Raw genomic sequence first — 144179 nt, forward strand, 5'->3', positions numbered from 1 at the left:
ATCCAGTTTTTCTCTCTGCTCTTGGAGGATGAGTTGATCTAAATGAAAATAATCTATAACAGCTGGAGTGTAAGTCATTGACACTAATTTTAAAATAATGAATTCAACCTAAATATAACTTATTTTTGTTTTAATGTATATTCGCTTGGTTATTAATAAGGCTAAATGTTTTCTATGTTTGCAAATGTGTTATATTTCATCTTCTGTGAAATGTGATTTTAGTCTTATCTCATATATTGGTTAAGTGTTATTCTAGTCTTATTAGTTTTCAGTTGCAGTGTTATTATGGGTTTGTATGAGCTTCTGTGTAATAATTGAACTGACCTTTCTATTATTATACCCCAATAATTGTACTTGGGCTACTGTTTGTGTCTTTTATTATTGTTTCAATATAATCAAATCCATTTTATCTTTCATTTCACCTTGCAATTATAGTATTTCATTTTATTTATAGTATAATATAATATTTATATTATTATATTTAATATACTTTATATTTTAAACATTTTATTTATTTTTAGAGAGGAGGAGGGATGGAGAAAGAGAGGGAGAGAAACATCAATGTGTGGTTGGCACTCACTCCCCATCCCCCAACTGGGGACCTGGCCTGCAACCCAGGCATGTGCCCTGTCTGAGAATCGAATTGGCAACCCTTTGGTTCACAGGCTGGCACTCAGTCCACCTAACCACACCAGCCAGGGCTAGTTACAGTATTTTCAGCTTATAAAAACAAGTCTCTTTAGACTTCCTATCATTTGGGTTTTTCTAATTTATTACATGTGTATTATGAGTGTATATTGATTTTTTTCCAAACTGTTAATCAGTCCATGTATTACAAAATATTTTCCCTCTCCATTAATTTATGTCCTGCTATTATCAAATATTTAATTCTTATATAAAATATAATTTATTTCAATCACATATTTTCCCCATTAATCTATTTGGTGCCAGTATCACATGGTTTTAATTATTATAATTTTATAATGCATTTTATATTTGAAAACACTACTCTCTCCACATTACTCTTCTTTCTCCATACTGATTTTTGCTTGCTATTCTTGCTTATTTTCTCTTCCAGATTTATGTCAAAATCAAGTTCCTCTCACCATTACCTCAAAATGAGAAAAACAAAAAAGAAACTGATACTAGATTTCCATTAAATCTACATGTTGGAAAGAAGTAACAATTAACTTTTTATGTTATCTTTTAAAGCAGGAGGCAGTCTTTTGATTATTTAACTTAATATTTTTATAACTTTCAAAAAGATTTTTAGGAGAACTTCAGCTATATTAAAATAAGCAAAATAAATAACAATTAAACAGTCTTCTGATTATTTAATATTTTCGGCTCCCCAAAACTTTTTTTTAGCCAGGTCACATATATCTGTTTAAAATCAATTATAGCCCTGGCTGGTGTAGCTCAGTAGATTGAGCATGGGCCTTTGAACCTGAGGGTCACCAGTTCGATTCCCAGTCAGGGTACATGCCTGGGTTGTGGGACAGATCCTCAGTGGGGGACCCACAGAAGGCAACCACACATTGATGTTTCTCTCCCTCCCCTTCTCTCCACTTCCCTTCTCTCTAAAAATAAAAGAAATAAAAATTTTTAAAAAATAAGATAAAATAAAATCAATTATAGAGCTAATATATTTTCTGCCTCTTGTAAAATGAATCTGTTTTAAAAGTTTATATTGAGGTAGTGATTTCTAGTTACTTAGAAATACTACTTAATTTATATAAATATTCACATGACTTCTAATATTTTACTAATTTATTAAGTCTTCAAATTTCCATTAACATCTTTGGATTTTCAAACTATAAAATTTTTTCCCATACACAATGGTAATGTTCCACCTTTTTTTTACTCTTTATAGCTCTTCTTTCTTTAATATATTTTATTACATTCATCAGGGCTTTTAAAATAACATTTAATAACATTGTTATGGCAAAACAATTATACCAACTTCTTCTCCCACCCCTGTTTTTAAACATATACATTTCTAGTACTTTTACATTAATTTCAAGGTTGACTATTAGTTTAAAATATTTGTCATCATGTTGAGGAAATATTTTATTTTTTAACCATTTGATCAAACAGGTATCGAATTTTATCCAACGCTTTTAAAAATAATCCATTAAAACAACGTTTTCTTATTTAAACTGCTGATATCACATTTCATTTGTATAGTTTCTAATTTTATAGGCTTTTGCATTGCTTAGTATATATGACTTTATTTGGCTCTGGTATATTTTATTGCATTTAAACTATAGCATGTATAAATTATTTTTTTATTTAGAGTTATCTAAAGCATGATCTTTCAGTACCATTGTCCCTTCACTAATATTACAATGTTAATGATTATAATGTATCATATCAAAGGATGCCTTATTTATTGTTTTTTGACAAAAATTCCTTTGTTTAATATTCATATTTCTTTATTTAATTTAGATGTGTGAGTGGATTAAGCTGGAAAATACTTTGCCTTTTAAAAACATATTTCTGTTGTTTTTCTTTAGGTATGACTCTTGTAAGTACCACCAAATCAGAAAGATTTTTATCTTAATTTAATATGAAGATCTTTCCATTTGAACAGGGAAATTAAAGCCCTTTACACTTGTCATAATTTAAAAAAAATTTTAAATATATCTTATTGATTATGGTATTACAGTTGTCCCATTTTAACCCCTTTACTCCCCTCCACCCTGCATACCCCCTCCCACTTGCATTCTCCCCCCCAGCTTTATTTCATGTCCATGGGTCATACATATAAGTTCTTTGGCTTCTCCATTTCCTATATTATTGTTCACCTCCCCCTGTCTATTTTCTAGCTACCATTTATGCTACTTATTCTCTGTACCTTTTCCCCCTCTCTTCCCCTCCCACTCTTCTGCTGATAACCCTCCATGTGATCTCCATTTCTGTGATTCTGTTCCTGTTCTGGCTGTTTGCTTAGATTGTTTTTGTTTTTGTTTTTTAGTTTCAGTTGTTACTAGCTGTGAAATTGTTGTCATTTTACTGTTCATAGTTTTGATCTTTTTAAAGCTTAATTGTGATTATTTTATACTTTGCTCTTTTCAATAGTTCCTTATTGTCTCCTTATCACTTGGTCTTTTGAATGACCTAGGTTTTGTTTACTCTTATCTTTTACAATTATATATAAAATATATATATTGTTTCTAATCTAACCAGTGCCACCATTAAAATGTTAACAAGTATCTTTAATTGTATTGTTATCTAATGATTTAAAACTAAAGCAATAACTTCTATTTTTTTCTCCATTTCCTCTTTCCATATTATGAACATTAGTTACAGACTCTTCCTTTAAAAATTTAAAAATCTCTTTTTCAGGGTTATTTTATGGAAAACATTGCTCCCTTAGTAAAAAAGAAAATCTAACTACCAACATCAATTCTTAATTCACTTCAATTGTCATTAGACTTTACTAATTTATTACTTTGTCTTTACCTTTAATGCTTAGCACTAATCTTTTTTTCCAGAAATTTTCTGTTCTTGAGTTTTTATATTGTCCCACCTCTCAATGATCTGGAAGAGATCTCTGAAATGTTTGCAGAAAATATTCTTAATATCCCATGTTTTGGCATCTTGACTATTTTATTATATTCTTCTGTTGCTTTTATACATAAACCAATGATTAGGTAGGCCTAAAACTTGCAAATCTAACTTGTCTCTCATAAAATTATGTAGAAATTTACTTGTGGTCTTAAAAAGGTTCTTGTTTGATATAAAAATATATAAGGGCAATCTACAAAAGTAACATATATTTTTTCTCACCTATTTGCAAGATTTGTTTGTCCTAGAAATTTTAAAATTGGCCAGCTTATGACTAGGCATGTATTACTACTCCTTAATTTTATTTAAAAAAAAACTTACAATGTTGATGCAAGTTTTTCCTCATAAAGTTTTCCCCTATTATAACTTTAATGTTTACTTCTGATCCATAGGCTTTATATTCAGGGGAACACCAATTATTTTATTCATAAATTCAAGAAATGTTTATTTAATGCCAATAGAATATACCATGTGTTAAGCACTCTTAAGAATAGGGTTATAACGATAGATGTTTATTGCTCTCACGGAGCTTATATTCTAAGTTAGAACTCCATAATTTGTCTTTCCTATTTCCTCTTATCTTTTTAACTTTTACTCATTTTCTTTGGATGTTTAGACTATTTATGAACTTCTTGTATCCCTTATTTTTATTTCTGCAAAACAAAAATTTCACCTACTGAATTTTTTATTTAGTCACAATCTATTCTTATTTTTACCTGTTCTTGTTTAATTAAAAACAATATTGTCTGTCCTACTATATTGTTATAATTGCATTTCTAAGAAACCTCGCATTATCAAAAGGTTATTATAAAAATAATTTTTTCAAGAAGAAAAGGGACTAGCAGCTAAAAAATTTCAAATATACATTAAGATTATTTTTACTACAGTAATATCAATAACAAATGTTTTTATATCTCTAAGTGTTTTTAACTCCAATTACACTAGTAAATTAGTCTGTCAAAACCTCAACATTACAATCCTCAACATTATTGATCAGGTAATGTAAGACTTACAATGGAAAGTAAGACCAGATTTTAGACAAGGAGTTTCTAGGACCATAAAATAAATTATATTACAATTTGCAACTATCCAATGTAAAGAAAAGACTGTAACACCAATTGAGCAACCAACCAGCCATTCAAACAAATTTATTACAAATACTTCTATGGAATAACTTCATTTCTGCATGATTAACTTTAGTTCTAAATGTGCCATTATGTTAAAGCTAATAATAGCCAGTACAATGTACATGATATATCTTAATGTATCAATGATGTTATTTCTAATTCCATCTATAAAACCATAGGAAGTAAGTGAAATGATTGAAGTCTTACACAGAAACAACCAGAGTTTCTGGTGCACTTCATGTATTAGGATATGCTCATTGCTCCATCCTCTCAAACTGAAGGAGACCCAAGAGGAAAAGCACCCATGACTTCAAAGTGCTCCCACAAAATTTCCCTTTTCCCTTAAACTTGCAGAGTCACCTTCTGGCACTTACAAGAGTATAGACAAAAACAGAAAATAACAAAGGAGAATATTTTTGTGTTGCTCATATATTTCAAGTCCTGGTACACGAGGCCCAAGTAGCCATCAAAGGGAAGTCTTTTATGTGTGAACATTAAAATGAAGAAATGCAGTTCTGGCCAGGACTAACTTTCATTCTGCTAAGCCGAAGAGGTGCCCAAGGTACATCAGGGCCAGCAACACAGAAGGCCATAGGAACATGTTGGAGGACAAATTAGAATTGATGAAGCAGGCCTTTCATCCCTTTCAATATCTAGAATATGCTTGTTTCCTATGTTTTTACTGTTGATGTATAAAATTTTGTTTCAGGTGGTTCTAAAGCTTTTTAAAAACTAATTTAGTAGAAGAGTGTTCATATACTGCAACTCATTTGGTGTCTTCCCAGAAGTCCCCCAAATTGGAATCTTAAAATATGCACATTGGGATGAAAACACAGCTTAAAAACAGTTTTGTTAAATGTCTGTTTTTTTAATTCAATGAATGATTTTAAAAATTAGCTTCATTGTTTTTTAATTTACCATCTGTTAACTCAATAAATATGAGTTCTTAAAGTTAACCTAATTGTCTTGGAATTTGCTGTTTTTGAAGCTGATTAAAGTTATTTAAATTAATTTTATTTTATATTCAGACGAGGACAAAGGCTTTCTGCATTTGGATAGATCTTGGTTAATAATTTACAAATAAATATGCCCATTTTTAAAATGGACTAATTTTCTTTTTATGGTTCTTAATATGTATCAGTCAACTTGTAAAGAGGCGGAGAGGCTGATGCCGGATAACTAAAGGGATAGTCTATCAATACACCAAAACTTATAGCCATTAAAAACTGTGACCGTGTAGAAAATTTGCATCAACTCTTTCTCTTGTTTAATAAAGAAAAATAGAGTAAATATTAACTGGAATGCAATTTCTTTCATTCTACATCACCATGGATAAAAGAAACTAAGTTCTTTAAAATATTGTTCTGCCTCTGGTCACAGTGTACTGGACTAACAGTGGTCTCTGGTCCCAGGTACGCCAACCAGACTCTTCCCTGAAGACTGTGACAGACAGAAGGTCTTTCTCTGGGTGGCTTGACCAGAACATGTGGCTCAAGAGAAACTGGCAACCATGATCTGCTATGTAACTGTGGGGCGAGGGGAGCTGGGCTGCTTTGAAGAAGAAAGACAAAGATGGACATATGGAAAGAGAAGGTTGGTGGATTCCTTATAGCACCTTAAATACTTCTTCTACTCTTGGGGCCCCATTATACTGACTGTGAATTCCATGAAAAGTCCCAGTGTGCTTTTTCCTTTTTTGCTTAAGTTCACAGAGTCGGTCAACTTCTCTCACTCACAAGTCAAAATAACTTAAACTATTGCACAAGAGGAAAACCCCCTGGTGGTGATGATTGTTTAATCAGGGATTTCCAGGCTTTGTTCCTCCCTTGCTTTTCTTTAGATGAGAACTTTTAATATTAATACGTAATTTACATATTTTTGTTTTACAGTTATTGTCTTTATGGTTTATCTCTGAAACCTTTGTCCATCTCCAAGTTATTTAATAGAAAGCTTTTCCTCTAAAAGCTTTAAGGTATTACCTTCTACATTTAGATGTAAAATCCGTTGCAAATGAATTTTGGATATGGTGTGAGGTAGGTATCAAAGTTTTTAAAATTTTTATATGATATCTAGTTCTTCTAGCACTATTTATTGAAAATACTTTCTTTTGCACATTGGGTTGCTATGGTGGCGAAAATGGGAAGGGGATGAAAAGGCTTCTAAAACTAAATTAATGACAATACTAAAATGAATAGGTAGCTCTGGCCTGTGTGGCTCAGTTGGATGGAGCTATTGTCCTGTAAACTGAAGGGTTGTGGGTTCAGTTTTTGGTCAGGGCACATGGCTAAGTTGTGGGCATATGGGTTATCCTTTTTGTACCATAGCAGTTAGATCATTCACATCTAAGTATTTCTTTAATCCTCACCCAAGGGCATTTGTTTTCATTGTTTTTAGAGACAGGGAAACACTGATGGTCTTAACGATTTCTTTAAAAATATGCAGCAGTGGATGAAAATGTTATGGCTCATAAACATCCAATTTCCCTATTTCTGGAGTAATTATCCCCCAATTTATCTTGGAGAACCATACCTCCCCCATTCCCAGCCTACATGATTTGTGTAGGGTGGCTGCACTCCCAAATCCGAGGTGGGCATTTGACCCAAGGCTGGTGAGTTAAAGAACCACAGTTCTTGACCAGAGTGATGAGTGCAGGTAAGAGTAACTGATACAATTTGACCCAGTCGCAGTCATGTGACCTTATCTGAGCAGCTAGATCTCATTGTGCCTAAAGCAGTCCTTACACTGCATTGTTCCAGTCTGTGTGCATGTTTGGATAGGGGTGGAGGAATAAAAGTGAAATAAAACCAAAAAAAATCTTTTATTTTTGAGTTGGATTTCTACCCTTTACAACCCAAGTTTTCCAAGATCCCATCTTATTTCTACCAAATCTGAATTTATAGACATGGAGCCAGAAATCTGTATTTTTTCAAAGATTTTACTTATTTATTTTTAGAGAGAGGGGAAGGGAGAGAGGAAGAGAGAGAGGGAAACATCAACGTGTGGTTGCTCCTCGAACACCCGTACTGGTGACCTGGCCCGCAGCCCAGGCATTTGCCCTGACTAGGAATCGAACCAGCAACCTTTTGATTTGAAATCCGGTGCTCAATCCACACCAGCCAGGGCTGAAATCTGTATTTTTAATAAGCATTCCCTTTAATTCCTATTCACATTAAAGTGTGAGATCTACTGATTTAACTTTCTTATCTTATGGCTGAGGAAACTGAGACTAATAAAGACTAGGTATCTTTCCCAAGATCATTCAGCAATATGTATTTATTCTAGGTATGTGACAGTTAAGAGTGCGAAGAACAAAGACCCCTGCCTTCACGGATATCACCAACTAGCTTGTTAGTTACAGAATCAGAACTAGAATTCAGTTCCTCTATTTTCTTCCTGGTGACTTGATTTCACCAAGGGTTATGCTCTAATACTCTTCTTCCCTACTCTGATACATTTTTGGTCTAAAATGTACACTTTTATTAAAGGCAAAGATTCTACATTTGGGCAGAATATAAAAATAAAAGATGCTTTAACAATTTTAAGGTAAATGATACTGCTATGTTTGGTCTGTTATTCGCTAACATTTCCACCAAAGCAACAGAGGACAGAGAGCAGGGAAGAAAACAAATACAGCACCCACCCTTCTGCTCAAAGGTCTTTGAAGGCTTGTTTTTTGCTAAAAAGTCATCCAAGATGCTGCATTCAGTTCCATTGTCTGTGTAACTGTTTTAATAGAAAACTAATTTCTTCCAAAATCTTTCAGTAAAAAATATATATTCCAGAAATAGAGGCCATAATTATTGTCTGGCTTTGTGTACCCCTGGCACACCAGCAAGACACCCAGGAGGTACTTTTTTCTACCCCATTTACATTCCAGTCAATTCATTTTCTATTCTTGTTTAGATCCCAGAATTTCTTTTCCATTAGAATACTAATGACAACAATAACATTAACACAAAAAACCATTGTTAGTCCTTGTTGAGTATTATCTGTATTGAAGCGCTGTGCATCTGTTAACTCCAGGAGGTGTGTACAACTATTACCCCCACAATATGGATGAATCAATTGAGGCAGACAACCAGGAGACTTGTTCAAGGTCAAGCAGGTAGTAACTAGCTGAATGAGGACTATAATCCATGCAGTCTGACACCCAGGATTTCTGAAATTCACTTAAAATATTATAATTTGCCCATGCTGCTCCTTTGTATTCAAAATCCATGGGACATGTAACATGGGTGAATTTTATTGTACATAAATTATACCTCAAGAAAGCTGAATAAAAAAATTACAATTTGTAGAGCCAAGTTGTTAAGGATTTAAAGACTTGCTTTTTCGTGAAATGAGTGGCTTTAAGAATATGAATATGCCCATGGGAACATAACCTACAAGAAACCCATCAGCAGCATAACCTGTGAAAGAATACCTAGTGTTTTTATCAGTTTAGGGGAGTTGTTTTGGAGAGTGTGGGATGTTCCTACAGATCATAGACTGTGGAGTGGCTGGCAAGTATGGTTTCAAAGCGAGGGAGGAGCTGAGAATTGTTCAGTGAGCTCATTTTTTTAAATTGAAAAAATAAATCCTGTAAAGACAGTCTTAGGCCCATGACTATACAATAGTCTAATGGGCAGTAACAGAGTTGGCCTTCACTAGAAACAGGCATGAACTATACCAACGGGTCTAGTGCAGTGTGACAGAGCCTGAGGGTTCAGGGGTTTAGGGTCTGGTACAAGGACTGTCTGGTTAGCCAACATTCCTCATGGCAGGGTCAGTAAGCTTAGTCTTAGACAATAGGTATTCTGATGCAGTACGGATCTTTTTGCCCTGCACTGAATGATTTATGAATTTTAAAAACCAGTATTTACCATGGATAGAGAAAATTATATTGATCAATATAAGATCATTGTGTTCTTGAAAAATAAACAATCTAGCAAAGGAAGCATATGGCATAAGGGGCACTCGAAAATGTGCTCTCCTTCTAAAACATTAGCTTTCTTTTCTTTCATTCATTAGCTCTGCAAATATTAGGCACCTCTTATATACTATATGGAGGGTTGTGCAGTATAAACTGGGCAGTGTTGCTTTTCCTCATCTCTCAAATGATTATGGAATATCAACTATAGTAGCTTCCCATATTAATCTTTCCTGCCCACTTTACCACCAGTGTTTTCTAAAGAGACTTGATGGTGTTACTCCCATCCTTACAATCTTGAATGACTTCCTATCTCATGTAGGAGACCCCTAATGTCCTCTCATGTAGGAGACACTGACTGATAGTCCTTAACCTCAATCTGACCACTCGACATATCCCCCATATGCATACTTTGAAATATAAGTTCTCAACATTTAATATTTCAGTATTTTATGTAAGCTGAATTTCTAGCTTCTTTTTAGAAACTAAAGAACTGAAATTTAGCACTGACTGTTCCATTTAGACAGAGAATATATTCTGCAGATTGCCACAGTTCTGACCACTGCTGTGCTCCCTTATATCCATGCTTGGTCCAACATATGCCTAACAGTTTGCAATCCCTGATGGGTGGGTTCATGTCTAAACTCTAGAGCATGTCTGCATGGTCCTTCAGAATTTGGAACTGTTTGGCTTCGTCCTTCACAAAGACTCCATGCTCCACATGTTCTGAATTCTGTGCAGTTCCCTACACAACAAGCTTTGTCCTCCTCAGGGCCTTCACTCATGCTGATCTCTCTGCTTGACACGTCCTCCCTCCACCTTCCTTTCCTTCCTAGAGGAGCCTGACTTATCCTCAAGACTTAGTTCAACCCTCTAAGGAACTTTTCCTAAATCCTGCCAGAGGGTGATTTACCTCTTCCGGCGTTCTCACAGTACTTTGTGCCTCCATTAGAGTGCTGTGACTTTTCTACTTGCTCAATGGGAAAACATGTTTCTAAAAGAGGAAAACTCTTAATCATTTCCATATCCCAGGTTCTTAATAGAGTGCCTGGCATCTAGCAGGTATGAATATTTATTAAATGAAAAAGATGAATAAGTGAATGAATGAATGAATCCTTCCAAGAGAATTTCTGTTACAAGATTCTAAGGTTTAAAATAAGAGAAGTTAACTACTTAAGACCAAATCTCAAATTTTGGTAATGATCATGACATCTTCAGGTAACAGTTCTTAAAAGTTCCCGTTCATTGTACCCTTTCCAGAACAGCAAGTCTTGAGAAAAATTAAATGTACATAATATTACTAAATATATAAAAAGTGACTTAAAGGTGATAGAGCACCGTATCGTGGTGGTGGGGGCGATATGGGTGGGATTGTAGTGCTGGATTCAAAGGGAGAATAGATGGTGAAGGAAGTCACAACATACCTCCATACAAGGCTGGTGGCCTCCCTGGCAATGTTTACCTGGAAGAATGGAACATTTGGGCCACAAAGTGGCAGGAAATGATCATTTAGCTGCAGGCTATCATGTGCAGAAGGGTCAATATGAGTATGGGAGTTCTTGGAGCCGTGTATCATAACTCTATACTAGGCTGCACTATCTGGCCTCATTGTAATGCTTCCATGGAACCATGCAACTAGCCCTGGTCAATAGTTGTGAGTCCAAATAACATGTGTCACTTCTGGCCATAGCACTTAAACGCCAGCATGAGATGCTTTAGATTGATCTTTATTTTTGCCATAGCCCCATGAAACATTCAAGATGGCAACTGTTCCATCAGCCTGGGACCCTGAATAAGGAGACATGGAAGAGACCTGCTGATGTGCAATGGACTCATAGTATGACCAAGAAAACAACTTTTGCCGTATGGGCCACCACAACCTGGAATTGTTTGTTACTCTGGCATAATACAGCCTAGCTGGATTAATCAAACAGGTTTTCTCTGTTTTGCTGCAAATGAAAGAAAAAGACTAATGGTTGGAAGTTATAGGAAGACTGATTCTGTGTGACTTTAAGAAATGTAATAAAGGTACAAATGGAATAAACTGCTTAAGATTTTATTGGTGCATTCACCAATATACATTGAACTTTACCGTGTGTTAAGTATTCTGTAGCTAAAATCCCTACCTTTATGGAGGTAAGTGGGGAGTTCCCCTTCGTCCAGGATGTTTGTGTTGATGGCCCCTAAAGTTCTGATTAGACAAATTAACTTGGAAAATACCCTCCAACCCAGAGCTTCACGGATGTTTATTTCCTCTGGTCTAAAATAGAAAAAACATCTATTTTCTCAAGCATTCCTTTGATTCAAATCATTTACTGATTTATTGAGTTTTCTTTTCACATTTTAATGTCAATTTTCCAGCAAATAAGTTCCTTGAAGGCCAATACGGTTTTATCTTTCCTTTTCTCATAGTTATTTAGTAGGCAATATTTTATTGTCTATTCTTTGAGGAAAATAATCAGCTTTTGACACTAGCTATTATTACCTGATATGATTCAGATCTACTTGTTTTCAACTATTTGTTAGATTTGGACTTCTTAAAAAAAACCTAGGAACACAAATGTACTACCCTAATAACTTCCAGGTAAAATGCTTTTTTATTTTTCTGAAAAAAAATCTTAGCTCTGTCTTGAATTTGTCGCCAATTAAGCTATATTTCATTCACAGCTTAATTCAGTAGGTATTTAATGTATTCCTACTATGTGCCAGGGAGTAAGGTTTACACAAGTTTATCAAGATATATTACTTAATACACTTTACCCATCATTACACAATTCTATAATAGAGCCTATGATCTGGGCGGGGGCGGGGGACAAATTCAAAAGGTTGGGGCAAAAATGTTCCTTCAGCTTAATGCAGGGGAGCATATGACACCTTAAATTCTGGGGGCTCAGTCAATAACTTGGGGGAGTAGATGAGTATGTCAGATTGTGAAAGGAAGAAAAAAATCCTTTTTTTTGGTATTTCAATTTCTGTTAAGGTTCATTTCAGGCTTTTAGAATTGGAGAATCAGCTGCCTGCTACAAGAAATTGCTAATAAGCAGTAATTAAAGACTGAGAACTTATTTATTCTTTCCATTCCAAACCTGATGTCATTCCCAGATGGAGATATTGGTACTGGTTAAGCAATTCAGCATTTTGGTAAATTAAGGCAGGATTTGGTGTCTCCTGGGTCCTGTAGGGGAAGAAAGTAGTCCAGGAAAGAAAACTTGTGTTTTATTTTGTTTTGCACATTGCGATCATTTATACCTTTTTGCTTTGTTTCACAGAACCAGGAGTTGAGGTGGGCACCTGCATCTTAAAAAATGAGGGCTAATTCTCTAAAAGAAACTTTTTATATTCTTATGTCTTTGAAATTGTTGTCTGCCTAAAATAACAACGGAAAAGGAGGGGTACATCCCAGTGAATTCAGTACCCATTGACAGAAAAGAACAGGCAGATCAGAAAGCAGTGTGACTACATCCACTACTCTCCTTTATTTAGAAAACCCACACCAAAATACAGCACAGTTGACGTGTTTGTTACCAGGGCTTGAAAGTTGAGTCAACCACTGTGCAAAAGATAAAATAAGACCGCACGGATATCAGGATTTTCCCAGTGTGCTTTATTCATAGACATTTGACAGAGAGGACCTAACAGAGCATTTAGGAAAAACATTTCTCAGCCACAGTCACTTTCCAGGAACTTCACTGCAAACTGTGCTCCAGGCTGGCGGGATGGAGATCTTAGCAACCTCCCTCCTGCTTCCATAGTTTCCTTCTCTCTAAATACAATTATTTATGGGGACTTAATGAGAGAGCAAGCCTTGTGTGAAAAGAACTCAAGAAAGTGCAGCTTCTAAAAATACACCGAGGCGGCCCTGCAATCCTTATTGTTACAACTGACGTTTTGCAGTTCAAGCCATGAACCTAACAACTACACACACACACACACACACACACACACTCACACACGAAGAGGAAAAAGTAAAGACTTTTCTTTCTGCAATCCCTTGAGTAAACAGTAGTAATTTTTTGTTCTCATACTCAACGAAGATTTTCCAAAGACCACACAACGTAAAAACAAAAGACCTGTTAGCTTCCTTCGAGTTGGTGGGCAGGCTGGCAAGAGGGCAGGGGCAAAGTGGAATTTCGGTTTCGCCTTAGCTGGGGTCCTGAACTTCCAGTCACCCCTGATCTTGCAGGTTTCTGGAGTTTCAGTCCCCTGTGGGAACCGTTCCCTTGGCCCTCATCCCTGGCCCTCTTTGCTTCCAGCTTTTTGGAGAAATTGGACCTCAGCTTAGGCGTCTTTTTCCAGCGAGTAGAAAAGAAGTACAGTGGCCGAAGAGAGGATAAACAGTAAACAAACGGGCAGGGGCACGGCGTGGGGGTCTGCCAGGGGTCCACTTCTCCTCCTTCCACCACGTGCTCTTCAGTTGGGGTGCAACGCTCCTGTACAGGGTGCTGACAAGGCGAGGGTGGGGTGAAGGGAGATAGATGGACAGAACAGGCTACAAGGGAAGGAGGCCCTCTAGGAAAGATCGTCTCCACTGAGCATTGACGAGAGAAAAAAAACTGGCCCACATGCCCCTAGTGGGGAGCGATACATCCCACGCAGGCTGGGTCTGGGAGGGGGAGCGTCGGGACCTCTCACCTGACTTCCTCCTCCGCTGGCACACACCGCAATCACCCCTTGCTCCCCCTCTCAAAAAAAAAAAAAAAAAAAAAAAGCCCAGCCAAACAACGAACAACAAGAGGAAGCCGCAGGCGGCAAGAGGAGGGGTGCGGGAGGTGGGGGCCCCGGAGAGGTGAGGGGGTAGGGTTGGCGGGCACCGAGAACTGCGCCGCACACCCCCAAGCGCACTCCAAGGCGCCCACACTTACCCCTCGCGGCTGAGGGTCCGGTCTTCGGCGCCAATCCCTGCACGCGCCCCTCGCCCGCCCTCGTCCCTCCTGCCCGCCGCCCCTCAACACCCCAGCCGGCGCGCTGGGAGGGAGCCTACGCGTGGCGCGCGGCGGCGGCAGCGGCTCGGGCTCGGCTCGGCTCGGGCTCCAGCGCGCCTAGTGTTGCCGGCGGCCGCCGAGGCTCCACCGCCAGGGGGAGAAGCCGGGGCGGGCGCAGGGGAGGCGGGCTGGGCCCTCGCCGCCCCGCCGGCCATCCCGCGCAGCAGAAGCTCCGAAGCGGCTAGCGACGCAGGGTCCGCGGAGCCCCAGGGCGCAGCGTGCCCGGCCGGAGGAGCCGCAGCTGGATGCGCGCCGCGGGTGGCTGCGGGCTCCCGTGGGGGGCGCCCCGGCCGCTCCGGTGCGCCTCCAGACTGCGGGCGCGGCGACCGCGGGGCCGAGAGCAGCTCCCGCCGGCCCCTTCCCCCTCCCGCCCCCGCCCCCTCCCCCCCCCTTAACATCTCCCCCCTCCCCCCCCTTCCCTTCCTTCCCTCGGCCCCGCGCGCTTGCTAGCTCGCTCCTCGCCTCTCTCTCCCCTTTAAACGCCCACTTCGGATGGGGAAAGAAGACAACTTGAAGTCAAGTTGCAATTAACTTCCGCGGCAGCCGCAGCTCCGGCGGCGGCGGCACAAGAGGCACAAGCCGCCGCCTCGGAAGTCCGACGCCGGCGCGCCTGCCGTGGGAGCCGTTCCTGGGCTCCGGCCGGCACTCGACAGCCACCGCCGCTCCAAACGCCCATGCCTGAGTGAGTTCTGCTCCTTTGCTTCCCCCCTCTCACTCTTATCTCCGACTCTCTCTTTTTTTCGGGATCGAGCCAAACTTCTTTATAACACCCACTCCCGGCGCCCCTCGTTGGGGCTGCTCGGCTCCCCTCTCTTGGGCGCCCGGTGGCAGGGGTCTGCCGATCCCCTTCTCTCGCGAGCGCAGCCGGCTCCGGAGGGGTGGGCCGGTAGAGTGAGGGAGAGCACGCGGGATGGGGGACTTGAAGATGCCATTCGTCCTCTCTCAGGGTGTGGACACACTAACACACCTGCCCGACAGACCCTGGCTGAACAAACTCCTTCAGGTCATCAGCGTGACCCCTTTTGGAAGAGAAAAGGGGAGGCGAAGAGACCGAAGGGAGCATACAGGGAAAGGGAGAGCCTCTCTGTGCGCCCCAGAGCCGGGCTGGCAGAAAGGTGCCCCGCGGAGTCGGCTGGGGGAGTGGAAACGTTCCCCCGCGGGATCGCTAGTAAGCTCAGCATCCTTGCCCGGTCCATCTCCGCACGCCTCCGCCCCCGCCCGTGCGGCAGGTTGGGAGCGGCGGCGGACAAGGACCTGGGAAGTTTTGGCAACTTCTCCATCCCGGGAACCACTCGGGCGCCGGGAGTTTGAAAGCCGCGGCACACCGCGTTTCCAGCCTCCGCTGGCTGTAGTGAGACCGGTCCTGAAGGGACTCCTGGATTGAATTTGAGTTTGGAGATGGGGTGGAGGCCGGGAGAGGTGCTGCCCTCTTTGCAAGGACCGAGACGTCACAGGAGTGGCCTCGGGGTCTCCTTCCTGCGGCCCCAACCCGAGCGGGGCGGCCTTCTCCGAGCGCTCCTTGCCGAGGCTCCCGGGTGGCGGAGCACCGATTTGGGCTGGGCAAGCGCTGGGAGAGGGACAGTGCAGGCAGGTGGCAGGTCCGGGCGGTGACACGCACGTACCAGGGAAATTCACTGAGCAGGACTCCTGGGATGACCGCCGAAGACCGAGAGGGACTGAGGGCTCCTGCTGGAGGTTTTGGCCCGGACCTCCACTGGGGCGTTGCAAATTTCACTTACAAGTGTCAACCACAGGATAGCCTCTCAAAGTGCCCTAGTTGGCAACTTTGACCTCTGTGCCCTTCCTCGGTGAACTTTTTCAGCGGCATTCCGGATTTCCAGGCAAATGTTTTAAGATTTGGACTCCGCATGGTTGTAAAAGACACAGGGAAAACAGAACGACGTCCAGTTTTCAGGACAGAACCTTTCTGCCCAGACTGGGTTCCATGCTTGCATCCTTGGAGGCCATGCCACCTGACTTTACCAAGAGGACAGAGGAGGGGGTAAGACTGGGTAAAACGCGACTGCTCAGTGTCAGGTTTTGTCCGCAGCAGTCCCTAAAACCTACAGTGTTTGTGCTGCTGATGGAGTAACTCATCCCGCTGAAACTTTATTGAAATTTACACCCTTACTGAAGTGGATTTTTCTGAGGTGTCAGGAATGTAAGATTTATTCTATAGTCAAATGTGTTTGGGGGGAAAAAATTTCCATACTTTAAAACTGGAGAAAACCAAGGTTGAAATGTTTTCTCTACAAACCTTTAATCTGCTGTGTGGTACTAGTGCTATGATTTAGCAGCAGTTTTTTATTTCTATTGCATATTATTTTAGTAGAACAGTAGTACATTCATATACTGGCTGCTCCAGTCTGCTGGCAAACATTAGCATTCAAGCTTACATTTTTGACAAATGTGCAGACAGGAATAGCATGAATAGGCATCTTAAATATTAACAACCTAAGCATCTGTTGTGAAACAAATTTAATATATTTACTCTGTTTTTCTCACATTGTTAGAAAAGGTTATAATAAGTGCATAATTTCAACTTTAGTTTGCAGAAGTAGCTGGCTGTATCTTTCACTACCTCTAGGAGTGTTTAACACAATCACCAGACATAAATACTTTAATTAACTTGGTTAGGCACATTATTAAATATACTTTAAACAATGTGCATACTATGTAACAGTAGCAGAATATGTATACTATTTGTGCACGTTTTAAGTGTCTGTGCATTTTATAAATACACCAAGCATGTTTATTCTTCATCTCCATTTGACACTTATTACTTCATATTTTTTCTAATGGAAACAATATTTTAAGTGTAGAGTTGTTCAGTCATATGCAATACATAATGTGTAAACAGTAGCTATAAAATACAAAGCACTGGTAAATTTGAGTATGGCTACATGTAACACAATTGTACAAGAGAAATAAAAATCACTGCTCAATTTTGTATTCCTTTCTGAATAATGAATACAAATGATGGATAAATTTCCCTCCTAAAGTACTAGTGCTTTAAAATGTGTGGGGGGGTAGGAGGGAAGAGGGAGAAGGGGGGGAAAAGAGATAAAGAAAACCTAAAGAACTTCCCAAAGTCTGAATAGTTATTTCTAGAATCAATGCATTCCTCCTTTTCCCACAAGCTGAAATATGTAATAAATAATAGTTCTTTGTATGTAAAAGTATTCAAAAGGAATGCCTTTTGTTCAGTTGTTGTATAAATTAATATATTCTTGGTTGATCATCTACAAAAGTAGTTCTTTAGTCTCCCAGCATCTTAAAGAAAACAACAACAAAATGAATAATGACTTATTTCTGCAAAGAAGTCTGTTGCCAGCTATACGAACCTGTGACTGAATAAGATATGATATGCTGAGTGATGGTTAAGAAACACTACATTACATTAGCAAAGACTGAAATATCTGGAGGAGATTTTGAATTATTTTTTCCCGTGACAGGTTGTGGATTGTAAATTAGGCCTAAAAGGTCAGGCAACAGGCACCTGTTCCTCATTATTGTAAAAATCTTTTGGTTACAAACACTATTAAGCTAAACACCACATGGATATACAGTAGGGACTCTATAAAGCACTCTAGTGGTTTTTCATCTGCTCTGTAAATTTCCAAAAGGCCCATACATAGATACGCCCTTTACACAGACCCATCATTTCTTTCAAGATGTGTTATCCTGGATGACTCTTACATTAGTAGTTGAGATTGATGAAGTATATAAAATAAATACATGTCACTGAATCAATCCTCAGACCATGTCTAGAAATGTTGTAGTCGAATGCAACATTTTTAAGCCCCTCTTTTCCCTTTACAACCCATTGCTTAATTATCAGAATGTGTTCATGTTTTAGCTAGAAACCTCTCCAAATTGCCTTGTATACTTTTTCAGACCAGTTCCCATTTTAAATGATGCCATGAAATAATTTGCTCTGTACTCGTATATGACGAGAAAATTAGTTACTATATACTGTCATAGCTTTGTGGTATGTAGAAAATGAGAAGAAAGCCACATTTTATATGAATGTTGTTAGGAAGGGCATTGCCATTTGATCTTCACACTTGCCACTAAGGAGAGTTCAGTAATGTTTCTGTTAGAATTAAGGAGTGTGATTTGATTTTTATGAATGGCTTACCTTTAGATATTTCAGAGGGCAGAACAAGCATACATGTTGAATGGATCTAAGTAGCATAAGGTTGCAAAGAAGTGAAGGTGTCAGTTGCTTTTAATTAGCAAAGAAGGAGGATTTTTGAGTCAACTCTGTAACTCAGATGATTTAATTCTATATTTAAATTTGTTCTTTTCTCTTTTTTTGTTTTTGTACAGTTATTGCTTATCCTGTTAAGTATTCAGTTTTAGCATTTGTGATCAGATTACAGAACAGTCATTACTCCTGCTTTTCAAATTGATTTGGTTTTCAAACTCCCAAACTCTGGGGTGATTTTAACAAATCAGTTTACATTTTGACAGAACAGAGTTAAGTTAATTAATAGATCAGGCACGAAAAATCATCCACGGTAGGGTGTATTTTCTGGTAAAATGAAAGTTATGTTTCAGCGTGATGAGCATCAGGCTCCAGTAATCTGTTCCTCGTGTGGAATGAACACTTCCTACTTCGAGCTAGCAGGCACCTACTGTTTATTTACGCTGCATTAAACTGACAGCTCAGCAATCAAAGGAAAAATATTACTTACCTTCCTGAAGTAAATACCAGTTTATAGGTTAGTGCACGTATTTATATTCCTGTCACCACTAAATAACGGCTCTGTCTCCATTTTAATATCTACCTGTGCTGTAATCCAGGTCTTCAGTCTCTTCCTGGTTGGGGGGTAGGGGTCGAGAGCAGTTTTTCTTATCCTCTCCCAGTGGCAAAACCTTGAAGAAGAGTAATTTCATTTCTGTCGTGTTGGAACCAGAACCAGTTGGAAGAAATGTTCCTTTACATACCTCAACTATAAGATCAAAACCCCCAAAGAATCTGCATGCCACTTAAAATAATCATCTTAGAACAACCTCAGGACAAATACGTTCAAACACATTCAAGTGTATGTTTTCTAAATTAACTTTCTACAAAGTTCCGAATAGGTTACTTAAACTCTTTGATTACTTAGGGAATAACTTTGACAAAGTATCTTCCCTTCCAAGCCTTAGATGGAATGGTTCAGTTGTTAATGGAGATCTGCAAGTCTGAGTGTCAAGTGGGGGCTCATTGATTGCTTGATACTGTTGGCTTTCCGCTGCAAATAGTCTTGCCTCCTTTCTTGTTAGTATATCAACCTTAAGATAAGAGTGATTTCATCTTTCTTACAATACCAAATATATTTGTTGTTTCCTCTTTAAATTAAAAGTCCCTTCTCTTCAAAACTCCTGGAAACATCCAAACACTGTTGAAGTTGAATTGTAACACTTATGGGTAACTTGAGAAAATGCTTATTTTCACTGGCATTCTATAAGTAGCTCTCACGCTCATCGTCTACACACAGTTGTCAATCTCTAATCACATCTTCCATTGACAGCAGAGCAGAATGTGGTCTTAATCCGGCATATAAATCAAATTTGTTACACAAGGCTCTTCTGCTTCACTGTGCCAAAGAAAGAGTTTCTACTATGGTAATTTATATATCGTTCCTAAGTGCTATTCTCAATGGTAAGTCTATTTAAACTTGATGTCTTCATAGAGTGTGATCAACACATTAACACACATTATTGAGTACTTTTGAACTTATGCCAATGGTACCTTTTGCTGTTTATTTCTTTAAAGTCTTTTTTAAGATCAGATATTTCATTTCAGAGTAAATAGATACAGATTGTGTGTATATATATTCAGGGTGAGATTTAGTAGCGTAGCAGTTCTCTAGCATATTGGCCTATTTTTATTCTTTCAAGTTATTCTGTATCACTTCCATGGGTGTTGCTGTCTGAGGGTTGGTGTAATAGAAATTCTATCACCTCTTTCAATGGACTTTCAAGGATGTAACGCATTTTATGTGGTGATCTAGTTTAGTAATGAGGGATGAAAAGTAGTTAACTGGTACCCCAGCATTTATGTCCCTAGATTCTTCTGAAACGTGCTCAGTCCAGTTATTTGACATTTGGTAGTGTAGTGTCTTGTAATCGAAAATTAAGAGCTGGTTCAGTTTCCAGTGGAAGAAGGATCTTGCTGGATAAAACATTTAACTGTGCAATATTTTATATGCTCAGTTTTATATGCTCATACTTATTTTATAACCTGCTTATTGTTGCGCAAATTTTGAGCACCTTGGGGTGTAGGTCTCCCAAATGAAACTGAATGCTTGCAGAAGAAGCGGATGTCAGGCTGCACCTGGTTGTGCCTTTACAAGAATGTCTGCGGACCTGCATCGGCCTCCCTCCTCAGTACCCCTCCCCCCCAGGTGTGCAGGAAGTGGAGGGCGTTGTACAGGGTGAAGTGGGTGGACTCTACCCAGAGCTATGACCTGATTTGTGACGCACCCTCAGAACTGCAGTAATGGTCCAGCTGCTTCACGGGCAACTGGTAACCATCTCATTTGGGGATGCTTCTGCCTTGCTAGCATTGCCAGAGAGAACTTTCGTCACTGTCACCTCATCAGAGACTACCTTTTGAGAGCTCTCCTGTAGGGCTAGATTCAGAGAGCAGCTTCTGATATTTGGAGGGTAAGTGCCAGAAATGTTCCTATCAATTCCACATGGAGAATCAGGGCTACAGCCACATGGAGAGACAGGCATTTAGTGTCCGGAGGGGAGGTCTCCGTGTTGGGATGTTGCTTTTTCTCAGCTAGAGATGATTTGAGACCAGATACCAACAAAATTCCTCAGTGGGCATTCTTTTGGGGGAACAAAATATGGTAGGAAGCACCCATGGGAAGGTATTAGACCATCTTTCCTTGAGATGTTGAAAGAAAAGGGAATTCTTGAGATGCAGTTTTCCAGGAAGGCAGGCGCATAGTAAACTTGATTGCTAGAGGTTCTTTTCTAGTCTTACTCATTGGTTTCTGTAATGCCGTTAAGAGCATGTAAATGAGAATTTGGCCTTTTAATGTTTATAATGTTAAGGACTTTAAGGCAAAAGAGATTTCATGTTATAAATATTTTATTGTAATAATTATTATAAATAAAATAGGACCCAGTGTACACAGATATCTTTTGAAATGGAAGGTAGTCTTGAATATAGCATATCCATAATTAGCTGTTTGCTGTTGAATGCAATTGAGTTTTCCTGTCCCAGTGAACCAGACAATCGAAGTCACTGGGGATTAACAACGTGGCTGTGTGATTCCGAATAAAGCTAACCTTTCTCCAAGTATTTAATCAGTGAGTGAGGTGCTAAACTAATCCAAGTATTTCCCATTGTGTCTTTACCAATTGACATGATACCTAGATATCCAGTTTAACATTAGGCAGGTTTCTGCAGACGATAGGAAGATGTAACAATATTTTAGTAAGTACACTTTATAAAACAAATCTTAGAGGTGGGCTCTTTTAAGACTGGAAGACAATTTAGAACATTATTTTAAAAGTAAAAAAAAAATGACAGCCTTACTTTGTATGCAGCCATTGTATTTTAATGATACTGTACGCTTATTAGTGTTATTAGAGCAGTAGACAGTTAATTACAGCCTTTTCTGAGACATGTTAACTGTATATTAACAGTCATGTTAAAAAAAAAGAATGATGTATATGCTTACAGACAAGCTGCTGCTTGCTAGACTCTTACAAATATTCTTTTAGAATGTACGGAATCACATTTTGGTCTAGAATCATCAAAATGCTTTCTACTAAAACAAGTTAATTTTAGAACTTTTCACTGGGCTATAAAAATTTTTTTTACTGTAATTTTTCCCTTCTCTGCGGTTAGTGTTGGCTTGATTGCTTTTGCCAGGAGCATTAGAAATCGTTGCCCCTCAGCAGTTTTAGCTTTCCCACGTTGCGTTTGGAGATGCCCACATTTCCTTCTTTTCTCCTGGCTTTGGCCAGCCTCAGCCAGTAAAAGCTTACTGAGTTGATAGCACTTCTTAATACTTCTTTTTTTGTGGAATCGTTTTAGTCACTCTTCCTTTATCCAAGTCATGTTCTCTTAAAATGCTCCAAAAACCTGATACTGAAGATGCATTTGAAAAGTTGATCACAGCGGTAGTTCTAATAAGACAATCTCATTTTCCAGGTTTCAAACCAGAAATTGGGTTTTGGGCATGGCAGAACAATGGGTGACTAAGGAGGGGAGTTTGAAGCTAGACCTAGTCTTACTTAGACAAGTCTGTCAAATTGGTTAACTCTTCGAATTCCCTTGGTTGACTTGGATATGTAGACCTTGTCATTGTGTAGTGCAGCACTTAAAAATTCACTAGTACTTGGATATGTAGACCTTGTCATTGTGTAGTGCAGCACTTAAAAATTCACTAGTATTCCCACTTCATCATTTTTTAGGTGCTGCTTATATATAGTTCTATTAGATATTAAACTGCAAGAAAGAAATTCAGTGTAAGGTGCATGTCTCTGTTATAAAATAAGAGAAAGTTCACAATTAGCATTCTGTGCCTTGCACAGTGAGCACTCATTAAAGATTTGCTAAATTAATAATAAAACAGTGAATTTTGCTTGTGCCACGATAATAATTTAATTGCAATAAAAGACTTTTCTCTCTAATTTTCTGTTTTTACTGGGGTTATCTGAACACTTCATCTACACATGCCCCGGCTTTCTGGATAATTGAATGTTTTTCTTCTTTAACTATGTGCTCTGTCATTTTTTGACAGTAGCACTGGGGTCTGTTTTATCCTCATTGTCTGACCTCGAGGGTTAGGTGAAGTATCTCTGTTCATGTTCATGGTCCTTTGGGGTTTGGTTGTTGTGGCAAACTGTAGTCGAGTCAATACAGAGCACTCCCCTAGGTCCTTGCAGTTAGCCACCATGGAATGGTCTTTCTGGTATTCTGGGACCAAAAATACTATTTGCCAGTGGCCCAAAGCTAAATGACCTCTACCCATTCTTTCCTACAATAGTGATCTTTTTCAGGGTCCCATTGAAAAAAAAAATCAGCCATGATTACTGCCTAAAAAGATATTTTTCATTGTAACTCTGTATGTTGTGTTTTTAAATGTTTTAAGATTTATTTATATTAACGAAGATTTCATTCCATTCCTTAAAATCAACATTTGAGTTCCAATGGGGTTGTATCAGCTGCATCTAAAACATTCTGAAAATTTCTCAGCATACTGTGAGGGTGATCTAAAAAACACATGGATGCAGCTATTTGCAAGACAGCCCCATTTAGTTACAGAAGGGAAAGTGTTCTTCAGCAGTACACTGCTGTGTGACCTATTATGTTATCACACACATTCTGTCTCTTTAAGAACAGTCTCCTCTATTTGCCCTATTAATTGTTGATATGTTGCCATCCACAAGACAAAAATTAGAGCTGTAATTAAATAATCATGTGATGCTCCTTAGTGCCAGTGAGAGCAAACTCATTTTTCCAGGCCCTGATGGTCACTGATTATTGTATTACTACTGGCTTGCTTTTCTTTTTTTTTCATGATTCTCTATCTGTAGATTACCTAACTACTGTCCTTCTTTTCAAAATTAAAGAAAGTAGAGAACATTCAGCCTGTTAATTGGCTAGATGTCCTCAGGGATGTAAGGTAGACATCCCCTTTTTTTTGCTTTTGGTCACCTGGTAGGTTCTTTGGGGAGGCTACATCAGTGGTGTGGTTGCCTGCCATTTAATTTACACTGGTGTTTTGGCTGGGATGGAGGCATATGGGGAATGCCAGGAGAATTACAAAAGGAGCTGGGTATTAAAATTCAGAAATGATTAAAATTGAAATAAAAGGATGCTGCTTCTTTGCCAGTACTCTGGCAGTCATAATGACACATAGAGATTAGTTTCCACCTTCATCTTTTCCTTCTTTCTCATTTCCTCTTGTTTATTGTTGACACATTTTTCTTATGTCTGCCTCCCGTCTCTGTATCTTTTTGCACCATTATGCATTCCTACTTCTCTCTCTTTCCTTAAGCTTGGAGAAGCCTACTTAACCTTATTATAACAATAACAGAATAGGTTATTAATATTTAATATGCACATGATTAAAATTTCTCTCCCTTAAACATAGGTCAGCTGTATTATTATTAACCAGCATGTAATTTTTCATTTAAAATATTCTTATTCTGCCCTTGCTGTTTCTGAAATGTGGCTACTTTAGTAGTGATTTAATACATAATGTTTAAAAAACTGTGGTCGGCTAGTGAGAAAAGAACTTACCAGTCATGGATAATCAATTATGCATGAATTCGAATGTAACAGATGGAATCTGGTGAGTTAAAGTTTCTCTTTGCCTTAGTGGTTTTTTTTTTTTTCTATTTGTTTGTTTGACACCTGTCTCATATATAGATAAACATCTCAGGCAGCATGTGGGAAGTTTCCTTATATCTTCATATTCTCTTTAAAGTGAACTTGATTTTTAAAATTAAATTCAAGGGCAGAGGATTTTTTATGTGGTCTTAAAGATGATCATATTCTTTTCCATCACTTTATAGATTCCGAACCTGATCCTGCTTGACTTATGAAGGTTCCTTCAGCTAGCTAGTGGAGAAGGAGCAAGCCCTAAATCCAGGTTCTCTACCTTTTCTCCACTACTTGTCCCTCTGTGTCATTCATCTGCTTTTGTGGGAATTGATTCATAATAGAGGTGCCGCACTAACTCTGGATTTTGTAGGATTTCTAATGGAAATTGTGGTAGACTAGCTTTAAATTGTGTAACATGCCAATAGTATCTGTGAACATATATCATGTTATGCTATATGCATATGACATCTATGTTTCTCATACCTGGATGTTGGCCAGACGGTTGGGTTTCCCAAACCTGTAGAGAATGCCCCAAGATGTGGTTTCCATCGGAACCTGCAGCATATGCCAGCCACGCAGATGCCCTTACACCCGCAGGGAGGTGGGTTCTTAGTGACAAAACCCTTTGTGCAAAGCAAACTAAAAAGTTATTTTTGAGAGCCTTGTTATCTTCACAGAGATACAAGTTTAATTTTAATTAAAGATAGTGTGAATATATAGTGTGTGTTTTTCAATTGTAGAAGTAATGCACAGTGACGGGTATTGTCCATCTTTAAAGCAATACAGTCTCAAAACAGTTACAGGCTGGTGTCCATCAAAATTTTTCATAAATATGCTGTTTGTTTCCCTCCAAGTATATTTATATATGTTTAAAAAATACACATGAAAATAGTCTTTACAGAATAAACATAAATTATTAAAAATAGCATCAAGGCTCACTTGTTCTATTTTTGAAGTTATACAGTAGCATTATTTGTCAACTTTTTGTTTCATATCAGCTGGAAATTTTCACATATATTTATAGTTCATGTTTGTTATTTAATAAATTAAATTCCCTAAGAAACACACTAATAAATAAAGATACACCTGCAAAATAAGTGACTGGATATGTCTAGCTACAGCTTATGCTGTGGAACTATTTCTTAGGATTTTATTTTTGCTTTAATACATAATATGTAATTTTACATATTAACATTCTTTAATCATGCACTGAAAAAATATATATGTATGAACTTCAATAACATAACATACATGAACTTCCAATACATTAAAAACTTCATCATTCATATAAAAGTCTTTAGTATTAAATAGATGTGAAATCAATAAGAAGAGATGATAGGAGACATAATACAGGACAATGTATTATAGAAAAAGATGATATAAATCATTGCAGGGAAAAGTAAAGTAAATACTTTAATCCTAATTATTATACTTTTCTAAAAGTGACTGAACATTAAATTTAAAAGGCTTTTGGGCTTCTTATAACAAAAATTATATATTTTAAAAATAGAATCTCAAGTCTTTAAACAGAGACATTTTATAAATTAATACATTGACTGCATTTTTACAACTGTTACATGTCTGTGGCTGTACTGCATGTAAGTGTTCAACACTCTTAAGTACTGTTTAGTTGGAAGGGTCTGCTGTTTCATGAGTATAGTTAATTTTCACTCATTTGAAAAATATCCCAAAGAGAGTTTTTAGACTTAACATACTCTGATGTGTTTGTTTTTGCTTATGCTTCTTTGTCTTCTTTTACAAAAATATAATATTACAGAATAAAATCTGAAGACAATGATTTTTTTGCATCATAGGACCATCAAATTACCTACTTTGGGTGGGATCTTGGTCTCTAATTACCAATCCTTGTTAATTATCCTTGGGTCAGGTATTCATCATATGAATTAATTATCTGGCATAGACTGGACTGTGGCTGTTGGCAGGTGAGGACAAAGCAGGGGAAGGTTGTTGGGGAGGATGGGGTCGTTCAGTATGTGTAGCTCATTGTTTTTCTACTTGGCATGATACTTGAATGCTAATATATATCTGCCAAACTTAGGAATAGGTGAAAGATTGGTTTGCTGAGGTTTTTTTGGGGGGGGATGTAAAAGATATATAACATAAAGAATGTCATTTTGACCATTCTTAGGTGTACAATTCAGTGACCTTAATTATATTTACACTGTTGAGCAACTGTCAACACAATCTGCTTCCAAATCTTTTCCATCATCCCAAATAGAATGTGTGTTACTTCTGAATTAACTTCTCCCTTGCTTCAACAAATTTCCCGCATTATGGTGGGATTCAGTCACCATCCAGGCATGATACAGTCGTTTCTGGTGGTGGCATTCCTTCTTGATGGACAGCTCCTGTCCAGTGCCTCGTGGTGATGGACATAGCAGTACAATACCTGAAACTGCCTTTGGCTGATAATCCCTCCACAAAAGTCTGGACCAGGATTCAGGTCCATTGTAACCTCACACTGTCTTCCCTTCAATTAAGCCAGGGAAGATTAGCGGTACCATTCACATCACTAAGATTCAGTTATGTTTTGGCTAAAAAGGTTGATTGGGAACGGTTGCTGTTTGACCTCATTGGACTGTGATGACTTGTCATTGGCTTTTTGGCAAGGACGGTGTGAATACTTCAGTTCTGCTTAAGTGCAGTGACTTAGTCTGGAAATAAGTTGCACAGATTTGCACCGTTCAAGGAAAATCTCATTCCAGGTTGAAGTTTTCTGGGAGAAAAATCATGCTCACAACTATGTTGACAAAAGAAATAGAGGAAACTGGGATGTTCTGGCTCCAGTAAATAATAGACTGGTTTTAGAACTTTACTTCCCTGTGTAATTTTGTGGTTAGTCGCTTATGTCTATGATGATAAATCATATACCTGTACAGGATTTCTGGCACCCTAGTAAATCTCAAGCAAGTGCCAAAATGCTAATTTATCATGGGTCTTCAAACAGTATACCTTGAATGGACAAATCAACGATCTAATGGATTATCCCCCTCCTTTATTTTTTTGTTTGAACTTAGTGGCTTGCCTGTACATACATTCCTTAAATTTTGGGTGCATGCCGGTTCCTAGCACAGCCTTAACTTTTCCAAGTGACCTCAGGATTGGGTTAAAATCTTCATGTGAGGATGTCCTAGAAGGTATATTTGATTTCCTGTCTTTAACATATTACTTACCCCAGTGGATGCCAAACATTGCAATCGCTCGGGAGCTCTGAACAACAGGATGCCTGGCCATTGCAGTGGGGTGCAGCATGGACGTCTGGATTATTGAAGGAGCTCCTCGGTGATGTCAATATAAGCACATTTTGGGAGCCACTGAGCTAACTTCTGACCTTGGCACCTGGCTTTACTAAGATTGCAAGAATCTTCCTAAGGTTTCTTAGAGGCACTCACTCAAGACAATAGTTCTTGGGTTCCTTTCACTGTGGGGGCAGGCACTGTGAGAGACACCAGAAATACACACGTAAATACACCCTCAAGGTGCTGCAGTTCGGAGGGGCAGGCACGTAAATAGGGGATGTCACACTGAAGGACGGTGGCGTGATGGCACATGGAGAAGGATGTAATGAAAAGCTGGAGAAGGCTTTGAAGAGAAGAGGTGCTATCAAACTGCATACTAAGGATATGGCAGAGGGAAGTCCCCAGGTGAGAAGGTAAGGGAAGGGCATCCTTCCTTCAGGGGAAGCAGTTCAGGGGAAGCAACTCAGGGGAAGAATGCAGCAAACTGAAACTGCAGATATTTGAGTGGTGGTTTCTACACTAGAGGACTGAACATCACGGGAATCCTTGCCTCCCTCTACCCAATTGTTGGATCTAAGTCTAGATAGAGATACTAAAATTTTGATGTAAGTATTACCATTGTGTCTTGTTAAGGTTATGATTCATGTTAACATCAATGAAAGGAAAGGTAGCTTTCAAAAATTTTTGCCTAATAAATTCTTGCTAAAACAAAATGGTAATATTTCTGGGTAAAAGGCTCAGACATTCTGTTAGGTTCTAGAAGCCAACCAAAGTGGTACTTCTTTTCTCTTTCCCCAAACCAGCATCAACACTGGCCTCTCCTTGCGCAGCTCTCCTAATGACCTTAGTCTATTAAAACCATACCACAAATTACCAGTGGGTATTTTTACATCCACCCCAATGTAATTAGGAAACAACTTTTGATCACTATCAGTCTAGCTATTATGGAAACTGCATTTATTAGGGGGAAAACAAAAAGAAAAAAACTTGAAGCCCCATATTTAGAGTTGATTATCACTGGTCCTTTATCTCCCCTGAAACATATTCAAGCTTTTTGCTATTATTTTCTGCAGTATACCGTTATTTGTTTGGTATCTGGATGCCCTCCCAGTTTGAGTAGATACCTACATTAAAGCTTCCAAAAGAGCCATTTCTAATGGCAACTGTGCTTATTTAATGTGGGGGTGGGAGTGAGGATGGGGAATGACTCTGAGGTTTTTAACATCACCTATGAGCTATTTAAATGCTTACGGAAAGCAGCGTTTGGGGTAAATGCATATTATTCCAGATGTACCACAGAACCCTTTCAAATACAGACATGTCTAGAAAGTCATCTTTGCATGCAACTTTATAGATCTTTGGGCTAATTCTAAAATGGAAAATGACTTCAATCTGTGCATTATTAGAATGTCTAAAAGCCATTCCGCACCTCTAAGACTCCTGGCCAGGTCCTGGATTTACTTAGTCATCCTTTAGAAAGTTCACTCCTCGATAAGTGCTATGCAATAGAACTTTCTGCAGTGGTGGAAGTATTCTGTAATCTACACTACCCCAAACCCACATGGGGCTATTAAACACTTGAAACGTGACCGAGAAACTCCATTGGAAATTTTATTTAATTTCAATTAATTTAAATTTAAATGATATAGCCACCCTCCTCCGTTACCTCCTTCGCACTTCTACAGTTCTCTAAAAGGAATTGTCATTGCAGTTAGCAGTGAGAGTTGGTGGCAAGTGACACTGAACTTTTTGTTCTCATTTATTTAAATAAATACTCATAATGTAAACATTGCAAGGACAGGATATGAATTCCTGATAGTACGGCAGTGAGCAAGATGCATCATCTCTGTTCACATAGGGCTTTCAGTCTAGTATGGGAGACACTTACTAAGCCAATAATTATTCAGTTAATTGATTAAGACTGTGATGACTTACAAAAGAGAAATGCAGGAGGCTATGAGAGTGTAAAATGGGGGCTATACTTGTAAGATGAGTCAACAAGTTTAATCAGAGTTTCGTTTATTCACTAAAACAAGAAAAGCCTGAGACACCTTCCCTTACCCAAGTTCAAGGCTGGGTCAAGCTGGCTGCAGGACCTATGGCTCTCAGGGTATGGCAGCTAAGTGTGCCTTGCCACGACCTCCGAAGATGTGGGGGCTGTCTGATTAAGCTGCATGCATGCACATACTGCAAACTTCTGAACTTGAGCAAGTAGATTCTGTCCTAAACTATGCAGTTGTGATGATGTCAGTCACAGATAAGATGTGAGAAGAAGGGTGCAAATGTTTACAGGATATTGCATTTCCTTTCCACTATGTGTTTTGACAAAGTTGTTTGGGCTCCAGCCCCAGCTTTTTCCTCTCTGTTCTTACACATTTGTATTTGGTCTATTCAAGAAACGAAGTGGAAATCAGTCCTGACATCCCAGACAGACAAAATGAGACACATGACAGCAAAACATATGGCTCAAATAGACATCCTTATATGGCCAAGATAGACCATATTCCCAGAAACTCATATATGGAAAACACCACCTGCAGCTAAAGCCAAAATAACAAAGAGTTGACATGACAGAAAGAGCAATATGCTACGTAAATTGTGCTGCTTTAAAAGTGTAGGGAGATAGCCAACTGTATTTGAATTTAAAAAGATGGGAAAAAAATGTCCTTAGAAAGTGCTATGGTGGTAAGCATGCATTGCTTTGCTAACACAGTCACTGGCGGAGTTGCCATATCTTAAAAGCGTTCAAATTCTAAATGCTTTCTCTGTTTATTACAAATGTATGTGCTATTCAGAACTCTGAATGTGTTTTAATGCTTTCGGATATCTGCCTGCATATTTATCTTAATACGGTGCCATCTGAAACATGCAGTAGTCCTTTCATTATTAACTTGAAAAAGTCTTGTATATCTGTTACAATATTTTATCTTTGCTACCCTTTTTTTTGTAGCCAATCTGAATGCCTTCTCATGCAATAAAAAATTGATGCACTCTGTTTTAACTGTATCCACATGTTAAATAGTTCATGTATTTGACTTGCAATATTTCATGTTCCTGAAGTTTACTATTTTGATATATTGATTTATAAAGTGTATTTTGTTTTAACTTTTTCCAATACTTGCTTGAATCTTTATTGCTCAATATAAGATGCCTGTGTAGAATAATGTCTTCCCCCCTTGATAGTTTATCCTCACACATGCTCAGGAGGGTGGCATTTTTCTAATTACCCTTCTTTTTTTCTTTATTTTAAGCTGTGTTTACACTGACCAATGTTCAGTGGCTATAATGAGTGTTCTAAGGGGTAATTTATAGCCATTAAGTTTATCATTGTACTATTTGAGTTGGAGAGCACAGCCTCTGTATATCATTTATGTTATTTCGTATATAGTTCTATAATAAAGCAAGAGCTTCAGGGGAAGTTAGTATGTATGTGTGATTTATAGAGTCATAATTACACTATACCATTATTTGTTGTAATAAAGTCATTATTAGATGTCTTGATCCTCGTTTATTCTGTTTGTCATATTTTCCAAGGCCATGTCCATCCTTATTACTCACTTTTTATGTTTTGTGTTAGAGAATTAGTTTGTAATTCCTGGATGAAAGATGCTATTCAGATTTAAAGATTATTATTTTAATTCCCAGATATCATTAACATTGGCCAGATCATTAGGAGGCTAAGGCAATCAGAAGCTTTTTTGTCTTGTTTATTGTGTAAATGATGGGATAAACATATTTATAGTATTTATTCCAATGTGTCTTAATACTGATATTTTCAGTAACTCTTCCTTCAGTCTCCTCTTTGCCCAAATTTTGTTTTTCCTGTTTTAAAAACATTCACTTCAGGTGAACTTGCATGGACACTTTTTTTTGCAGTCTATAATTTTTCTTAATATTTTTATGTGGCTATTTTTGTACAGTTGTGCAGTGTGACACTAGAATGCTCTGTCCCTACTGAAAACCAGGCAGGTTTCAGGAAAACGTCATCACCAGTTCAGGGCAATTATTAAAATATACACCTTGGAAATTCCTAACAACCTAGCATATCACAAAAATCATTGTCATTATAGAGATAATTGATTGCTATCTTTTTCTTGTAAATATGTCCTTATTATATTTTATACTTTAATTAAGGTATTCTTCTCCATATTTCCCTACATGTCATCTTTTAAAAATGTAATCTCATTTGGGTTATTTCCCTTGTTTGTGATGCTGTGTTTTATTATCACATGTTCTTTCTTTTGCTCAAGGCTTGGGTTTGTATGTGTCAAGATTCATGGTTGTCTTCCTCTATTTTGACTAACCTTTCTGGTTTGTGGGTGAAATTGGGTGCCATTAGAGTGATAGATTTTCATTGCGTGTCTCCTAAACTTGTCCTCCCCAGGAGGCCATTATTTCCTATACTTTATCTTCTGCTTTACCTTCTGCTTTTCTTAGATTTCCAATGTAAACAGTGTCTCTAAGTGTGTATTGGTAGCTTTAAAGAGCTCAATTTGCATATTTCCCTCTTATCTCAGTACTTGTGCTAACTTGTTGCTTTTTTTATGTGTGACAAAATGTTTATCTGACTGATTTTTCTCTTTTCCCTACTAGTGTTTTCTGAAAAATAATTCTTACCTTTTTGTTTTTGTTTAATGATTAAACTGCCTACAGGGACTGAGTGCTCAAACCTAAGCGATAAACACTGCGTCTCTATTTTGAGTGAGATTGTAATGTTCTGCATTTTTATGGAAATTACATTTAATAGATTATCTAAGTACGAGGATCAGACGTATGTGCTAATGACCATTTATCTAACTGGGTAACTTACCCTAGACTGCAGAAGTATTTATTGCAACAATAGAGGTATTTTGCGCACGCCTCCCCACCCCCGCCCAACTTTGTCTTTCGCCCGGTTTGTAATTAAAGAATGGTGGCATCTTTTCCTTTTTAATAACAAGTCAGGTGTCTTTTAAGTGACCCAAATTTTGTTCAGCGCGGCCACTATAAGCCACGTTATTTCTTCCTCCAACGTGTTCTATGTCTCAGAAGCGAGGGAGTTTTGAACCTACCTCTGACTTGTACAGAAAGCTCTTACTCAAGACTGTTTTAACGTTGGCCCTAGAAATACTTTAGGATTCATCCTCTTTGAGGATAAATATTCGCGAGAGCGTTTTAAGGATCTTGGCCTTTATTCCTCTGCAAACGTTTCTGCACCTCCCGCGCTGCTCCGGAGTGCTCTCCCTTCCGATTGTCCCCTGCAGCCACTTCCTGACGTCCTCCTACCTCCGAGCTCTCCGCCTGTCACCTGCGTGTCCGGCCCCTCTCCCGAAGGGCCGGTGCGCCCTCCCCGCCTCGCCGGTTCCTAGGGTGCCCGCCTGGGACGCTCCCGACGGATTCCTTTTTGTGGCTTTTGTGGCATGTGGGTGGTTGGTTGGCTTTTCCCCTGGCCCTCGCCCCCCCCTTCCCCACCACTTTCACGCCCCACCACCCGCGCCAGCCCGGCCCCTCCTCCCGTCCCGCTCCCTCGCACACACCTGCCCCTGCCGCCCGCGCGGCGCGCGCTCCCCTCCCCGCCGCGGCCGCTGCCAGCGGAGCCCCCTCCTCCCCTCGCGCCCTCCCTGGCGCGCCTGGCGGCGGCCGGCGCTACCCCTCGCGCGGCGCCCTGTTATTCTGGGTATTGTGTGTAATAAATGTCGGGCCGCCTCACTCTAATCAAGCTCATTACAAATTCTTGCGCGCCCGGGGCCGGAAATTGTGCGCTCCCTCCCTCCCCTTCCCTCACTCATTCACTAGTTACTTGTCTTTCTGCTTTTTAACTCGCCGCCCCCGCCCCCTCCCCGGATCCCGGCCCTCCAGCCCGGGTTTTAATCCCCATCCCTTTTCCGCCTTCTCCTTGCACCCTGCCCCCCCCCCACCGCCTTCCTCCTCCGCTCCGCACCCCCTTCTTCCTCCTCTCCCTCCCCCCCTCCTCCGCCGCCGCCGCCGCCGCCACCGCCACTTTCTCGCTCGCTCCCGCTCCCCGGACGCGGCGGAGGAGCCGGCCCCGCTGGGGAAGGGCTCGGGGCGGCGGCGGGCGGCCGGGAGGAGGCTGCGTGCTCGGGGCTGGGGCTGCGAGCGGGGTGATTTTGTATTAAAATGAGGAGGAGGAAGAAGAGGCAGCCACAGCGGCGGCGGCGGCAGCAGCAGCAGCGGCGGCGGCAGCAGCAGCGGCGGCGGAGAGGGCTGCAGCCCGGGCGGACGCGCGGAGCCGAGCTGGGCACGGCGGCGGCGACAGCGGCCGGGATGAGTCAACTCATAATTTAATGGGGGCAGAGACGGCAGCGAGGGGGAGAGCGAGAGAGCGAGGGAGAGAAACAGCCCCGTCCGGGGACTCGCACTCACACGCACACACACCGACGCGCGCACACACACACCTCTCCCTGTGCCACCCAGCAACAACCGGCCTCGTCACAACAACAACAGCCGCGGCCGCCCTCTAGACTGCCCGGGGACCGAGCAGAAAGCCAGGGCGACTCCAGAGGACGCTTCCCACCCCCCTCTTTCGTTTTGGGAAACTCCTCATCAGTTTTGCTGGGGTTTCTGGGTTTCTTTGCCCCCAAGTCCTAGTGCCATTGTGGTGCTCGTTGTTTACCTCGGACTCGGGCTGAGTGAGAGCCTGGCGACTTTTTGGGGGGAGGGGGCGGGGAGTTAGTCGCTGCTGAGGCGGTGGAGGTGGCTGGGGGTGCCTTCTGATTCTCTCCCCCTCCCCCGTGCCCTTCCCCCCTCCCTGCCTCCACTCGCTGGGCTCCCCTGACGCTCGCAGCCCCGCGTCCATGGGCAGGGAGAGTGTCCTCGAGGCTGTTGTCAGCGAGGGCCGAGTCAAAAGTGGCATTTTAGTGCCTTTCTGGGGCTTTTCTCGCGACCTTCTGCCCCCCACCCTCGCTGTTCCCCGGTAGAATCCCTCGTTGAGGGTGCGAGGCTGTGGGAAGAAAGTTTAAGGTTTGTTAATATTAGTCGGGATTGTTGGGGAGGGTGGTGGGGGCGATAGGAAGGGAGGCGTAGGTGGCCTTCCCCTCGCTGCGTTCTGCGGGGTCATTGGAGAATAATATCGCAAGTGACAGCCCGAGTAGACTTTCTCTGCTCGCACCGAGAAACCCCCGCGAGCTGGGGGGAGGGGGGAGGAAAGCGAGGGGACCTTTTTCCCCTTTTTGGAGACCTTGTCCGCAGTGATTTTTTCTTCTGTTCTTTTTAAGAGAATCCTCTGTCACCACCTCGCCTCCCCAGCTCCACCACAGTCTACAGCTCATAACGGGTTTTGCTTTGTTTTTACGATTCTTCCCCCAACGAATCACTTGTCAGATCAATTTTATCTTCGCCCTCCTCCCTACTTCCCACTCTCCCCTCCTCCCTCATCGAAAACCCCGTTCTCTGAGGTTAGACATTTTACAAACCATATATGTTGTTTTTCGAATTGTGATTTTTAACACTTCCCCCACCCCCCATGGCTACTCTTCTGGACGTTTATTTCTGCCCTTCCCCCGCTTAGGGGGGCGGGGGTAGGGGAAGAGAAAATAATACAATTTCAGGGGAAGTCGCCTTCAGGTCTGCTGCTTTTTTTTTTTTAATTAAAAAAAAAAAGGACAGAAAACATCAGTCTTGAACTTCTCTTCAAGAACCCGGGCTGCAAAGGAAATCTCCTTTGTTTTTGTTATTTATATGCTGTCAAGTTTTGAAGTGGTGAGTTTCAGGTCGGTTTTGCTAATTTCACTCAGTAAAACTGCAGTGTTTCTGTTTCTAGATAGTACTTTGCTTCTTTGTCTCTTTAAAAGGTCACAGTGAAAGCTTGGCCTGGATCGTGCCGGCCATATGGAATGGATAAGGGCACAATCTCTTAAAATGTGATTATGGGGTTCTGTGGGGGCGAGGGAGGCCATCTAGCAAGGAACTCGTTGAAAGAGATCCCACACTGCAAAAAAAAATAGGTTCTTGAAACCGGAATTTCATGCTTTGCTTTTTCTTTTAAAGGGAAATAATTGCTGTGTCTGAGTTCACTGTTTTATTCAGTGATTATCACATATGGACTTAGTTTATGGACAGGGAAATGGGATTTTGAGAAAGTAGCCTGGTTTCTGTATGCCAACCAGACATTACACGAAAATGGATTTTAGAACGTGTAACTCAAAAGAAACTCTTCAGCTTGGCATCTGTGCAGACCGTAGTTAGTTCCTGTGCTGTCAGTCCAGCAGGCCCAGTGGAGACTGCTCTTTGCAATTCCAAACTGAGGTTTGGTGAACTTTATTTTAGCCTTGGGCACAGAGTTTAAATGAGTAAATTGGGTGTTTTATGTGCATGTAATTTTGCTTTATAATGTAAAGCTTTTTACAAGATGAGTGAGTGTTTAATAGATGCTTATAGGTGGGGACTGGAAGGACAATTTGCATGACCTATATGATGTTTTGATTGTCAATACATTAACTAAATTATCAGTTTCATTTGCTGTATAGTTTATAATGCTGCTAAGCCTCATGACTACTTAATATATTTTGCAGCATTAACTTTGTTGCTGTTGTCTACTTTTTTCTTTCCTAAATTGCCCCCATGGGTTAAGTATTTTCTTTTCAAATCATATGTTTTAAAATTCATTTTCTGCTCTAGGGCAGGGCAACCAATTTCCAAAAGAGCAGCTCTGTCTTTTAATCCACATGTTAACATTATAAAGAGTGTTTTTGAATAAGTTAATAATCATCACTCTCTAATTTTGGCTTTAGTTGAATACAATGGAAAAGAGTAATCTTGATAAAAAGTGGTTAAAAGAGGCACATTTATTGTTAATGAACCTCATAACCAAAAACAGATGGGACCTCCATCAACGGTAAACCTTTAGTTCTCAGCGTGCCACCCTGGAGTACAAGGATAAATAGCCATTATTTCTCAAACTTTAGAGTTCTTCGATTGGCATTCTTAAGGTTGCTTTTAAGCCTACAGATCACCATCCCACCCTCTTCCACATTCACCTCTTTTCTTGATTATAATGGACAAAGTAATCTATGCTTAAACAGAAGAAATATATGCATATAGAAAAGCCATGCTACTATAAGCTGGCTTTCAGTAAATCAGATCTAAATAGCTCCTCCAATATAATAATTTTTTAAAAGTGCAAGAGATGTCATTACTAGATAGCTGGAAGAAAGTAGTGATTATCATATTCTGATTTTCCTAAATATGGCCCCTTCCCCCTTAGTGTTGATAAACTCAATACTTCAAGTATTGTAAAAGTTCATAAAATAATTCCACTTACCCTTTCTTATCAATGATAGTTAAAACTGTATTTCAGGAATGACTTGGATGTGGTACTCAGTGCTCTATCATAAACCATGTGAAAATTGATGTCCATTGTATAACTGAAAATACTTACCAATTTTTTGAAGTTATTCAAGATGTTGACTTCATTGCATACTGAAATTATTTTTGAAAACTGACAATTGTGTTTTACCAAAATCATCAAGATGTTTTTAGTTCTTGAATTTAATGCTTATGTTACAAAGTATTTTCAAGGTTTTTGCTATTTAAATTAACAGCATTCTGTGGCAACTGTTCTCCCAAAATATTAACTCTAAAACATGTGAGCTCTAACGCTTCAGTACCTGAGATATTTGAAGAACTCCACTGACATCCATTTGCTTAGGGGTGAAATGATCCAGTCACACGTTTGAGCCAAGATTTGACTAGGCATTTAACCGGTCACATACCTCTTGAAACTTTGATAATAGAAAACTTTCTCTACAAATTAACCTGTAAAGTCAATGGGGAGTTTAAAAATTAGAAGTTTGCTACTTTCTTCTGAGGTGGTATACGTATATAAATCTACTTTGTTCTTATAAGAACGAAGCTATATGTCCTGTATATGTCACATATAGTGAATATTTTGAACTGTGTTAATTTTTTTCTTCTTTGATTAAAGTGCTGGTGTTCTGTAAGAAGTTTCTAATTTTTAAAAATTGGGGCCACATAATATAATTTATTTTCTTTCCAGCTATACTTGTGGTGACTATTGTTTTAAAAGTAAGCCCATTCCCCCCTACTTAGTTTTGTTGGTAGGTGACAAATTACCTTTCATTCATGTGTGTTGGTATACAGTTTTCACAAATTATTCTGTTATCTTGAATGGCCCTGTAATGCTGCTATCTAGAAATAGAGTTAACGCCTGCATCCTATTATATATCTAGCCGAATAACCTTGCAAATACCTTACGTTTGTGAAGAGAGAGATCTGGGGTAGAGTATGTATGTGTTACATGTATATAAATACAGAGAGAAAGAGAGAGACTCCCACCCAACCAATTCTAATGCTGTCTTCTTTTTAAATTCTGGCAGGTGATCTTTAGAGGGTAACTGAGTATGGATCATTTGAACGAGGCAACTCAGGGGAAAGAACATTCAGAAATGTCTAACAATGTGAGCGATCCGAAGGGTCCACCAGCCAAGATCGCCCGCCTGGAGCAGAACGGGAGCCCACTAGGAAGAGGAAGGCTTGGGAGTACAGGTGGAAAAATGCAAGGAGTGCCTTTAAAACACTCGGGCCATCTGATGAAAACCAACCTTAGGAAAGGTAAATACTTTCGAGCCAAATCCTAGAAAGCTGTGAGCCCTGTGTCTGCCCAAGGCCACTTTCTGTGGGGGTGGAGAGGCAGAACATGTCTTTGTATGTTCTTTTCCTTGATTCTCTTTCTGATCTGAAATTTGTTATATCTCTGGCTGCAGTGTCAGTTTTGAAAGTGGAGGCTGTGTGAGTGAAGCATCTTACTCTACTCCTATAGACTGGAATCACTGGACACTTAGGATAATAAGGATTGAGTTCAGTATAATGGTCCTTAGCTACGCAAGGCTTCTGCTGATAAGGTATTATTGTAGCAGAGGGTATATGTATATATAGGCGGCTATTGCTTAAACTCACCCCAGTTAAGAATAAGACACTTAAATTGTTTCAGTACTGCCCTAGCTTTTTCATAAGATTACTAGTTGTAGAAGGCAGTTTCAGAGGTAATAGAAATCTTACATGACATGATGTAAAAGTTTTTATGTCATTTTGTGGTTTGTTTTCTTAAGGTCAGATGTATTATTTAGCAAGGAAAAACCTGATGATGCTAGTTTTTGATTTTTGCCATAATTGGGTATTTTTCAAAAGGAGGGACAGATTTAGGCAAGTTTATAAGGGGAGGAGGTGTAACTGTGACTCCTTTCTACCAATTTTATATTAAATTGATGAAGTTTAATAACTTTGTGTTCAACACAGTGTTTGTGTAAAGCAGTGCATGTGTGGGTTATAATGTGTCTTCATAATGGTCTTTATTTTGACTCTGAATAAATGTGTATAGGATTCAGATTTTCCTTACATTTGCTAGGCAAAGGATAAAAATGCCATCTTTTAAGCAACCAAGAATATTAAGTAGATAAAGTTAGAAGGCAGAGGAATTTCATTGTGTTTGATGCATAACATTTATCATACAATCATTTATTTTTTCCTTGGTTTGGCGAAAACAAAGAATATATTGATCCTGAAATGAACAGACACAGCAGTCCGTATTGTTAGATCTTTATCTATTAAAAATGGAAAAACAGCACTTCAGCAAATTCTTTGGCCTCTACTCATGATTACCCTATTTATTGATTGTTTGCCAAGAATGTATGCATCTTAAGAAAGCCAGGGTAAGAGCATTAAAAATATAATTTATTACAGCTTTTCAAACAGAGTGCATTAATATTGTACTGTGAAGCACTGGGGCTCTATAAAAAAGACTTTCTGACGCCTGCAAACATATAAGTTCCATAAATTCCTAAATAGGAGATTTCAGCTGTCTCTGGTATTATGTGATATTTGCACAGCAAACTTTAATGCCAGGACAGTTTTAGACAAGGATTCTACAGACTTCACTGCTCCTTATGGCAGACGTGCTGTTTACACAGGCTCATAAACCTTCAGCAAAAGCTTCTAAGACTGCCTCCAGGTTTAAATCATGTGGTATTTTTAGCATTCAGCAGTGACCAGTGCACTCCCCTTTTAATGCTGGAAGGTTATGAAGTTGCTGTAGTTGGAAGTCTCGCCAAACACTAGCACAAATAACCAGACAGTTCAGAGAAGGCTCCTGTTCAGCATTCCTCCCAATATCAGGAGGGCAACTGTGACAGTTTGCTGGCAGATTTAACAGCTAGATTTGTCATCATGTGATACTATTGTCACTTTATTAATAGGCACCTTAATTATCTGCAGCATATCTCTAAGTAAAGCAAGAAATATATACCCCATATATTTCAATAGTGAAAAACCTGGTTATTTCATAGGCCTAAAGGACAGCATATAGTAGAACAAGTCAGTACCATCCTATAAGAGGAGAAATCAATGCATATGTTTTTGTTGAACTAACCCAACTCTTTGAAGACATTAGGACGGAGAGGAAAAACCCAAGTACAGTAATTTCACTTCCTGCTCAAATGATGTTTTGTTCTTAAAGCATTGTATTGATAGTGACTTATTTTCAAAATGCAGTTTAATTGTAAAAGGTTCTCTGCCTATTTCAAGCCACTAAATTACTAAAGCCTTTTAATGGTTTTTTTTAATCTTATTTTTTGTGCATGGTTTCTGTTTGACAGGTGTTAGATAAAAATTATGGCTGAGATGAGAAAGCACTACTTAGGAAAAAGGGGTTGAATGTTTTTGTTTATTTATTTAGGAAATTTTGCCAAAGTACCTTCAAGCCAAGAAAGAAACCACCAGTTTGTATATTGCTATTTTTGCTGTGGTCTCCCAAATCTTCTGCTGATCCCTGACGGGTTCTCCCTCTGGTACAAATCAGCTGAATGAATGACAAGATTATTGGCAAGCTCCACGGCTTGTTTTTCATGCCTAGCCTGTTGGGTACCTCTGAAGGAGTTTGTGAGCTTTTCTAAGTAACCCTAAAGGGTTTTGTTGTTGTTGTTTTGTCAGAGCTAGAATCTCTTGGAAACAGGTCACTAAACCTTTGGTGAAGATGCATGTGTAGAAAATGTTTTAACTGCCAGCTTTTGTTCGCAGAATAGAGCATTTTTAAAGGGCATCTCTGGTGTCAATAGAAAAATCCTGATTTTTTTCACCCCGGTTCGAAAATACTAGACATGTTCAGAAGTTGGTAGGATTCTGTGAGTGCAGAGGGCAGAGCTTATATAGAGGCATTATTATTACAGGACTAATTGAGGATCCTGGGTGCCCTGTTAAAGTAACCTTTGTCATCATTTATGCTAAAGATGATACCCTCCTGGCAGTTTGCCACAGAACAGTTCAGATGCATCTGCTTTTAACCCTTTTCCGTTTATCATTGGAAGCCTGACAGTGCGCTGCATAAACACCTTGAGTACTACAGTGTTCGTGATTTCGGTTTCTGGAAGCCTTGTTTTTAACACTAGTGTGGCATGCGCTTATTAATCATCTGGCTACTGAGTTATTACATTGGATTAAAGTAAATAAAGAGAGAACATGAAATCTATGCAGATTCCTTTATCCTAATATGTCCTGATGGAGACCAGTTTCCTTTTCTCTCTTATTTTTATCTCATTTGCTATAACAAAGATTGTTCATTTTAAAGGCGTATAGTTACTGTGATATTTTTTTAGTCAAGTAATTTAAATGAGTAGCCATAAAAATCTTATTTATCTATATTATGCACATATTAAAACCATATATTTCATATATTTGAGCATCAGTTTGGTTAAGTTTTTGCATTTCTTCCATGGAAGTGTTAAAATTTTTAAAGAGGAAGAAAAATGCTAATAATTTTATAAAGATAATTTGTTTCGACACAAACAGGGTAAGTCTAGTGTTAACAAAAGCTTATAGGAAGCATGAAGTTGGTGGTTCTGAAGACAACTGTAGTGAGTTATGTTTGCACACTCCACCATCACAACAGATCAGATGAGAGACTTCTCTCTCTCTCGTCAGCATTATTATTTGATCAGAAAGGTAATTCTGCATTAACTAATTTTAATTAAAGCAGAGCCCCACTTAACGTAGGACCAAGTTCACATTCTATATAAACATTTCTCTTACAACTTTAAAAGAGAAAAGATGTGTATGTTTGTGTGTGCGTGCCTGTGTTTCTGTGTCCTGTCTGCCTTGGAAACAGAGTCTCTCCCTTTCTCTCACTGTGGTGAAGATTTATTTTCATGGCTTAGTTTTTCCTCCCACAGACTGTATTTCTGAAGATTGTTGGTGTGCATCTCTTTTTCTCTGTCTCTTTGATAGGAACCATGCTACCAGTTTTTTGCGTGGTGGAACATTATGAAAACGCCATTGAATATGATTGCAAGGAGGAGCATGCGGAATTTGTGTTGGTGAGAAAGGATATGCTTTTCAACCAGCTGATAGAAATGGCATTGCTGTCTCTGGGTTATTCGCATAGCTCTGCTGCCCAGGCCAAAGGTAAATGATGCATATGTGGGGCTGGAAAAATTGCTTGGCATCCTTTGTTTACCTTGCAGAGAGAGCACTGAATATTTTTGTGCAAAGAACTGTAGCCTGTGTGTTGCATTGGTTCCTTATAAACTGTGGCTTTAAAAAATTGGCTTAATTCAGTTTGGTTTAGTTAACACACATTTTGCTCATGTGGAATGTCGAGGTAGATTTTTTTTTTAAATTACTTCAGCTGAATCATTAGTATGCTTATTGACCTTAATAATCTGCTCCACTGAGGACCCACAAGGAAGTGAGGAGCGTATTTGAGCAGATGGACTGTTGAGAGTCAATTTGCATTTATGACTGAATATCTAGTTCTGTTTCTTTTATTCTGTTTCTGATGGTTTTATGGGCTGTAAAGTATTTTTCAATGCTGATTCCCTTTGCAGTAGAGAACCTTATCTAAATTGTAAAGCCATTTAGAACTGGTTCAGCTATGTCTTATTAGAACTTCCTGTAAGTTAGGAAAATGTGGCCTATGCATAGTTTTTATTGATGGGGTTTGATTTCCAAAATAATAAACAACTCTACAGTCATTTACATAATTTCACAATTTGGAAAGCTAAGCTGTGAATCTTTTCATTGACCTGCCTTTTAGAGGGAAGAGAATCATTCAAACAGAAATAACAATGTTGCTTGTGGTGGGGGCCATGGAAAAATAAAAAACCTACCAGATTAGTTATCTGAAGGCTAAACTATTTAGTGACGTATTCTCTTTATCTGGAATAGGGCTAATCCAGGTTGGAAAGTGGAATCCAGTTCCACTGTCTTACGTGACAGATGCCCCTGATGCTACGGTAGCAGATATGCTTCAAGACGTGTATCATGTGGTCACATTGAAAATTCAGCTACACAGGTGAGTCAGGACAGCGTTCAAGGAGAAAGCGTTCTATGTACCTGATCTTTCAAAATAAAGTATCTTTAGTCAACCTTTCCTTTTTATTTCCTCTGTGTTTCAGAAGGGTTAATTAAAATTGGTTTGCTTCCTTACTCCTTTATTTTCCCAACTTAAATATAGAATGTAAAGGCACCCCCCCAAAAAAAACAAATCTGTAGATTGTGCAGGTTATCAAAAGATAAGACTTTTTGTATTTAGTCAATTAAATGATGCATTACAAGAAGGCATTTTACATAAAGTTTACTTAAGAGAAAAATATTTTTGCATATCATGAGCAGTGCCATCTGTGTACATTTTGTGAAAGAATGCCTTATTCAGTATTGCTGTGATCCTATTTATTTATATATTTTATTTACCATTTTACTTCGTATGAACAGAGTCACAAAAGGAAAATGGTTAATGCATTAATGCTTTTCCCGACGGCTCATGAGAAAGCAGTACACCTTAAATTGTCTTCCCAAGCGCATCAGAGCAGGAAGGTAGAAGTAACATGAAAAAATAGCCACCACAGGCAGCTGATGTATAATTCATGCATCGATACAGCAGATGTGTTGTATAAAGTAATTAACTAATCGGAACAATCAGGAGACCGAGAGCAATCTCCAGATGCATCTGTTTGATGCGCAAAATGAAATCTGTCTGTCTTAAAGGAATGTTTTGCAGCGGGATGCAATCTTGTAATAATCCTCTTTCTAATCTATGTCTCAAATAGTTGCCCCAAACTCGAAGACTTGCCTCCTGAACAATGGTCGCACACCACAGTAAGGAATGCTCTGAAGGACTTACTGAAAGATATGAATCAGAGTTCGTTGGCCAAGGAGTGCCCCCTTTCACAGGTACTTAGCATAGCATGTACTAAGTAATAAGACATCATGGGCAGCCCTGATTTGAGGTTCAATGGGGCTCCGTAGTCTAAAGCAACTGGTATCTGAAGCAAGAATCTGCCAAAAATGCAAAGTGGCTTGACCACTGGTGACTTCTAAAAATATGCCTGATTCATTTTGAACAGAGCCTTTACACTTTTCCTCCCTTGGGAAAAAAGAGCGAAGGAAAAGCAGCTCAGCAGAAGACTGTGCTAGCTTGTCTGTTGATTCCTTTTCTGAGTGTGGTGAGCATGGAAACTACATTCTCCTGAGTGCCCTTATTTAAGGAAGAGTAAAGGCGGTATAATTTCCAGGAGCTTTCAATGAATGGCATTGCAAGTGCTAACGTGGAAAATGGCATCATGCTGCCTGGATAAAGTAGGAGTTCGATGTTCAAATACTTTGTTCTTTATAAGAAATAACAAAGAACATTTAGTAAAAATAATCATAAAAGAATAGAAATCTCTTTCCTGCAACTAAAGGTTACTAGTTACTGTTCGGATTTTGTCACCAGTTTTGGGGCACTGGTTTACTATGATTTTTTTCCCCTCTGAGATGTCTGTCATACCATCAGGGAGTTTTGAAATGAGACAAAGATTTATTATTGCTGTGCTTGATTTTTAGAATGAATTTTGATGGAGAGCTAGTGAAACTGCCGATAGAGACTGCCCCTGTTCTAAATGTAAAACTGAACATCGTTTTTGATAGCGATTAGCTAATTTAAAATATAAAAAAAAAACCAAGTGTGCTACGAACCTGCTTGTCCTGGGCTGCCTGTGTGGTCACTACATAAACGTGCAGTGAAGCCATCCCTCAGCGCCCGAGTGCAGTGTAAGGTCATCTGTGACGCAGGGTAATTGAAGTGCTGATCTAACTAGATTTTTAGGTTTTTCTTTTGACGTAAGTTTAAAATGCCATTCTGAACGTTTGTCAGTCATTTGAGCTTGAGCTGTGTGGCTCTGATGTACACATTTCTGCAGTTGCCGTAGTCTTAAATGTGTTTCTGGTGCTCATGAAGGTACTGGGGACCGTTGGAAAGAAGCTCGTGGGCTTCTGTGCTACTGTTTCATGGAAACTCCACACATTTCAGGTTCATCAGCTTTCCTTTGCTATTTGTTAGCAGTTACAGGAATGAAGCAAATGAATTGAGTTTATAGTTAATGATGGCTTTCCGTGTTCTTTTAAGGTGAGCTGTAGCCACAGGTAAAATAATTCTCTGTATTGTCAGGTGTCAGTATCTTGAAATTCAAAGCAAACTCTTTTTGTCATTTTAGCTCATCTCCTTTTTTCCTTCCTCTCTCCCCCTTGGAGTAGAAAGGATGCGAATTTATACCCATCTAAATAAAGTAATTTAAATTAATTATAAACGCAGTTAAATCAATAGGATGATATAATGAAGCAGGTGACTCTTACCTCTGGGACTTTGGGTTTTGCAGACAATTCCAGATAATATGTCACTTGGTTACTAGCATTTGAAAATTTGAAATGTCCTAGAAATCAACTTTGTTTTATTCAGAGTTAAAGCATGTAGAAACACCCACAATAGGAATCTCATGTATCTTCATGTTACTAAGTGTCCCATTGATTTTCGAAGGAAATTCAGGCAAAGATTAAATGCATTTACTGTGAGCTGGAGAGGAGGATGCTAGTACAAGTATTTATCGATATAGGCAGTGAGAACTAATTGTTAAATAACATCAGCATTCAGCCAGTAAACTCCACCTTACTGTAGCTTATAAATATAATTGTGAATTTACTTAATGTTATCATGGGAAATGAATTGAATACAGGCAATTATAATGTTAAACCGAATGACAAAATGAAATTCGGGAATTGGTTTTGGAGTCGTTCATTGGTGAATTTCTGTAGAGAGGCCTTTAGAAGAACATGCGTCCGTGTGTGTCTGGAGACTTCGCTGTAATCATTCAGTGGTGAAACTAGGCTGTAACTTCAATGTCAGTTGTAATTACGGCCCTCATTTCCGTAAAAAAGTCTTTTGAAAAAAATTACGCATCGTTTAGTGGTGGCAGCAAATATTAGAAATTAATTTAATATTTAATACTAACAAAAGTATCACCTATTCTCTATATGAGGGACTTATATTCTGCTACATCATCTTCTTAAGAATAAATTTTATGATCTGATTGATACTCAATTCAGAATGCTTTAATAATGAACTGTTTTCCATTTTTAACTTATTTTCTGTCATAAGCTACTAGTTAAAGATGAGAAATGCAGGCTCTCTGAAGGCCTAAACACAAAATATATGCTGAGTTTAACAAAACTACTCTTTTCTTTTTCCTGTAGCTAAGATTGGGTGATGAAGATGCTATGGTAAAAAAAAAATGCCTAACAAATAAATATTGTCTCAGTCTTGTGCAAAATGTGACCTAACAATAAGAAATTCTAAGACCTTTTTAACAACCCCTGTGGAGTTTTGATTCATTCACTTAAGAATTTTCGGCATACAATCAGTGTTGACATTTTGCTGTACATTAAGGGTTTTGTTTAATATGATAAAATACCCTAGTGGTGACTTACGGCTACAGGATCCCGAATATTATGTTTAGTAGAATGTCTGCCCAGTGGACAATAGACTCCCTTTCCAGAGTAGAGGCCTGGAAGGAATGGAAATGGGGAGTTAGCAGGAATTTGCCTTGAGGTACCTGACAAGCCCTGCCTCCAATGCTCTTAGGATGACTGTCCCACACTTACTAAGCAGATGTCCAGTTTGGACTTGGAATTGTGGAACTACGTGTTACATTTCTCGACTCCTCCTTGGACAGATGGAGGAGCCAGTGCCCCCAGAGATTAAAGTCAAAATGCTGATTAGTGACTGACCCAAAAATCCCTTTCTCAATGAGAAATTTTAAAGTGCTGATTTTAAAATGAATTCTTGTGTTTTGGTGTAGTAATGTTTTCTTTGGTAATATTTGCAAAGTTTTCTCCAGCTGTGGAAGTTCCAGAAATGTGCATGTGGTTTGATTTATAACTCATAGCTTTCTTTATTTCTGTTACTGCTTTCCTATCATAAATCTGCCCAAGTAGATTGACATCCATTTATTAAGTTTTGGCACCACATGTTTGTTTATTTTTGTAAAATGTTCTGAGACATAAGAAACGCCTAGCTTGTTATAGATCTGAGGTTGGGTGTTGTTTTGATACTCTTGCTTTTTTCAGTGGAAAGTTGGATGTTGTATCTCAACAGCAGGTAGGAGGGAGAATGAAGTCTGACTTGGGGACAAGAAAGCTTGTGTCATGAGAACTCTGAGAGTATGGATTTGGGAGGTAAATTGGGAGTTAAAAAAATAAACATTTGACTTACAAAAAAAAATTTCATTTTTCAATTTAGTTTTCCCTGAAGTTTTAGAAATTATAAATACTGGGTAAACATATATACATTCGATACAAGGATGGATTCATCTTGTTGTACAAGTCAGTTATCACTTCTGCCAGCCCCGTGCCTTCCTTTTGAAAATGTTTAGGTCAGATTTTCCTGAGACATTTAAATCCGATCTGCATGTTTTCCCCACCCATCCCCACCATACACACATGCACGCACACACACATCACAGCTTCCACATTTTTAAGGCATTGGATTGTTTTCTGTTTCATTGTTTTTTATTTCTCACCTGGGGAAAAGTAACTCCAAGCTCAAGTCCTGCATAAAGTGTGAATTGTCATTTTTGTTTTCAAGTAGCAAAAGCTATATAAAATGAACTTAAATTTGAACATTCCATTTAGAAGTAATATTGAGAAAAATGATTTTTTGGTTCTTTTTTTCTGCTTACATCTCAGGATCTAATATGTGTTAGATTGTTTATTATGTATTGGCAAAACAGAAAACTGTCTTGCCCTCCTCAAGCTTAGCATTGAAATATGCTGAGTCTCTGAAATTTGACAGTCATTTCCATAGACATTTAATAAACCTCTGTGTTCCATTGATTTTCAGTCTGTATTAGAAGTAACACTGAAGCAACAATTTAGAAAGCTATACATTATATATATTTTTAACTGCACTTCATGTAATTCTTTTCATAATTTTTGGACTGAAATGATATTTTAAAAACATTTTAGCAAACATTGATAATCACATTCTCTCAAAGGTATATGTGGTGTCGGCATTCATTTGTGTATTTCATGTGCAAGCCTAACCTATAACATTTATGCACATATTTACCTATTTATACATTCAGGAATATGTATTGACAGTCTTCCATGTGACAGGAGACTCCTACTTCCAACGTGATAATAAGGATGATACATCTTAATAGTTGAAGTAAAAATATTTAACTTTAATTTAGTGCTTTTGAAGTATCAAGAGCACTTGTATCCCCCTGTTTTATATTCCCATTTTCAGTTAAGGAACCTGAGGCATAGAATGTTTAAATGAGCGCCCATGGCTACATTGCCAGTAGAGGACCAAGAATTCATACCTGGAGCCTGTGGGCTAACCAGGTATCCTTCTTGGTCACATATAGAGTAAAATACTTTTTTTAAAAGTCTTTCTTAAATTAATTTGATGTGTTTTACAGAATACTTTAACTTCTTGGAGGTACTGATAACTATAGTTTTCCAGTTGTGTTTTATTCTTGCTGTTGAAATTTTTCTGTAACATGCATTTTTGCATCTTTGATTTTTGATGTGTGTACATTGACTGGCTTTAACAGTACCATCATCTCATACCTCTGAGTTCGAGCATGATAGGGTGATTTAGGCCACAGGAACTGACTTCTGGAATAATGTAGTATTTGGAAGGTTCCAGAAGGTTTGAACATAAAAGCTCTGGCAGTTGCTTCTCTCCCCCACCCTCACATCCGTCTAGATGAGTAGGTATAATTGAGCTATGAGCCCTTGGTTTTGAACCCCAGGATGGTGTTAGGCATTTCACTGAAAACAGTGGGCAGTTCTGGGGTCTGTTTGAAAGGACAGACCTTGGCCATCCACTGCCCTGACACAATGGACGAGCTCCACTTAACACTTGAAGTTTTCCTGTGTGAGGCCTGCTTGTAGGATTTGTACTTGCCCCTCCCTAGTATAATACAAATCTTGTTAATTACCATGTATTTTTGGGAATATTTGTATTCTTTCCTTTTTCAAAATTACAAAACCTTTCCCAGCCAGTCCTTACCCTACTGACCATGGGAATCTCAGCTTATGAATACCTGCTTTGCCAGGCACTGAAGCACTTGATGGTAATTGGGTTTTATTACCACTTTCAGCAATTGTATTAATGGCAAGGTCCATAGCGGAAATGGTAAACCAGTCTTACATGGGTAATTGTGCGAATTGCTAAACTTAGACCAAATAATTTTTTTCTGCCTCCTTTTTTGAACCAGTTATTACTTCATTCTAGTTCCTCATTTCAAGCAGTGAGCTGTCTGCTGGGTGTTAATATTATAACACATAGATTCTACCATAGAAGTGTCCTCTGAATTGCAAATTTTACTTTTTGAATCTCATTTTTAGCTGGTTTAGATACATAAAGATTTTACTGTAGCTTGATGTTAGTTCTCTGTAACCTTTCAGAAGTATTAATCAAAGAAAGCTGAACTTAATAAAGCATCTAACTTCAAGTGGATTGATCTCAAATATTTTATGGCCACTATATTTCCACAATAGTACAGCATAAAAGAGTTTAAGCCATGTCAATTTAGGAGAGCTTAACAATGTGTAAGTAGTTCATTTTTACATAATAGATTTTTACCTATGCTTTGTTTTAGATCTTGAACGGGTTTCTTTTGACCTCAAAATCACTAATGCAAGAAAAATTACCATATCATGAGAGCGTTTCCCCTATCTTTTTCTGATTTGTAGAATAATAAATACTCCCAAGGCTCAGGAGCAGACATGGCCTGGGTAAAAGCCTGTTAAATGCTGTTTTCTAATTGCATTTTTTTTTTTAAAAGTTAACCAGTACATGCTAATTACTCTGGTTTTCCTGCTAAAACAGAGCTAGCTTTAGAGTGCTTTTTGAGGTTCTTTTTTCACAATTATGACAAATTTCAAGTTGGGCTCTATTTGGACTTGCTTTTTAAACCTGCTGTATTTCATGTCAGATTTGGGCCTCATGCAGACTCATAACAAACAAACAAAAAAACCCCTAAGTTCAGAATAATCCAGACAAACAGATACACCCAATTTTTTTTTCTTTCACTGGAAACTGCTTGATCATAACAGGCTCTGAGCATAAAAGACATAAGAGAGCCTTCACCATAACAGGGGAGAGCCTCAGCCCGGCTGTGCAGCTCATCGCCAATTGAAGTAAGGAACGCACTGGCTGTTGGGACTTTTAAATCTAGACTTAAAAGTTATTTGTTCTGTTTAGCATTTTTAAAATGATTCTATTAGGAATTGTATGTGCTTCAGTTTTAATTTTAACTCATAATGATTGTAAAGCACCCTGGGATGCTTGCATGAAGGGCGCAACAGAAATATAAGATTGTATTGTGTTCTAATATGCAGTATTATTATGGGTGTTGGAGTTTCATCATGGACAATTCATAAGGTGGCAGAATTCCTCACTGCAGAGAAGGTAGCTGACTTTTGTCTATGGTTTCTTTTTCTTTCATTCTTACTCTAAAACTTTATCTTTAGTTATCCTCTTGACTTTTTTTTTTTTAAATAGTCATAGTACAGTGTTTTCCCTTGAAAATGCTAATCTCATTTAGTTTAGTCAGAGGGGTTAAAGATGCAAACCAGATGATATGTTGAAAGTTAAGAAAGAGTAAAGCTTCGATTGTTAGCGTTATCTGAGATTACATTCTTATCTAGATCACAAGACAGGGCACTTCCTCACTGGGTCCCACCGACTGTCCTAGACTCGTCCAGTTTTACTGCCAGCTCAGCATTTATTCCCAGGCAATTCAAAAATATGGAGCTAACAGAAACAGGGATTAACTGTTTGCACTTCAGAAGTAGTATTTCCTAAAGTGTATTAAAACTCCTGGGTTATGTTAACGTAGGGACAGAGCTTTAGTTTATTTTTTGTTTCTTAATGCAACCATTTCTTGAATTGATATATTTTTTCAGTAACTTCATTCTGTCACTTCGTATATGAGTCTTTGTGTGCCATTGCTCTTTGCCATCACTTTGATTAGTGAGCTAGTAGCACTTGTTACATGAGGGTTAGAATGTGAGCTGTCATTACCGGCTCTGTGAGCTTGGGCCAGTGACTGTCCATGCCTCAGTTTTCTCATCTGTACAGTAGGAGGATAATAGTACCAATTTTCTGGATTTTTAGAATTACATGAATTAATACTTGCACAACATTTAGAAAAGTATTCAGTCTTAAAGCATACAGTAACTTCAGTTGTTTTTCTAAGATCTGAGATGGAGAGCTTGAAAATCACATTTGTGGGTTGCTGCATAATCTAAGAAACTTTGCTGCTACCTAAAAATTTTTAATGGAAACAACCAAGAACTTCCCATTTTTTAAAAAAATTAGAGGACCGTGTTGTAACTAATGCTCACATTTACGAGACCCTTTTAGCATCGTCCTTAGAATCAGTAATATATGTTCAGATGTTTTTTTAAAATGGAAGTGGGGAGAAGACTTAAGTCTTGTGCTTTAAATAAGCACATTGGCAAGGTAAGCCAATATGATACCTTAGACTGGACATTGTCAAAGAAGATAAAGATGCCCTATAGGACTGTCATCTGCATGTGAGTTTTTCCCAGTGTTCTTTCCCAAAACTTCCCTCACCCCAGTCCCCATACTCAAGGCCCTGTTCTCCCTCTATGCACCCATCATAGCACTTCCTGCATTGTTCTGAAATTACCTGTGGGCTCACCAGGCCCCCTGTGCACACTGTAATATCTGTGGTAATGGCATTAAGTCTCATTCGCCACCACAGTCATGCTGGCACACAGTGGGACCTCAGGAATATGTGTACAACTGAAATGTCCTCATGGGATTTTCACATTAATTTCATGAACCAATAATTTCTGTCAGTAGTTTTGTTAGTAGTATTTTATAGATAATCTTATCTGAGGTATCCTACATGACATAATATTTTTCCTATTAAACTTAATTTTGAATTTTTAATTTACCTAACCAACAGCAAATTCATTCTGAATTTTTTTCTAAGAAAACCTACCCACGTTCCAAGCTGTTTCATATTTTTACTTAAATTGTAATATTCTTAAATATGTGTATAAAACTTCTATGTTTGCAAGCAGAACAATAGTCTTGGGGGTACGAGGGACCCAGAGATTTTTTTTTTTTTTAAATCTAGCCCTGGCTGGCATAGCTCAGTGGATTGAGCGCAGGCTGGGAACCAAAGTGTTCCAGGTTCGATTCCCAGCCAGGGTACATTCCTGGGTTGCAGGCCATAACCCCCAGCAACCGCACATTGATGTTTTTCTCTCTCTATCTCCCTCCCTTCCTTCTCTAAAAAATAAATAAATAAATAAAATCTTTAAAAAAAATCTATAAAAGACTTTATTATGCATCACTATTAAGCACAATCTTTAGCAACATATTTCTATACACATTTTAAATTTTTCATAACTGAACATATATTTCATTGTGGCTAATACTTTTCATTTTGTCTCAATTTTGTTATATTTGAGATCCACATTTTCTCTTACTGAATCTCAAATGTCTTTTTAGTTAGTAAAATCTCTTTACTAATATTTTTTAGTTCCGTTTGTCCATTTCTCATATTTAAAAATAAAAAGGGAAAATTTCAACAACAGCCAAATAAATGGTTTATGGACGAAGATGCTGCTGCTGCCAGCACAGAAATCCCCACAGCCAGAACCACACCACGTGAGCTCACGATGGCCGTTCCTCGATTGACGTTCTAAAGTCCACATTTGGCCTTGGACACTCTGTTTTAGGCTGTAAATATATAATGTGTATAAGTCGGCTATATAAAGGTCCAGAATCACCTGAATTTAGAGAAAGCTGCAAGTGTAGATAACTGTTCAGCATTCCACAATGGGCCTCGGGGACTTGGTTGGTCCACCCCCTGCGTGAGTTGCCAGCGCAGCCCAGAGCACACACCTCCATTGATGGACCGGGCTCATTAATTCATGATGTCCCACCAGTGCAACACATTTTTACCATTTCACCACAACTCCTAAAAAGGTGATTGCCAGTATATGGCATTTTCCTAAACTGGAGCATTTTCATGATTTTGAGAGAGATGAGTCAGATTAATTTGATTTTTCTGTGTGTCACCTAATCCAGAGGTCACCTAATCCAGACATTGATTTATGTTTTTCTAGTGGACATGGGAAGTCTTGGGAAGAATAGCTACTAATAAAACACAGAAATCAAGGACATGACCTAGCCCTTAGCCTCCTGTAAAATCTTGGATCAGATCTGAATCAGGTCCACAGCCCTGGAATGAATGGGCTTCCATGGATTTGAGATGACCCAAAAGTTAGGTCACTTTTGGGCGCCTGTGTGGAGAGAGCTTCCCTAGTTTCCATAAGATTCTTAGAGTTCTGTTGGCCCAATCAAAAGCTAAAAGCCAGACTGTCTCTTCTCCCCAATTTTTAAGCAGTATGGTTTAAAATCCAAAAGTGTTCATGTAAAGAAGAAATGTAAAATCTGTAAAGAGTGACAGAGGGTAATTCTAGTGTTTATTTTGGAAAAATGGATTTTTCAAACTACTTTAGTTTGTTTTTTGTTTTTTTAAACTCTGGCTTAAAGCTTTTTCAGTATGCTCTATTTAGGACCCCTGTAACTTAACACAAATTTGATCACTTTTCTGTTATTTCTAAGCACAGATACTAGAAAATTTGATCTCCAAAGAAAAAGGGAGATTTAACTACCCAAGGGCCATCAGAGTTAAAAGAAAGTGTCCTCCAAATATGCACGTTCATGCGGATTCAGAATTTTAGGGAACAATTTTTGTTATAAAATCAGTTCATTGGATTTAGATTAATCTAATAAAAATTTGTGAAAATCCTTTTGGAAGTAGCATAATATTTAACTTAGTGATGAGTATGTTTTTTATAACCATATTACAAGCAAGATACCAAGGAACTTTAACCATGTAAAAATAAACCATAGGTTGGGGATGTTTGCACTGTGAGTGCCTGAGAATGGATCATGTGTATTACTGTTGAATCTTTAGTCACTAAAGGAGACCTTATAGGACCTCTGGCTGGGAAGATATGTAGACTTCATAGAATCTTAAAGCAGTTCGAAGGGATCTTGGAGAATTTCTAGTTCAATTCCCTTCATATTGCAGATGAACAAATATAAGGCTCTATGTGCAATTAATTTGAAATATTACATGCCCTTAGTAATAACAAGGGCATGTAACCTTTTAGCAAATATTCTCTAATTTAAGCTCTTTACTAACATTCAGTTAGTTCGAGTAAGAAAGTTCCAGTATAATAAGAAAAATCGGGATAGGTAGGTACTTATACAAAAAAAAACTGAATAGAGGATCTGGTCAAAAGATATTATCTGGGTCTTAGTAAAATTACTTTATGTGAAAAAGCCATATGAACTGTGAACCAACATTTTCTTTAAAAATTATGAATGGGATATTTAAGTTATTAAATTTCTGTGTTTGAAATGATTGTGTTTCATCTTTAGGAGATGTGCTAAGGAAATTAAGCAGAATTGGATGTGTTCTCTTTGTGCTTCCTTTTGTATTCCTTTAGAGCTTTGGATTGAGTTTCCATTTTTAGTGCATTTTAGTAACCCTTGCAGGGTTACTGTGTGTGAAAATGCCACTTTCAGGCACTGGGGTTGATTAAGAAGGCAAGAGCCATAACTATGACAATTGGAGTTTAAGTAAAATTTAGAAATGATTGTCTCTTCTCAACAAATTGAGATTCTGAATATGCCCCAGTTGTATCTCCCGAGAGAACAGCTTAGAAAGCAATAGAGGACCCAGAGGGAAAGATTTGGGGAACATAAGCTGACATGCACAAACAGAATATTGCACTTAGAAATCTTGCCATTTGCTTCTCATAAATTGAAGCCCGTTTCCCTTGCCTCCTACCCCCAAGTACCAGATGGGACTACCTGTTAATTTTCAATAAATTTGTTCCATGTCACCATCTCATAGGATGCCTTTTAGAGCTTGTTTGTAGTATTTACTATCCTTTGGGATTGAAAGAAAACCCCATTTCCTGAAAATCCCTGTTAAAATTGTATTTAAATGTGGAATTGATTCTATTTGATCTGAAATTAAAGTTTGACCTTTGAGCTCCCCCCCCCCCACACACACACACACAAAAAAAAACTGCTGTAAAAATTCACGGCACAGGCAGGCAGGATGCAGATGAAAGGGAAGGACATCGGAGTGTATGAAGTTGCACTTCTCAAAAAATAAAAATGTAAAAGAATAGAGAGCCAGCAGTTTGACAGATTGTTCAGTAAATGCTCATTTTATTGAAAATTATAAAAAGGTGCTTAATGCCTCCATGCCATTAATACAATACATAAAAAGGTAACTGTCAAGATTAGTGTTCCAGTTCCGAGCTTTATGCATCACTCTACATCGACTTAGAAGTTAAAGGTCTCTGTATGTGTCTGTTTTGCACGTGCAGACATTTATCTCAGAAAACAATTATTTTAGACTTTATGCCGAAGACGTTAGCAGTGATGTGCTTTCATTTAAAGCATGGATATAACGTACATACATACACGCATATACACACACACATATAAGTGTATATATGTGTGTGTCTATATGAATACACATCAGACAAGGTAGAACCATGAAAATCACCTTATGGAATTAAACCTGTGCAAGATTATTTCTCTTGCTGCCTCTCTAGAGTATTCCAATTCAAAACATACATTCCTTCCTACAAAAAAAGATATTCAGATTCCTTAGTTGAAATTAATTAGCATTCAGAAACCAGATAGCATGTTTTTGGGTATTCATGAGATCTCTGTTTGAAAAAAATGTTTTTAACTTGTAGAAATGTGTTGCAACACACAGATGGGAAGAAAAAGAAAAAAAATCTCTTTAGCAAGCACTGTGTGTAAAAGGAATATTACATTTTGCACGCTCCTGATTGCTCTGTGTAAACAGTTTTTGACATCTGTCTTTATAGTTTTCGAGGAGAGGAAGACTTTGTTAAAAGAATCATTTTTATACAGCAGTCACCATTTCAGTCTTGCTTTACCTGTATTATGAAAGCAGATGGTCTGCATGTCTTTTGAATATTTATAACTATCAAAAACAATCTCTTGCTATTCACCCTTAGGCTTATGAGATGTCAGGACTGTTCTGGTTGAAAAAAAATCATCTTGGGTGTTTACAGAAAGAGGATTACATTAAGCTGAAATGACTATACATTTTCCAGTTTAATATTTGTCCATCAGCTGTTTAATCGTATTTAGATAATTGTGTAAATAAGATGTTGTCGCCTTTGCCCTCTCTGCTGACGGAGCCTGAAAGCCTTCAGCATGGGTGAACCCCCATTTTGTATATCCTCTCGCTACCTTCTCCCACCTCAGTTAAATCATCAGCAGGTCTTTAGTAAGTTTTGATCATGATATCACAGCCCTGTTTAAAAAAAAATAGTGCACAAAAAGCCAGTAGGAAGATCACATGCAGTGCTAGGGAGCTGCTGGCTTCCGGTAGAGGCTGTTTAGTTTATTAGACTATATTGTAATATGCAAATATGGTACCACACTCCAATTACCCTTAAAGATGACATAGCTTTCTCTTTCTTCTCCGTGAGCATGCAGAGCTTTGAGGGTATTTTGGAAAACTTTTGGTATAGTGGGGGTTAACTGTTTTTTGACTGGAAGCTGAGCAATCAGAGATAACAGATTTTGCTGTGGTTGGTTGATTTGGCAGAAAAGCATGAACAGTTTTGGTTTAAATGATTGAATAACCTGATTAGCATTGTTTTGGGGTGGGTTTTTTGTTGTTGTTAAAGGCACAACAAAGCAATTTTGAGGGTAATCAGATCACTTGCCTTTCCCCAAGTGATGAACCTCTTTTTCAGAAGGCAAAACCTCTTTGTTGGCTACTGAGATGACCAAGCAGAAAAATAAAACTATCTTCCTTCAGTTTCTGAATGTGTTACAAATATATACCTACAGTATACATCCCATTCTAGCAGGGGTTTGAAAGAATATAACATTTTGGAAAACATTATGTAACCTTCACTGATTCCTTGTGGGTTTTGTTTTGTTTTTGTTTTTTTTTTCAAATTTAGAGACCTGCAGTATTTTAGAGCAAAGGTTCACAATGTTCTATGTCTAAGTCAGGCTTTAGAAAAATTCCACCCTTACCTTTTCACAATTAGAAAGGTTATAAATAATGTATTTGGCTGAAAAGGAAGCTCAGCCTGTGGCAGATGGTATCATTCTAGAGTGCCGGGGTTTCTGTGAAGATGGCATTCTTTCAGATCGGAACTTCAGCAGACTCCCAGAAAGAACCGAAGCTCCTCATAGGGAGTAGACATGTGCTTTATGGATCTTAGAAAAGCTTACAACTTGGCTCCTAGGACGAGAGTATCGTGTCACACTGGGGTTATGAGATCCACAGCCAATTTCTGCCGACTTTCAAATTCTGTTTCCCAGCACGGAAAGCTGTGGCCTGTTCATTGGTCGGTGTTGTATGTAGCATTTGAACTTGGGATTTAAACTGACTGAGTTTTATCAGCCCAATTCCTTTATTCCCTGAGCATTGATGTTTTACACAGGCTGGCCACTAAACAGGAAAACTTTCAATAACAGTTGTGTCTTTCTCAAAGCACTTCAGAGAGCTTGTATAAATAGACATGGAGAGAGAATTGGAATGACACAACCACTGAGTGCTTCCGAGACATCTGTGTGGATGCATTTTGAAAAACCTGGGGAAAGATCTCTTGCAAATTAATGAACAAAGGTTCTTTAAACTAGGAGTTTTATTGTGACGGCCAGAAGTGATTATTTAAAAATAATCATTTAACAATTAAGCTGCCATTACCTTTGAGCTTTAAGAACAAAAAGGGAGAGAGAGAGGAGGGTTTTCTGGTAGTCTGCAGTAGGGCTCATTTCAGTGCCATTTTAGTGATCAGCTAATAAGTCCCCAGCCCTGTGATGAATGCACGCTATTTGGAGATAAGGACCAAGGCTGTAGTAGAGAGCCTTCAGCAGGACAAGTACGATAGTGGTACTAACGTGTGGGATGCTGGGGAAGTCAGCACGGGCAGAAGCAGAGATACCTCCAATACATCCTCAGGGGTGAACAGCTGTTAGCTAGAAGTGGGAGAGGGCACTGGTCCCGCCCCCAAGGCAGGGAAGTGGTGTGTGTCTTCCTGATGTCAGCTACCTGGTGCAGGCCACCTTTAGAAGATACCACCCAATTTGAATATTGCAACAAATGAAATGACTGTTTTCCTTGGTGTTTTCCCATGACTTGTAACTTAATTTAGTTAACAGTCTTCATTCTTCCTAAGAACATGTATTTGACTTAAAGTGTGTCACTTGCAATTTTACCTGATACCTTTCTGTTATTTACATACAGTATAGTCTTCCGACCAATCTCAGATGTGATCGATCATACCATAAAACCCCACTGAGGAGGCAGTGGCAGAGGGTTTTCCTAGTAGTTAACATCACTTAAGTCCGTACTCGCTGTGTTCCAGGCACTGTGCTAGTTGCATCCATTCATTCTTTTACTTACTGTCTGTCCAAGGGCAGATAGTATGTCTCTTCAGGTCATTGCCTATTTTTAGTCACTTGCCCAGTGCTTGGCACGTAATAGGAGTTCAATAAATACGTGGTGAGTGAATGAAAAAAAAATGCCAGAATGAATGGAGTCTCAGAACAACCCCATGGAGTGAGTGATGCTCTCATTAATATGGGGAGATGTGATAGTCCATTTGGCTAGGGTCACACTACCAGTGTGCAGCACGTCTTGGACTTGAATGCAGGTTTAGTTAATTGTGTTTCATCAGATGAATATTTAGTGTGTGTTTAATACCTGCCAGGCACTTGGGCTGGAAGATCACATGGAACCCAGATCTGCATGAACTGAACAGCCTATTGTAATCTTTTTAAAGCAGTGTCTCCTTTTGATAGGCAAGAATCTCAAGTCTCTCTCAACATGGAACTTGGTATACCCTTTATACATCCCTGCCACCTATGAAAATATCATCGATCTTAACTTTCTGTCATTTATATTCAGTATTGTCAAAACAGTAGGTGTTTCCTTATGATTTTCCAAATTGAAGATTACAATACTGAATGTGATCTTTCAAATGCTACCAGCCCCATAAGGTTGTGAAGTCACTCTCCCCAGCCCTTGAACCTCACTAGTCTAGCCAGGTGCCATGCCTGAGACTTCGACAAGGATTTTACCACAAGAAGAAGAAAAACAGCATCTTGCAGTGGCTACATGTGAAATTTACTGCATATTGTTCCAATAAAAATTGAAGTGACCCTAAGTTACCCAAAGTATGGAATATTCCCCAGCTCCCCCCCCCCCCCCCCACAAGCACAGAAAGATAGAGAATCTAAAAAGCTGCTTTGGCATACATCATAACCTGTGGATTAGCCTTTCGATTCATGCCTTGCTTGGGCTAATATTTACCTTAATCAGAGTTCCCTAAGCACACATCACTCAAAGAGTAGAATGTATCTGGAAAGTCACGTAAGGACAGAGCCTACCAATTTAGGGTTAAACAAGGGCAGAGGGAAGCTTTGATGATCATGCACATATGGATATTATTTTCCACATATGGATAGTAATGAACTACATCGCACTATTACATATGGGCTCTAGTTGTATAAAAATATTTCAGACTTTTTTTTCACACACTATGCATTCTTCCATATATACACACATACACACACACACATATTTTTATATTTCACTGTTGGTATACTGAATCACAGTAAATTGAAATGATCTGTTTACATATTATCCTACTAGATTGTAAACTTCCTATAGGCAGAGGCTATATCTTGTCTGCGCTAGTACCAGCCAAGCACACAGTAGGTGTGCATGCAACACAGAGCAAATTTCCCAGAAAAAACAAGTGGCAAATTAAAGTAGATTGAATGTTTTTCAAAAACCTCAGCAAAATTTAGATATTTCAAATATTTCTGAAAACTAAGATACAAGCTACATCTGCAATGTCTATGTACTATTATATTAACATTTAAGAAACTGCCAGACTGTCTAGGTATAAGAGTAATAATTTTTACAAAATTGAACCAAAGTGGAAGAACATCAACTGTCGTCCATTTTCAGAATCACCATTATCCATCAGCGATCTCAATAGTTTTATTAGCGTCTGACTTTATTGAACCATTATTACAATAGAATAAGGGTGATTGAAGCTGACGGATTGTTAACTGGATCAGGTAATCTTCTGGCTCTGGTTTTGGCAACCTTGCTAAGTATCTTTTTGTACCCTGGACTGAGGAAGGCTCTTAGTAAAATTGCGAGCTACTAGATTAATGGCAGGGCATCATGAGCCCATTAAGAATGCCTTTTTAGAGAAATAAAATGAGAAAAGGACTATAAAGTAGAAAGTGTCAAAAAAAAAGGATGTCACAATTCTTCTTAGGAAGGATAGCCATGTTTTACATAAATAATGCAACTCTGGCTGATCTTCACGGCAAGTTCTTTGCAGATCCCCAAGATTTACCTGTTACAGGGATGTTGTTTGTGTTACAAAATTAACACTGGTAATGGATGTTAGGAGAATCAGTAATAGCCAAAAGAGCTTTAAATGAAAAGTAGCTTAAAGGAGATATAAAAATACTTTTTGTTCCCAAACTGGCTTTTCTGGTTGCTTGCTGCTCCTGAACAGCCTGCCCTCTGTAAACTGTTTCACCATAGACCAACTGAAGTCTGAAATGCAAGTTCTCATGTTTCCACACATAGGAGCGGGGGTTGGGCTGGCACAGCGAACTCTTCATTATTCCTAAGACTCACTTGGAAATTAACTTAGCTGCTACTACTAGAGAATATGGGTGCTATGGTTAAAAATAACTGTGTATCAAGCCACTGAAATTACCATAACTAAAATCTGCTGGGAAGAAAACTTTCTTTGTTGAAAATGAGTTTAAAAAAATGCCTACTAATACATCAAAATCAATTTTTGTCTTCATTTCTATGTTAAACTGTTGTCTGTTTTCTGGGTGAACATAAGTGACAGAGTAGGTCATTTTCTTTTTTGTGGTATCTTTGCGAAATTTAGTAAGCATGAAATGTATATATTTAAATTTTTTATGGTTAGTTTGAAATTCAAAACTCAAGCTTTACTGTAGATGAAGCTAGCAATAGAACTGTAGATGGATTTTTCTTCTGATAGAGGATGTCTGTCAGTAGTTTATTTTCTCCTTGAATGTGGTCAGTCAGCCTTTGAACAGGGTTAAAGCAGTTGATGCACATCCAATTGGAAACCGAACACCGTATTTTTCGGACTATATGATTACACAACTCCCCCCCCCCCACCCCCGACCCAAATTTGGGAGGGAAGCGTGGGGTGTGTCTTATAGTCTGAATGTAGCTTGCCTGGCTCGCTGTTTTGTTTTTTTTTGGGGGGGGGGCAGCAGTGGAGCGGAGTCACAGGTTATTAAATATTTTACCACATTTTTTGCTTCAAGATTTTTTCCTATTTTCCTTCTCTAAAACCTAGGTGCGTCTTAGAGTCCTAAAAATATGGTAATAGCAGTTGAAAGTGCAAGTGGTGTTTCCCAAACTTTAATGCACACACAAAGACTCCGGGGATCTTGGTAAAATGCAGGTGCTGGTTGGCCAGGTCTGGAGGGGACTGAGGATGATGCATTTCTAGTAAGCTTCTGGGTGGTGCTGATATTGGTCCCTGGGCCATACTTTGAGAAGCAAGGATGTAGAACTGTCACTAAAACTCTTAAGTTGCCTTTCTTTATGAATGAGTGATCCTAAAGTCATCTTTATATAATGGGGATTTATTGGGGTCAGTGAAACTTTGTCAGCCTAGGAATAGATGACATTGATGGAGGTTCCATAAATACTAGAGCAAAGCCTATGAGTTGGATGGCTTTATACTGGTCTCAGTAGGTGGTTGCTTTCTACTTAAATAAGCATTTGATGGCCTACTTAATGAATTTTAAGAAGGTGAGGTTTTGAGTTAAGTGTGAAACAAAAATGTATCAGTATTCAGCTGATTTTAAAAAATAACAGTTTCCACAATTGAAACCATTTCTGCATTCCATCTTGTGCCACTATGTATTACAAATGTTTCCCCCCTCTTCTGCAGAGTATGATTTCTTCCATTGTGAACAGCACTTACTATGCAAATGTCTCAGCAGCGAAATGTCAAGAATTTGGAAGGTGGTACAAACATTTCAAGAAGACAAAAGATATGATGGGTAAGCAAAAACTGTTGCAGCGGTGGCTACATACCATTACATGTCATTTGAGGGTTTATCAAAGTCACATCTAAAGCCAGGTCTTTTGATTGCCCAATTAGAGATCAATTTAGAATGTTTCTTTGAGGGTGGGGAGTGGGTATGAGTATAATGAGATAATTAAATTCAATAAATGTTTGTGTTTAAATCAGCCAAACTGACTTGGTTGTCAGACATGCAGGAAACCCAGGAGTGAGGAGGGGAGCTGTCATTTTGTAACATCTCAGTGAAGACCTAACCAGGCCTTGAATAACTAATATTAGTTGTGATTTCTCTCAGAGATAAATCATGCTTTATGTTCTTTGTTTTTGTTAAGAGGAAGAGAAAGTATCTATTTTTACACCCCATTTTTAAGGAAATTAAATTGTGTTACTAGTTTCCACAACTGAGATGAAGGATTTTTTATGTACCTAATCTGCAGCCCTGCATATAGGTGCTTTAGTGAGCATACTGCTTGACCATCCCTGCTGGAAAAATCATTGCATCATTTCAGAACTTTACATTCCAGTATAGCATACTGTCTTAACATACAAACTTCAGGTCAGTATTTGTTACTCAGGAAATACAGTGAAGTTATGCAGTGTAAAATGACAGACAAAAGTTGTGTGTTGTACCTAAGCATTTAGATTATGACATTTTTGTCCCTGTTGAGGTTGTTAGTATTTGCAAAAGCAAAACTGTGATTAAGGTTAATGTTTTAATTTCCAGTAATGTTTTCCTTCACATACTTGCACCCTCCAAATAAGGTATTTTAAAATAACACAGGAATGGGATATTTAATATGCATCACATTATGCCCTGTTTTAGCTCTGTTTCTGTTCACTTCTGTTACATTCATTTAATAACCACAACAATAATAACTGTTCCTAAAAATTTTAGGAGACAAGAGAACCTGAATTTTGAGCATTGTTTTAGCTTCTACTATTTGAAGCGAAACCATCCATCTACCTAGATTCTTTACCTTTTATAGCTTATAGCTATAATGAAGACAATGCATCATTTTTGGAATAATTGCTTGAATTACTATTCCCTGTGAATGGCCCACCTGGGCTGATATCACTGGTAGAAATGAAAGGTCCCCCCCCAATTCTTAGTTATATTTTGCATATATCAGTGATTATAGCAATATGATAAGTTCCTCTAAATATAAAATCTGAGTGTTTGATGAAAAGAGAAATGATGATTAGAATTCAACCAGAGTCTATACACAGAAAGTATAGTGTGCTATTTGGAAAGACTCACCTACTTCCATATAGCATCATGCTCAGCTTTTCTAGTTAAGAGCATCGAACCAGTCTCCTGCATACAGCAGCAAAGCATTTGACACACTTAGAGGTGACTCTCAGCCAGTGCACAATAAGAGATCGAGCCAGGCAAGGGAAAAGGACTCATCTTGGGTAGGTGGTAATAAATTGCAAAATCATGACAGTATCACCATTGTACCAGAACAACTCACTGTCCCTTCCTTGAAAGATTATCTTTAGCATCTAGTGATAGCCATAGCTTCTTCAAGAAACATTTGGGGCTTAGCAACACTGGGTAGAGTGGCTTGCAATACAATAGATCATTTGCCTCATCCTAAAAAGTATTTGCAGGTGTACCTGCTGCCCATGATGGTTAGAATGAAATGAAGCAAACTGTATAGGATACTCAGTTCAGTGTTTGATATGCACTCAGTTATTATTACTTATCATTATGAACACTCTCATTATTTATTGTATTGATTACTTCTTTATATTCATGTCTGGGTAAGAACTGAACATTGATAACATTTATGCTTTCTTTTTTCTTTCAAACCTTTTGACTAGAGCAATAACAGTTAATATAGATCATGAGAAAATAATTGCATATTTCTTTCTTGTTTAGTTGCATATCGTGTCTTGTCTGAGCTCAACTCATTTTTTCTAGATGCTGTTAAGCAAATGGTGTACTTGGAGAAGCTGTCTTAAAGTAAACATTGCTTATAAGCGTTCCTGGAGTAATGAGAATGAATAATAGTTTGACCCCAAAACTAGTTATAGAGAATTGATTCCATGCCTTAAGCCTAAACCACATTGTAAAATTAGATCAGAAGCATTGTCCCACTTTTAAAGTTTGTGGAATTGTGCAGAAGAGGAAAGTAAAAACACAGCAGGATGAGTTCTGTCTTGAAATTTTCTTAGTTTAATTGGGTCTTTGATGTGCCCTGTGCCTACTCTCTGTTTAGGAAATGACCAGAAATGCTTATCAATACCCATCCTTGCTGACTTAACATGATTTTACTCTTTATCCACTTCAGTCGAAATGGATAGTCTTTCTGAACTATCCCAGCAAGGAGCCAACCACGTCAACTTTGGCCAGCAGCCGGTCCCAGGGAACACAGCCGAGCAGCCTCCATCCCCCGCGCAGCTCTCCCACGGCAGCCAGACCTCTGTCCGGACCCCTCTTCCGAATCTGCACCCTGGGCTTGTGTCAACGCCCATCAGTCCTCAGTTGGTCAACCAGCAGCTGGTGATGGCTCAGCTGCTGAACCAGCAGTATGCAGTGAACAGACTTTTAGCCCAGCAGTCCTTAAACCAACAATACTTGAACCACCCTCCCCCTGTCAGTAGATCTATGAATAAGCCTTTGGAGCAACAGGTTTCCACCAACACAGAGGTGTCTTCCGAAATCTACCAGTGGGTACGCGATGAACTGAAACGAGCAGGAATCTCCCAGGCAGTGTTTGCACGTGTGGCTTTTAACAGAACTCAGGTCAGTTTTGTTTTATTTGTTAACGGTTCTTTTTCTTTTTTCTCACTTTCTTCAGTCCCATCTATACTCGTGTTTATTCTTTTACTTTGTACTAACATTTTATCCTCTTCATGTGAGCATACTGTTAGCTATTCCTGGTGTTGCCTAAATTTTATCATTCCTTCCCCTGTCATATACCTCCTGTACCAAGAGGAAGCTATGTACAGATTGATCTTGATGCAGGGGCCTTGAAAGAATAAATGAACAATGAAAAGTGTTTCCAACTGGCATTTCCTGTGCTTTCACATAATGGAATCATAGACAGTAGTGGCAGGTTGAGAAAAATTTCATGACTTGGTGAAGGAGGCTGGTAGGACTCCAGACTTCTAGCCTGCAATCTTTCCCATGTTACTGTCCATGTCAAACATGAGTTTATAAATGTGCCCTATAGAAGTTCCTCCACAACTTAAAAACAAACAAAAAAAAAACCAACTTGGGACTCATTAGCAATTTCTGCAATTTAATGCTAAGCAGCCATTTCAAAAAAATACATGACTTATTAGCAAAAAGTGTTTCTTCGCTTTGTCCTCTTCCTTATTTGTATTATTGTCGATGGCCTTCCGAACCTCTTTAAGAGGCCCTGGGGTAGGTTTGGCCTGCTGGGTTTGGCCTGCATATGCCCCTTGTGTCCATACCTTTGTCCTCCTGGGCAAATTCCTGTGAGGACAGTATCATCTTAGGAGAAGTTTCAGGTGGAGAGGGAGAAAGCGTGATGGAAGCGAAGAGAGCCGGAAGATTAAAAAGTCCTCGACAAACTGGTTCTATTAAGCCGTGAATGAGAGGATTTTTAATTTCTTTTTTTGGAAACTAGTCTGATATATATGGTGTTTATTTTTGGCCTGGGCACACACACACAAAAGGAACATGTAACTTTGATAAGAATGAGGACATGGTGTCCTTTCAACTTTCTTGTTCTGCTGTTTTTTTTCTCTTGTCAATTTTTGGGGGCCTGACTAATACTTCCTCTCATATGTAAGTTACTTTGTTTATTACGCGATCATAAGAATAAAGTTCTAGTACAAAAATAATCTAGTATTAATTCCTCGTTGGCAGAGGTTCCGTACCTAGGAGAATCCCAGCTGTGACTTATTTTTGGCTTGCTTTAACTGGATTGGAAGTTAGGAGGGTTGACAAAGCCTTTAACTCAGTGTTTATTTTCAATTTCTTTTTCTGTTTCTTGTACATCTTTTGATTTTAAAAGGGTGATTACAGAAAGATATATCTCAGGTGAAAATTGTATGGTTTTACCTAATTCTGTATTTTTACAACTTAAAAAATGTGTTTATTTTTAGCTGATAAATATAATATGACACCTATATTCAGTTGGGTGGTAGTTATTTTTAAAAATGAAATGAAATAAATGAATGAATCAAAAGTCAACCATCTAACTAGATATTCCTGCTTCTGGCAACTTTATTTTTGTAAACAGCAGTAACACCAAGTAGTTCTCAGTATTGGGCAAAAATTAGATAGGGTTGTTGAATTGAATTAAAAGCTCACAGACAATGACAACATTAATATACACACAGGTGACATACAGATTTACTGATAAGAATCTTAAAAATAGAGCAAATTGTTATTTCTCAAAGCCTGGAGGAAAGTGTATTTTATATGATGAAGAAGGACAAGGGAGTCCAGCGGATAGAGGAGTCCCCAGCCCTCGGGATAGTTTTTCTCTGCTCTTGGGTTATGTTGTCCCAGCCTTTACTCTGCTGAGTTGATCATTTGTTCTGCTTTTGGCTCTTATATTGACAAATTCCACAAATATTTGTAGGACTTGTTACTGGGGGGGGGGGGGAAGCAGAATTCTCTTTTTATGCTGTGTTAATCTCTTTGAAAAGGTGGTCATCTCTGTGGTTAACATCAAAAACAGTGACTTTATTTTTCTGAGAGTCAGAGGAGAATAAAAGCTGGTATAGCTTGATACCAGCCTCTCTTGATTAATAATAGCCAATTTAGCAAAAGCCATCACCAAAATATTATTTTGAGCTCTGGGGACAGTAGAGGGGTTGGTTTTGTACCTTTATGTTGTATTGGTAATTGGTGCTCCTCAATTGGAGTGGCTGTTGGGCCATATTAGAAGCTATCTGATTTAACTAAGAGTAATTTTCTGTGCACACCGAAATGTTCACTTTTTGGGAACTGGATTTTGAACACGAAAGCAAGCATGCATGTATTTTTGGTGTCACACTTAAAAATCCGTCACACACATGCATGCGCATGCGCACACACAGCTGCATTTACTTTAATGATTATACATTCATATAAATGCATGTAGTGTGTTTATTTCGAAGTGTATGCATTTCAATAAAAGCAGGTGCAGAGTGAGGGTGTATGGTGTGAGTGCGGAGTACGAAAATACACATGCTAATGCATATGTATAGACGTGCTCCGCGGAGTTAAATCACACATCACACATTGTGTGCCCTTATTACAATGTGCAGTTCCAACTCCAGGTTTAAAAAATCCATGTAAAATATGTATGTACAAATGCAAAGTTATATGATAATGATCAGATAAAGACGATGGCACCCTATACGTAGTATGTTAAAATATTAGTATAATAGGTAGTGCTCTTATGACTTGAGAAAGTGTTTGTCATTGACAGCTCTGTACAGGTTTAACTCTTAATTGGAGAATTTTCTCATCATCTTAATTGGATCTCCTAAATTAAATCATACCCCTCTCTCAAGACTTCCACATATGACTTCTTTTTTTTTTTTAAAAAAAGTCTGCCTTTTTTGAACATTTGTGGTGATATTTATATTATTACTTGTTTTGAGGACATTTTCTGCTTTAGAATTGAGGGGCGTGCGTTCTGGAATTGCTGCCGAAGACTCCAGCCTTTAGCATACCTCCCTCGTTCAGCCGTTCCTGCTCGATGTCTTTTTAGTGGAAACCTACGGCTAAAAAAAAATGGCCAAAGCTGCTAGATTTATACTTTTCCATTGACTTCTTTGCCATTTCAAGCTTGTGACAGAAGAAATTGTATTTTTTAGTGCCTTTTTTAAAAATAAAACCCAGAGTTGAGCTCGGATCCCATCCTGCAGCTTTTTTCCTTTTTTCTTCCCCCTCCTCTTGTCTTTGGCACACTTTATTTTCCAGTAAAATAAAGAATGAAGATGGATTATTCAGAACTGATAACAGTAATGGACCATCATGTAATGTTTTATTGAATTTGAGTTCTGCAAATTATGTGGTGGAGAGAAATTTTCCTGCTTAAGTATAAGAGAGATTGCTACTGTGTTTCTATAATTCTTCACAGTGTAATTTAAGAAAAGACTACTATCCATATCACTATTGAATAAAAGGTAGAAAGGTGCTATTACCCCAACGTGACAGCTCTCGTTTAGCCTCCCCAAATGACAGAGATAAATGTGTCTGCTTATAACTTACTTGGCGGAAGTCCAGCATAGTAGGCGGAGTTTGAAAATGGCCTTCCACCTGGACATGTGATTAAAAATTCACCAACCCACAGACGCAGGTAGCCTTGAAGAATATTCACCGTATTTTCTTTGTAGCAGGGAGGTTTTCTCTTTTTTAATCAAATCATATTTTCCTTCTGAGGGCTTTGGAGTTCCATGAAACCGATAAAATCTATCTGAATCAGTGATTACGTTCAAAGAGGAGACAAACGGGAGGCCAGACGGGCTTTTTGTTCAGACTGGCCGTCTCTTTCACTTAGCTGCCGTTTTAGAGAATTCTTCGTTAGCATTTGGGAGTACTGATAATATTTATTGACGGTGTCTTTCTTCCTTTTATGGTACAATTACTAATGAGTTTTATTCGTAAAAACCATAAACTTTTTAGAATGTAAAAAAGGTTTAGGAATTCATCAGGAAGTTCAACCCTTTAATTGAAAAACATTAGAATTTGCAGTTAACCACCATGTAATGACAATGCAGAACTGTTTTATATTTTCATACGTAGAAAGCATAGGAAATTATTTGGAGATGTGAAGTCCCAGTGAAAAGCAGCTTCTCATTTCCAGTAAAATTAATATTCATAAGGTGTTGATAACTTACCACATAACATACAGATTCTCAGGTTCTTTTCAGAAACAAAGAATAGCTAGTTTTTTGTTTAATTTCTTTCAGCAAATTTATTGAGCACCTATGGTGCACAATATTGACAATATATTTTAGTTCTGCTCTTTCAGTATATTCTCTGAGATAGCAAATAAGGTACATGACATTATCTTTTAGCACAAAGAAGAATTTTTGGTAAGAGATCCCTCTTACTGTCCTCCATGGGGGATTACTACAAGTGACCTTAACCTAACTTGGCAAGTCTGAACTGTATTTTCCACTATGGGAAAATGGGAAATGGGGCCACATACATCCTGAATCTGTAAATGCAGCTATTTGGGTAACAGCAACCTGAACAGGACCAAACATTCATTCCCACATCCGGATTCTAATAGCAGTCATTTTGCATCCAGAATTATTCTCAAGTGACATGACTTTTTTTTTTGTAATTAACACATTCTAATCAAAACATTTTCTAACAATATTTTCAAGCATTTCCACCAGGGGGCACTCCCCTCATTGAAAGCCTGGGTCCAAAAAAAAAAAAAAAAAACAGGGAAAAAACCCAAAGGTTTCCGAAACACCTGAGATGTCTACACTGGCTGCTTTAGAGCTGTGACTGTTTCAGGGTTTGAAATATCACTTTAGACCTTTAATATATTACAGGATGAAAAGCTGCACTTGTTCCAGTCAAATAATTAAGTGGAAATAAAATGTTTTGCCTCTGAAACACTGTTCATACTCAAATGGGAAGTCATGCCAACATCAAACTGTGGGTAGAGAAATTTCTAAATTCTCTTTGGAGTGACCTGCTATCTTCTGCTTCAGCCATACAGGAATGACTTGGTCTCATGTTAGCAAGATCTGATAGAGAATATTATGATGTATGTTTTCAGGTGTTTATGTTTCCCACTACAGCTTTATGCTGCCAGGGGAAACATTTTTAATAGACGTCATATTATTTTTTGAGATTTATAAATGTCTAATTTCAAATTTCCCAATCCTCAAAATTTATGGGATCCCTTTTGACCTAATCTATTTTTTTTAAAAAAACTACTTGACACTCACTGTAGATAAACATCTCACAAAATGCCACAGTAACTTTTCACTGAAGGATGGCTACCCTTGGGTAAATTAATAATTACCATTTGATGCATCCATGGGCAGCACACCTTGTCCCTAAGTTTCTATCACCTATTTGCAGTTTTTCCTTTTGTGGTTTGACGGCACATCATTTATCCACTTAGTAAATGTCTGTCAAGCACATGTAGTTGGCATTGTGCTGGGATAACAAAAATGAATGTTAGAATATTTTACTCAAGGAATTTATAATCTGTTTATTAATTGGTACATTTCTGTCTCTATTTCTGTATAGTTAATATAGATTACTTTGCTGAGCACATCTTTTAATACATTTTAATAACATTTGGTAGAGAAGAGTGGAGAGCACAGATTATTTTTTTACACCTATTTTCAAACATTTTTTCCGAGATCTGTGTTTTTTGGTTTCAATGTGACACAGCAACACAGTCAATCTAATTAGTTGGCCTTTTGCAAATTAAATAGCTGGATGATTGACTGCCTGTTTGATTGAATTGTAGTTAAATTGACTGGATGTTTGCTCTTGTATAAACTCAGCTGCAACATTACTTGTCAGTATTATGAATGAAAGGAAGCATACCCTTCACTCTTCAGTTACATGTCTTATGGTGAAACTGAAAGTTGGGGACCAGTTCCCAGACTTTGGTTGCATATACTAAATGAGAGATTCAAATTTACCCTTAAGCCCTCCTGAGCCTGTTGGAGGTTCTTTTTAAATAGCAGACTACAAATCATTTTTTAAAGTGGACAGTGCTTTTATACTGCCTGCACCTAACTCTTATACTTGGGCAATATGGTACATGATCCCTGAGGAGCAAAACTAGGTTTGCTGCATCTCTGGGAAATCATGAAAAAACCCAAATGTTACAATCTCGGGGCTTAATTATTTTGACATGAGATTTTACCTCCCCTTCCCCAAATGTACCCTTTCACCCTTTCCACAGTGTTGCTGGTAAACAGATATTCTGGCTCAATGCAGAAAGCAAACATGCCGTGGCATTCCAGGCGTCATTTCATGTACAAGATTGGAGGGGTAAAGCTGCTCAGTGCCTATCCAATGGACAAAAAAAATGTTCTAATCCTTCTATTTTCATATAATCCCTTAAATAAAATTGGGGAAAACCATCCATTTTTGAAAGCAGTCTTCAAAAAAAAAAGGAAAGATCTATGTCGGGGGAGAGAGACACCCTAAAGAAGTTCAGTAATGGTTTGTAAATTTCTTCTATTACAAGTAAATATTTTTATTCCTCAAGAAAGTTGACATTTACAGAATTAGATACTGTTCTTTTCCTTGGCATGCTTTCATGGATTTTTGAAATCTGGAAAGGAAGTTACACATTTCAAATTTAATCTATGGTTTCCGAAGTTCAAAATTTCAACCTGTAACCCAGAGGTATGGTAAAACAAGATAGTACTTAAAATCACTGGGGTTGTCAGTATAGTTTCCTTAAGTGGTAAATGGAAAGAATCACTTTTCATTGACTCTAATAATTTGAAAATTAAGGAATAACCTAAACTTTTGCCTGTGAAAACATAACATAAATCTTAGATGATGCTTTCATCACAGTCTTTTCTCCTAATACGCTGCAGTTCATTTTCTAGGGTTTTCTCTGATAGTTCTGTGCCTCTGGAAATAGCTTTGTATCTTTACATATTGGGCTGTTGGCATTCCACTGCCTTTGTTTAGGCAGCTTGAGAACTACACAGTTCAATGCTGTTGTATTATGAGCATTTCATTTATTCTTAACTTCCCTCGATCGTCTCTCTGTGAAAGATTTCATGGCAAGTTAAGCTACTCAAAGGAAGGAGACCAATTAGGCAGTTTCAGTTTATGTTATATGTAAAGCAGATGCTTAATAAAATTAAGAATACAATTGAAGCTCTCTTCTCTACCACTTCAATTGTAACTAATGTATTTCTGTGCAGAATTAATGCTTCTGACTGTTCACTTTCTGAAGAGAGTGGGGAAGGAAAGGGAAGGCTCACCGCTGGCTGGGCAGAGCCGGGGAGCAGAGCAGGCTCACTCACCCTGTGCCTTTCATTCCCTGCAGGGCTTGCTTTCAGAAATTCTCAGAAAGGAAGAGGACCCCAAGACTGCATCCCAGTCTTTGCTGGTAAACCTGCGGGCTATGCAGAATTTCTTGCAGTTACCAGAAGCTGAAAGAGATCGAATTTACCAGGACGAAAGGGAAAGGAGCTTGAATGCTGCCTCGGCTATGGGTCCTGCCCCCCTGATAAGCACACCACCCAGCCGCCCTCCCCAGGTGAAGTCCACTTTTTCTTCTTCGGCTTAAAAAAAGTGTCTGATAAAGAATCTCAACAGGAAACTAGGAAGGTAGATGGACATGTGTAGAAAAAAAATACAAAACAAAAATTTATAGAGTTGCTTTGGGGAGAATTTAGTCCCAAATCACTAATTATGGTATAAAAAAAACAAGCTACTAATTAGGGAAAAGAAAATTGCTTTGTATTGCTGCTGCTTTGGGGTTCTTTGGGGGTGAGAAGTTGTCTTTAAATGGGATATTTGTCTCTACTACTATTGAGGAAAGAAGGATTTTACACTGGAAAGGGAAGAAAGTAATAAAGTCAGTTTCATCCCTGTGAGTTTTAGAACTGCCATTTGAATAGTAAATAAATATAAATAAATAAATAATTCTATTTGTATTTATGCTTTCCCATACGAACTGCAGCTGGTGCCAATTACACATCGTCTCGTTTGTAATCTTTCATAATTAAGTTTAATACAATCCTTGAAGGCAGCTTTAAATGGAGCTGATAAAGAATTCCATACGTATTCCCAGAAATGGGCACATTATCCAAATTTTTACACTTCTGGGGAAGGACCAAGGTCACCTCCCAGGTAACGCAGTGTCTGTGTATCTGTACTGCTGCTTCTTTTCTTAAACCAAGTTTAAAATATAGCCTCATAACTCTTAGGAGAATCCAAGAAGTTAATATTCGGTACAAACTATTAGATAAAAGTTTGATGGTGGATTAGACTTCTAATCCACAAGCACAAATATATTTCTCTACATGTATAATTTGTACGACTCTTAAAAATAACATCAGCTAAAACTGGATAAAAATTAAATATGGAATGAAAATTTAAAGTATTTATGTAAGTAACATCATGTCATAATGAAATTATATCTTGATGTTAATTTTTCATTAATAGTAAAAATAGTAATACATTCCCAAGAATAGAAGTATAGAAAAAGCTCATTCAGCACTAAAAATGAAACTGTTACAGATACTCCATGAATAAGGAATAGATGTTATATTTAGCCCCTAGTCGAGGGCCTTAAACTGTTTATTGTGATGCTTTGAAATGATTATTTTTTAGCAATGTCTCAGAAGTCCATTTTCTCCCTTTTTTAATGAAAATCAAGTAGGTCTTGATGTCTATAGGAACAGACTGTAAGAAGGTCATTATTGTAACTGTGAATGAGAAATTCATGTTTCTCTAGCAGAAAAGAATGGCATGAATACACACACACACACACACACACACACACACACACTCACCTGCCCCCACACACACACAGTTACTGAATTTGATCTGTGAAGCTTCCTATACAATATTGCTTAAGAAAAAGAATGAGAAACTCTACATATAGATATATATACCTTTTATTATAAGAGTGACTAAACAAAAAATGCTGTACTTTGGGCTTGGTTTAATAATTAGTGTTGGTGTCGAGAGTAACACACACACACACCATCGTTAGTTAACTTTGTTCCTGTCATCATCACTGAAAGGCCCCTGGGCAGGGAGTTATCTTACTTAAACACTTAATCTGCAGTATCAACAAAAGAATAGCTTATTTAAGACCAGTATGAACTCTAGCATTGAGCTTCTCCTTTCTTTAAAAATTTATCCAAATATTTGACTTAGTGATCCTTAAGACAGCTATTGTTTTTAATTTTTCTGGGATTTTAATGCTTCTGTTTTTCAAACGTGATTCTGCTATTCTTAGTCATCAATTTTTTTTCTTTTTTTTTTAATTTTATTTACTTATTCTCAGAGAGAAGGGAATGGAGAGAGGAGGAGAGGGAGAGAAACATTGATGTATGAGAGAAACATCCATCGTTTACCTCTTGCATGCCCCCAACTGGGGACCTGGCCCACCCTCCAGGCATGGGCCCTTACTGGGAATCGAACCAGAAGCCCTTTGGTTTGTAGTATAGTGCCCAAACCACTGAGCCACACCAGTCAGCGCCATCAAGTTTTTTTCTTTAGGCAAAGCAACATTAATTCTTAAGGGATATTATTTTTCATATACTCTTAAGATACTTGAGTAGCTTTCTGATATATAGTCTTAGACATATAAATGATATATGTCAGATGGGGGGTGTGTGTATATATGTCTAAAGAATAGATCTCATAATTTGGGGCAGAAAATACTTATTTTAGCTTGAATTATTAATCAATTGGGCCATCTATAGGCTCTGTTTGTTCTCAAGAAGGGTTGAGACCAAGCCTTTAGCTAGGATATTCAGACAATGATGAACATATAAAGTATGTAAATACTACAGAATCTTAGTGAAATTCTTTCAGGGAAAAAAAACATTGTTTCTATTAATGTGATATTATTGGCCATCTTACCAAATTCTGAAATGATTATCTGATGTATGTGTATAATTTTATTTCACTGCTATATATAAATCTTTACAGTATCTTATGTGCCCCACTGAGAATCCCTTTGCATTATTTAATATAATAATAGAGCTCACAACCATTCACCTTTTACCCTTTAATAATGATTCAATGGATTACATTTTAAGAGATTTTTAATGAATTAAAAGCATTATCAATGTTGAACAAGTACTCTAGACTTGGGGAAATGTGTTACAAAGCAGTCGAACTAGTACTGTTTTGCAGCAGTTAAAATCTAATGCTCAAACGGGAACCAGTACACCACATGTAAGGTTTTACTATGCTTATTGCAAATGACGAAAATAGAAGGCAGGAGGGCGGAGGATGAAACCACAAATACAGAAACAGACTGCAGAATTTTGTCCTTTTTAATTTCATATTTTACCGGAGAGGAGTTTATGTGAAATCACTGTGCATTTCATTGCCTCCCAAATGAAGAGATTTGAAATCTAGAGTGAGACAAGTAGTGGCCTTAGATTAAAACCTGACCCTGATTGCTTTCCAAAAAACTGCATGTTACAGGCCGAGGTCCCTTGTGACTCACTGAGGAGCCCACCCATCTTTAGGCCTGAGAGACTGGATTCTTTCCCAGCTCCTGCAGAGTTCAGGGCACACTGAAGCGGATTTGCGTGTTCCTGGTTCATACGAGACTGAAGACCTAAACTGTTGAGGGGCTCAGATTCTCAGTCATCTTCAAGAAGGCACTCCTTGGTTTTAGTCAAGCTCCAGGTTTTATTCTTAGGAATACATCCCCTGAATAAGCCCAGCCTGGCCTCAGGAGGCACCAAAGGTCTGGGCTGGTCCTGCCTGGGTTAGGTGCACCTTGTGTACACCTGTCCTTCTCCTTCCGTGGGGGTAGCCTTGCTGTGAGCCGCTTCTCACTGGGGCAGTCAGCTCTGTTTACTGACTGCATGTTTTCACAACTTTACATGCTAATTCAAGAAATAAGATTACCTTGTACTTGATAATGGTTCACAGTTTTCTCTGCACCTTGATGTACATTAATTCATTGCATCCTTAGACCAGCCCTTTTGTAGGAGAAAAATGAGAAAACCAAAGCCAAGGTTTAGTCTCAGTTTTCCAGTCCCCTTTTAAGTCTGTTGCTCTTCCCCCTACCTCAAGCCACCTGCTCAAAATATCAACGAACATTATAGGAAAAAGAAAATGAAACTTGGGGACTTTTTCTGTTTGTCATAGAGAATGGGAAGTTTTATTGTTTGGTTAGGAAGAGGACATTATGAGAACGTTCTCCTGATAGAATACACGGAGTGCATGGCAGATGGTCTGTGGGTATTTCGGAGATTGTGGATAACATTGTCCCTTCACTTGGGTTGTACGAAAATGTCTGGGAGAACCCAGTTCCTCCAAAACTTTCTGGTCTTAAAGGTTTCTTTTCTGACTCTGTTTAGCAGATTTTCCAGACAAGTTTATTAGAGGAATTTTATTAATAATAATTAATGATTATTTTCTGGGAATTCTTTTCCACAGAACACATCAGTTTTAAGTTGATTTCTATTTAGGTGTGTGCTTATTCTAGTCTTATTGTGTGTTTTAATATGTGTGACTTTGGCAGGTAAATTCACTTATAATTACAACTTTTACATTAGTTTTATAATTCTTTTTTCATTTATTTTTATAACTCCTTATGTTATTATTTAATTTTTTCTAAAGAAAGATGTGACATTTAATGCTTTAGAAAAATGTACAAAGTTCATGTAAGAAATACATCATTATTTTAATCTGGCAGCTGCACCCTCCTGTCTCTTTACAACTTCTCCTATAATATAATGAAACATAGGTCCAATTAGGGGCAGGAGCTAAATACGTGATGTAAGTTTCATTTGTTAGGAATTCCTTGACCAGCATTATTTTAAGATCTTATTTATGAGCTTGTAAAATGTTTTCCATAATAGTCATCTTTTAAAAGCTAGAGGATTTGGAAAATAATTAACACTGTTTCTACAATCATAATACTCTAGAGAGTGTTAACAGATAAAAATTTGATAATATGGACTGTATTCCATCACCAATAAGAATGCCTTAAAATAGTGTATTTCTTACATAACATTACTAAGAAAACACAGTTTACATACCTTAAAAATAAATTCAGGCTGCATTTGTAAAATTAATGATAGTCCCTTATTATTAAATATTAGATATTAATAAACTAGATTTAGCAAAGGGCCACCAAAAAAGCAGGTCCAGCATGTCTTTAGAAATAAGGATTTTTCCAAATGAACAAGTCCGTTATAACACAACCACAGTATAGTTGCAGTGGATTCTAAGATAAGCATTAGCATCACACAGACTTCAACTTAGCTCCCCCCCCTTACCCACAGACAAATTACTTAAAACCTCTTTGTTTTAAGAGCATTTTCTCAATTTTTAAATGGAGCATTAGTAGCACCTACTCTGGGCTACTGTGCAGGTTAGAGTTAGTGTACATTAATATTATGCCCACCACATGATAAGCAACTAATAAATGTTAGTGTTTATTATTATCATAATTACTAATGAAACTACATCAAACTTTGTGTGTGTGCATGCACATATGTGTGTGCTGTAAGCTTGCAGGTAATTGCTCCTGCCTCAAGGAATACCATTTACCAATGAGGTCCATCGTAGAAATCATTTAGTGGAGTATGCGTGTAATATGTAGTACATATGTAGTATGTATAGGTCATTTTGTGGTAGGATTTGATGCATACAGCAGTACATGAAGGCACAAAATAGAATTTTCATGGAAAATGTGCATTCTAGTGCATAACTTCAGTGAAATAAAAAGCAGATCTTAGTGCTGCACCCGATCCCCACGTGGGCCGGTACAGAGTAGAAGTTCCAGTTCTTAACTACTTCCCCGGCGCCTCTGTAATGATGGAGTAGCACACCCCACCTTGATAAAAGCTATTCGGAAAGCAACTGCCTTTATTTTACCTCCTGTGCTATTTGCGGAGAAGAGCTGAAGAGTAGTTTGTTTTGCCTGGAATGAACTGCTTTATGAATTTTAATGTGTGATATAATATTAAAAGCTAAACCAGGATTAAAGAAGATTTTTTTTTGTACTAAGCTAAAATAGTACTTAGTAGAGTGAGGTATAAAAGATTTTTGTTTCCATTTTTACCTGGGGAAAAATTCAGCTTTCATATTTTTGAAAAGCTGTCCAAGTCAGTTCCCCTTAAGCAGTAGCTTGTGTTTAGGGGGGAAAAAATGTGATTCCAGAATTCTAATAGCTTATCTATGATAAGATACGGATCGGAGCCAACAGGATGGTAAAGGAGAACTTTTCTAAATCTTTTTAAAATGAGTAATAGTTTCTTTATATTTTTAAAAGTCATTGCTATCACTTTCTTTTCATAATTTTGAATGTTTCATATGTACTTATTTTCCACTTTTATTTTGTGTTGGCTACTAGGAAACGATTGATTTTTTTTTCATGATTTAAAATTCTTGCTTTTTAATCCAAGTTGTAACTGCTTTAAAAAATATTAAACCTAAAAGAAATTTTTAGAAACTAAACCACAGTGGTCAGACAGATGATTATAGCGTACCTGGAGGATAAATTCTTAAACATAATTTTTACAAAAGAATGCAAATTATTTAAAAACATGAAACACCAAGTTTCCAAAGCCTGCTCTCTCTTAACTATTATTACAAAGCAGATTGCTGCCGCGGAACTCTTTCTTCCAATGCACTGGACTTCATGCCCCCATTTCCATAACATTCAATTTTCAAAGCGATTGAAATGGCTTTTCTTTTCTCTTTCATTTAAGCAGTGAGAAAAAATAGGTATTAAAAGGGACCCCGTGGGGTGATCAAATCTATCCTTCTGCCTCAAAGCAAGACCACCCCAGAGCAAAGTTGTGAATCCCACCAAAGCAACTTTGTAGGCAATTTATGGTAATGCATTAACTCTTCTGGCTCCTAAAGTGGTGTTTAGCAGATTATTGCTCTAAAGCCATGTGTATGTTCTTAGTGGCCCCCGGTCCTTAATATACCTCTGAGAGTGCCCTTGCTTACAAAAGTCACAGAGCTAGAAGAGGAACTCTGGAAATCTAGCCTACTCCTGGCCTCTAGTTTATAGTGTAGGAGAGGCAGTGAGGCCCAGCCAGTGGGTCACCTGCCCTGCCTCACCTTTTGTGCCCTCACTTCGGACCTGTGGCCCAACCATTTCACAGCATGATCCTTTCAGCCTTAGGTAGTGTCAAGGTGGAAGAATCTAGCTGCCTCTCCAAGACAAGCCAGAGGTGAGTTATTTTGCTAACTGGCGAGAAGTTCAAAGGATTCAGAAGGCAGGTTTTAAAGGGACTCATATTTACTAAGTGCAGAGAACTGAATAGCCGAGGATAACCTCTGTCCTACTTTTGATGCCAAATATTCTGGGACAGGGTGGAATAAACCTGGAAGACTCGCAGTATGAATAGGAAGGTATGTCATTCAATGGCAAAAAAAAATCCATTTATTCTAAAATGCAGTTTATTTTGTAGTGTTTTTAGTATATGTGAGAAATGGTCCAAGACGCTAAATTTCTAGAGAACAAAAACTTGGGTTCTATAAAGGACCCTAAGAAGTTTGATCCTCAAAGAATCACTTTGCAGAGGAAAAACATGGCCCTGCATCTGGGACAATTTTCATTCACATTTTCATCAATTCCCCAGGAAAAAAAAGCAGTGACATAGTTCATAGGTAAATTTACCAGAGTGGTCAATATAATTACATAATAAAAATTAAATTTGGTGTTTTAAAGATTAATAATAGTATTAATAAGTGGTGAGGATGTGATTTTAATTTTTCCCCTAAAATTTTGTGGCATTTTCCTTCTAATGTATGCTTATCATTATGTCCAAAGGCTTATCACTACTAATTTTTCACTCAGGATCATACACTTTGAACATATTTTTAGAGTCACTGATGATATATTTTGTGTAACTTGCAGCAGCGTTCTATCAAATATTGTGAAACATTTTCTTATAGTCTGGTTCCACAATTCAAAAGAAATAGTTATATACAGAGGTGCCAGAAAGAGAAAATAATTATACAGAACAGCTTGGACATTCACGTGTAAAACCCAACCTGCCTTTATGATAATTAAGCAAGGCACTCTACCTGTTTCATGGATGGATAGAAGATTTAAATATGCAGCTCCGCAAATGGCTTTGTTATGGAAGCTTTTTTAAGTGAAACATGAGGAAAAGGCATAAAAAGAGTCCAACGTTGAAAACGCGGTAGTATGTAATAGCTATTAGTGATGCAATTGTCTGTTAGACACCGGGCACCCAGAGAAGATACAGCCCTGTGCGTTATGATTGTAATTGTGAGTTTCCTTTGTTAGAATTGAATGCAAAGTAATTGGGAAACAATTAGTTTGGGGTTTTCAAGTCTTTGAAACTATTTCGTTTTCCAGAAAACTTACTTTATGGCATTGTAATTCCTGGTTGTCAGCTAGCAGTTGCTGTCATATTACAGATGCAATCACCTGTAACAGTGTGACTTCCTTAACTTACGCAATCTGATCTCGGGGCAATAACGAATGTTGAATGACTGCACTGCTGACCACCTTGATCATAAAAGGAGCAGTGATGCTCGGTTGGGATGCTGAGCCTGAGAAGCTTCCAAACAGTTTGACCAATGAAAAATGACGGTCATGTTCAAAATGTTTTGTAGGTGAAAACAGCTACTATTGCCACTGAGAGGAATGGGAAACCAGAGAACAATACCATGAACATTAATGCTTCCATTTATGATGAGATTCAGCAGGAAATGAAGCGCGCTAAAGTGTCCCAAGCACTGTTTGCAAAGGTTGCAGCAACCAAAAGCCAGGTAAGAGAGCCTTGATTAGGCATCGAGAATGTTTATCTGCGATGCCTGTGAAAATACCATTCAAAGGGGTGTCTGTTTGCAGTATGAATTTGCATCACCGAGAGGTCATGGTCTCCAGGATTATTTACAGAGCTCTAGGATGAAACAGAATGTTCAGATTCCAGTGATAGACACTTGGTTTTGTTTCCTCCAACAGCCTTTCTCCAGACCAGGGATTTCTTAGTAAATCCCCGAGTCCATTTAGAATTGTTTTCAGTAGAAGAATATGTAATGTATAGGAAGTTTCTCAATCTGGTCTATTGTAGTGGAACAAATAGCTTGAGTTACTATTGTTTCATTATTACTCAGGTGACCTTGATTTCCTTCCTAAAATACTAGAAGCCTTATAGTTTATTCTGTTCCATCTCCAACATCTACAACTACTAGGTACACTTACTAAAACAAACTGGCACACACACATATACCTTTGTATATGAATTATTTTAGTTTTTCTATAGATGTATGACATAGATTGAATTACAGTTAGAAAAAAACTGTCCATCTCTGATGAATTATGAATGAATAGAATTGAATTGGAAAAGTTACAGATCCCTACAAAACAAGATAAAAACATAACAAAGGATAGATAATGCAGTTCTTTATCAGTATAATTGTCATATATGGGTAATTTATATGTGTCAGAAGCCTAGTCATCTATATGCATGAACTCACAATTATCTATAAGCCCTTGTTCAAAGCAAGAATGCTTCTTAAAGGACCAGAAAAACACTAAGCTCTCTTTCCCTTTGCAAAAAAAGATTTGATAACACTCTCAAGGTGAGAATTTAGGGGCAATCGAAGGGCTCAGATAAGATTTTGACAACTTGAAGTTTTAAACAAACATATTTTTATTATCATTAATGAACCCTCTTTTATCAAACAGCCCTACTGCTATCAACTTATGATAACAATAGACAACCCTGAGAGTATTTATAGTCTAAAACTCTTTGTAGCTTTTCCTAAAATTTGACTCTGTCTGCATTGATAGTGGTCCTTGATCAGAGTTTTGTTTTAGAAAATGTTGTTCTTGTTTAAGTTATAGACTGGATGAAACACTTAAGGGATATCTTGGAAATGTTACATAAAAATGATTAAACTCAAGCTGTGGACTGTAAAAATTACAGCTTTATAGGCCACATGCCTGCCTACCCTTCAATCACTGTCAAAGTGATAATTTCTACAATAATATGTTTCTTTTATTGTGAGATTCTAAACATCAAGTGCTGTTGAAACATTAAGCTGAATTGTTTATGTTAGCGCCGCGCTCGGCGTGTCGAGCACCAGGCCACGGCACTCTCTCATGGAATGTAAAACTCTGTCATGAATCATGGCTTGTATATCGGAAATTACTGTAATTTTGATTGGAAATTACAGGGCTCTTGAAATGTTTCTAATTATGATAGAATGTTAGAGCCGCTTCAAACCTGTGTGCTTCTTCAGATATCTTCATTTACATGCCAAGACTTACGCGTTAAGGAGAAATGTCCTAGTCTCACGTTACCCCTCACCCACCCACCCTGCACATTTTTGTTTGGGCTCTTCAGTCTAATTATGATGAGGATCTCATATTTAAATATATATAATCTTGCTTTTCTTTCTGATCCTACATCTTTGCTGACCTATCCAATTAAATTATCAAGAATAACAGGCTATATTCCTACAAGACCAAACATTCTCCCCAAATCAACAAGATACATAAACAGAGAAACTTAACATGTATTATCGTAAGAAAGGTCAGACTTAAAACAACAAAAATAAGTGTTAGAACATTTGATAATTGTCATTTATTACTTGTTATATGTCATTGAGTTTAATCTGGCCCCTACTCCCTCAGTTTCCTGTCTGACTGTATCAGTGATTGTCAGCCTTTTTCATCTCGTGGCACACATAAACTAATTGCTAAAATTCTGCATCCCATCAAAAAAATTTTTTTTGCCAATCTGACAAAAAATTAGGTATAATTTTGATTGATTTACAAAAAATAATAATAGTAATTACCTACCTTTTTTGCTCAAAAGTGACTTTCTTAAAAAATCAGATGCCTGTACTTATAAATAAGGACTTCTGGTACCAAGAATTAACCGATCAGACACAAACTTATTATGTGGTGTGGCCAATGAGATGCAACTTTGTTATATGACCTATATATTTATGGCTCAAAAGAGAGCATTCCCACTGGATGGCTCTTGTTGTGTTGGCTGTTGTCATTTTTTTTATTTGACAGTTTTAAGGGAAAAGAGGTTGGTGCCCTTGATTAAATATTCAGGTATTGCAGGTTTTAAAAATTCTTGTGACACACCCATTAACAATCACTGGTCTGTATCATAACCAACTATGGTTAGCAGCCCCTTTGCTATACCTTCATTCTTTCTTCCTTTTAAATGATATTCCCAGCCCTCCCTGCCCGGGCCGAGGTGCTGATTTTGGAACTATTCAGACAGTGGCAGCAATAGGTTGATAAGGTCATGTGGGTGATGTTCTGGAGAGATTTGAAATGCCCTTGCCCTTTGTACCCCTGCCCTGCAGAGCTCCCCATGAGTCTCCTTCAGTGAAGCCTATTGGCAGCTGCTGTGTGTCTGCCACGAAGGTGTTTCCCACAACCCCAAACCTGTTAGCCAGTCTCTTTGCTACCGGTTGAAAGAGAATCTAAGGGGCCAACTGGTGGCTGTGGGGCGTCAAGCAGACTGTCAGCTTCATTCCATCAGATAGTTACTCCTAACTACTAATTTACTGTCACTTCCCAGCAGAGCATTTGTGTAGTTTTCTCTTAGTTGTGCAGCTTAGTTGATGGCACTACCCTGTTTATGAGAATATGTAGTAAGATTGATGGTTAGGTAAAAAGAAGACAGTCCAAATACAGTACGTGTATGTCACTGAGAGAGGGCACCTGACTCAGCAAGGGAAGGTGCTCATTTATTTAAGCTGTGTTCTCCTGCCGTGATTTTTGGGAAGGAAACAGATACAAATTTGTTTTGCAAACAGAAACAAAAATATCTTCAAGTCAGAGTGACCTTTTTCAGGGTCCAAATTCCCAACTTCTGTTTACGTCTTAAAGATCACGTGCCACAGATTGTCAGGATGAGGCAGAGGCCTCTGAAAATGGAGCCTGTGGGAAGCAGGAAGCCCCTGCCACGTCTCTCTCAGCCTGTGCTTCTGTGTCTCGCTCTAATCCTCAGGTGGACTTGGCATCCGTCACCTTTTTTGTGTGCTAAACCCCATCGTACGTCCTATATTGTCTACACTCGATTCTCAGAGTAACTCTGTGGGCTAGTACTGTTTTCCTCATTGTACACCTGGGACTCACCTGACTAATAAATAGGAGAGGCAACCCCCAGTTCTCTGCACCTGTCCTACCATTGTAGTCTGTCCTCGGGGCTCCAGGCAGCATCAGTACTGAAGTTTCCCAGCTCCAGGAAAGAGGAATTGGGGATACTGGACTGATCGATAGTGGAAATGGTGGGGGCTTTCCTTTCTTCCCTGGCATATTCTTGGGATGTGAGTTCTTACCGACATAAGGCCCTTGGAGCCCATGCCTTTCCCATGCCAGAGCCTCCTCTACAGGAGATGTATTAGAGAACTGAGGAGGCTGTGGGCCAGGCTGTGTCCCTGATAGTATAATACTGGGAAATCATTTAACCTTATGGAGCCCAAGATTCTTCTAACGTAGGAGGAGGTTACGTGCCGTAATGTATGCAGCAGAGCGTCTAAGTCATACAGCACTATACACAAATGGAAAATGTCTTCTAACGTGCTAAGCTGAACGTGTAAGCTCATGACACAGAGGCATGTTTATTATCTCTTCATGTATCTCAAATACCTTTCATTTTAAAAGGTAAAGCTCTAGGTAGATGCCCTGAATGACAGGCAGCATCTTTACTTGAAAGTTGCTGCAGTCCCAGAATGTTACGGAACCAGACACATCACAGTTGTGCTATGCAGTGACGAATGCACAAGGTATTTTCAGTAAAAGAAACCAACACTGTGGATTCCACCATTTCACAGGTATTGTGTTATCTCTTCAATGAGTAACAGAAATAAGATTGTTTTTAACTCTAATAGAAATGTCTAAATAAAATATGCAGGCACAACCTGAAGGTAGGCTATTTCTGTGCTTGGGTAGGAAAGCTGGCAAATGCAAACTTTAAAAAGATGATATGCTTTAAACATAATGTGAATAGCTACAAATGAATACACTTTATATTCTGGGTATTCGTATAAGCAGCAGTTTTTTCAGGTGAATCATATTGGAATTTTATCAAACATTTAGTCTGATAACATCCAAATAATTATGAGAGCAGAATTCGCTAATTTTACTGTTTAAAAAAAATAGTTGATTTGGGTAATAACCATTACGGTATCAAGGTTCAGTTACTGTTCATTGGTTATAGTGTTTTCATATGGGAGATGGAAATGGAATTTTTTCCTTAATGGTGGCAGATGTTGGAATCTAATTTTATTCCACGGCAAACCCCCTGAGAGCGCTGAGACTTAAGGTGTATGTCCAGCAAGGGGACATTAGCAGCGCTGCAGGCCTTGCCTTGTACGTCGAATTGTTACATTGATTTTCATGTTGCAGAGGGGGAGCTTGCAGATACAGTAACGCAGTGAGAGAGAGAGTGAAGGGCTTTCACTGAGCGACACTGCATCGCCACTTATGTTTAGAAAATGATTTCTCTCCTGTGCTTTATTGAACAGGATATTTCTTTCAGGTAAAGCAACTAGATGATGAAAATTCTATTTGACTGAACGTGCTTTCAATATAATCTTTTGCAATCTCTACCTACCAGTCCTGTAGAGGTGGAGGACTCTGGCTGCTACAACTTTGTCTGGTTGATAGGTATGGTTTTTAAGAGTAAAAAAAAAAGAAGAAGAAGATAAAGATATCCTCTGTGAAGATAGCACAGCCAATAGAAAAGGCCAAATAATTCAAAGCCTTTTGCTTTCTTCCATCCTTTCAGACATTTTTATCATTGAGATCGAAGGCCTCTAAGGTGAGAGAGAGAAGGGACAGCACAAGAAATAGAAAAGAAGAAAGTTTTACTGACCCTTGGGTTCATAGGTAGAAAAATCACATCTTTTTGACCTTTGGATTGGGAAATTTTTAGATGGTGATTAGAATTCTTAAATACATTAAGACATAACATGTCATAAAATGGGTTAGAAATAGGACTAAAATGTACTTTTTCATGGCCAGGAATAGGAATCTGTAGTAATATAGTCCAGGAAAAAAAATCATGGAACCATGATTGCATTCTGTATTCCAGCGTGCAAGTGAAGGCATCTTTTATTTTGTTAGAATTATATCACACTTCACGGAAACGGCGCTTTGAAGCTCCATGCTGATTCATTCTTTCGGAATGTTCACGCGACAGACTTTGCTGCAACACGATTTCACCTGCATAGCCTCCCGTTGAAGACACAGGAGGCCCCTGCAGATTTGAGAGTCACGGTTTCTGTTATTTCTGGCGCCGTACCCTTTTCGGCAGTCTGTGGGCGGATCTGTGCCTCACGTCCTCCCGCACAACTCCGCTTTGGGTGTGAGCTGAGTGTTCTCCAGCCAAGGTCTGTGGGGAGAGAGCTGCCTCTGGACACGTTCTCCGTCTAGTGCTTTGTTTTGTTTGCTTTTATAGAGCTTTCTTGACTGGGTAGAGGAGACCCTGGAGGGAGAGAGCCTAGGTTTCTCTGGACTGTCTTCCTGCAGGAGGAGGGGCCGAGAGGAGTGCTTGTGGGACCTTGAGGAGAGACTAGTCAGACACCCCGAGGGCAGCTGTCTCAGCCTTCTGCCCATGTCCAGTTTAACATGTTTTTCGTGGCCTCTGTTGCATTCTTGAGTAAGTGGTCCTGCAGAGTTTAAGGTGTTCTGTGTTAATAGCCCATCTCCAAACATCGCTTGTGTCTAAATCCATATTAGGTCTACATTTATGAAAACTAAATCCATCTTTATATCGCTAGTTGATTGTTAAACAGGACTATTGAAATTAATGGCTTTAATATATAAATGTTGACGTAACCTAATGGCTTCAAGGTATGTGATTATGTATTAGATGATGTTTTAAGAGTTAGTTAAATTTGTGGATCCAAATATGCGCCCTTTTCACATTTCTACCTTATAAAAACAAGCATATGTTTTAGTAAATCTAGGGTTTGATCAAAGAGGTTCAGAACTAATCAAATAGAACACGTACTTGCTCATTATATTTTTGGCTAAAAAGTCATGTAATCAGGTGTTTTTCCCCAGACACTTAACTATTTAAACAATTTGAACGGGAGATTTCTGGTTATCTTATGGCAATTCAAGTTTCACTCTTTTCCCCTAAATTAAAAATTAATTAACTGTAGTCATGTAAATACATTTTTATCATTGACCCACGTAGTAAGTTCCCTGTCACAAATATAGTCATAACTCATTAAGCCCAGTTTCTCCATCTTTAGAAAATGTTATAAGAAAACCGTAGACAAGATTTCAAAAGAATCGATTTATAAATATTGGGCCGACTCTTCAAAGAGGGTCACGATTCAAGGAAGCCCAGGGAAGGCCGCCGCAGGAGCAGTCAGCTGGGAGGCGGGGCTGTGTGTGTGTAGACCCAGCTGTACTCTGCAGCCACTCTTGGCTCTAAAATGTCAGTGTGAGTTGAAAAGTGGACTAAGAATATTCTATGAAAGTTCCTCTTTTTGGAAGCTCCTCTGTGCTCAGCTTTGACAGCTGAAGAGTTAATGCTGCAAGACAGGGTAATGTATCTACACAACGAGAGTAGGAACCAAACCAGTGGGGTTTAACTCATAATAGGAATTAATCTTAAAACGCAGTGCCATTCAGTTAAACTTAGCGTATAACAAACAGTAGCACTAATATAATTCTTTAACAAAGTGTGAAGTCAAAAGACGAAGTGTTTCCTCAGAAGTCTCAACAGTTGTCTTTTATGTTTTTGGTAGTAAAGGTAGGTTTTATTTTAGCTTTATCTGCCTTTTCCTCATATGAGAAATGAAAATAAAGGCCCTGTGAAATGAATGAGCTATGAAAATGCATTTATGCAAAATGACAATAGAAAAATAGCTCTGGAAGAAACTGCACCATTAAAATTTTACATCAATGAAAGGTGTTGAGAGGGGTAGAAAAACTTACATTGGTAATACAAATCTAATGTAGAATTTTTTTCTGCCCTGCTGAAAGAATACCTGTAGTATCTTAAAAGTAACCTTTGAGATTGTTCATTTTTTAAAGCATAGTTGTTATGCTTTTACACATGCAGTTCTTTTGCATGCAAAATGACACAGCTAAATCATTGACCACCCATCTAAAAATATATGTATGTACTTTAGAGATTAGAAATATAGCCATTCCATAATTTATCATTAAATACCTTGTAAAAATATAAGCTGCAAACACCTTATGGAGTTGCCACACAATTGTTAAATTGATGAAGTTGTCTGTTTTCTAGGTCTTAATCTACTTCTGTTACATGTTAATAGAGAGTCTATTCTCCTTTGATTTCTTAATTCAACAATTCCAGTTGTCTTTGTGTATCTTTTTTAAATAATTCCCTTTTCAACCAGTGTGCTTGAGGAACTGAGTTTAAACACACGGTTTCATGAACTGCCAGCCTCCTCGGCCGCCTCGGTGCCTCTGATTCCGTAAATCAGATCATAGACAGCATGCTGTCATATAATAAGGTGTCTGATCCTTATTACCAGTTTGTTGATGCACAGACTCCTTCAAATTGACCATTGCAACACATGGTTTCCCCTGAAACTAGCTGTGATAATTAGCGTGGTTCTAATGAGACAGAATGTCACTGATCTTGTGCTGAACTGTCGAGTATCAACGCTACGGATGGGAACTGTCAGAGCCTGCCATCTGTGACAGCGCTTGGCATATTCCAGTGGCAAGGTAGAGCATGCTCAATAGAGTATTTTCAAACAAATAGCCCTTTCCTTGACCAGAGTTCTGTGTTCTGTTCAACTGGAAGAATATTTGCCCCAACTTTGGCCCACACCAAATCCATTTTGAGGTCCAAATGAGAATAAATATTTAAATCTCTGTTGTGTGTTACATAAGAGAGGAGTCTTTTGTTTAGCGGGTGAATTTTAAGTGACTTTCCCTCTCTCTCTCTTTTTTTTCCTGCCTCTCCCAATTGCCCCATATTGTCAGTTAACAGTACCACAGTCATTTAAGATGCTTTCTCCCAATTTTAAAATTGCCTTGTTTAAAAGAGATTTGTTGGGGAGTTGGGATGGCTCGTGGTGATAAAGCGGTCTGGTTTAGCCGAGAGAAGGGGAAATGAGAGAAACAGTTCCGAATGTGTTCAGGAACACACAAGTTGACTAGACGGATTAGAACGGACAGGGCAGTTAGATCTGTAGACTCCAGAGAGGAGTAGAGGTTTTTTGCTGGAGTAAAAAGTCCAGCACTGCTTATCATTCCAAAATATGCTTTGTTGCTTTTTATTTCCTCCTCTCTGGCAGACCACACAGGGCTTGTTCTGAAGAACATTTTCACTAATCTGATCAGGCAGCCAAATACGCCGGGAAAACTGCTTTAATGATCCCACTAATTACCTCAAGTCAATATGAACTGTATTATTAGACTGAGGGAAAATATTCCATTAGGTCTCCCCCTTGGGAGTTTCTCCGCTTTGTGATGTCACTGAAGCCTTCACCCTCTCGCTTGTAATTAATTTTATTTACACACGCAGGCACGCACAAGGTCACACCTGCACAACCGGCGCTGGCCAGGGAGCTTGTGGCACTCCGGCTTAATCAGATCTGTCATAATTACCATTCTGCATGTTTCTGACACACGCTGTGAAATATTTCAATTTAACTGCCGCTACCAGCACAACCAGATGTAGTGCGAGTGTGGCTGCATTGGAAATATTATTCCTCAGGATAAACTCTCTCCTCCTCCTTTTTCCTCCCCCCACCCCCGCCTCACAGCTAATGTGGCACAGAAGCTGATGTATCCTGTAAATCTTGAATGCAGCGCTAGATTGATAACAGGCGATTAGACAGTTTAACCACAAACAGCTTGTTCATTTTTCACAAATGAAAACCACATGTAGTGTAACTAAAATTTCAGGCCCTTTTTTTTTTTTTTTAAAGACTTGGGGTATGCATGTTTGTGTGTTGAAAATGTGCTTAAATAAAAATAAAATTCAATGAGAAGTGGTGTCTAGAAAAATGGAGAACCTGCCTAGTTTTTTTCCAGGTGATTTCTATCAAAACCTTCATCCAGTCCCATTTTTTCACTTTTGCCGAAACTTGAATTTGTGTTCTCCATTTGGGCTTTTCGTTTTTTGGTAAGATTCTTTTTAATGGTAAGGATTATATCCCTTTGAGCTGTGCCTTTTTATTTTCTCAGTGTTAAACCATTTATTTGAACATAAATTCTGAAAGAATGGCTACAGTTGAATGTATTTATTTTTTAGACGTTTCCCTTCTTTTTTAAAAGAAAAAGTTATTAGTTTAGGCTTAATGGTCATATCCCAGATAATCCAAAACCAAAAATGGACTCAGTCAGAAAATGTATTTCGTAGGGATGTTTATGGATTTCCAGAATCATTTTGAAAGGTAGAGTTGAAAGTCAGTGGACTGTGTTTCTGTGGAAATATTACAGATAGCCTGGCAGAATGTGCAGGCACAGTAGGTGACCGTATACCACCAGTCTCAGAAGAATCTGGCCATTCAAAAATTAAAGTATTGGAGCCATAGGAAGGCAAATACACCAGTGGAAAGCTAAAATTAAGAGAAGAGAAAGAGATAAAAGCGGTGGTGATTTAGAATCATATCTCTACAGAAGGTTCACAACAATCCACTTTAGAGAACATTTAAAACAGAGATGTAGCCTAGTGAAATGTCTTTTAATACCAAATAAAATACACTCTTTCTTTTTATCTTTGTTTTACTACTTCAGTTATGAACCTCATACAGAAGCTTCCAGGATTCCGTGGTGATTCCTATTACCTAATATAAGAGGTTTCATTTCCTGTAGAATAGTGGAATTTTTTTGTCCCTTTGTTCCCTTTATCCATTTTCCCTTTTATTTATTTTCTCAAATTAAAAAAAATCCAGTTTTTTCACCCAAACTTTCTTCCCGCTTACCCTGGCCATTTTCTGTGTTGTTTTGTGTTTACTTCATAATACCTTTCAACTTTGAAATCGAACATTTTTCTGCCTTCTCGTACTTTCTTATACCTGCATATCACTTTAGAGGGAAGAGAACTGTGTGTGCCTTTTCATTAGAACCCTCCTTCCATCTCAGCTGCTACGTTGTTCACATGGCTAACACCGGCTCATTAGGTCAGTTTCTTCATCCAGTCTTCATCTGCCTGCATAGTCATTTTGCAAGATTCAGTTCTTGTGGAAGATTTGTTTCAATCCCCACATCACCGACCTGTCACAACACTATTTCCTGTTGAGTACAGATAGCACCTCAGAGTCCTGTATAACACAGAGGTGAAGGCACCCACTGCTCATTAGTGAGATCAGCCCACCACTGGTGTAGTCACCTGCATTTTAGGGTTCCCAAGAAGAGGCTTGATATATATAGCATAGTTGCACGGGACTAAGTCCCAGACATGAGAAGAGCAGAGGTTTAAAAATACAGCCAGTGGCTTCATTTCTATTGCCCTTGCTTTAATAACCCTAAAGTTTTTGCACAGCTGCTTCAAACTACGTTAGAGATAAGCCAGTATGCAAATTGAGTCATGTTTTCTAATCACTGGTGGAGCTCCGCCACTTACAGGAACCTTGGATTGTTTCTTTGCAAGTGAAAACTTTCATTTGGAACCTGAAAAATCATCCCTAGTTTTCTATGTTTACAAACCTTAGTTTGTGTGTGCATGAGGATTTTTTTTTGCATCTACCATACCTGTTGACACAAACAGGAACAGAAAAGGGAGCAACAAGTTGCCGTTTAGGGGTGCCGTGGTACAATGGAGTTTGAGAATATTCAGTGTTTCCAGTATGAGGGAAAAGCATGTCTTTCCATTAAATTTAATTAGACTACAATAATCCCATTGTCAAGGAAAGTATTTTAATTTTATTTATGGACCCTCGTCAGTCCCTCTCTAATAAAAGGACAGTTTCCATGCATCTGTCAGCCAGTCACAGTTGAGTGTAGTTAACAGACTTTATCCTGCCCCAACTCAGTCAGCCTTCTTCAGCCATTCTGTCGTTTCTCCTATTCACTGGACTCAGATCCTCATGAAGAGGTACAGCAAGTTGAATTGGATCCTTTTCATACCGTGCACCACTTTCTCTAGGGCACGCTGCATTTTTCATGATCATCGTTGAGGTCATCAATATCATTTACAGTGTGGTTCACATTTTTATTCTGAGCTGAAAGCAGTAAGAAGGGCGTGGTTCCTGACTATCTACATCAGATAGAAATAGGGTAAATTTGCAGACTCACAGATGTTTATGTAATACCTGGTACATCAAATTCATCCTCCAGAGAAAGCATTGAGGATTGCCAACGGTAGGGGACCCAGTTCCACTGCTGCCCCATTGTGTAGCCCCAGGCAAGCTGCTTAAGCTCAGGCTTTGAACTCCCCCTTCAGGAAGGTAAAATAGGTTGGGTCAGATTATGTCTAATGTCCCTTGAAGTTCTAGGTTCTGTGAGTTTATTGCACACAAACAGGTGCACAAGTGAGAAAGAGGATGCTATTTTGACCGAAGGTACTGCCGACAGACGTGTTAGTCTGAGAATAAGTCACAGAGGAGGTCCGTTTTGAATACTGAAAGGGCTCAGTTTGAGGGGACAAAGTACTATTTTGGGGTCTGTGGCCAAAAGGGATTAGTTATGAGTGGGATACAGTGAGGAAAATGGATTGTTTGGAATCCGTGTATGGACTCCACCTTATATAGTTGAGATGCGCCCAAGGTTAATATAATCTTACCTGAGCCTTGCTATTAGAAAACTGGAAGATCCCCCTCTCCTTATCGGGGACCTAGCAGAGTCAGTACAGTACAGAGAGGAGATGAGCTCAATTTAGTTGGGTAATGGACTGGCTTAGTATGTGGTGAGGTAGTGGTTGCCAACATGAGATTACTTGAAGTTTACTTTGAGGAGTTTCCTGCTTAAACATGTCTTTTTGGTTTTCTAACCAGTGCCTAAAAATCTTCCTTTAACTTCTCTCTCTCTCCCTCCCTCTCTCTCTCTCGGATTGATGTAAATTGTTGTGAAGAGAAGAGCACATTGTAGAGGGAAAAAATGTACTCAGTCCACGAGAAATCACAGGTTTGGAAGAGGTTAGTGACAGTAGGGAGTAAACAAGGGAAAAGAGGTAGGGAATGACAGCTGATTTGAGGGACTATCTTGGAGCCCATATTTGCAAATTCACAAATTGGCACCTGCAGCATTTAATAGCTGCTGAGGGGTGCCCATCCCCAAATGTCTCCTTTAAATGTTTACCCATTTTACTTATGGTACCAACAGGAGTGCTACTTGTCGTGGGTGCTACTTAGCTGGCTCATTGATGGAGTATTTGGTGGTTTAAATGAAATGCAGATTAGGTAAAAATAAATTACTTTCAATAAGGTCAAGAAAGTGAAGGCTGTAAATAAAATACACATTCACAAACAGACAAATGAATTAGGAAACCCAGCTCAGTCCATGCCAAGCTGTTACTGTCTAAATTGCCTCCTTTCTTCCTGGCTTGCAATTAATTTTTGCTTGTGTGTTTAGAGATTGGGGGAAGGGTAATAGCCTAATGGGTAATAATTTTATTTTAGTATTTTGATTAAAGAGACTGAATAACTTGGACCCTGGATAACCATAAGGACTAAAGCCTTATCCATCAAGCTTAATTTCTAGAGAGAAAGTTGTATTTCTGAAAAAAATTCAGCATTGAACTACATACAAAGACATGATGGTTATGTGCTCAGTTATTTTCTACTTGTGGTCCCCTCTTTACCATCTTTCCTACTTTTTTTCTTCTCTTTCTTAAATCCTGTATTTGATTAGCTACCTTCTGACCTGCCCTCAAATCTTAAAGGCAAATGCTTTCTGACCATTTGCTCTTTGAAAGTGGCGATGAGGCCCAAAACCATTATTTGATCACTGCTGGTTTCCTAGGGTCTGTAGCTGCCTCCCCCGCCCCCCAGCAGCATGCCGTGACCCTAGTCCATTCCTTGCCCTGCCTCCACCCTCTCTCTGCCCTGCTGCCTTTCCCCTTCAGTTTGAGAACCCAGGTGTCTTTGGAAAAACTCATTAGTGTTCCTTTCCTGGCAGATAGACGTTTCACAGAGGATACACAGCTTCTCTTATTTATCTTTATACTTACTTCAGTGATATGAAGTTAACTAAGTTAGAATATTGAGGCTTTATTCAGAGGTCTTAAACCCCACTTTGTGAGTTTATAACAGGACCGGGAAAAAACAGTGAGGTATACATGTGCTAGTGTTAGTGCCAGTCAAAAAATTTTAAGCTGGAAAACTGTTGTTTTATGAATGAAATCTCATCCAGAACTGAAGTATATAAATCAGATTTTTTTTTAAAAAAAAACCTCTCATTTTGATTGCCTTAAGGATTGGGTGGGGGCGGGGCCTTCTCCTCAGCGCCCTGCCCTGCACTGACACCACCCAGGCACTGCTCACCCCACGGCTGGGAACCACTGTACTAGTGTAGCTGCTTCCCTCCAGCACAACTCTAAGAAAAATGGACCTTTTGTGGCAAACAAAAAAAAAAGAATCTATTTTATAAATCAATAAATACCAAAATTTTCTAGTCTACTAAGAGCTTATATAAGATAGTTCTAGAAAAATGTTCAAAATATGTGTGTGTATTATATATTTAGTGTATATATATATATATATTTAGTATATATTTAGTATATATGTACATTTTATATATGTATGTATATGTACATATATGTGAAAGGGAGTACCCTATTCAGGAGTTCTTAACCTGTGTCCTACCTTCCACCGCAGGGTCCTTGAATGTGGATAGAAAAAATTTTTTTTCACTAAGGTATTACTGAAATTTGAAATTTTATAATTATGAATATGGCAACAAATCACAATATCAGCAATACCTATGAATTTATCACCAATAACATTCACAAATATTTTCATGTTATTACAGTTTCTCAATATTATTTATGCTTATTGCTCTACAATTATAGTAGTTATTAGATCTGTTGCTAGATCTTATTTAGTGTGTTAATAAAGAAGCACATATATTACTGTCAGACATTTTTGATAACTGTATTTCATAATTTTTTCATATTACGCATTTTTTAGGCTCATGCAAACATTGTTCTGAAAAGGCATCGTGCAAGGACTGTGCCAGGTTGCCAGAGGGTTCATAATGCAGAATAGACGAGATTGCTCACTGATTAGCATTTGTGCAGGAAAAAATACCTATATATTTTTTAAATACAATAGCTGAGGAATTCTTAAATTTTCCTGGGAGACATTTGTTTGTCATTTACTACTTTTTTAGTATGCTTATTTTTTTTTTTAATATTTTATTGTTGTCCAAGTACAGTTGTCTGCATTTACCTCCCCTCTACTCCCCTCCACCCCCCTCCCCTGATTCTCATTTTTCAAGTGCCCTCCACTCCCAGCACACACGAGCAGGGGTTATGAGCATTTCAATAACATTTAAAACAATAATGACGAAACCCGAAACCTGAAGGGCAGCCTTTTCGGCATTCTGGTGCCACACGTTGTGCATTATCTTTATGAAAGAGTTCCTTTCCCTTCGACGAGAAATGTTTGCCAGCTGAACGACACCTTTAATATCAACTTAGACCTGAAGTCTTAACCTCACTGGATAGAAAGTGTTGGGAGAAATGACTCCCCGTTTTGTCTGTCCCCAAATTTCCTCTTATCTTGCACAGTAGGTGGCACACAGTGGCATTTAGTAATTATTTGTGGAAGGATGGAATGCTTCAGAAGCACATTTCACCTGTGCACAATTTTGCCCTCCCAAAAGCCTGCACATGCCTAAGGGAATCCAGGCAAGAGGGGTGAAGGCTCTCAGTGTAGAAAGCACAAGTCTGGTCAGACTCCGCTCCTGTTCGTTCTCCAGTCCTCCCCTACCTGGGGCCCTCTGGGAGCCTGCTTCCCCCAGGTATAAAACAGGAGCAGTGGCTGTGAGGAGTAGCAGAGGCAGCCTGTGCAGAGAGCCCCAGACTCCCTTGTCTCCTGTCATTGGTAAAATTGTAACCTGGACATTGTCACTGGACCCACACGTCTCCAGAAATATTTATGCTTGCTTTTTTTAATGCCTCCTTATAAATCACAAGATTTGCATCCCCAAGGAAGCCAAACTCTGATTAGTAAGTTTGCATAATGGATAAAATGATGGTGGGTTTTGACCATAAAATAGGTATTATTTTATCAGCAAAATCATAAGCAATTTGGGAGCTCATAAAGGAACCCCCACACTTGATTGTTCCTCCTGGGATATGAGTCCAGGAATTTTCGCAGTCCTGACTTGCCTGCCCCTCGTTTTAGACATTTTTTGTTCTCTCTCCTAGAATATAGAAGGAAGATTTAAATTTTTAATTCCCAGACCCTAATATGCACAATGGGGAGTATAGCTTATTTTAATATCTGCAGTATTGAAAGGTTTTTATGTAAATCAGTTAAGATGCAATGGCATAAATATATGTTTAAAATAACATGGTAGTGAATTATTTTTGTTAGTAAACAAACAACTGTATCAAATAAATTGTCCCCTAAAAATTATTTTATAAGTCTATATTTTTACTTTGTTTTTTTATTGGACATATGGATATTTGTCAGTTTTATTTTTTTCATATTGAACTTCATAATTTTTGAATAAAAAATTAAAATTTTAATAGTAACTTTAGGGTGCAGCATGATAAGAAACTTGCTACATAATGTTGTGGTATAAGAGCACATGTTTGTGTTGAGGAATTTGGAAAAAGTTGAAGTTTTTTCAATAAGCTGCTACTTTAAATGATCCAGTATATTTGCCTTTGACAGAAGTATTTGATAGTGGTTCCCTGCCTCCTTAGCCTAGTGTGAGTTCAGCTGGAATCAGGTCTTTGAAATGCAACAACAGCATTATGGATATGAGTTGTTGGACTTTGCTACCATACATAATGCCCTTGGGAATTACAGAGAGGAGTGTAGTTTCTTACCACCAACTAGATGGTCCAGATTGTGCCATTTTTATATCTTTCTCTGTCCCCCTAACTTACTGCCGCTTTAGTGTGTTGCAAGGAATCTTTTGCTATAGTATTTTTTAGACTATAAGACGCCACTCCCTCCCCGACCCCCCAATTTGGGAGGAAGAATAATGGTTGTTAATGCTGTTGTTAAGTTCTGTTTACATTTACATTGGTGAAATATTATTTATGTTATTAAATATTTTACCACATTTTTTGCTTCAAAACATTTTTCCTATTTTCCTCCTCTAAAACCTAAGTGTGTCTTATGGTCCGAAAAATACGGTAATTTCACACTCACTCATTGAAGTATGAGCCTCAGGTCTCCAAGCCCCTTGGGTGAAGGAAAGTGATGAGTGTGCCACTCAAAGGGCTTTTTGTGTTGAAATTTGTTTATGATCAATGTAACTCAGATCACACAGATTAGGGTGGACTAAAATGGGAAAAAAAACCATCAGCAGTATTTAGTTCATGGAAGAAATGTCAAGGGCCTGAACCAGAGCAGTGGGGATGGAAAAGAAGGAACAAATTCAGGAGAAGTTCTGAAAGGGTAGATTTGACAGGAATTTATGATTGTTCACTTATGGAGGAAATAGACAAGAAAAATCAGATTTTTAATTGAAATTATTTGCTATTTTTTAAAATGAAGAAATAGTATATAGCCACTATAGAAAAAAGTCAAAAAATAAAAGAACATAAAAATACTCATAATTGCAATTAACTAGAGGTAGCGTGATTTATGTTTATGTATATGCATGTATATACGTATATCTCAAAGATGGCTTTCAGGAGATATCAGTAAGCTTAATTAAATCAGTATATTTCCCATTCAGAAAGTTCCATAGGCTAAATTAGACATGTATACTTATATATGTGGTATATGCATATATGTCTTGGATTCATTAGTATAGTATACGTAACTTAAAATTCCTTATTGAGGTGTATTCAAGTTATATTTAACTTTTGCTATCACAAATAATGTGAACATTACTATAGTTAAATATGTATATACATCTTTAATGATTATTTTGTTAGGATAAGTTCTCAGAAGTTGAATTATTGGATCAAAAAAAGGCCTTTGTGTTTTAAAGGTACTTGCTAGACATTTTTACAGTCAACATTTTCACATTGCCCTTCAGAAAGATTATAACAATTTATACTGCAAATAACAGCCTTTCAGCACAGGTGACTGGGTGGGTGGTGCCGCTGTTAATTGAGTTAAACTACTTATAGAAGAGGAGAACCTAGTTTGTGGGAGGAAAATACTGGGTTCAAGTGGGGATGTGGTAACCGAATTAGTTTTATTAACTCGGTAGATAGTCACATTCCTTTGGATTAACTGTGTGCTGAAGAAATAAAATAAAAAAAAATAGTAGCTGACAGTGATCAGTGTGTGCCAAGCCCCTTGCATGAATTATCTCAATTCTCACAACTCTGTGTTGACTGGTGGTAAAATCACCCCCATTGTATTGGGGAGAAAATCGAGGTCTAGAGGACCTGAGCAACTGGAACAAGGTTCCAGGGGGCTAGTAAGGAGTGTGACAGGAACTCAAATTAATACCCAGGCTTTCTTAACAAACAGACCTTAGAAATACAGTTTATAGATTAGATGAGGTCAGAGCAATTAAGCTGCATTTTCAGGAAAGTACAGTAAAGAGCAGTAGCAGAAGAGTCATAGTCAAAGGCAGTTCTAAAGCGACTGCTCTGCCTATTTTTCCTAGCACCCTGCTAATTCATCTCACTCTTTCATTTTCCTCTCCACTTTAAATATTGCCTGTTCTTCAACACCAAGCTAATATCACTCTCTACCAGTAAGGACTGCCTCAGCCACCCTAATACTTCTCCTCTCCCTTCCTCTTGGGTCCCCCTTGAAGTCTGCCCATCGCTGACCTTTATCACATACTGCCTTGCACTGCTAGGAGTTTTTTCATGTCAGATCTTCCCAAATACACTGTGAGCCATTTAAGGCACGTGCTTTCAGTTAGGATCATCAGCCCTGTTTGTAGTTAGTGTGGACTGAATATAATCTTGTTTCATTTGTACCAGCCAAAATCCTGTGAGTTTAATACTATTATTATGTGCACTTTGTAGAGGAGGGTCTAAGGCTCAGAAAGGACATTTACTCAGGTTCACACATGTACATGCCTATACTGAGGTGATTGGGCATGACTTGAAGGACAGTTAGTGTTTGGATGGGCTGGGGAAAAAAGAGAAGGGGCTTTCCTGTTAGAACAGGGGAACAGAGAACAGAACGTGGCAAGTGCTGGGCAACAGCTAATGAGTATCCAGGGAGTCAGACGATGAGTGTGATGGGGGCAACCTCCAGTGCAGCTCTAGGGACTGTGGACTTTTTCTCCAGAACGTGAAGCCTTCAAAGGTCATTTTGAGCAGCAGTTTGAAAGAAGGGATTTCATGCCAGCATCCTTTCTCCACGGGTGTCTCAAAGTTGGTAAGGGGACCCAAGAAAGCTCCACTAGACCTGTCTATTTACCTATCAGGAAGTTCCAGAAGACTAAATCAGATACCATATTTATGTGCTTTTTGTCAGCGTCACAACTCTATGGTAACACTTGTTCTCCCCTTCTTTATCAAAGCTCCAGTCGTCATTGGTGCACTTTCCCCCGTGAGAGAGGAAAAGGAATGATTACTTAAAAAGTCTTTTGTTCGGAAATCAAAATATTATCCATGGGGAGTAACTTTAAAATGGTGGAGGCCTAAGAATATACATCAAGGACAAGGTGCTCCAGTCCTGACTAGTCAGTGGCAAAGGAGCAGGTGATTAGGCTGGGAGAATAGAAGCGCAGGCTAACAGTGATGCACGGATTGTAGCATGAACCTCGGGAGTACTGAATTTCTAAAGACCCTAGCTTTGAAGAACCAGGACAGAATAAAAACTTCAGATTTTAAGACAGTGTGTAGACATGTGTTAAACAAGAGCCAAATCATAACACTGAAATTTATGTCATGTCAAAAATATATCTTAGATTGAGAGGGGAAAAAAAAAACCCAAGCAATTCTTTTGCAGACTCTATATTCAAGTTAGACCCATAAGCCAAAATATTAGTTTTGTTTAAGCTTTGAAGAAACCATCTTGAAGGTAGGTTTGACGTGTATGAAAAAAACAAACGTCTAAATTAGGTATTTTTAAATGGAATGTTCTGAAGATAAAAATAAGGTTTTTTGGGGGAAATTCTCTATTTCAGTCAGATTAAGATATTTTCCCCTTGCTGGCTAGTTTCAGACATTGTTGAGGATTTCATACTTGTAACTGCATTCCTCCTGCACTCCCGTCCTCAGGTTCTCCCTCCTGAAAATATTCTTTAAAATGTGAGCTCTCCTTGCCTGACAACCTTTTAATGTAAGAACCATTTTTATCTACTCTGGCCAGATTGTCATTTGATGATCTTGTTATGGGCCAAACAATTTATAGCAAAAACAACAAATAAACAAACCAACCACCATATTAATGTGTGACTTAAAGTCAGTGGTTATGAGAAAGTAGAAAAGAAAAAAAAAAGACAAATGATTTTTTTTTGCTTAGCATTTAAGCAAAATTGAAAAGTAAATATGATTTACTAATGATTCTGAATAGTCCTTCTAAATTCACTAAATTTTAAAGGGAAATTTCACCCAGATTGTATAAATGTTTCTTTTTTTATAATAAACCTCCAGAAACTCAGCTAGATGTGTTTGACCTCTTAAAGACAAAAATGGCAAAAAATTTACTCAAATGAGAAATGTGTGGATAGCCATTTTATGTCCTTTTATTAGCACAATATGGAAACCCACAGACTTTTGGCTAAAATATAGAGTCCCTTACATAAACTGCAAAGTCCAGAGCGTGTTTAAAACAGACATAGTTTAGGAGTTAAAATAGTATTAATTTAAAAGAGTATCTTGATTGGCTTTTTCTTTCCTTTATAGCAAATGCAGCTACCAGAAATCACACCTTGAAAATAAAAATATTTAGTCACACACATACACCCTTTAAATATATTTCTTTTTAAACCCATCTTTGAATAAAGTGGATGTTAATGTGCTGCTTTTAGAATGGAAAATGCATTTACTGGTATGTCCCTGTTCAAATTTATTTCCCGTGTTTTCTTTAATAAGACCAGTGTTAACATAGTACAGAAAGTTACTCACAAGACCTGCTGAAATTCTCTTCATGATACGCAGGGTAGAGGTTATTAAAGGGGGAGAAAGATTAATGTATTACCTACTAATTCCATGGAGGAGAACATGTATCTTATTAATGTTAATGGGTTGGTCTCTCATTACATTATAGAATAATCTGCTTTAGCAAAGGTTTTTCTTCTAAAGAACTTCATAACATTTAAAGGTTAATATGTTAGGTAAAGAACAATATCTTAAGATAAGCGTTTTTATTACAGGACATGATGGGATGGATTTTATTAAATTACATGATGATTTGAATGGGGAAGAAGAAAAAGTGCATCGCTTCTTGCCCTCAACTTTAATGCCTTTAATCAAATAATGACCTTCTGGAAAATAGTTAATTTTAAGCATTTGGAAAGATCAATACCACTTTGCCACCAAAAAATGGCCTAGACGATGAAATTTGATGTATTTAAAGTATCATTTCACCCTTTTAACCTAGTAAATAATTTAAAATGCTTTCAGTATTGCTTTGCCACTGTTTTATTTCTCACTGTTCAAAGTGTTACAGTTGTTCTCGAAAAAAGGTTCAAGTTCGCGTGTGAAGCCTCCAGGCCTTGGACCTAGGAGTGGGGCTGTTCCTCCATTAGGCCCGTGTGTCTGCGTCAGGGTCCCTGAAGAAGTCATGTATTTTAATGCTGTGTTGGAGGCAGGGTGTGTGGAACATAAAAAGAGTGGAAGTGGAACCCTTCTGGAACTCGAAAGGGGTGGCTTAAAACGTCATTAGTCACTTTGTGTCTTTTGTGGCATCTTTAAACATTCATCCTAAAGGTGAAAGAATCAGAGGCTCTGACAATTAGAACCTACCCCCCCTCCCCAGCTTACAGAACACTGATATGAAATTAACTTTGAGTGCCGACAGCTTTGTAAATAAAAAAAAAAATTGCCCTATATTAGCATGTTTGTGGGCAGATTAAAACTGTCTTCATTAGCATAAGTAACACTTACAGATTCTTTTAAAAGTAGAAAATTATTTGCTGGATGATAATTTGCTAGCTTTATAGTTAGTTGTTGTTCAGCATGTACTCATTCAAAATGCCTAACGTAGTTTAGTCTATAATACTGAAATTTTTTGTGCTAGAAGTACTATTTAATGGATTATGTACTTAATCCTTGTTCGTACTACTTGCTAAAATGTAATTCATGCTTTCCACTAAAATGTTTGTATCAAATACCTCCCTATTTAGATTGATTTCTTTTAATATCATATATTATTATACTATGTGCCCCAGAGATTGGAACGAAATACTTATGCAAATAACACATAAAAGATGGAGGGATAAATACAGACTATAAAATGTTTTGCTTTTTACAACTCAAATTACCATTCTATTTTTTAAAATGTATTTTTCCTTCTTAGTTGTAGCAAGAATTATTTGTCATTTTCTTTCTCTTTATAGCTCTTGGGTTTAAAATGCATATGTATATAATGATCATATATACATATCTGTATATTATATTAAATGACTTTTTTCCTCAGAGAATATAGAAGTCTATTTTCCCCTGGAAAACTAAGTGTGTTACATGCTCTCTAGCTTTGTCACAGACCCGGCTCTGAAAGGTTGCTCTTTTTATGTGTGAGACCGTATAGGTACAATAAATTCATTTGTGAAATGAGGTTCCTTTCCTGACTAAATTAAAATCCTGTGCACCCCTTATGCGTTAAAATGTTAGAAGTGAATTGACTTGAATTAACTGTTCTATAAAGAGTGGAGTGGAAATCAGAGATTGAGTTTGGTTGGAAATTAGCAGCTGAGAGATGGAGGTGCCAGGATTTTTATTTAAATGTGGTACAACAAGATTCTGTCAGTAAAGCACGTCATTAGAATATTGAGTTGAGAACTGCTAATTTTTCCTTTAAAATGAGCATACAGTCGTGTGTTTCATGGACCATAATAAATTGCCATTGTGTTGCCATCGAGTTTGTTTTGCTTTTTTGTCAGTATTGGTTTGGCAGTCATTCTGCATTTTTTTCCTTTTCTTCTCCCCCTTCCTCCGATCTTATATTTCTTTAATAGGTCCCTAACCCAAAGCATTCATAAGAATGTTATTTATTTCATGCAGTCTTCGCTTTAGCATCTTCTGCACCCTTTTCTTGCTTACGGTGGCAAGACCTTTGCAGATGGTTCTTGGTTACTCTAAAGTACACAATGGTATTTCCTTTGTGGCAGATGGATTTAAGACTTTTAGTTCTCAATAAATGTAGGTTTACAATACATAACTTTACAGGATTTGTGTTGTATATAACAGGTTTGAACATATTATCTCAGAATTCATCTGCATGGCATTTTCAGCTTATTCAGGGTCCATGCCAGTTTTTTTAAGTAATAGGGGGAGCGCCGTGATTGATAGCAACAGCTCAAGGCGTGATTTTGAATAGAAACAAAGGGTTTAGAACAGAAGGTGTCAAATTAAACTTTGTCAGTTTGAAAAGTAGTAACATCCTGAAAGTTTTACTAATTTATTTACATGTGGCCACTGTTTATATTTTGCCCTCTTTATATGCAGTGTAATATTGCTTGGCAAATTTACTACATTTAAAGTTTAGGTTGTTCCTTGTACCATTTTAGTTTTCTGAGAATGGATCAGGGTCATTATTTTAAGGTGGTTAGTCTTCTGTCTTTTCTACTGTTCAGAAGAGTTGTCACTGAATTTAATTTTGAGAGTAGTTCCCTACTCCTGCCTGTCATCCTAATGGTATTTCAGATTTGAGACCTCTCTTAAAAAGGTAATTATGTTCACATTTTTCATTCCTTGTCTCCTCTACCAAGTAAATCTATAAATTTATCATTAAAAAACCAGTACAGTGTAGGGGAATCATTATTTTTTATTTGTTAAATGTTAACAGATAGTCTGACATGTTCATTTTCTTCCCAAATTTGTATGTTCTAACAGTATCACTTACAGAAAAGTCACCTAGAAGAAGGTATAGAGGAATTAGAAAAATCGTTTGGCTTTTTTAGTCACTTTCGGCAAAACATAGATTAGATTACTGTCATCATTAATAAAATCTCAATCAATGAGATTTGGGGAAGTCAGAATATTCCGTTATTTGGATAGTATTAGAAAAATTAATCTTACTTTTGCCGGTGAAAATTGGGGATGGGCCAATTTCTTTCTCTGCTGACAGAACCAGAGTGTGAAAATATGTTTCCCATTGCTTTTTAAGAGAGACGCACATGAAGAAAAGCAACACCACCCTCCCCCCCGCCTTTTTGTTTTTTTGGAATATCCTTGTAGAACTAACAGTTCCCAGCTGCACCGTTAAATATTTTTCTAAGAAGCATCTGATTCCAGTCTCTTAAAATCATCGTGTTTCTTGAAAGGCTAGCAGAGACATGCTTCAAACTTATAATTCATCAAATTATTTTTAGATAAGGAATTAGAAGTATTATTTAAGGGCAGAGGTTAATAGCAAACTACTGGAAATGTTATGTTAGTCATGGGCAATTAATAAAAATAAGGATCTATCTCATAAGTATAGAGACACAGAAGGGACAATATGAGCAAAATATTTGTTGAATGAGTCAGGGCTCTTTTTCTGAAATATTTGTTAAACCAGCGTGAATGTGATTGTTTAGGAATTAGCTATCATTATTAGCCATTTTAAAAGAACTAATGATTTTCTTTTCCAAAGAACATCTGTGATCCACATGTTTTTTCACATATATCCAAGTGCTAACTGAACTCTGCATTAAAAAGTTTCTAAAGGAAGCTTTTCTTACATGAATTGTTCTTAATTTAACTTTTAGCAATTTTTAGTTACAAGCATTAGTTTCTAAAAAAATCTTCTTAGATGCTCAATGTTTAGCACTTAACTGCAATGATATAAGACTAGCTAAGTGAAAAAAAAAAAAAAACTTCTCTGTTTGAACCTTCTAACATCTCTTGAAAGATAAATAAAGTTGTAGTGCATGCTGCATTTAGGCAGGGGGCCTGCCGGTGGTCATAGCCGAAGGCTGCAGACGAGGGGGGACCGTGACACAGTTAGTGTTCAAGCCTACAGGAGGGTGTACCTTAAACCTTCACAGCATCACCGCTTAGAGCGAAATAAATAACTTAGATGTAGGAAAATGGGAAATATTTTCGTGGCTTGTTAGATAGCAAGTATTTACCAGTAAGAGCTAAATAACCACAGTTAGGCACCCCATGCAGGTGGGTCTCAAATATTTCAAATACAGTTTCATAGTTAATATTGCATTCACATAAATAGAGTTGACATATAACATATCATTGTATTATTCTGGAAATAAATACGGAATCGCCATGGCTAGAAGAGAAGCATGTTCAATGACACTGTAGTCACCGTTCTTCCTTTTTATTTAGCTATTATTCTTTTAGGCAAATCTTCAGTTTACTGCCTGCTTTTGTAGCCTTGAATTATGCATTCAGTGGCATTGAAGGAGTGCGTGATTTCATGACCATCCCCATGCACGTATTCCTTTAACTAGAAGACCTGTTGAGTAGGGAGTCAAAGCCCTCTGAGAATTGGTGGGTGTCATGAGGTTTGGCAGCGGTCACTCTTGGCTTGTTAGTAGATGGGCCTTGGGAAGGTAAGGTATCAGTTCTCTCTCTCTCTCAAATCTCTCAAGTAGGCCATTTTGGGGAAGATGGACCTTGCTTCTTCCCACTGTATATTGCAGTTAGAGAATTTTCTCTCTAGTGGTTCAGTTTGAGAAGAGAGAAGAAAGTCATTCCATTCTCACTCCAAAAGTATCATTAAAAAAACAAAAACAAAAACCCTCTCCTTGGCTAGTTCTAAAAATCAGGTAATAAGGAAACTGTACTTTATCCATTCACATCCACATAATTTAGTTGAAATTTTCAAGAAGCCCCTTTGTCTTAGGCTGAGTCCCCTAAAGCAGCGCCTGGGATGGGGAATCAGGTGTCCTTGATTTGGTGAGGGACCTGGAAGGAGCGAGGAGGATAGGGTCCAGTAAGAGTGTGGTCTCAGGTAAAGTCTGTATTGATGGTGGAGATAGGGCCATCTCTAGAAAGTAAATCGGAGGGTAGATGAGTTGTCACTTTGGGGCTAGGGGCAGAGACTTTGTACCACTGGGTCAGCCAGCCATGGCCACCCAGGTGAGGGGGCCAGGGAGGATGTGGAATAACAACTGTCCGGGTATCTCTGGGTGAGATGGCCCCAAGGCAGCTCTCCAGAGAAGAGCATGGCTATAGGCTCTTAGCAGGCAGCACAGCAGCTGGGGGCAGTGGCCTTGGCTGATGAAGAGGGTCTGGATAGGGTGCTCCCCCTTCCTCTCCACTCCATTCCTTAGTGTCCATCATGGCAGCCAAAATGGAAGAAAGTTGGAGACGGTGATTAGAAAATTCTAGACAATGTACTCTATTAGACCACTCAGTGTTTGAGAGATGGTCTGAGGATCAACAGTTCAACTGTAAGAGGTATCAGTAAGGTTCAGATTTTAGCATTCATTGGGCATTTCATTCTTTATTCAGGAAACCTGATAAACGTATTGCTTGACAAATCATAGTGTATACTGCAGTAGGCAGGAAAACAGACTCCGAGGTGTCTTGAGAATTCTTCTTATGCCCAGTCTAATCACCATGCTGTATTTTGGACAAAGTTCTTGCTCACACGGTTGCACATGTCCCTTCTCTCTCTTTCATACTGTGACACTCATACACGCACACAAATATTTACACAGTTTCCTTTCTGATACAGAAATTGTGAACTTTAGAAGTCCTTTTAGAAAAATTATTTTAAAAAGCTGTCCTGTCTCTTCTTAAATACCTTCAGGACCTCAGGTGGCCATGCATCAGACAGGAAAGTGGGCAGGACTGAAGCACATTCAACTTTGCTTTTCTCCTGTTTCACACATCACAGAGTCCGTGGTAAATGTGTCTTGCCCTTGGAGTCTGAAAAACATTACCCTCCTTAAAGATGCAAGTCTGAACATTTATTGGAAACAGAGCCTGCCTCCTCAACGGCCACAACTATTCTCTTAACAGGTTTAAAAAAAAATGTTAAAGCAGATTGCAGTGTTTTAAGCTTATGAAAAAAAGTTAGCTTCACAGGGTCTTTCCTTTTTAAGCTCTTAATGGAAATTGTCAGCCCTCGCCCTGCCCACCCCATAGGCATGAACTGACCTATCATTCCCTTGTCTCTAAGGGGTGGTTGTGTGAGCTGTTACGTTGGAAAGAAGATCCCTCTCCAGAAAACAGGACCCTGTGGGAGAACCTCTCCATGATCCGAAGATTCCTCAGTCTTCCTCAGCCAGAACGCGATGCCATATATGAACAGGAGAGCAACGCGGTGCATCACCATGGCGACAGGCCACCCCACATCATCCATGTTCCAGCAGAACAGATTCAGGTTCGTTTACCTTGGCCAATTCAATATAGCACTAAGTAAACAGAGCTTTAAACTTAGCAGGGATATTAGCGTTTCTCTTCTTCCCAGCAGTCTAAACACGGGCTTTTTAGCAAGAGATAGCAGTACACTGCCGTCTTGCTCAGGGGGATGAAAGGAAAATTAACACTTTCTCCAACATGTGTTTTGTGTTCCTCTCCCCTCATCTCCCCACCCCCAAAGTGGCAAGAACCCCTTCTTACACTTCTTGTTCGGCAAGCATGTCTTTGTTAGAATCGGGTTGTGTTGTGTATAAGAGCTTACATTTTTAAAAAATCGGAATTTAAACACACCACCTTTTCTTTTTGAAATGAATACCTACACTGCCCCCGAGGAAAGGAATTACCGCTGTTTTCTGTAGAGGAATTTCGTAGAATTACAATTTCATACCTTGGTTTCTGTCCAAAAGGAGGAGGGGAGGGAAACTTAACTGCAGACTTCATTCCGACTCCTTGGCCCTTCCTGCCCCTTATGGTTACCTCCCTACGCCCTCATGGAACACAGGTTAGAGGTGAGTCACGTCCGCCCGTCTCTCCTTTGGAACCCCTCTCCCACCACCCTTGGGAAAGGAAAGTCCGGAGGCCTTTTCTTACCAGGCCTGCTGCCCCCCGTACCACGGCTTGGTGCTGCTCCTCAGGTGAGCGGGCACCAGTTACCTTTGCCAGCAAGAAATGGACACAGAGAAGGGGACACCGTGGCTTAAAGGCCTGCTCTCTTGGTGAAGATATTCAGACTTTGAAAGGATGCACTAAACATGGTAGTGGGCAGAGACCACTGTGCCAACAGAATCAGCCTTTGTACGTAGCCTGTCCCGTCATGGGACTTGTCTCCAATCATCCACTGAGGAGACTCCCCTATGCATTTAGATACGAAAGCCCTGGGATCAAGTAGTTATTGGTACTCTTATGGCCTTGATTGCTTAGGAAGTGTGTTGAAATTGAACTTGAGCTTTATAATTTATTAGCTTTCCCCTTTAAGGGAAAATGCCATTGCCTTCCAGAGCCCTAAAATCCTACTACCTTTGGTGAATCACCTTCATTATTTCTGGGTATTGCTGTGAAAAAAAAAACACACATATATAGCTAAAAACTATAATAGGGTTATCCATCCACTAGGAAAAAAAATCTTTGAGTGTGTATTAAAGATAAATTGAAAAAGAGAATCCCTTAGGATATCAAGCACTAAAATCATTGTGAAAGCCTGATAAACTTACTGTTTAGCAAAAACAAAAAAGAGAAAGATATACATTACGTAGTAAAAATAGGACTTGTTTGAAAATGTAAATCATTTTTAATAAAATTGCTTCTTAGGGGGATAAAAGGTAATGCACAGTATATAAAAGGCACAGTATAAATGTTCTGATATTTTGTTGAGTACTCAGGATGCTTTGCTTTGCTGATAAGAGTTACGGGTAGAGAGTACAGGTACATGCGTGTGTCACACATTTGTTCTGTGTAATTGTATATGGAAATTACAGCACATGTATGGGTACTAATTATGAAGCAGTATCTGTGTACACTAAATTTAAATCCTAATCACATCCGAGTTTACTGTAGACAAAACAATTCGCCAGCCATTGTGTGGTGGATTGAACCTTTATTTTTCGGTATGAAAAAACTTGCACTGTCAGCTTAGTGCAATTTGGTAAGACATTGTGTATTAAAGCAGAACTGTCTAGTGGTGAATTCACAAACGTGAGAATCTCACAATTCCTTTGGACTCATAAGAGATACTGCTGAAGAAGAGCAGAGGATTATCTATATTATTCGTAATTTAAAGAAAACTTTCTATTTTTGCTTCACGATTCATCCACCCTATGACATGGGGCACAACACATTTCTTTCATGGTTCTGTACCTCGCTTTTCTAAAATGCCTTTGAAATCCTTCTCCATCTTCCTTTCAAAAATGTGTTACTCATTTACATCCTAATTTCCTTGGCTATATTCATGTTTGATGGGTAGTCTGGTGAAGTTCATGGCTCCCATTTTCAGAGCGCTGAGTTTTCACTTCAGTGAGCTGGTATGAAAATCCAGGTTAAGGAGCCTCCCCTGACCTCCTGAGATGGAAGCCTAGTTAGTAGACCACCCCCTCCCCCGACCAGATTCCTTCCTTCCTTCTCAGTTCTCATCATTTTGAGGGGTTTTTTTTCCCCCTTAATGCTATGGGCCATGTAGCTGGCCTGCTTTTTGGGCCCAAGTCTTTTGTCTCCATCAGATTAGCTAGCCAGCCATGGGATCCCTAAGCACATGCTTGGTCATTGTAGCCAGCTGCGTGCACACCTGGGAGAACACGGAGCTCTGACTGTCTGCCTGTTCCTTTCCAGCAGCAGCCCCAGCCCCAGGCGCAGCAGCCGGCCCCGCCGCCCCCGCAGCCCCAGGCACAGCAGCCGGCTGGCCCCCGGCTCCCCCCGCGGCAGCCCACCGTGGCCGCGCCAGCCGAGGCCGAGGATGACAGCCGCCAGAAGACCCGGCCTCGAACAAAGATTTCCGTGGAGGCCCTGGGAATCCTCCAGAGTTTCATCCAAGACGTAGGCCTGTACCCGGACGAAGAGGCCATCCAGACTCTGTCCGCCCAGCTGGACCTTCCCAAGTACACCATCATCAAGTTCTTTCAGAACCAGCGGTATTATCTCAAGCACCACGGCAAACTGAAGGACAACTCCGGCTTAGAGGTGGATGTGGCTGAGTACAAAGAAGAGGAGTTGCTTAAGGATTTAGAAGAGAGTGTCCAAGATAAAAACGCTAACACCCTTTTCTCGGTGAAACTAGAAGACGAGCTAGCAGTGGAAGGGAACACAGACGTTAACGCTGACTTGAAAGACTGAGAGAAAAAGTATTATTTTCATTCAACAGTGCCACTGGTATTTACCAACAAATGAAAATCCACCTGTATTTGCTCAGAAAGCCTATGTTGTTCATGGTTTGGCCAACGAATCTTCAGAAAGTTGCACAAACAGGAAAAGTGGAGAAAGGATAATACAGACTGCACTAAACGTTTTACTCTGTTTTACAAACTGCTTGGCAGCCCCCGGTGAAGCATTGAGGATTGTTTGGTATTAAAAGTTCAAATTTGTGTTCACGGGACGCACCATGGTGTGTACCCCGTTAGCATGATACCAGTGATTTTTTTAAATAATAATTATTCTGGAGCCTCAAACAAGCATTATAACTTCTGTGATTATCATTTCCTTCCTTTAATTATTTCTGTAACACTCCACACTGATCTTTGGAAACTCGCCCCTTATTTTAAAAAGAAAAAAAAAAGAGTTTGTTACTCTATTGTATGTTACAAAAGAACTATAGACTGTGGAATGCAGTTTAAAGATGACATATGCCAACAAATGCCTTGTATTATATGGCACTGCCGTAATTCAAATTTGTTTTTATTTTGGAAATAAAAGTTCACTGTAATTTTTTTCATTCTCATTGTTACATGATTTTTTTAAAAAAATGAAAAAATGTGAAACACAATTTAGTCCTCATTATTTATTTGTAGATCCTGCAGCATCATGTTGTAATTAATTTTTTGGAAGTTTCCGTTAAATGTAATATTGCTTCTCTTGTTACCATACTGATTCTTTTCTATTTATAAATGTATTTTGATGGGCAGTAAAACAAAGTGTCTTAAAAGTTTTAAATAGAGAAAATGTGCTTTACACAGTTGCCTATAAAAAGTGCTCTATGTTATCCAAGCAATTCATACTATAAGCTTCACTCTTATTGTTGTATGCAATTTTTACTATCATGCAAATAAGCTTAGGTAAATAAAACTAATAGATCACCTTAGAAAATTATGCAATTAATGTGAAAATAATCGATGTTTGCAATGTGTCTTCCTTTGGTTTACAATCAATTTGAAAGCTACATCTGTATAAAATTTCTGTATAAAGGTGTATTTCTTTTTTATGAGTTTATGGCTATGAAAACACCAGCTATTTTGTTACAGCTGGCTGTTTTTATAAGTGTACCACAATTTTCTTTATGCAGAAATGTTCTGATTAGGAGTGGTTATTGACTGTAACTACACAATTAAAATTGTTTGTATGGTATGACATGGTAGGGTTTGTCTGCTTATGTGAAGTAACCTTGCAGAGTCAGAGACGGCCCTCCCAGTTAGATGCATGTTCTTACCTTCCTGATACTCCACTGATTTTAAAAAGAGCAATTGAAAAGTCACTCAAAACACTGTAAATGCAAATCACAAACATGCTCATTTTTAAAGTATAGCTAATGAAGATGATAACCTGTTTTAGGTTAACATTTTGCTTAATGAACAGATAGGATGGTCTAAAGACTTGCCAAGAAAAAAACAGAAATCCAGTCCCTGGCAGTCATGTACTCAGGATGGATTCGTCTGCATTTACTTCACAATACTTCAGTTATGGCAATGCTTTTAAAGTTAATGCACAGATATTTTTAAAGGCCACTAATAGTAACGTAAAATAAGCATGGAAAAATGGACCTTCTGTATAAAAACTCCTTAATAAGCAGTGTATTTTTTTAAAGTTATAAATGGAGTATAAGTTAACTCAGTTCATTTGGGTGTGTATGTCATAACTATAAGAACCACATGAAGAAAACAAGAATAACACACCTGGAATTTAAACACAGTCTTCAAGATAGAAAATTAGGTGTGCTAATGGTCATAGGATTGAGGCCAGGGTTGCAGTTCTTGATTTTTTTTTTATAAATACTTTATATTTTGCTTCCTGTTTTGAAAGGGTTCCTAGATGTTAGTTGATAGGTGTGCCTGGGTTCCTTAAAACCTGGTTCTGAAATGGCCCATTCTTCTCCTGCCATCACCCTAGGCCCTGATAAGCTCGTGGGTAGGCAACTGGGCTGCTTTAGTGCTGAACTTTTATGCAGGAAGCTGAGATGGTATCATTGAAAACTCCCAGTTCAGTTTTAAAAAGCACTGTTTACTCTTGAAGTGCGGTTGAACTACTATGAAAGCAGCTGGTTTGCTGCAAACTTAAAATTGACTGAAAAGTTTTTAATTCTTAAGTGAGAAAACTTTTAAACATTCTTGCTCACTGGACTTCAGAAAAGCATTTGAGCAAAAGGAGCTTGAATTAAAATAGAAGTTAGATTTCATGTATTAAAAACAAATGGAAATTAGTATGCCATGAAGTTTTTAAAAAAACTATCTTCCTTTCTTTTCTCTTGAATTTAAGGAAAAACCTAGAGCAGAGAAACTATTTTTTTAACCAGCCCCACACTTCACGTAAGGTGTCAGAGGTACAAAATTTAATATTTTAATGGAAGGAAAGGATGGGTTGCAAAATAAGATTTTCCCATTCCCAATAATCTAACTTTTAAAATAACATTCTTAGTGAATTAGTGAGTGTGTGTAAGAAATCAACAACATTAACAAATTCTTACTTAGGTCCTTTAACTTAAGCACTGTAATTTTGCTAATATGGTATATTAAACCAAAAAAAAAAGCACATGTTGGTAAACACTCAAGGTGATGACAGAGTGAATAAAATTGTTTTCAGGAAAGATGGCACATTTTCTGAAAGATCTGGGTGACCTTCCACATTGCCCCTCCCATGTCATTATTGAGCATACCAGTTCTCTTGTTGCCAGGTGGCTATGGCAGTTTCCTTGAACAAGTTTCATTGTGTCCAAGTTTATCAGAGACTTTTTAAAAGCGGGGCATGATAGAGCGCTTCGCGCTGTTAAGACCTTAGCAGAGTCAGGTAGTTTACGGGTAATATTCAACCTTGTACATCTGAATCTGTCATGGATTCCTTCCCTCAGCACTTTGCCACTAATTTGTATTACACTCTGTGGCCATATAATACTTGCACATTATGCAAAAAATAATGTTGATAGTATCTCCTTGGCACAAAATATGCAGAGTTGACACACAACCTTTGAAAACCAAGGTAACTAATGTATGTGTGCCCTAGTTGTGTGGCACTTGGTTACAAAGTCTGTACATATTATGTATAAAATGTGTATAGATTAACATTTAGTCCTAATGAGCTTAAACAAAGTGTTTTTTCCAATTAGTGATATCTATATCTGTGCTTATCTAAAATATATAGCTTGAGTAGAAAACATTTTCACATGGTTCAAGATCGAGTACAAAATGACAATCCCATACATTCCATTATTAAATTCTGCCCTATTCCCTATTGTGATCAGCTGATATTAAGGTCCTTGATTGTCACAATGATACCAATAAATGAGGTATTTTGAACTGCCTGGTAATATTTTCAGAAAAGAGCAATTAAAATGTATATACCCTATTAAATAGCCTACAGAAATAGGACTATTGTGTTAAAACAAGCTAGAAATTTGCATGGTAGTGTGGAAGTTCCAAAAATATTATATCTAAAATATGAGAAGATATTGATGCTATAATTTACCTTATAAATAAATATTTTTGACTTTTTAAGGGGGTATATTATGAATTCGGTGTTTCTTCTGAGGCAATCCTTTCAATGTAAATACTACTTGCATGTCCTTTGACAAAGGCTAAGCTACAATCTATTAACATACACGTTTTTGATAAAATATAAAGTACCCTTATTAAAGAAATGTGGAAGGTGTATGTCCATAATACTATACCTGTTTACAATACCAAATGTTAAATAAAAATAGTTTGGAATCACTGTTTAAAAGATGAGCAACATTTTTCAGCCTTTCTTACATTACCCTATTTATGTGGATCATATCTATTTCCAAATATAACTTTATCCAAATAACTCTACAACAATTCCATTATGGCTTCTTGCTTATACCAAGGTTGTGTATTAAGTCAATTTCTTCCATCCACTAATTTCAGCTGCTAACAGTCCGACTGTGATCAAAGGCACATGACCTGGGCCCTGTTCTCTGATGAGGTGGTTGATGAGGAAATGCACTAGAGCAGTATGTTGTATTTGTTGCCTTGCAAAATAAACACTCGGCAAGGAAACTCTGAAGTGACCTATCTTGCACTAAGTTAAATGTTAAGCATTATTTCTTTACTGCCAGATGAATTTACTGTTATCAAATATTTGCTTTTTATGGTATCCACAGAAGCTTTCAGTCCAGTGACAGTCTCTAATTCATGCCCCTAGGCCCACAAAAGAAATGATATTCCACATGCTGCTCTGACTTGACACTCCCAGCAGAACCAACAGGACCTGTTAGACAAGGTTCAAATAGTTAAATGTGTCCATTATTAATTTGTTGAGGCTGTGGCAGTGCGATGCAAAATAAGCATGTGTCCGGAGCACAGCCTGTCCAACAGCATCTTAATGTGGAGATAGGTTTCAACTACTCCACCTTTGTTTCCAATTTTAATTTCCAAATATTTGTTTTACCATCTCATACAAAGGCTTCCTACTTTCTGAGGCCCCTTCCTAACAGCCTCCTCAAATACGCTTCAAGTGATCACTGCAACAGCGTGTGTTGAATGCTTCGTCTTACAAGGCAGTGCCACAAACACACCTCCATTTCGCTGTGAGGTGTGTCGGGCAGGCACTGAGATTCCCACTTCAGAAACGAGACAGGGGAAACGCGAGTAGTTGGCTTGTTCTGCCAACTGGCAGCAAGCAGTGCTCTTAAAACCACGTCTTCTTTCTACAAATGTCTATCTCTACTATCTCTTTTAAAAAAGCTTTCTGAAATGTAGAAAATATAGGAGAAATTCACTGCAATTCAGAATTTTCAGAAATATGTATTTTGCTAATATAAAAAGTTCATTACTAAAGTAATTGAAATCAAGTGTATGAAGTATTAACCCCCAAACACTACCGTCCTTGTATAAGATCCGCATCACCAAATTAAAAAAAATTCTTACACTTTATTACAGGAATTTTCAAATACACATGAAAAACTAGAGAGAATAGAATAATGAACTCCCAAGGATTCATTACCCAGTTTGAAATATTTTTCTGTTAATAAGTACTTTGCAAAACTAGTTAAAATTAAGATGAAACTTTTATGAAAATATACAAACTATTCAATGGCATAATCTTACTTTTTACAAAGTAATGAATTTCTGATTTCTAGAAAAAATTACACTGGAAGTTTTTCCCAGTACCCTCTGAGAATTTTCAAAAAGCCAATTTTTGAAGGAGAACCTGAAAGAATTCCACAAATATTTGTAACATAAAAAAAGACAAACCAGCCTCTCTTTATTTATAAACAATACGTGCTTTCATATCATTGTTTAAACCAAAGTACATAATTTTCAGTTATGCATAATAAAATATGTAATTAAGCAACATTCCATGGTGGATTAAAGAATTAAAAGCTTCAGGTGCAGAAAAGAATTTGTTGGCATTTTTCTTTTTCAAGGTGGTATTTTGAGGTGTTACTTTTCATTTTCCTTTGACATCTTATACAAAAATAAATAGACAGAAACAGGTGAGACGCTGAGATGAAGAATTGGCTCCACTACAATAAACCTGACAAATAGCACTCGGCAGAATATTTGCAGCATGCCCACGAAGGCTAAATTAAAAAGGACAGAAATCTTTTTAACTGGGGTAGGGGGAAGGGAAACTCAAAATGGGCGTGCACTTTAAGAAATAGGAATAACGAAGAGTTAACTGCACTCAGTTATGCTCATATTTTAAACTATGTTAAATCACACTCCAAATGGTACAGTCCAGTAAACTTACTGTATTTTTTCAGCGAAGAACTATATTTAATAATTCTGTACTAGAAATTTCAAAGTTCATAGAGATATTTGCAAGTATTTCTTGTCAGTCTATGGCTTATTTTTTTCATTCTCTTAACAGTGTCCTTTAAAGAACAGAAAGAAGTTCTTGATTTAGGGGAAGTCCAATTTAACATGTTTTTTCTTCTGAAGGTCTGCTTTCAGCGTTGTGCCCAAGTAATATTCGCCCAATCCAAGGTCACAAAATTGTTCTCCTGTCTTTTCTTTTGGAAGTTTTATAATTTTAGGATTTATATTTAAATCCATGATCCATTTTGAGTTATTTTATGTATATGGTACAATGTATCAAGGTATAGATCAAAATTTTTTTTTCTATTTTTTGCATAGATATTTCCAATTCTTCCAGTATCATTTGTTTAAGACTTTCCTGCCTCCATTGAACTGCCTTTGCATCTTTGCCAAAAATCAATTGACCTTATATATTTGTATATAACACTCTCTTTTGGTGTGTTGCTCTTTCCACCAAGAATACACAGTCTTAATTACTATACTTCATAGTCTACAGGTAACCTATATCTTCCAACTTGATCATCCTTCCTCAAAGTTGTTTTGTTGCTTCTGGGTCTTTTCATGTCCTGTGAATTTTAGACTCAGCTCATCATTTTGTACAAAAAAAAATCTGCTGCATTTTGATTGGGATTGCTTAAACTGCGTAGATCATTTGGGGAAGAACTGGAATTTTTTTTTAAGATTTTATTTATTTATTTATTTTTAGAGAGGGAAGGGAGGGAGATAGAGAAAGAGAAACATCAATGTGTGGTTGCTGGGGGCCGTGGCCTGCAACCCAGGCATATGCTCTGACTGGGAATTGAACCTGTGACACTTTGGTTTGCAGCCCGAGCTCAATCCACTGAGCTACGCCAGCCAGGGGGTAGAACTGGCATTTTAACAATACTGAGTCCAGTTCATGAACACACTTTATCTCTTTCATTTCTCTTAGCAATGTTTTATAGTTTTCAGTGCACAGGTCTAGCACATGTGGGTCACATTTATCCCTAAATTATTTCATACTTTCGATTCCATTGCACATATTTTTAAAAATTTGATTTCTAATGGTTTTCTTCTAGTATATAGAAATATGATTGATTTTTTGTATATTGATCTTTCATCCTGCAGCCTAGCCTAAACTCACAATAGTCCAAATAGTTTTGTAGAGATTCTGCATAGACAACCATGTCATCTACAAATAGTTTTATTTCTTTTTTAAATGTAAATGTAAATATTTTCTAGAATGTCCAGTACAATGTTAAATAGAAATGGTAAGAGCCGATATCCTTGCCTTGTTCCTGAACTTACATGTCAGCACTGTTCTAAATCCTTTACCACACAAATTCATCTAATCTAAATAACCGCCACAGAAGGGAGATGCATTATTATTATTTTATTTTTGGTAATTAAGCTAGGCACAGAGGGTTTATGTAACTGATCTCAGTGGATATGTCTCCCAGCAACTCTTTAATAGTTAAAAAACTATGCAGCCATAGTTTTGCCTTGGCATGCATTGCTTTATCCTTATTTGCCACAAGGTCAAGGAAGGGAAGTGTGCTAAAGAACAAAACAAAGGAAGCAGAGAAGGGAGCCAGAAGAAAGAAAAGGGACATGGGAAGACAAGGATGATGTTGGGAAGAAATGGGAAGTCTGGCTGGTAAGTGAGATTACTCAAAGGGGAAGCATGCCTTCTACATATTTTTATATGATGTGTAAAAACAAGAAATAAAGAAGACCACATAGCAAACTGACTTCTTTAAGACTTTGGAAACACTGTCTATTATTAAGTTTGGTAATTCCAATAAATGCCCTAATTTGGAAAAAGAAAATATTTCTATATGTAACAGTAGAAAGGGACCAAATGTTTTAGACCACAGATTGGCAAACTATGATCCATGGGCCAAATCTAGTCTGCTACCTGTGTTGTAAATAAAGTTTTGTTGAAACATAGTCATGTCCATTCATTTACTCAATCTCTATAGCTGCTTTTTGGTGCAACAATAGAATTAGGGTGGATGTGAAAGAGACCATCTGGTGACCACATCTAAAATAGTCACCCTCCGGCACCTTTACAGGAAATGTTTGTCAACCCCTGCCCCAGACCATTAGGCTGTGCCTTGGTTTGTGAAAGTAGAGAACTAAAGCAGTTTCCTGGATACTTGTGTCAAAACAAAATAATCATTTTGGTATTTTTCAGGAGAGTTGGAGCACATATTAACCAGAAAACTCTTTCATTCTCAATCCTGTATTTCATTTGGTGTGTATGAAGAACCTAATTTGTTTATTCTACTAATTACCTCATGGCCTGCACAAGAGCATAAGACCAGAGACCCTACACCCTCTTGCTCACTAGTAACTATTCTATAAAGTTAGAAAATTATTGACTAGAAACTTCACCCCTTCTTGATAAACTCAAGAAGTGTTAATATTCTTGGCAAAATTGTTTTTGCACTAATTGCCGTATCCATCTGCTCTGCGAGATTGATTAGACTGAGAGAACATTTGTTCTCTACTAAAATCAATGCTTCCTGGCCCAGCAGAAAGCTAGATCCGTCTTATTTCCATCCTGAGAGGACACACCACTGACAACTGTAAGCTTTTCCTTTGAGGACTGGAGATTAAATTGGCACTTGGTTTGATAGCCCTTTAGAAAATGATTCTATCTAGAGAGAGTTCTTTTGAAGTGAACTAAGGCCACAGGGATTTTAATGATTCCTTCCTATGTAATGAACCTGCACTATTTCAGAAAGGCCATTTCTGTAGACCCAGTGGTTGGATGCCAAACCCTGGAGACGTTTGACCACTGGAGAGTCCAGGAGGAGCAAATGGCCCTCCCCTCATCTGTCTTAACTCTTAAGCTCTTGAAACCTGCAGAGACTGAGTCACGCTGTCAGTGTGCCTAAGGGGAAGCAGATGCATAGCCTAATTCTGTCTGGATTGGACCCAATACTTTATTTAAATTAATCGATTCATTTATTTATTTATTTCTAAATATACACCTATCACAACAGCCTCTGAGTTAAAAAAAAAGAAAATGGGAAAAACGTAAGAAAGAAAAACTTCTAATAAACATTTATCCAAAATATAGCAATAAGCTTGTGCTATTACAGCTCTCCTTGTGGACCTCATTGCAAGGCCATATTGGACAAGTATCCCCAAACCTGCATATATGTGGTACAGTGTCCTATAGAAATAAGCACCTTAATTTTACAGATCAGGGTGTAAAGATACCTTCCTCTGCAAACCCACAAAATGAATCTGAAGAGACTTTTATTCAACAAAATTTTATACTCTCTTTACTATATACCCCAGGTAGTGTGTGTTTAAAATTACCATCACAAGAGAGATCAGCTATAGCAGTAGTCCCCATATGCTTGTGGCTCCGTAGGTATCTCATACTTACGTAATGCTGAGTTTCCACTGGACCCGAAGGAGTTGAGGAAAATTTAAAAAAACACCACAATGAACTCCCCACCAGGAAGGTAAGTGGTCCAATTAAAAAATGGGCAAATGACCTGAACATCCAAGGAGGACATACAGAGGGCCTATAGACACATGAAAAAATGTTCAACATCACCTGCCATTAGGGAGATGCAAATTAAAACCACAATGAGATACAACTTCACACCAGTCAGAATGGCCATCATTAACAAATCAACAAACAAGTGCTGGCAAGGTTGTGGAGAAAAGGGAACCCTAGTACACTGTTGGTGGGATTGCAGATTGGTGTAGCCACTGTGAAAAACAGTCTGGAATTTCCTCAAAAAAACTAGAGATGGAACTGCCTTTTGATCCAGTGATCCCACTGCTGGGACTATACCCTAAGAATCATGATTCACCAATTCAAAAGAACCTGTGTACCCCAATGTTCATAGTAGCGTTATTTATAATAGCCAAGTGTTGGAAACAACCTAAGTGACCATTAGGAAATGAGTGGATCAAAAAACTTGGTATATTTACACAATGGAATAGTACACAGCAGGAAGAAAGAAGGAACTCCTCCCCTTCATGAAAGCATGTATGGAACTAGAAAGCATTATGCTAAATGAAACAAGCCATGAGGAAAAAGATAAATACCATAAGATCTCACCTATAAGTGGAACCTAATCATCAAAACAAACAAGTGAACAAAATAGAGACAGAGACTTGGAAATAAAGAACAAAATGACAGTGACCAGAGGAGATGGGAGAAGGGGATAACAGGGCAAAGAAGGGGAAGAGCAAGCAAAGAAACATGAATAGAGGATTCATGGGCATAGACAATGGACAAGGATTGACTGTGGGAGTGGTAGGTGTGGGGTAGGGGTCAGCAATGGGGAAAATGGCAGGACAACTGTAACAAACAACAATAAAGAAAAAAGAAAAAAACTATGAAGGCAAATTTTTTAATAATACCATATTTGTACATTTTGAAGGACTGCAACTTCTGAGATTTTTGTTTTCTTACTTTGTGGTGGTAAAATATTTCTTTTGGACCATGTATTTTTTACTGTCTTTGTGTGGTGTAATAAATAGAAAGCAAGCTTGTTGAGACCACCTTCAAAAATCTTCAAGTTTGTTTTATTTTGCATACCCATAAAATCCCAAGCCTAGGAACTTCTGAATTGAATCAGCAGTTCTCATGCCCTTTGGTCTCAGTACTTCTTTATAGTTGTAAAAATCACTGAGACTTCCACTTCCAGGAAAATGGAGGAGATACACTTTTCCTTAGTCCTCCTGCTAAGTACAACTAAAAACCTCGGACATTATATACAAAACAAACACTGCAAGGCTCTAAAAGGTGGTAAGAGGAAAGCAGATCAGCTAGGGACCTGAGGGCTAAAGAAACAACAGTGGTATGTTCCTGTAGTTTCTTGCCTCATACATCCTAAAACTTGGAGGTGAAGGAGGCAACAATCCAGAAATGTCCATTGGCACAAACAAAAGAAGTCCCCCAAAGTCTGCTCTCATTAGCCAAAAGAAAAACAAAGGGGAACCTAGCAAGGCACAATCATTTTAGAAAATAACTGCCCTAATCCAGTCATACATCATAGAAAAAATGTTCTTTACTTTACCCAGGGCAGCAAAATTGAGTGGTGAGCCTATATTTCCACTCTCAAGAGACGACAACGAGGTGCCCCAGCCTCCCCAGAGAAGGTCTAGTGGACAGCCAATTCTTTCATCACTGACAAAGTGATCCCACATCCCCAAAATGGTGTCATGTGAGAAGCAATAATGAGGTATTCCTACTTCTCCCAAACAGGGAGGTATAACTGGAGTCCTAGTGGGGAACTGGAACCCCCAGCCCCGACCCAGCAACAATGAAGGGACCCCCTCCAGATGTCAGTGAGACCCAAGTAGAGAAGCTGGACTCGAACCCTCACCTAGCCATTATCGGGAGATATCCCCACTTCCCTTTGCAGAGCAGTGTCAAAGAAAGTCAGTTAAAACAGAGATTTTAAATAAGATCCAGAGTCTCATAACATAATACCCCAAAAATATCCAGATTTCAGTGAAAAAACACACAAAACAACCAAAACAAAACACCAAAGATTCTGAATCATACCCCTAACCAGGAAAATCTCAAACTGGATGTAAAGAAAAATGATCACTAGATACGCACACTGAAACTACACACATGTTAGAAGTGTCCAAAAAAGTTTTAAAAGCAGTCATAACATGCTTCAAGAAGCAACCACAAACATGTTTGGAACAAAGGAGGAAATAGGAAGTTTAAACAAAGGCACAGAACATATAAACAAGAGCCAAACAGAATGTTAGAACTGAAAAGCACAAAACTGAAATTTATAAAAAAGAAGCTACATGGAGGAGAAAGAAGGCAAGGCTGTAAAAGTAACTGAAATGTCTGAAAACTTCCAAAATTTAGCAAAAGACATAAATCTACAGACTCAATAAGCTGAGAAAACCCCAAATATGATAAACCCCCCAAAATCTACACTAAGACACGTTGTAACCAAACTTCTGAAAATTAAAGACAAATTACCTTGTAAACAGCAAGAAAGAAACAACACCTGACATGTGGGCAGAAAACATTTTGGAAAACAGCAGATATCTCATCAGAAACCTTGAACACCAAAAGATGTGGCACAATATTTTTTTAATACTTTCATGCATCACTTAACAATGGGTATGTGTTTTAAGAAACCTCCTTAGGCAATTGTGTCATTGTGTGAACATCATAGAGTGTACTTACACACACCTACATGGGGTAGCCTGCTACACACCGATGCTTTGTGGTACAGCCTGTAGGTCCTAGGCTATCAACCGGTACAGCATGTTACTGCACTGAACACTGTAGACAATTGTTTCACAGTGCTAAGCATTTGTACATCTGCATATCTAAACACAGAAAATGTACCGTAAAAAAAAAAAACAGTATAAAAGATAAAAACTGGCACACCTATATAAGGCAATTACCAAGAATGGAGCTTATAGGACCAGAAGTTGCTCTGGGAAAGGCGGTGAGTGAATGTGAAAGCTAGGACGCTATGGTACACTAATGTAGACACTGTGGCTACACTAAATTTATTAAAAATATTTTTCTTTCTTCAATAATAAATTAACTTCAGCTTACTGTAACTTGCCTTTATAAACTTTAAACATTTTTCAACTTTCCACCTCCTTTGTAATAACACTTAGTTTAAAACAGAAACACATTTTACATCTGTATACAACATTTATTTCTTTATATCCTCATTCTATAAGATTTTTACTTTTTAAATTTCTATTGTTTCCACTCTTTACACTTTTTTTTGTTTTAAGACAAACATATTAGCTTAGGTCTACACATAGGCTGATGCGGGTCGTGAAGGAATTTGTCATGTCTATAAAGGGTATCGCGAGGGCTCTTTGTGGTGACAGAAATGTTCTGCACCTTGCTGGTGTCGATGGCAAAGTCCTCTCTGTGATATCGTGTTCAAGTTTTCAAGACATTACACTGGGAAAAACTGGGAAAAGCTCACATAGCTCTCTCTGCATTATTTCTTACCACTGTATGTGAATCTACAATGATCTCAAAATAATAAGCTTAGTAAAAAATAAATTACCGAATTTAAAAAACAGAACTACCATATGATCTAGTAATTCCACTTCTGGGTATAAATCCAAAAGAAGTGAAAGCAAGGTCTTGAAAAGCTGTTTGCACGCTTATGTTTGAAGCAGCACTACTCACAACAGCCAAGAGGTTGCAGCAACCCAAATCTCTATTGATGGATGACTGGCTAAACCAAATGTGGTGTATGTATATACATACAATGGAATATCATATTCAGCTTTAAACAGGAAGGGAGTCCTGCTACATGCTACAACATGGATGAACCTGAAGAACATTATGCTAAGTGAAATAAACCAGTCGCAAAAAGACAAATACTATATGATCCCACTTATATGATGTATCTTAAGTGGTCAAGTTCATAGAAACAGAAAATAATATGGTTACCAGGGCTGGGAGGAGTGAGGGGAAAGGAGAGGTGTTGTTTGGTACAGGGTTTCAGATATGTAAGACGAAAAGAGTTCTGGAGATCTATTTAACAACAGTGTAAATATATTTAACCTACTAACAATACACTTAAAATGGTTAAGGCAGTAAATGTTATGTTTTTTACCAGAATAAAAAATGGAAAAAAAAACAAAATTACATTGCTGAAGATTCTAAAGAGCTTTTGTTTATGTAGATTTTATCTATGAATACTTACCATATTTGACATGAAAACTGAAAAAAATTTGAAATATGTACTGTATTTTTGGACCATAAGATGCACCTAGGTTTTAGAGGAGGGAAATAGAAAAAAATTGAAGCAAAAAATGTGGTAAAATATTGAATAACATAAATAACATAATATTTCACCAATGTAAATGTAAACAGAACTCAACAGCAGCATTAGCAACAATTATTCCTCCCAAATTTGGGGGCCGGAAGTATGTCCTATAGTCCAAAAAATATGTTATTTATAAATTTTAAAATGACCAATAAATTATAACCTGTTAAAATAAGTAATATTTTCAAATAAAATCACCATATATTTAAAATAGAATAGTGGCATTGTGTTATATTTTGTGTATCCCTATAATATCAGCCTCCTCAGAGAACAGAGGACAGCTAGATTCTCATATCTGCTTCTACAGTCAATCTGTTGCCATGTTACACATCTTGTAGACATAAAAACTACACTGCAGCACTGGTTGGTGTGGCTCAGTGGGTTGAGCACTGGCCTCCAAACCAAAGTGTTGCTGGTTCAATTCCTAGTCAGGGCACATGTCTAGATTGTGGGCCGGGTCCTCAGTGTGGGGTGCACGAGAGGCAACCACACATTGATATTTCTCCCCCTCTCTTTCTCCCTCCCTTCCCCTCTGTCTAAAAATAAATAAAATCTTTTTTAAAACATAAAATATTTTAAAAAAGAAAACTGCACTGTATACTCATTAACCTAGTTTCAACCTTGCAGACCTTTTAAAATGTGTCAGGGATTCCCTTAGGTTTCCAGATCAACCTTGAGAAGTACTAACCAAGACCATTCATCTCAACCAGTGAGGGCTCTGTGATAGATTGAGTTATTGGCTATATTCTTCACTTTCATGTGACAGGATTTACATCCACACTCTTTCCGTGGCCAACTACATTTTCCCACCCTCTTGTCTTGGGCATGGCCATGTAACTTGCTTTTGCCCATGGAATGTTAATTTCTTTGAGGTGAGCAGAGGCCGTAAATATCTTGGGTAGCTTCTTGCTCTTCAACTGGAGGGCCACAGTGGACACACATGGAGCAGACCTGGGCCCAGCTCACAGTGGGAGTCCTAGTTCTGACAAGTGCTCAGATTGAAGCAGAGACTGGCTGAGCCCACATCAGATCAGCAGACTCTATACTGAAACTGCAGGTTCATCACAGTAAGAATGAATATTTATTGTTGAATGCCATTGAGTCTTTGATACTGTAATTATGGCTGACTAGATGAGGCCTAAGTCCTGCCAGCTGAATAAAAAGAAACATGTAAAAAAAGTAGTTACTCAGTTAAGAGGAATGGAAAACTAATGGGAAATCTTTTTCAAAGGATTGGGACCCTAAAGCCTTTCTACCATGAATCTTGTCTTGAGTAAGATCAGAACAAAAGATAATTCATTAAAAACACAGCCCAGTGTGTTTAAAGACAAATTCTTCTGTGAAAGAAGCTATGAAACATTACTGAAAGAGACCCAGGAAGGAAGAGCCCTCTCTGCTTACATGGGGGTTCTTTTGTAACAGGCGGCTTCACGGCTCAAGGCTGACAATCTTGCACGTCAACCCAGGGAAAGGAATCTGAACAGCAAAGGCTGAGAGAGAGGTAAAGGGATGATGCAGAGGGTCTCTGCCCAGAGATGTGCAGTGTCTTAGTGTATTCTTGCTAATGTTCTATTGTGTTTTCTTTTTAGGAAACCACATTTTAAAATTTATCCAACAAATATGTATTGAATATGTACAATTTTTAATATTTGGGGTTTCCATGAAAGCAGACCCTAGAACATAGACTTGGGTGCCAGTACTGCACATTGGGGACAAGAGTGAAGGAAGTCGGTGAAGTGAGACAGGGCAGGGAAAAAAGCCAATGAAGTGTGTGTGAACCAGGAGATTACAAGGAAGCAACAGGGGCTGAATCCCACTAGAGACTCAGAGGAACCATGTAGAATGAAACTCAGAATAGCCCTCTAAGGGATGGAAGGCTATTTATCCGCTGATTCCAACCTCTCGGTGCCAAGTTGCCTTTGGGTTCCTCAAATCTCCGTCACTGGCAGTTATTCTTAACATAACCTACTTTGACAAAGAGTTTTCAAATACAGCAGCAAGTCCCAGGACTATTAGAAATGTGACGGGCGGAACAGGCCAACAGAACATTTTCCAGATAACTGCTTACCCGGGAGCATTAATAATCCACATATTGATTAAGACCTTGGCTCTCACAATGTATGTGGTCGAGAGAGGAATGCCCTTGGTGCTCTTTGAAAATGAAGATTCTGAAATCTGTGAGAGAGACTCCTGTCCACAAATCGCCAGGGGATTCATTCGTACTGAAATTTTGGGACTTGGATAGGGAAGCCACAGCCCCTGAAGTAAGATTCTGTTAACAGGGAAAGTATGGCACATTGGAGAAAATTTTTTTCCACCCTTGAAAATGCCGTATTAGAAGCTACTAATTTTCAGATTGAAGGCCCTAGCCTGCATATTGCTACATCTTCCATACTGTGCGATGGCCCACTCCACAGCTCCCTGGGGCTTTGGAACAGTGCGGAGGCACAATCTAAGCAGGGGACATGGATCACATAATTCTGCGTTGCTTCATTTCTCCTGTCTTCAAACAATTCTATTCATGTTCATTGAAGGCAGATATCTTTTGGGGGAGCTGAGAAAGCTCAGTGGATAATGTAAAAACCAAAGAAACAGTGACTAAGGGAGTATTTACTGTGTTTTTTTAAAAAGTTGGTACCAAATGTCCTAGCCATCTCACTCCTAGATATTCATCCACATGAAATGAAAACACACAGAGACATGTACACAAATGTCCACAGGAACTTTATTCGTAGTGGCCCTACAATTTAAACAAACTGAATGGCCATCAGCTAGTAAACTGATGTACAAATTGTGACTCATCTATACTATGGAATACTACTCAGGAATAAAAAGAATGGATTACTGATATATACTACAGTGTGGATGAATTGCAAAAACATTACACTAAATGAAAGAAGCCAGACCCAAGAGTATATACTATACGGTTCCATTTATGTGTAATTCTGCAATGGGCAAAATCAACCTACAGTGACAGAAAGCGTATTAGTGGTTACCTGAGGCAGCAGTTTGGGAAAAATTGAGTATAACAGTCATGAGGGAATCTTTTTTGGTGGTAACAGTATTCTATCAACTGTGGTGGTAGCCCTGCAGGACATTTGGTCCTATCTAAAATATCCATGGAGACATGTGGTCCACACCAAAAGTTTCTTGATATTTGGTCCTGTACCGAAGCGTCCACGGTCAGGTCCATCTACCAAACCCATGTGCCATTGCCAGCTAAGTACTGAGACATGAAGGATTATTATTGGCAATCTAGCCACACATAATTACTGGACCAATAAAACATGACATTATTTTTTTATGTATTAATCCTATAAACCAAAAGTATAAATAAACATTATGGACCATCTGAACCCAGGGATGTTTTCTAAGCATGCGCATTTTAGACAGAACCAAATTGCAAGGACCTTTTGGCATGTATCAAATGTCTTCATGGGCATTTTGAACCAAATGTCTGCTAATTGGTAAGTAAACAAATAAACTTTCAAAACTCATTGCAGTTGTTCTACTTTAATGGTCACCTTTTAACATATATTATATCTCATTAATATTGAGTAAAAACAAGACAACCACTGTTCTTTACTTACTCCTACCAACCATAGGGCTTAGAATTCTCTCTCTCCCCCCTCCCACCCACCCTCCTTCCTCCCCTCCTCCCCTCCCCCTCTCTCTCCTCCTTGTTCTCCTTCCTCTTCTCCTCTCTCTCTCTCCCCCTTCTTTTTTAATCCAACTCAAATGCCCCTCAAGCTGCAGGCGGTTTCACTAATTCTGGGGAAACAAGGAACTCTATATCCTCCCGTCAACATGTCAGAATACGAAAAAAGGGGCTGACAGCATGCTGGAACTATTTGGAGTCAGTGTAATAAAAATATATGCAGTCAGCTGGTCGAAGGCATAAATTAGATCTGTACATGTATTTCTGAAACAAGATCAAACTTAATATAAAAATGGTGGACAGACTCCCTGCAGTGGCACTGTTGGCAGAAGGCAAGGCTCTCCATGTCTAAAGACTGCAGGGGAGGAGCACTGTTTTGGAGGCAAAAGTACTTATTGCCAATGATGACTATGCTCTTTGAGCCATCCTAATGGAGAAGACAAGAGAAATATAGCCCTTCCTGCTAATATCTGATTTGGGCTCACCACCAGGATGACGGAAAATGAGAAGGGGAAGGAATTTCCCTTCTGGGACAGTATGGCCAAAAGTATGATGTTTTACCTCTTGATTTATGTGGTTTTAACGTATGGCATAAACATAAATTTTATTTGGATCAGTGAAAAACTATTCCTTCTGCGAGAAAAACCTCTGCTAGGTTCATTGCGACAATAGTCTTCCTTCCTTCCTTCCTTCACTTATTTAACCAGAGAGATCAGGGCTCTTCCAAAGGACAACCCATTAAACAGCTAAAACTGCAAAGAAATGTACTGATATCATTAAAAATAGAAATTAAACTAATATCAACTTAAAAGTTTTTTTAATGAATTATATATGAAGGTACAATCTAAAACTTATCTTCCTGTTTAAAGTTGACTAAGCAAAAGGAACCGGTAAGTTTGTCTCAGCATGTCCACATGGGCACACCAGTCAATTTAGCCCTAGCAGACAGGACAAACTATAAGTACGAGGCATAACAACAAAGTCAGTATTTTTCTTTTCTAGTTCAGTGCACAAAGCCACGTAGTGGTGAAATGGTTTGGCCAAATATCCCAAGGAAGTTGGTACAAGAGATATACACAAGCATGTTCCCTGCTCGAACTGGCTAATGGCTACCTCTTGAATCACTAGTCACTGAAAGTTTGAAATGTCCATTTACTTACATTAGCTACGCGCTACCGAAGAATAGTCAAAAGTTTGATAGTTAAAGAATGACCTGAAAAATTAACAGAATTACATTATTTACTAGAAGGACATAACTGGCCACACACAGCAAGGAAACTTATTTCTGTGCAAAAATTACTTTTTATTTGTAACAATGTGGTGACAAAACTTATTTTGAAAGATAAAAGACTAATATTATCGCCCTAATAGGACTGCTTTCATTTTGTGCATTTACTGTTGGTCCATAACAATAAAGATTTATTTACTTTATTGAAGTCATACTTATAATTTTGTTTTCTAATTTTGGCATTTGCCAATAATTTTCATAAGGCCTATAACTATTATATTTAAAGTATTTTTCTTAGTTGGAAGTGGGCATACAGATCATTTAATCAAGCCTTTCTTAAAATGTTTTATCTGCATTTGTATAGGAATCAACCCAAGAAAAAGATTCTGTAAGTAAATAAGTCAGTTGATCTGTGATACTGTTCACACAGGCTTGAAACATGGGTGCTGATAAGACATATTTTCCAAACCTGTTTGATTGCAGGTCCCTTTTCAAAAGGAGCATCTCACAGAATTTGTGTTTCACATAATTTGTTCTTTACAAGACATTATTTACATCAATTTCCCTATCAGAAAACCGAGGCCCAGAGACATTAATTAACACTCAACTTTACATTGTTAATTTGTGACAGAATCCTGACCGGAATGTATAAGTAAGTTTCCAGAAATACAACTTCTACCAAAAACTCCTTTACTCTGTTGGCGGAAACACTCTCACATTGCCACCCCAAATCTTCAGTAAATGACAATTCCAGGCATGCATTCTACAACAGAATATCTTTTCATTGAGTCAGTGGTACAAATGGAGGCCCTTCTTTTCACCTTAGAGAAAAATAAGATGCAGAAGACTGGCTGACAAACACTGAGACGTGTGTTGAATGAGTGATGGCTGCAGATCTAGAACTTGGTGCAGATATTAGCAAAATTGATGCCTCAATAAACATAGATGCATGCAAACTGTTGATAGGTGCTGTGTATTGGGAAAACAAAAAAATGTTATTGAGAAGCTACACGGGAAAATTGAGGAACCCAATTCCCATTTTTTTTTGCTGTTATTTCTAAATGTCCTAAAATATAACTATTAAAAATCTCCACAATACACCATAACTCACAAGAAAAAGAACTTTGTGAAAGAATGGGTTTTACTTAGTCCGATAGTGCCTTAATTTTAATCCTGAGCCTCTACAAAATACCTGGTCTGCTTGCCAGAATTGGTTGATGAAATCCCACTGTATTGTAAAGGAATGTATTCTTGGCATCACATGGAGTTCCTTATTAAACATTCTACTAACTCACATACTCAAGTTATTTAACGGCTACTCTATTCGTAATGTCTTAGTTCAAAACACTGCGTGCCACACTTTGTCACCTAGACCATGAGGCAGACCTGCTTCTGCCCAGAGCTGCACATAGTCCCTCACAAAAGGAGTTCTGTCTGATTGCAGCCCTCCGACGTTTCACCGGGCAGACCGGGTCTCAGCCCCAGGCACAGGGTCAGCCAGAGATGCTTCATCACCTCTTCCCGAGTACTCATCTCCACTCTGTATTTCTGGACTCTGCCCTCAACCAAATCCTTCCCTTTCTAAGCTTGTCACAAAATGAAAGTCCCCACGAATATCAATGAAAGCCCTCTGATACTCATGCTGGCTTGTGTGAGTGTTATTCTCAACAATTGCCACCTGGACCTGGAGTCAAATCAGAAAAATAAACCTTTACATTTATTTGAAAGCATCAGCCCTTGGAGGGATGAAAATTATACATATATGGTTGCATAAGTATCGAGGGAGAGTGTGGAGGGCTGAGAAAGCTGGGAGGAAGCCGTCTGGAGCATCTGTATTGAAATAGCTGTTTATTAGGTATTTACTGAGAGCACTGCTATTGACAGCATAGGCTCTTCCATTGCTACTGAGAAATCCCTTCCTTCTTGATTCCACATCCAAAAAGTTGCCTCAGTATGTTTTTTGTTTTGTTTTAAATAGAAGAATTTTAAGATGTAGACCTATACCTTCAGATTTAAGGCTGCAATTAAAATCTGACCTTTGATGTTCCCAGCTTTGAACCGTGGACTCTATAAAAGAATGGAAATACCATGGTTGGGCAGCCATGGTCAGTTGAAAACTTTGATGATGTTGGTTAACTTCTCTGCCAAAAGAGTTCCTTTAAACAATCAAATATGATGCAGTTTCTCACATAAGTTATGAAGCCCCAATCAGTGGTGCTGGAATATTTCCAAGATTATACACTGGTAATAATCCAAAACTTATTTCACATATTAAATCAATGTAGTAATATAACTTAGCATCTACTATGACTTTTGCTCTGCTTCTTTGAAGTTACTACACTAAAAGAAATACACAAAAAGTGAAAACAGGACCATGTAATATGGTAAATAGTTTTCCTTTTCATTGGGTACTTTCTTAGATATAAACTGATATTGTGATTGCAGCTCCAAGGTAGTAATCCTGGTCAGCTTCTCCACTTTGATTTTGGTACCAACTCCAGTAGCCTTTGTAAAGATAGCAAGGGCTTTGTCAATGCAGATAAATAGCGAGTGAGAGTGCAGGGAATATCTCGGAGGCACAATCCACAAGAGATGGTGACTGGGTGATGTGCATAATGCTGAAGAGGGGTAATTCCTCTTTTGTGTATTTGCTGGGTTTGCTTTGCCTTGGAGGCCAGGCGGATTGTCATCCCATTTCCCAAGGTAAGCAACAGCAACAACAAAGGAGTACAGTATGGGAGAAGAGGAATGTGGTCCTGGGCATCACAAATGAAGATGTCCTAGGTCTAGTGTAGGTGGACTGCAAGAGCAGACAGACAGGTGGTAGAAATATGGGACCAAGAACGGAATCAGGAGTCAAAATATTGAACAAGGGTGTGGGAGTGCACTGATGAAAGAAGGGGCCTCCAAGGAGACCCGTAAAGAACTCAGAGATTTCCAAATCAGGAAGAGAAAGCAAAGCCTTGGACATTGAAGAAGGTTACGAAAGCAGAAGACAAAGTAGGAGAAAGTGGTGTGATGGAAGCTGACAGAGAAGAAAATTTTGAGCAAAGAGAAAGTCAATATTGTTGGTTTGACTGGTGTCCTGATTCTCCTTGTGCCCTTCTGGCCTTGTAAGTACCGTTAGTGACAGGTGTCGCCTATTTTCCACATGAAACCAAAATGTCCGGATCTCTCCTTTTCCTGCCCTAGGCATACACAGACTCTAGGCTGGGCCAGTGAGGATGGTCTCTTTCAGAGAACTTAACAATTTTCCATGTAAATAATAGAAAGATAGAGAAGAGTTAGAGTTAACTCACTACAATGGTGGAGTGGACAAGACTAGACCGTGTATATAAATATGATAGTAGTTCTTTCACCCAGTTTACTTGGGTGAAAGTATCCTATCCATTTTCCCAATAAATTCACTGTTATTAGAGATAAATAGCTAATGCAGGGGTAAATGTGTTATCCCTACAAAAACAAGGTAACCTGTAATGGCTTCACTGTATAGATAGATAAGTAAACTCAGTTTCAATAAAGTTAAAATCACCCAAGTTCATAGACAGGACTAGAGCTCATGTCTCTTAACATCTAGCCTAAGGCACTTCCCCTGCCCTAAATTTTGTATTGAGGTAAAATACAAAAAATTTACTATCTTGAGGATTTTCTAAGTGTACAGCTCAGTAGTGTTAAGGACACTCACACTGTCGAGCGGCCAACCTCCAGAACTCTTTTCATCTCAGGCTAAGGTGCCTTTCACTGTACAACTGGCGGCACATGCCATCAAACAAATCTACCTTCCCTGCCTTCCTTGCAGCTAGGCCTGGCCCACGGGATGTGCGCGGATGTGACTCGTGCAGCCTCTGGGTTGTATCCTTGATAGGAAAGAACACGTCCTTCTTTTCCTCTTTCCCACTAGAAATAAACGCAGCTCATGGGTCATGCTAATGAAGGTGTTACATAGGAATGAAGGTGGACAAACCTGAAGGACACCCCTGGCAACTTCGTGAAGCGGAGTGGCGGTGATGGCTCTATGATACGGTAAAAAATAAACTCCTGTGCCATTTAAGCCCCTGTTAATTGAGGTGTTTCTGTTACAAAAGCTGAACCAATTGCACCTGATACAACATACTAAACCTTATTACTTTTCCTCTTCTTGAGCATCTCAAGAAAAATGTAAGGGCTTTACATTCTTTTCCTCTGAAATGTTGCACAGGCCAAGACTCACATTTAATATCCTTGGATCCAAAAATCCAAGGATGACATTTACTTTATCCTGTTAGCAAGGTCAAGCTGATGGAGACACACCTGCATATGCTACAGTTTAGTGCAGAGGGGCAGCTGGGAGAAACTCTATTTTGGGTAATGTGTTTGAAGTGAGACCTTCCTGCTAAAATAGCTTATCAGGTAAATAAAGGGAGCAAATAATCATCTTTTTTACTCAAATGTATTTCAGGAAGATAAGTGTGTGCAGGTGGGGCAGGGGAAGAGCAACAACAATACTGCACAAACATTTTAATGTATTCTTTCTTACACGTGTGAAAACTGGGAATGCTCACCCAGGAGCTGCAGGTTCCACCAAGTGGTAAAATGCTGGATAAAGAATCCAGGAATGAATGTTTAAGGTTTCTATTTAGCAAACTATGAAGAGGATTATACAAGTTATTCTAATTCACAAAAGTCTATAATTCTTATGAATACCCACTATTTAAAGATGAACTATAAAGGTGTACAACTTCTTCTAGAGGCTTCTTGGGTAGATAAATCAGTCATGTATCACTTCAAATAATGACAACAAAGCTACTTAATTGTTTCCCTCGGTAAGGTCAGTCAGTGTACTCAATACAGATGCCCAGTGCCTTAAAATCGCTTGTCTAAGAACAGGCAGGTTTGTGTCCAAACCCTGACCCAGTCACTTGATAGCATAAGGTTTGAAGAAAGTTACCTATCTTTTCTGAGCCTCAGTTTTCTAATGTGACAGTGGATATTGTCATACTTGCCACAGGGTGATTCAATAATTAGAGAATATATTTATTTAAAGTGCTTAGCATATTAACAAGTACTGAGAGAATTGTGCCTGCTGCTATTACTTATTATTATTATTACTATTTCTAAATGATAGCTCCATTATGGAAAAGCTTGATAGATGTGAGTCCCCTCTCAGTGTTTCTTCTTGACCCTGATGATTTCATATGTTTTTGAATACAAATATTAAATTTTAAATTAGAGGAGCTTCAATTTAAAAATAAACATCTAAAGGAAAAAAAATTAAAGGAAAATTCTCCTTGAATTAGAATCAGGATGAATTTTATCATAAGGAGGGTGGGAAGAGAGAGAGAGTCCAGCTTATATAGAAAATAAACAACACATGGATAGAAAACTAGGGGCGGGTAGAAATGGGAGGGAGGAGGGAAGGGCCGGGTGGGTGGGCTGGGATGGGAGTAAAAGATAGAAAATTGTACTGCAACAACAATTAAAATTAAAAAAAAGACAACTGTAAAAAAAATAAATGAGTAAAAAAATCATAAATGGCAATGCATAAAACTAAGATGCATATTACTAGTGTGAAGTGTTATTATTAAAAATATTACATCAACACACATAGAGCAAATACTTTTAGAAATACAAAAAATAACATGTAAAACACTATTTTACCAAATTACTTAACCTACACATTCATAAACAGATAATACAGGTAAAAAACAAATAATGATATATGCCATCTAATATAATTTTTATAATTGAATACAGCTAATGTTATTTATATATACATTAATCTTTAGACTTTTCCAAAAATACATTTTAGGAAACTATAGAACATTTGTAAAAATGATGTGTCAAAAAAGGTCTTTACTGTTTCTGAAAAGCTAAATTTATATAGGCTTTGAATGTCAATACAAAGAAAATAGAATTTAATATTCCAAATTAAAATTTAAAGGCCAAACTCCTCAAAAAATAATTAAAAACTTAACTTTAATATCATACGGAAAATAAAAAGTAGAGTTACAAAAATATTTAGAAAACAGCGATGTCAACACTATGCATTGTGGTCAAAGATATGCTCTGAGGAAAATTCATATTCTTTCTTTTTAATTAAGGAAGAATTTAAAAACACAAAGTAAGATGTTTAACCCATGGGAGAGGGAGATTTGCTGAGACCCTAAATAGCTTTAGTCAGATAACATTTACTTTGGTCTGATAATGTGTACCCTGCATCTCCCATTTTAGGTTCAGATATGTTGAGGTAACCATAGACTCACAAACCATATTGGTTTAAAGGACAAAGATTTATTCTGAAATTATTTTATATGCTCGTCATGAGTTGGCTGCAGGTCTGTTCCCTGACTCCCTTCTCCAGGGTGGTGATGATACAGATAGACCAGAGGGAGGCGAATCATGCATGGCGGGGGAAAGAGCATGGCGGAACCATACGATGATTCTGGGGAGTTCTGTTCATAGTGGCATGTGTCTTCTGCTTACCTACCATGACAAAAACTGACTTCAATAGAATGTGAATGTGTAGTTCAACCAGAGGGAAGGAGACAAATATTTTGAACAGTAACACAATCTTACCATAGTCCTCAGTTTTGGTCACAAATATTTTCTTCCTTCCCTGCTGCCTGCAAAATACACTCGGCACCTCCCTGAAGGAGAAACACGACAGTGTCCTCCAATCCGTGCAATACACCCCACACCAGATCTACATGTGGCTCCTTTTGATCTGGAGATGTATGAACTAAAAAGGAGTCAATGACAGGATAACCACCATAAACACAGCCTTCTGCAAAGGGAACGAGTGGGAGGTCCGGAGAAATGCCAAGAGCCTGCTGGGTGCACGCAGCCAGGACCCTGAACTATGCCCTGGAAAACTGTCTTTCAGTGGGTCCTGCTTCTGCCCCTGCAGTAGCTGCCTAGGCCATTATTCTCCATGGCTGTTTTTGTTCTGCCTTCAGGAGATCCTTTCTTTTCCAGCTTTCCCCTTGGCTACATATCAATACCTTGAAAACACATCCTCCCTGGGGGCTGAGCAGCTCTCTCGACCTGCTTCTTGGCTGCAGAAACATGAAGGTCTGAGTATAATCTTCCTCAGGCGGGAGGAGGGAGCAGAACAGACTTTGTACGATAACACAATATACCACACATACTTCACATTTGTTGAAACCTTCGAAAGAAAAACAATTCCACTGGTTTGGGGCCATGTTGATTCCTTTTAGAACATGTGTTTCACCTTCCAGGTCTTGGCTTTTTAAGGAGCTCGCCACTTGCTTAGAAAGAAGCTCTTCGGGTTAATCAGTTTATTCACTGGTAGGCCCATGCAGTTATGCTGGCTTGAGCTAGATCCAAACATGTCAGTAGCTCCTAGAAATTTATTCTCCATTTCTGTACCTGCCCATCCGGTCAGAAAGAAATGAACTACATCAAGATGTGATGCTCCTCTTGACTTGTTGCCACTGTGGCCTTGGAATGTTCTACCTGCCGTGGAAAAGGGCTCCAATTGAGGCGTCCTTTCCTTAAGTCACTCTCAGTCCCAAACCCTATCCCTCAAACTTAGGAAATATGAGTGATGGGTTTAGAATTTTTAAGAAGTATTTCCATTACGTTATGGTTTTTCTTGAATGTCGTTGTGAGTTGCTTCGTGGTTTCTTTCATGTTTCAATTTGATTCAAAACTTACATTTTTTTCAAAATACAACTATATGCCTTTTTTTACTATAAAAGTAATACATTCCCATTGTAAAAAAACAAAACAAAACAAAATTTAAACAATACAAAATTGACAAGCCCTTATCTGGTCACTTCACCTGATAAGTAAGATTTCCAAGTGACTACCTCACATGTGTACGTATAATATTTAGTATGTTTTTTAGTGTAATTAATATTTCATTATATGACTGCATGCCTTGCCACACTCGGATTAGATATTAGGGGGGAACATGGATTATACTTCATATCTCTAGTATACAATACTTGGGAAATACACTAAAAGTTTATCTGTTTATCTAAAATTCAAATTTAACTGGGTGTTCTCTATCTGTCAACCCTACTAGATAAACTTAGCTAGCTAGGAGACTTCATTAGCATGTGGGACCAATGCATTTCAGAAAAGTAGGATGTTGCCCAAATGTCCACCATCTTTCTTGAACCTGGCCCAGGAACAAATGGCTGGCTGTGAATGGGGTGTCCAGCATCCCTATGCCCCACCAATCCTGACACTGTCTCAGTAGGACTCACAAAGAGCAGTTACCCACTAGACGAGCTATATATATAAGTTATTTTGGGGGAAATAATTTCCACATTTTTCAAAGATATTAAAAAGGGGTAAGGGGTGAGCTTGGCTCTTTGCATGACCCAGAATTAATTTCTTTTAAAAATATATTTTCCTGGTTCACTCACTGCAGAAAACACAATTATGGTATGTTTCCTCTGCATACAATTCCCAAGTAAAAGTAACATTACTGATAAATGGATCTTTCTCTGGGACTAGCAGGCAAATTCATCCAGGAGCTCAAAAAAGCATTTGTGATTTATATGAGATTTCCACATTTCTGCCTCAGTGGCAGTTGAGTGAATCAATTTCGTTACCCCCTAGAAAACATTTTTTAATAAGAGAAAAACCATTTTATCTAAAAAAATCGAGTCTGAAGCTCATGCAAAAAGGTTAAAGAAATTTATTTCATGTTCTTCAACTTGGCCTATTCGTCAGTCTGAGAGTAGGTTCTAAGCAAAGGCTTTGTGTACTGCTGGCTTTCAGCTGGGAAAGTTGTGTATGAGCTATTGCTCCTCTCCCAGGTGAGAACAGGTGTACACCACTTTAAATTTCCCGTGGATCTGATTGCATCATTTGTTATATTATCCAACATAATGACATGAAATACGTAAATAATAAAATGCCAGTTGCCTGCTGAAAATTTAAAGTAGCAGATCCTTTCTCTTCTGTTGGAAAGGCTGCTCTCTTCCCCTGCTGAAAAATGACGACCAAGCTGAAGGGAGCCTCAGGGGAAAACTTACTCCTCTGGCTGATAAAGTGAATACAAAAAGGAACAGCAGGACCTCGCCCTTTCTGCGCACTACACAACCGCCATATCTTCCTGCACTTATCACATGCTTGACAACGCAGATTAACTTTAAAGGATGCATTTAAATCTTAAGACTGTGGAAGGAAGTTTGTGCAAAGGTCAAATGCTCAGCTATAAAGAGAGTAAAAGGGGTTGCAGCCTTTTCTACTTTTAAAAAAACATAATTTTGCTTGCGTTTTTATCCTAGTGCAAACTTAGTGGGTCAGTGTTTGCATGCGGTGGAATTCATAGCGCAGGGAGAGAGATGCATGGCTGAATAGGTTGACTGGAGGCTTTCCCACGAATTTGGGAACTCAAGGCAAAACTTTTCCAACCAATGCAAATCCTGTTCGTCTTGCTACCTACACTCTTTAAAAACCCAAGAATTTCCCCCTGGACTTTGATAACGTTATCAGCAGATTTCCAACTGCAGTATAAACAAAATGAACCTTTTTTTTTTTTTTTAATTCAGTTGGATCCAACACAGGTGCACTGAACATCCATCCTGGAAGCTTTGTATGAGGTGCAAGGAACAAATACAGTTTCTGCTCCCAAGAGCCTTATGGTCTTGTGGATGATTCTAACAGGAATTTAGCTTCAAATGTATAATATCACTTACAACCAAGAGATGAAGCATAAATAAACCTTCATCAAATTACAATTCTTTATCTCTAAATTCCATTTTGAAGAGATCAAAGGCATCATTTTCAGCCAGAGTTCTTTGACCCCTGGTGCAGGAGTGACAACTGAAGACTATGGAATGTCTTTAGATGGAAATGCCAGGATCAGCATTGCAAGGGATGAGTCAAGTGTATGGGATATGCGAAGAAATAACCCATTCACGAACTTACTGTTTGTCCTCACTAATACCGCTGGGCTTCTAGTTCTGGACTGACAAAGATGAGATACACGAAATATATTCTGGGGCCCTGCAGGAGACGTAAACAGTGTGGAGAAGGACTTGACGGGGGATTTGGCCGTGGAGCAGTTGCTGGTGTGTTGGATGAGGAATGGATGCCAGCACCGCACACAGCTATGAGACCTGCCAGCTCCAAGTATTATCTGCTTATGAATTAAGAATGCATTTTGATGGAGCTCTGCTAATTTGCCTAGAGGAATGACAGTAAGAACTATGGGAATAGGAAAATCTCCCAGACTGGAGAGACACTGATAACCTCAACTACAGGTAAGTTGTAGTTACATATGTATGTGAAAGGAAAGAATATATATTTCTATGGTATTGTTTTGGGCAATGTTTTGGATGGTGCACCATCTGACTATATCTATTCAGAGTTAACACTTGTCATTTGCAACAAAAGTGCAAATGATTTTTTGAGATATTTTTCAGGACTATCATGGTGTCTTAGGTTTGTTTTTTTTTCTTCGTATACTTTAGCATCCCTTCTATGCTTTGTATGTGTCTCCTTACTTTCAACTCACTTCCTCTTGGACACCAGAGTGTGAATGTATTGCAAACTGATGACAGATTAAAAGTGTGAATCTGGATTAATGAAATGTAAATGACATTTCCCTTAAAACTGAATAGTTACACAGTTACATTATAGTTATGTATGTATGTATAGTTATCTCACTTATGTGTATTTGTGAAGGCATAGATTTTACCTTATATCTCTATGAACCCTCTGTATATAGTGACTTGAACACAATAGATGTCTACTAAACATTAATTGAATAAATAAGTAATCTAGAAAAATGGGAATCATTCATGAACCTGTTGCCTTCTATGTGCCTTCTATAGATTACAGATAGAAAAACTAAGGAAGAAAAGTATCAAAATTTGTGTGTTCATAACAAATAGTGCTTTCTAGTTCCAAACCTGCACAATTAACTTTTTTTTTTTATTATAACAGATCTCAACTGTGCTACCAACATGGTAGAACATAACTCAAGTTTGTAGAGTGGGCTGTTCTTTCTTCCTCAAACTCTAGCTTCACTTGATCTTGGCCTTTTGATTCAAAGAGTTCACAGTCCATGGTATAAGGAGAGATCTACAAGACTTGTTCTGATATGCTTGGCTGGTACAGGCCAGATAACTAAAAAGTAAAAGTTAAACCATGGTCTCTGGGGTCAAATGTTCATAGGTTTCAATCTCAGCTCTACCAATTGCTAGCAACTTGAACTGGGCTCACATTCCCTCCTTTCTAAATGAGGCAAATTCATTGTGAGAATTAAATGAATCATATAAAAGTATACAGCACATAGTAAGATGTTGTGCATGATATAAAGTTACAGAATATTGGGGAAGATGTGATAATTTTTCCTTGATGAAAATTGGAAGTAAATTTAGAGCTAAGTTTTAACTGATGAGCAAGGGATCTCTTTTATTTCTTCTTTTATTTTTTTTAAGGTGCAGAAACAAGGGAATGAGATTCCAGACAGAAGAAATGGTGTGAACAAAGGCACTGGGGTTAGAAAATGTATATGTTTAGGGATCAGAAGACCATTCACATACAGCCATAGGTGACCCCTGGAGTATAGCACAGAGGATACAGGGGATGGACAGAAAGCCATTTAAAGCCACCAACTTGATGATAGCACAGGGGATGTGAGAATGTACCTCTTGACTCCCAGTGAATGATTTCTTTAACAAACAACAATCTTCCTGAAACTAGAATTTAAATTTCTAGCAGTTTTCAGTATATCCGAGGAAGTTTAAATGCAGTCTACATAAATTGCTGGGTAGAGAGAGGATCTTTATTCAACCTCTGAAAGCCAAGAGCCTACCTGTTCTGGGTGAATATTAAAGCCTTCTCAGCATGTGTTGACAATGAGGGCAGATGTTGCTGCCAATATTTTTAGACAGAATTCAGAGACCTGCTAAGAATTCTGAGCAGCTGAGCATTTCACTCTCCATATAGGCTATTAGTCATCTCACAGACGTATCTTTAAATGCCCCAGGATGAAGTTTGCTCATCTAGATCAAGCAATCCCAACATCAGCTGTTTGTGGATGGTTACTTAGTAACTGTGACTTAAAGAAGTGCAGTGGGGTCCATTTAGAGTGGACCAACCTATTTATAGACAGGAAGCCCAGAGTTACTGTCAGGTTTGGGGAAAATCATGGTTCTGCTTATGATGACTTCTAACTTTCCATTACGTTCAGCTATGGGAAATAACAATTGTACACTTTCAACTTTACTTTTTGATTCACTGTTAGGAGTGCAATGATTAGCTTAAAATGTTCTATAGCATGTAAGTGTTCAATGGCATGTGACAGGCATATTTTCAATAAATATTTGTTGAATGAATGAATGAAGTCAGCTGAACCATATTTTTGAGTTGTTTTTCAGAACTGTAGAGCATTGGTTGAAGCTGACACCTATGACCATGTTATTATTATATGTAAAAAAAGAAGCAAGATTACATTTTTAGAAAGATTCATGGACAGGTGTCAATTTCTTGACCTTAAGCTAGTAATTTAACCTCTTATTTCCTCTTTAGAAAAATACAGTATTTGAACTCCATGATAAGTAATGTCCCCTCTAGCTCTAAAACTCTATGATTCAAATTCTGGTTTGGATCAAACAGTCCTTTGTGATATTTGCCAGAAGTTGAATTATTTGTTTCACATTTAAAACATTGCAATACACCTTAGATTTCTTTAAGAAAATAATGTTCTTTTGAATGGTTTGCTGCCTTCTTCTAATGTTTTTCTCCTCTGTGAGCATTGCTCTCTGGCTATGTCTTTCTTGTCCTGAGTCGTTTTTTGTTTCTTGTGTCTCCCTGTCTAGCTGGGCATCCTGAGAGGCAGGCATTCTCCCTTATTCATCTGGGTGCCCTTTAAGCACCTGACACCAGCCATGCCAAACGGAATCTCTTCTTTACAATCCAGTGTTATCTGTTTAACAGTCATCCTGGAATAATGGTTCCACCCTAATTTGTGGGTTTAATAAAATGCAGCTGCGGCAGCAGCCAGCCCATTTCATCTCCCCCTCCCTCCTGCATTCTGGCCATGTGGCTGCCTTCTGAGCCTTCAGAAACGCTAAGTTTGTCGTGTCTCTAGGATCATGTCCTGCCTGCAATGCTGCTTCCTAAGGTCCTCATTCAGCTCTCAGTACCAAAGTCACCATCTCAGAGTGGAATGTCCTGGCCACCCCCTCCAAGTTACCCATTCAGCAAAGATTGCCTCCTCCTTACCTGAACTTATCATAGATTTTAAACTTGTTTTTCTTTGCCCCTAGAACATAAGAGCTGCCTGAACATAGAGTGTGTTTCACTTCTTTTTCTTCCTCTGTTGCCTGCATATGGTAGGTGCTTGTTAAACATCTGTGGGATAACCTCAGTGCCCTGTCTCCACTGCCAGCTCCCTGTCTCCTCTGCCCCTTTCCAGTAGGTCTCCACGATTTTCTCCACTTTGCATGTGATACACCTCAGTCAGTGACCATCACTCAGCGCTTCCATGAAATATCCTCTACTACATTTCCTTTTTCCTTCCACATCATCAACCAGAAGGCCCATGTATCTGCCCCATTTTATAACTAAAAATAGGAATTGCAATCTGTAAACAAGTAAAGATTTTATTTTACCAGGGAACAGAGAAAACTTCCTTGAAATTTTAATGTGATGCTATTGCATTACATGATTATAATAATGGGAATGGAGTTGAAGGCATACCGGAAACTTGCCACTTTATGGAATAAGAGTATGCTAATAATAATTGTTATTATAAGACTTCATTAGCACCGACACTATCTTGGTTCTATATATAGAAGACAGGAAAATAAATAGCTCATCATAAGGCAAGGCAAATAAACTAATATTTAAAAAGTAACTATCATTTGATGACATAAGAGAACATTTTTTGTGTATTAGTAGAATGGCTTTTCCTACAGTGAGAACACTCACGGAACAGTTGCCTCTAGAAAGCCCCATTAAATAACTTGCAGGCAGAAGAATAAGTGGGAGCAGTTTCAGACATAATCCTGCTCTAGTTCCAACATTTTCTTAAGCTGCTGTGGTAGTCGTCAGACTGTTAGTTCTTCAAGCGATTTCCCACCCTTTCCCCACTCTGCTATGTGTCACAAAGGACCAAAACATGTATTTCCCAGGTTCCTTGTCAACTGGGTTGAAGTTAGACTCCATCCATGGGAGGTCCTGGCAGGAAAGTGGAGGTGGTAGAAGAGGAAAACCCCATGTATTTCTCCCCATGTGTGTCTGCTTTGAGCTGTGTCTCCAGCAGTGGCTGCATGTTTTCTCTGGTCCAGCTTTATGGAGGGAAGCTGTGAGCATCTGGGCTCTGGTTACACCACCTCTTGCATTGGTCCTTTCAGCTCTAGAGATAAGAGCAACTTTCTGTTGCAGTTCATATCTGGGCTAGCTCACCATTTCCTCTTTTCCCTCCTGTTCTTATAATATCTTTCTAATTATTTCCCAATATAGTTGCTCCTCGACTTAAAATGGGGTCATAAATGGAATATATTCAAAGCTGAAAATTCATTTACTAACCTAATGATCATCATAGCTTAGCCTAGCCTACCTTAAATGTGCTCAAAACACTTCTATTAGCCTAGAATTGGGCGAAATTATCTAACAGAAAGCCTTTTTTACAATAAAGCATATTATTATGTGTATCACTTTCACACCATTATAAAGTCAAAAGATTGCAAGTTGAACCATCATAAGTCACGGACAATCTTTATAAACTTCCTTCTATTTAAAAATCTGAAGTGAGTCCTCTTGACCTGAGTAGATTTGATTGTTATAGTAGCCTATTAGGCAACAGTTTGAAAATCTTTTGTTTAAATTCCTGAACCTATAATCTTTAGAGAGGCTTTAAGGAAAAGAAAACCCATCTCCACCAAATTGAACCTTATTCTTTTTGGGCATTTTATGTTTAATAAGCACTGGGAAAAAAGTAATTGAAGTTTAAGGATGATGGATAATTCATACATAGTAATAATAATGAAAGCATGATAT

The 144179-nt window shown here is 38.3% G+C and overlaps 1 protein-coding gene and 1 long non-coding RNA gene across 7 annotated transcripts; one reads left to right on the plus strand and one right to left on the minus strand.

Annotated features, from left to right (window-relative positions):
* Positions 1-13189: 13189 nt before the first annotated feature.
* On the minus strand, positions 13190-14927 carry LOC118501587. The gene is made up of 2 exons (XR_004904210.1): positions 14469-14927; positions 13190-14036 (listed from the first exon to the last, which is right to left on the minus strand). It is a non-coding gene; the product is annotated as an uncharacterized LOC118501587 (long non-coding RNA).
* A 227-nt stretch (positions 14928-15154) lies between these two features.
* Positions 15155-113916, plus strand: SATB1 (SATB homeobox 1). Of its 6 annotated transcripts, XM_036030599.1 has the most exons (12): positions 34158-35590; positions 35797-35894; positions 38531-38765; positions 42429-42605; positions 43368-43494; positions 44249-44372; positions 62577-62688; positions 65006-65460; positions 72680-72892; positions 80947-81102; positions 107593-107796; positions 110157-113916. In XM_036030599.1, the coding sequence occupies exons 3-12, from the start codon at positions 38555-38557 to the stop codon at positions 110655-110657; spliced, it is 2280 nt and encodes a 759-aa protein (XP_035886492.1). In that variant the 5' UTR covers positions 34158-35590; positions 35797-35894; positions 38531-38554; the 3' UTR covers positions 110658-113916. The 6 variants fall into 6 exon arrangements, with proteins under 6 accessions (XP_035886495.1, XP_035886493.1, XP_035886494.1 ...); XM_036030602.1 differs by lacking the exons at positions 34158-35590; positions 35797-35894 and adding an exon at positions 15155-15270 and having other exon boundaries at positions 110157-113276; XM_036030600.1 differs by having other exon boundaries at positions 34157-35905.
* The last annotated feature ends 30263 nt before the right edge of the window (positions 113917-144179 follow it).

This window comes from Phyllostomus discolor, chromosome 7, assembly GCF_004126475.2.
Source record: "Phyllostomus discolor isolate MPI-MPIP mPhyDis1 chromosome 7, mPhyDis1.pri.v3, whole genome shotgun sequence".
Taxonomy (NCBI): domain Eukaryota; kingdom Metazoa; phylum Chordata; class Mammalia; order Chiroptera; family Phyllostomidae; genus Phyllostomus; species Phyllostomus discolor.

What these genes read in the sequence shown, in the direction of transcription:
- SATB1 (XM_036030602.1), top strand. Translation starts at nt 38,555, where the DNA reads ATGGATCATTTGAACGAGGCAACTCAGGGGAAAGAACATTCAGAAATG. An exon ending in TGGCTTTTAACAGAACTCAG is followed by an intron (nt 65,461 to 72,679) that starts GTCAGTTTTGTT and finishes CATTCCCTGCAG; the next exon opens with GGCTTGCTTTCAGAAATTCT. An exon ending in CACCCAGCCGCCCTCCCCAG is followed by an intron (nt 72,893 to 80,946) that starts GTGAAGTCCACT and finishes AATGTTTTGTAG; the next exon opens with GTGAAAACAGCTACTATTGC.